General features: G+C 37.1%; 2 protein-coding genes across 3 annotated transcripts in view; one reads left to right on the top strand and one right to left on the bottom strand.

The window, feature by feature from the left end:
• The first annotated feature begins 17,019 nt into the window (after window positions 1-17,019).
• Window positions 17,020-49,550, top strand: GTF2B (general transcription factor IIB). 2 transcript variants are annotated; one of them, XM_021690016.2, is made up of 8 exons: window positions 17,020-17,343; window positions 17,645-17,792; window positions 22,299-22,405; window positions 39,059-39,192; window positions 43,874-44,020; window positions 44,153-44,282; window positions 46,981-47,262; window positions 49,417-49,550. In XM_021690016.2, exons 2-8 carry the CDS (start codon window positions 17,776-17,778, stop codon window positions 49,548-49,550), a joined length of 951 nt encoding a protein of 316 aa, XP_021545691.1. In that variant the 5' UTR covers window positions 17,020-17,343; window positions 17,645-17,775. The 2 variants fall into 2 exon arrangements, with proteins under 2 accessions (XP_021545691.1, XP_021545692.1); XM_021690017.2 differs by lacking the exon at window positions 17,020-17,343 and having other exon boundaries at window positions 17,717-17,792; window positions 46,981-47,019; window positions 47,128-47,262.
• A 32,414-nt stretch (window positions 49,551-81,964) lies between these two features.
• PKN2 (protein kinase N2) overlaps window positions 81,965-122,843 on the bottom strand; it is a 139,224-nt gene continuing 98,345 nt past the window's right edge. The window contains exons 9-22 of the mRNA XM_021689950.2: window positions 107,370-107,513; window positions 106,978-107,053; window positions 106,207-106,384; window positions 105,845-105,971; window positions 105,227-105,357; window positions 105,067-105,142; window positions 104,897-104,988; window positions 98,401-98,577; window positions 94,156-94,218; window positions 92,890-92,966; window positions 87,118-87,260; window positions 82,857-82,964; window positions 82,573-82,653; window positions 81,965-82,487 (exon numbers count right to left, since the gene is read on the bottom strand). Of these exons, the coding sequence (XP_021545625.1) occupies window positions 82,284-82,487; window positions 82,573-82,653; window positions 82,857-82,964; window positions 87,118-87,260; window positions 92,890-92,966; window positions 94,156-94,218; window positions 98,401-98,577; window positions 104,897-104,988; window positions 105,067-105,142; window positions 105,227-105,357; window positions 105,845-105,971; window positions 106,207-106,384; window positions 106,978-107,053; window positions 107,370-107,513 (1,677 nt within the window). The 3' untranslated portion in view covers window positions 81,965-82,283. The remainder of the gene's footprint in view (window positions 82,488-82,572; window positions 82,654-82,856; window positions 82,965-87,117; window positions 87,261-92,889; window positions 92,967-94,155; window positions 94,219-98,400; window positions 98,578-104,896; window positions 104,989-105,066; window positions 105,143-105,226; window positions 105,358-105,844; window positions 105,972-106,206; window positions 106,385-106,977; window positions 107,054-107,369; window positions 107,514-122,843) is intronic.

Below are 122,843 nucleotides of genomic sequence, written 5' to 3'. Positions count from 1 at the left end.
TGGTTCATCTCTCCCTCCAACCCCCCCCCCCATTTTTCCCTTCCTTCTCCTAATGTCCTCCATGCTATTCCTTATGTTCCACAAATAAGTGAAACCATATGATAATTGACTTTCTCTGCTTGACATTTCACTTAGCATAATCTCCTCCAGTCCCATCCATGTTGATGTAAAAGTTGGGTATTCATCCTTTCTGATGGCTGAGTAATATTCCATTGTATATGTGGACCACATCTTCTTTATCCATTCATCTGTTGAAGGGCATCTCGGCTCTTTCCACAGTTTGGCTATTGCGGATATTGCTGCTATGAACATTGGGGTGCATATGGCCCTTCTTTTCACTACATCTGTGTCTTTGGGGTAAATACCCAGTACTGCAATTGCTGGGTCATAGGGTAGCTCTATTTTTAAATTTTTGAGGCACCTCCACACTGTTTTCCAAAGTGGCTGTACCAACTTGCATTCCCACCAACAGTGTAAGAGGGTTCCCCTTTCTCCACAACCTCTCCAACATTTGTTATTTCTTTCCCTGTCCATTTTTGCCATTCTAACTGATGTAAGGTGGTATCTCAATGTGGTTTTGATTTGGATTTCCCTGATGGCTAATGATGATGAACATTTTTTCATGTGTCTGTTAGCCATTTGTATGTCTTCTTCAGAGAAGTGTCTTTTCATGTCTTCTGCCCACTTTTTGACTTGATTATTTGTTTTTTGGGTGTTGAATTTGAGAAGTTCTTTATAGGTCTTGGATACCAGCCCTTTATGTGTAGTGTCATTTGCAAATATCTTCTCCCATTCTGTGGTTTGCCTCTTTGTTTTGTTGACTGTTTCCTTTGCTGTGCAGAAGCTTTTTATCTTGATGAAGTCCCAAAAGTTCATTTTTGCTTTTGTTTCACTAGCTTTTGGAGATGTGTCTTGAAAGAAGTTGCTGTGGGCGATGTCAAAGAGGTTACTGTCTATGTTCTCCTCTAGGATTTTGATGGATTCCTGTCTCACATTGAGGTCTTTCAACCACTTTGAGTTTATCTTTGTGAATGGTGTTAGAGAATGGTCGAGTTTCATTCTTCTGCATGTGGCTGTCCAATTTTCCCAGCACCATTTATTGAAGAGACTGTCTTTTCTCCATTGCATGTTTTTTCCTGCTTTGTCAAAGATTATTTGACCATAGAGTTGAGGGTCCATATCTGGGCTCTTTATTCTGTTCCATTGGTCTCTATGTCTGTTTTTGTGCCAGTACCATGCTGTCTTGGTGATCACAGCTTGTAATATAGCTTGAAATCGGGCACCATGATGCCCCCAGCTTTGTTTTTCTTTTTCAACATTTCCTTGGCAATTGGGGGTCTTTTCTGATTCCATACAAATTTTAAGATTGTTTGTTCCAGCACTTTGGAAAATGTCATTGGAATCTTGATCGGGAAGGCATTGAAGGTATAGATTGCTCTGGGTAGCATAGACATTTTAACAGTGTTTATTCTTTCAATCCATGAGCATGGAATATTTTTCCATCTTTTTGTGCCTTCTTCAATTTCTTTCATGAGTGTTTTGTAGTTCCTAGAGTATAGATCCTTTACCTCTTTGGTTAGGTTTATTCCAAGGTATCTTATGGTTTTTGGTGCTATTGTAAATGGAATCGTTTCTCTAATTTCTCTTTCTACAGTTGCATTGTTAGTGTATAAGAAAGCAACTGATTTCTGTGCATTGATTTTGTATCCTGCCACATTACTGAATTGCTGTATGAGTTCTAGTAATTTGGGGGTGGAGTCTTTTGGATTTTCCACATAAAGTATCATGTCGTCTGTGAAAAGAGAGAGTTTGACTTCTTCTTTGCCAATTTGAATACCTTTTATTTCTTTTTGTTGTGATTGCTGTTGCTAGGACTTCTAGTACTATGTTGAAAAATAGTGGCGAGAGTGGGCATCCTTGACATGTTCCTGATCTTAAGGGAAAGGCTCTCAGCTTTTCCCCATTGAGGATGATATTCACTATGGGTTTTTCATAGATGAACTTTATGAACTTGAGGAATGTTCCCTCTATCCCTATACTCTGAAGAGTTTTAATCAGGAAACAATGTTGTATTTTGTCAAATGCTTTTTCTGCATCAATTGAGAGGACCGTATGGTTCTTCTCCCTCCTCTTATTAATGTGTTCTATCACATTGATTGATTTGCGAATGTTGAACCACCCTTGCATCCATGGGATAAATCCCACTTGGTCGTGGTGGATGATCCTTTTAATGTATTGTTGGATCCTATTAGCTAGGATTTTGTTGAGGATTTTGGAATCCATATTCATCAGGGATATCGGTCTCAAATTCTCCTTTTTGGTGGGGTCTTTGCCTGGTTTGGGGATTAAGGTAATGCTGGCCTCATAGAATGAGTTTGGAAGTTTTCCTTCTGTTTCTATTTTTTGAAACAGCTTCAGTAGAATAGGTATTATTTCTTCTTTGAATGTTTGGTAGAATTCCCCAGGGAATCCATCAGGCCCTGGACTCTTGTTTTTTGGGAGGTTTTTGATCACTGCTTCAATCTCGTTACTGGTTATTAGCCTATTCAGGTTGTCAATTTCTTCCTGTTTCAGTCTTGGCAACTTATAGGTTTCCAGGAAGGCCTCCATTTCATCCAGATTGCTCAGTTTATTGGCATATAGTTGTTGATAATAATTTCTAATAATTGTTTCTATTTCGTTGGTGTTAGTCGTGATCTCTCCCCTTTCATTCATAATTTTATTAATTTGGTCCTTTCTCTTTTCTTTAGGATAAGTCTGGCCAGTGGTTTATCGATCTTATTAATTCTTTCAAAGAACCAACTTCTAGTTTCGTTGATCTGATCTACTGTGTTTCTGGTTTCTAATTCATTGATTTCTGCTCTAATTTTAATTATTTCTCTTCTAATGCATGGCTTAGGCATCGTTTGTTGCTTTTTCTCTAGTTCTTTAAGGTGTGGAGTTAGTTGGTGAATTCGGGATTTTTCTATTTTTTTGAGTGAGGCTTGGATGGCTATGTATTTCCCCCTTAGGACCGCCTTTGCAGTATCCCATAGGCTTTGGACCGATGTGCTTTCGTTCTCATTGATTTCCATGAATTGTTTAAGTTCTTCTTTGATTTCCTGGTTGACCCAAACATTCTTGAGCAGAGTGGTCTTTAGCTTCCAAGTGTTTGAATTTCTGCCAAATTTTTTCTTGTGATTGAGTTCCAGTTTTAGAGCATTGTGGTCTGAGAATATGCAGGGAAAAATCTCAATCTTTTGTTACTGGTTGAGACCTGATTTGTGACCCAGTATGTGGTCTATTCTGGAGAAAGTTCCATGTGCGCTCGAGAAGAATGAGTATTCTGTTGTTTTAGGGTGAAATGTTCTGTAGATATCTATGAGGTCCATCTGGCCCAATGTATCATTCAAAGCCCTTGTTTCCTTGTTGATTTTCTGCTTAGATGATCTGTCCATTGCTGAGAGTGGAGTATTGAGGTCTCCTACAATTAATGTATTGTTATTAATATGACTCTTTATTTTGGTTAACAGTTTGCTTATGTAGATGGCTGCTCCCATGTTGGGGGCATAGATATTTACAATTGTTAGATCTTCTTGTTGGATAGACCCTTTAAGAATGATATAGTGTCCTTCTGTGTCTCTTATTACAGACTTTAGTTTAAAATCTAATTTGCCTGATATAAGAATTGCTACCCCAGCTTTCTTTTGAGGTCCGCTGGCATGGAAGATGGATCTCCATCCCTTCACTTTCAGTCTGGATGTATCTTTAGGTTCAAAATGAGTCTCTTGTAGACAGCATATGGATGGGTCCTGTCTTTTTATCCAATCTGCAACCCTGTGCCATTTTATGGGAGTGTTTAGGCCATTCATATTGAGAGTGATTATTGAAAGATATGAATTAATTGTCATCATGTTGCCTGTGAAGACGTTGTTTTTATAGATTGAGCTGTAAATTTCTGTTGTATATCACTCTTGGGGTCTTTCTCCTTTTATAGAACCCCCCTTAATATTTCTTGCAGGGCTGGCTTAGTGGTCACATATTCTTTCAGTTTCTGCCAGTCGTGGAAGCTCTGCACCTCTCCATCCATTCTAAATGACAGCCTTGCCGGGTAAAGTATTCTTGGCTGCATGTTCTTCTCATTTAGTACCCTGAATACGTCTTGCCAGGCCTTTCTGGCTTGCCAGGTCTCTGTGGATAGGTCTGACGTTATTCTGATGTTCCTCCCTCTGTACATAAGGAATCTCTTCCCCCTAACTGCCCTTAAGATGGTTTCCTTGGTTCTAAGATTTGCAAGTTTTACTATTACGTGCTGGGGTGTTGGCCTGTTTTCCTTGATCTTAGGAGGGGTCCTCTCTGCCTCTAGGACTCGAATGTTTGTTTCATTCCCCAGATTAGGGAAGTTCTCAGCTACGATTTGCTCAAATACATCTTCTAGTCCTCTCTCTCTCTCCACTCCCTCCGGGATTCCAGTTATTCTGACATTGGAACGCTTCATGGTGTCACTTATTTCTCTGATTCTATTTTCATGGATTCCAAGTTGTTTTTCCCTGGCCTCCTCTTTTCCCTTTTTATCTATTATATTGTCTTCCAGGTCACTTATTTGCTCTTCTGCCTCAGTTACCCTAGCTGTTAGATTATCTAGATTGGATTGGATCTCATTGATAGCATTTTTAAGTTCTGCCAATTCACCTTTTATTTCTGCCCTTAGAGACTCTATGTTGCCATTAATTGATTTCTCCATTCTAGCCATTGTCTTCACAATTGCTAGCCTGAATTCCATCTCCGATATCTTGGTTATATTTGCATCCATTTGTAAATCTACAGCATAAGTCATAATCTCTGAGTCTTTTCTATTTTGGGGGCTCCTCCTCCTAGTCATTCTGTTGATGGGTGTTTGAGGGAATGTATAGAGTCCAAATTATTGACCAGAACCCAAGCAAGATGCTCCTGTTTTCTTGGGACCTTAGGGTTGCTGGCCTCCTGTTTTCCCAGCCTGTCTTCTGGGGGAGGGGCCTGCCGCGCTGTTTCTCAGGCAACCCTGTTCGGGCGTTGCCCTGTGCCCCTGTGGCGGGGGATGGGCTCAGCAGGAATCAGTTTTTGGGGCTTTTGTTCTCTGGCGGCTTTCCCTGGTGGCTTTCTGCGTCTCCTCCGCGAGTCAGAGCAGAAGAGACCGTTTCCAACCCTCTGCCTCAGAGCAGAGAGATCGCAGTCTGTTCTTCAGTGAGCTCTCCAGGCCACACTGTCTCCATTTCTGTCTGTGCTGCTATAAACTGCAGCGTCCTGGGTTGTGCGCCCCTCCGCAGCGCTCCCAGTCCTGCCTCCAGGTCGGGGCCCATCTCTGCCCTTTGTGCTTCTAAAACCACCAGCCGCTCCCAGTTCCTGCGCGCGACCCTGCTGCTCTGAGATTCTGCCCCGGGGGCTGCAGTTTGCAGGCGCGACCTCCCCACTCTGGGTTTCTGCCCTGGGGTTGCCCTAAAGTCCTTTCCCCACTGCTACCGGTCTGCGAGTCTGTGCCCCGTCCGCAGGGCGCGAGGCTGTCACTCACCGGTGGTGTAGGATCCCCACGTCCAGGCACCCTCCCGCTGCCGTTTGTCCTCCGATATCTGCCCGCAGAATCACGGCTCTCCGCTTCGTACCTCAAAACCAACCACCTGTGATATTCTGTTTGTAGAGATCCAGATCTTCTTACATCTCAGGCTGGTTTCGTGGGTGCTCAGAGTGGTCTGGTAGGTATCCAGCTCAATTCCGGGACCAGTTGAAATAGGGTCCCCTACTCCTCTGCCATCTTTCCCCCTCTGGATATTGTCTTCCTGCGTCATTCAGCCTTTCTTCTTTGTCTTTTTTCTGTAACTTCTTTTTTCTGTAACAATGCTACCATTAGTTTTTACTTTACTTCAACTACATCTACTTAAATATTAATATTAAATAATGTGCCAACTATTCTAAGGGCATGAAGGAGCTTATTTTTTTACTGTCTTAGGAAATAAACCAGATTGGTGCTTCTTCTGGTGGGTTGTTAAGAAACTGAAATAAAATCAGTAAAAAAAAGTTTTGTTACTATTTAAAACACTTCCTAATTTTCACTGCTTTTTTTAAAATAGGTTCTGGACCTACCTCAATAGCTTTTGTTGCTGTTCTTTTGTTTCAAATCCCTTTGGATCTCCAGTAGATTTATAACATAGCAGACTTATATAAACAGCATTGCCACATTTTCCAAATGCTTCAATCCAGCTGTGACTAACATTTTGGGGAAGTAACTCCTATACGCTAAACTAGGAGCATTTTAAATATGTAGGGATTCTTACTCAGAAGGTCAATAAATTTTTCCTTGGACTATTAAAAAAAAAAAAAAGAAGAGTCCAACTTTTGGTTTGAACAACTGGAAGGACTGAGTGTTCTCGCTGTGGTCAAGAAGGCTCCAGGAGGAACAGGATTGAGGGAAAGTCAGGAGGTCGGTTTTGAACACATTTGAGTTTGAGATGCTCATTCACTTTCAGATGGAGATGTTGGGTAGGCAGCTAGAGAGTCAGCTTGGAGTTTAGGGAAAAGGCTAGAGATATACACCTCTGAGAATCTGTGGCTTATTGTTGATATTTAGACATGAGAGTGAATAGGAGCACCAAATATGTCAGTATTAGCAACAAGAAGAACTGATGACTTAGCCCAGAAGTTTTGCAAAATTTTACTGCAAAGTGGAATAACTCCTGAAAGAGTTTTTTCATTTGATAACTCCACCTTCTCACACACACACACACACACACACACCCCTACAAACACACACCCCTCTGCAATCTAGATTCCTTGCCCAATATTGTGCTAAGTTCTCTAAAGATCTCCATCCATGCTTGGATTTGAAGGAAACATCCTACCTAGTCCCATCTGGCTTTAGCTCTTAGTATTCACCACTGCAGACCACTCTGGTCCTCTTAAACCTTATCCTTTCTTGTTCCTGAGACACTGCACATGCATGAATAGCCTCCCACCTCCCTAGCTGCTCCTTCTCAGTCTCCTTTGCCTGTTCCTTAAATATTGGTATTTCATCTTTCTCATTAAATCACTTCATTTACTCTCTATGTGCTAGAGACTCCCAAATTTGTATCTCCAGCCTAGTCCTTTCTGTTGAATTTCAGACCCATATACCCAACACTCCATTTGTTATCTTCTATCGATGTTTCGCAGGCAAACCCTATACCCAGTCTGGTCTCCTCACTCAATTAATGGTGCCACCAATCCAGTTGCTCAAGTCAGAAAACCTAGAAGTCATTCTTAACTTTTCTCCTCACATCCAACTCCTGTATATATTATCCTAACTATCTCTTAAATCCATCACCTCTCTGCCCCCAAGTGCTACCACTTTGGTACAGGCCAATATCATCTCTCAAGTAGACTACCAGTCAGTTTCCTAACATTTCTCCCTCCCTTGCCCTTTGCAATCCATCAGCCTTATAGACCGAATATGAGCTTTCTAAAATGCAAGTGTGATCATGTTAACATTTATTAATTAAGCACAGTAAGCATATTCATGTTGCAAATCGAACAAAAAGGAATTTTCTGTCTTAGCTGAACATTTTAGGAGTAGTCTAGTTTCAGTTATAGCTTGATCCAGGATGCAGATTATAATCTGTTACCAAGCTCTGTCCTGTAGTTCTGTCCTCTCTAAGTCAGCTTTATCTTCACGTTGCCATGTTCTATGATAGTAAGTTGGTTGCAGCAGTTTCTAAGTGTCATATGGTCACACTAGCAAATCTAGCAAAAAAAGGACACTTTGTCTCTCTTAAGCTCCAGCATTGGTCATACTGTGTTATACTGGTCTATCCCTGAGCTACCTGCTGTGCCAAGGGGATTGGGTATGCTAAATATCTTAAGCCAATCCAAGGTCAACTCAATACAAACTACATTGGTTGTCAGAAGGGAAATGAAAAAGACGGAAGATGAATGAGCAAACATCTTAAGTGACTTAAAACCCTTTAATGACTCTTCATCACTCTTAATGTAAGGGCTGCTCTCCTCATCAGGGCCTGTAATGCCCTGCAAGATATGGTCTCTCCTGCTCCCTTAGTCTCATCTTTCCTGTCATTTTTTCCAACTCCCAGGTCTGGTAATACTGAGTTCATTTCAATTTCCAAATGAGTTTTTTTTTTTTTCTCTCTACCTTTTAGCACATGTCATTTTTTTGACATTCATGCTTAATTTGGGTGGTATAATGCTTAATTTTATGTGTCAACGTGGCTGCACCATGGTTTCCAGATATGTGACCAAACATTATTCTGGATGTTTCTGTAAGGGTGCTTTTAGATGAGATCAACATTTTATTTTATTTTATTTATTTTATTTATTTTTTTAAAGATTTTATTTATTTGACAGAGAGAGACACAGTGAGAGAGGGAACACAAGCAGGGGGAGTGGGAGAGGGAGAAGCAGGCTTCCTGCTGAGCAGGGAGCCCGATGCGGGGCTCGATTCCAGGACCCTGGGATCATGACCTGAGCTGAAGGCAGACGCTTAATGACTGAGCCACCCAGGCACCCGAGATCAACATTTTAATCAGTGAACTTTGAGTAAAGCAAAGGCATGCCCCTCCAAGGCATGGGTGGGCCTCATCCAATCAGTTGAGGGCCTTAGAACAAAAAACTAACCTCCCCTGAACAAGAGGGAAATCTGCCAGCAGACAGACTGCAGACCTGAACTGCAACATTGTCTTTTTGGGTCTCCAGACTGCAGGCCCACCCTGCAGATTTTGGACTTGCCAGCATCCATAATCACATGAGCCAATTTTTAAAAATAAATCTCTTTCTATATCTATCTATCCATCTATCTATCTCTCTATCTATACACACACACACGTCCATTGGTTCTGTTTTTCTGGAGAATTCTGACTAATACAGGTGGGTTAGCAAAAATAAGTTGTCTATAAATTCCCAAAGTTAGGTGAGAAGTCATACAGTCACATCATGCCATATAACAGTGAGAGATACAGACTTTGCATAGTAAGCAATGATGAATTTCAGCAGATTTTTATGGAAGAGAGGGAGGGAGTATGGAAAAATTATGGTTTGGCTAATTAAGAGCCAATTATAATCTCCTTCTCCTTTGACCACTTCTACATAGAGGTTAAAAAGCTAAGCTTTCCAGCTTCTCTTACAACTAATCAAAAGTGCCTGAGAAGAGCTTCCGTTCATGGAAAAAGATAAAAGGCAAAGTCATCCTGAGACTTTTTGTCTTTTTTGTCCTCTTCACCTTTCTAACTTCTTCCTGCCTGGAATGTAGAAGTAAGGTCTGGAGATACTGCAGCCATACTGCATTCATGCAGCAACTGGCGAGAGAGTGAAGGCCTACAGGATAAGGATGGCAGAGCAGAAAGATGAGAAGAGACTGGGACCTGAGCAGAAATTTGGAGCCACAGTACCTAACCCCAGACTTTGTAATGCATGAAACAAATAAACCTCTATTTGTTTAAGTCACTATAGTAGGGTTTTCTCTTATCTACAGATGAATGTATTACTACTTGATATAGAGAATATGGTACAAAGATCAAATTTTTCTTCTGGAAGATAAACTGACCTGATAAAAATTCCTTTAGGCAGAAAGAGATGCCAATCAGAAGTCTCCTGCTCTGAAGATTCACCAAACAAGCTCTACACACTGGTTACCTATGTACCTGTCACCACTTTCAAAAATATACAGACAGTTAATGTGGATGAGAACTAATCGCTGATTGGCAAATAAAGGTATAAAACCACACAAAAAAAATCTCCTGCTCCTGCAGGAAAAGATGGTGAGGGCCTGAAGGATTTAGTATGAGAGAAAGGCAAACAATCACAAATCTTTGTCAAATTTGTGAATTTTTCCCAACATTCTTATGATGAAAACAATTATATAATTACATAATTACCAAATATTTAAATCAAAAATTATTCCCAAATAAAGCAAGAATTCTCCTCGGTCTCAGTTGGATAAACTCAAGGGTGAAACAAAACAAAACAAAAACCTCAACCATGTTCTTGAGACATGGGAATTTCATTTTATTGCTGCTCTGAGAATACATCTAATTACTCAATCATGCCAATTAAATAGGAAGTTCACCTGCTGACAAACAGCTATCTTGGGATATAACAGAATAAATTGTAGAAATAATTGGATTTTCTAATCAATATTAACTTCATCATATTACACAGCTGCTACTTTCCTTTACATTTAGATAAAGCATTTTTTTTCTTATAATATGTAAAACTTCATATGTAGCAAAATCTCATGGATAAAAAGATGAATAATTTTGTCCTTTTGTCGGTGAGAGTGGTTATCCTGTCTGAAGCATTATTTTCACAAACTCTTTTATCCCTCTCATTAGTTAGCCATTAAAAGTATAAATATCATATTTTAGCTGAAACTGTAGAGCTGTATCTTCTAGAACAACAACTCCATTTTGTGTATGAATTTCTGAGATGATTTATTATAACATCACTTTTATAATTATTCTTAGAGCATTCTGTTGACCAATATATGCGTGAAAGAATACAAAACTCATGAAAACTGTTCAGTTTTCTAGATATTTGCAAATGTCTTATCAAGTAAAGGGCTAGTATCCCAAATCTATAAAGAACTTATCAAACTCAACACCCAAAAAACAAATAACCCAGTCAAGAAATGGGCAGAAGACATGAACAGATATTTCTTGAAAGAAGACAGAGATGGTCAACAGACACATGAAAAAATGCTCACTATCACTCATCATCAGGGAAATACAAATCAAAACCACAAGAAGATATCACCTCACACCTGTCCGAATGGCTAAAATTAAAAGTCAGGAAATGGCAGATGTTGGGGAGGATGTGGAGAAACGGGAACCCTCTTACACTGTTGGTAGAAATGCAGGCTGGTGCAGCCACTCTGGAAAACAGTATGGAGGTTCCTCAAAAGCTTGAAAATAGAGCTACCCTACGATGCACCAATTGCACAACTAGGTATTTATCCTAAGGTTACAAAAGTGCTGATTCAAAGGGGCCCATGCACCCTGATGTTTATAGCAGCACTATCAACAATAGCCAAATTATGGAAAGAGCCCAAATGTCCATTGACTGATGAATGGATAAAGAAGATGTGACATATATATTCGATTGAATATTACTCAGCCATCAAAAAGAATGAAATATTGCCATTTGCAACAATGTGGATGGAACTAGAGGGTATGATGCTAAGTGAAATAGTCAGAGAAAGACAAATATCATATGATTTCACTTATATGTGGAATTTAAGAAACAAGACAGATGAACACAGGGGAAAGGAAGGAAAAATAAGATAAAAACTGGGGTGATTGAGTGGCTGTCTGTTAAGCATCTGCCTTCAGCTTAGGTCATGATCTCAGGGTCCTGGGATTGAGCCCCACGTTGGGCTCTCCATTCAGTGGGGAGCCTGCTTCTCCCTCTCCCTCTGCCTCTCCTCCCCACCACTTGTTCTCTCCCCTCTCTCTCAAATAAATGAATAAAATCTTTAAAAAAAAATAAGATAAAAACAGAGAGGGAGGGCGCCTGGGTGGCTCAGTTGGTTAAGTGACTGCCTTCGGCTCAGGTCATGATCCTGGAGTCCCGGGATCGAGTCCCATATCGGGCTCCTTGCTCGGCGGGGGGTCTGCTTCTCCCTCTGACCCTCCCCCCTCTCATGTGCTCTCTCTCTCTCTCATTCTCTCTCTCAAAAAAATAAATAAAAAAAAAATCTTAAAAAAAAAAAAAACAGAGAGGGAGGCAAACCATAAGAGACTCTATAGCTAAGAGAACAATCTGAGGGTTCCTGGCAGGGGGGCAGGGGAAGGATGGGCTAAATGGGTGATAGGCATTAAGGAGGGCACTTGTTAGGATGAGGACTGGGTGTTATATGTAAGTGACAAATCACTAAATTCTATTCCTGAAACCAACACTACACTATATGTTAACTAACTTGAATTTAAATTTAAAAAATATTAACAGAAAAAAAAGAACATAAATACCTACCAATAGAATCAGGGCATCAAAAGGCATGGTCGAAACATTTAGATAGGTATTGTGAAATTGCCTTCCAGAAATGTTGCATTGATTTAGTGCTTATTTTCCCATGCTTGGAGAGCAGGGGTGGAGCTATCCTTTCAATATCATTTTAGACAGAAAAGCAGACCCTGATTAGAAATATTTAATTGCCCAAAAGGGAGATGGATGTAATTTCAAGCTTTTGTGTGTGTGTGTGTGTGTGTGCACATGTGTGTGTATTTGCATGTGTATATATGCACTACCTGACTTAAAAATGTTTGCAGACCACTAATTATCTTGGGGCCAGGAGCCAATTGCAACTTTGAGTTCTGTATCTTGGGACTGGGCTTCCAGAGATCAGACAGAGTCTGTTATTGATTAGCTGGATCCCTCAGCACAGAAGATTCAGAAGCCCGGAAGAAGACTCTGAGACATGCTAGTCATATCTGCAGTTTTATTTTTTTATTTTTTTTTTAAAGATTGATTATTTATTTATTTATTTATTTGAGAGAGAGAATGAGATAGAGAGCATGAGAGGAGGGAGGTTCAGAGAGAGAAGCAGACTCCCTGCCGAGCAGGGAGCCTGATGCGGGACTCGATCCTGGGACTCCAGGATCATGACCTGAGCTGAAGGCAGTCGCTTAACCAACTGAGCCACCCAGGCACCCCATATCTGCAGTTTTAGAAACAATCTTTGATACTTCAAGAAATCATTCCTAAGTGAAGGACGTGGGCCAAGGAGAGAGCCAGTGGTTAAAGACAAAACAACAACAAAGAACCAGTGGTGTTCTGAGGGCCAAATTCCATTTGCAGAAATACAAATTTTTGTTGAGTGCCTACTATATGCAAGACTCTGCTTTAGGTGCTGGAGATATAGCAGTGAACAGAACATTAAAAATCCCTGGCCTCATGGAATGTATATTTTGGGAGGATATAGATGGTAAATAAGAGAAAGAGAGAGAGAGTAAGCACAAGCAGGGGGAGTGGCAGGCAGAGGGAGAGGGAGAAGCAGGTTTCCCGCTGAGCAGAGAGCCCGACATGGGGCTCGATCCCAGGACCCTGGGATCATGACCTGAGCAGAAGGCAAACACTCAATCGACTGAGCCACTCAGGCTCCCCTTATCAGAGTACTGTAGAAGTTTAAAAGAAAACTACTACTCACTGAACATTGAATTAAAAACTGAATTAATTTCTATCAAGCTTCCTCCCTGATCCTGTAAGGAGATAACTGACAGTTAATATTTTATATTTATATATTATTAATATTTTAAGCCTAAATTCTACTTCCTAGCATGTGGAGAAACTACTGGCTTTTCTCAGTGAAAGGCTAGCTTTATTCTCAAGTGGAGGACAAACTAGCTGCCAATACTGGGTAATAAAAGATGTCACATAAATCAACAAACAAATGGAAAAGTTAAATTCAGGATCACATATGTAAGTACATTTAGCAATGGGAGATGAGCCAGGCACATTTCAGTGTAGGCAGCACACAGTCTGACAAACACAAGTATCCTTATGCAGACAGCTGATCAGAATATTTTGGAGCACAGCTGTCCCATAAAATCAAGCCCACATGATTGCTCCAGGTACACTGCTTGTTGAATCCATTCCTTGATCCTAAAGTCTGTAAATTGAATTTCTGTACATTGAGTTTCTATTAGGAACCATACTGCGTGGACTCTGATGCCAAATTGCCAGGGTTCAAATTCCAGCTCTGCCATTTACTAGCTGTGTGATTACAGGCTATTCTTAAACATCCTGTGCCTCAATTTCCCTATCTATTAGATGGGGACAAGAATAGTAACGAGCTCATAGAGTTGTTGGAAAGATTAAATGAGTTAATACATGCAAAGCCTTAAAATAGTGCCTGGCACATAGCAAGCACTCTATGGGCGTATGTTGCTATTATTAATTTCACGATTATTAATTTTTATTACTACTTCTATCTGAATTTAAAGAAAAATTTATGTCTTTATTAAAGAGTCAAAATGATAGTGAACGCCTCTACAAATATAATCTATATTTCCCAGGGCACAGGACTTTGGGTCCCCGAATACAGTCCTGCAGTATCAGTTACACAGTCGGCTTGCACAGAAGGGGGAAAAGTTTAGAGTCAGGCGTTTCTGGTTTTGAATTCTACCTCCACCACTAACTTATCGTGCGACTCTGGGCGCTTTAACTACTCAACCTCTCTAAGCCTTTAGAAGGAGAAGAATAATATCTTGCCTGATGTGATAACCAAGAAGGAGATAACTTAAGAGGAATGTGAGGTACCTAAGAGATGGCCTGAAGCATAAGGACCTCAGTTCTTGCAGTTGCATATGGGGCCCTCCGTTTACCTCTCTGGCTCCCTGCCGCCTTCAGCAAAGTCTTACTGTTCAGCCTGGTGAAACCAAACCACCACAAAGCAGGTCCAGGACAATCACCAATGGAAAACTCAGTGTGTAAAGATATCATTGGTAATACAGGAAGTATTATAATGTTATATTAAAAAAGGTTTACAAGTCCATATCTTTTGGACAGGCACACTAAAATATGTATGAGTCAAGGTGATAGATGGGATTTGTTTTTTAAATGCTTTAGGGGCGCCTGGCTGGCTCAGTTAGTGGAGCATGCAACTCTTGATTTCCGGGTCGTAAGCTCAAGCTTGACATTGGGCATGGAGCCTACTTAAAAATAAATAAAATAAAATAAAATAAAATAAAATAAAACAAAATGCTTTAGCAAGGGGAGACGTAAAGAAAAGGATACATGATACAAATGTGGCAAAATCTTGGTAATTGTTTAATCAGGAAGAGAGGTAATGAAGATTCATTACATTATACCCTCTAATTTTTAGTGTTTGGACATCTTTGTGCATGATAAAAATTTTGAAAATTTTAAAAAACCCTCACATTTCTAGAAGTAATACCTATTATATTAGGCACCAGGCACATGAGGCTTATCTAATATTCTGGGCATTTCATCCCATTTCCAAGAGTCCAAGTCAGATCTGGCCATACATTTCACTGAATCCTCCATTCTTCCTAGCCTGGCAGAATATGTCATATAATTTCTAAACAAATATTTGTCAAACCTTGCTTAGGTTAGGAAAATGTCATTTTCTCTCAATGTTTCCAAAAGTGAGGCCACAAGCTAGATTTAATGAACCTCCACCACATTATGCCGAGAAGCCAGACACAAGAGACCACATATTATATGATTCCATTTACATGAAAAGTCCAGAAAAGTGATTCCTGGAGCTGGAAGTGGAATTCACATTAACTGTCCATGGGCATGAGTGGGCTTTTTTTTTTTTTTTTTTTTAAGATTTTCTTTATTTATTTGAGAGTGAAGAGACAGAGATTGGGAGAGAGAGAGCACAAGTGGGGAGGAGAGGGAGAAGCAGGCTCCTCACTGAGCAGGGAGCCTGATGTGGGGCTTGATCTCAGGACCCTGGAATCATGAGTTGAGCTGAAGGCAGATGCTTAACCTACTGAGCCACCCAGCACCCCTGGGCATGAGTGCTCTTACTGGGATGACGGAAATATGCTAAAACTGGATTAGGGATGTATGCACAACTTGGTTAAATTACTAAAGGGGTGCTTGGCTGGCTCAACCAGTAGAGCATGTGACTCTTGATCTCGGGGTTGTGGATTCAAGCTCCACATTGGGTGTAGAAATTACTTAAAAATAAAATCTTAAAAAAAAAACCCTTTAAATTACTGAAAGTCACTGACTTCTAAACAGGTGAATTCTGTGGTATGTAACACCTCAATAAATAAAAATATATATATCTAGATGGATCACAAACTTCTCAAAAATTATTAGGTATGTAAAGCATTTTATACTTTAGAAGAACGATAACTAGCACATCAATTTTGATTTCACAGTAGCAATGTGAACTTTTAAAATAAATGTTTAAGTTAAAAAAGATGAATTAATTTAAGTAATTGATTTGAATGAATTAGTTTACTTATTTCATTCACATATTGAAGTTAAATAGAAATGATGATACTGACAAACCAGAAGTTTTGGTAAATGTTAGTCTGGGTCATTGATTCCTACATGATAAAACCCCAACTCTATGCGCGTGCGTGTGTGTGTGTGTGTGTGTGTGTCTGTGTGTGTGTTGTGTTTTTTAATCTCAGGATCAGATGTAAAGATTAAATGGGATAAATGTTGATGAAAATGCTATATAAATTGCCTATGCTGTACAAACAAAAGAAAAAAAATGACCTACCTAAATTGTTCTATTTTAATATAAAAGAAATCCTAACTAGGTTATGACAGATAAGAGACCCTCCAGGTGGGGGCAGAAGTAATTTAACAGGTTGCCCAGCTTCTTTCCTCTGGGGTTTCAACTTCTCTGATTTCTTTCTTCTGCAAACATTACTGAATGCCTACCATAAACCATTAGGTGGTAGGTCCTTATTCTTGATCTTCCAGAGGTGTCTAGTTGCCCTCCTCCTCCTCTCCCCCTTTTTCTACCAAGTCAAAGTGCTCTATCTATAAAAACTTCCTGCCCCAATGGGGTGGAGCACCCCCAAGCCCTTTTCTGGTTGCATTTGGCACAGCTGAAATGAACTGGCATTTTTGAAACTTTTCCAGATATTAAGGGAGAACCCAACTTCCCACCCCCCACCAGCCAAAGTACAGTCAAGTAGTCAGTCAAGTTTTTAAATTACGGAATTACAGATTGGAAGACTGGAAAAAGACAAAAAAAAAAAAAAAAAAAGCTCTCCCATCTCCAGCGGGATTTCAGATTTCAGTTCCTAAACTTTTGCTTCTTACACCCCTTGTTCTTTCTGAGGAAGCGAGCCTTTCCCACCTTTCAAGAAAACAATGAGGGCTCAGTGGCATTTAGGTCCCAAGCCCAAGTGAACAAAGCAGCCACTATATTCTAAGTCCTCATCCCCATAGAAACCTGGAGCACCCTCTTTCCTCTGATTCCCACAGGGTCAAGGTTGGTTTATTTTCAGCAGATTGGTGGTGGTATTGTTATTATTATTACTATTCTGACGTTAGTTTGGCTAATTAATAAATCTAGGGTCCTTTTGAGGTATCAAACATTCTACTAAGTTCTCTGTACTTCGGCTATCAGCCAAATTTGCAAAGGCCATGGAAAAAAATTAGGATAGGGCCCACATCTCCCTGCCTCAGGGGTGCAGAGTGCTCTCACAAGGTTTTGTTTCATCTCCTGCCAGTTCTAAAAGGGTATGCAAAGCAGATACTATTACCCCTTGCACAGAAAGGAGAAGGAATGTGCCTAAAAAGAAACAGCTTGCTAGCTGATGACAGAGTCCGCATTGACACCTGTTCTGGCTGACCTAAGTGAATGTCTCTCTTTATTCCAAATTCCTTAAGTGGAATCGCCCCTCTGAGCAAGTAAGATTTGCGCTCAAACTGGCCTAACTGACAGCAGGCTGGGAGGTGGGTAGTAAACCCTCGGGAATGTGGGCTTTGCCCCCACTACGAAGGCCGGGTTGTCTTTGTATTTTAACTCAGTCCAGTTGAGGGTATCTTTGGTGTAGCCCGTTTGTAGAGTTGCCTTGAGAATTTTCCTAGGTAGTTTTGTTGATTCGCTCAGCAGCAGGGCAAATCACAGAAACGGAATAGGAAAATAAAAAAACGCAAAGCACGTGGCGTACAGAATCTCACTTTTCTTGGCCTTTCTCCCGACCCGTAGCCGCGCCCTATTACGACTGCGTGGGTGGCTCGCCTATAAAAGCCCGTCTTAGAGCGTCTCGTCGCCACAATCTCTTCCTGTTCTTGGTGCGTCTGTTGTGGCTTCTAGTTGGGACCGCAGTGGCCGTGAAGATGGCGTCTACCAGCCGGTTAGTATGTCCGGCCGAGCCGGGCTAGCTAAGGGGCGGGCGGAGAGTGCCAGAGTTGTCAGGCGGCCACCGGGGCTGTCGCGTCGGGCAAAGCGCTCGGGAGGTGCGGGGAGAGGCGGCGGACTGACTGGCCGAGCCGGACAAAGGCACTTCCAGACGGCAGGGCTGTCAGGGGTGTCGCAGGGGGTACCGAGCCGTCGGCGTTACCACTCCAGCGTCCCGGCTTGTTTTCTCACCCAGGCACCACCCTGTGGGGGCCCCTGTGTCCCCAGCCCCTGGTTTCGCGTCCTTTTTGAGTATTTTAACCGTGTTTTTTCTTGTTAATTTTTTCTACGCTCGTTTTTCCAGCTGTGGCTCAGCCAGCCCACGATCCTTTCCAAAGAGCGGGAAAGGGTTAGTTCCAGGCCCTTATCGATCTGACAGCTAGAAAGTTAGGGACGTCAGCCTGATGGAAACTGATTACCATCCCAGAGGCCTTCTGAAATGGAAGCTAGGGCATTTCCGAAGAGTTGATAAGTTCCCTTCTAAGAGGTTTGTTTTTTTACAGATGTCTTCTGCATACTCCTGAAGAAAATCTTTCCCGCAGAAAATTACTTATATATGCTGGGAAGTCACTCTAATATAGTCTTTAAAATGTGATGTACTCATATCTACAGGAAATGCGTGCAGAGCCCTTAGAGGCAGCCTTTAACCCTGTGATCTGAAAAATGCTTGTAGACCCTAATTATCTCTCTCATTACCACTATGAGGTAGATATTAGTATTTTTGAATCAGTGTAAACTGAGTCATGCCAGTGTTGACTTTTCCAAGGTTAGTGTTAGAACAAAGTGTAGAATCTCTTATCTATTTCCTGTTATCACACAATTGGCCTCTAGTTAACTCATAATGTATTAAAAGTATCAACTTAGTTCTATAGCCTCTGAGAGGTAACTGGCATAATTTCACTGAACTTATTATCTATGGAATTGAGTTCCCAATGAAAGCCATTATCACAAAATAGCAAACTGAAGAAGTCCAGGTCCTTTTGTGTTAACTCCTAAGACTTACTGCTTTATGTTACTGTACTTAAAAAAAAAAAAAAAAAAAAAAAAAAGGTGTTGGTGGAGGCGGCATTAGGTAAAACAACTTGGAAACAACTCTTAAAGCCAATGACACTCTTGTTTACTGATTGTAATTCTGTGATTGAATGCTCAATCATTCTATCTGGGTGTGGCTCTGTTGGGAAAGGCTTCCTTGTAGGTAAGTGGAAAACTTCAGCTACCCAAAGACACCTAAATACGACTTATGTTCTCTTATGGCAGTAGATCTGGAAGGTCAGTGTGGTCATATTTGGGCATAGCTTTTCCGTATAATAGGACAGGAAATTGTGTTTGTAAGAAAAATTTGCAGCAGTTAAATATAGTAAGTTCATGTGATAGATTCTTTACCAAAAGAATACACTTTCCTTTGTGTGCCTTTATTTTCTTCATTTGTTAAAAAATAATCTTTGAAATAAATTTTTTCTGGACACGTCCAGGTCTTAAATATATGTGTTGTCCATCTCGAGTTTTTCTACCAGTGAGACCAAAGGTAAATGTTAGTATTTCTGCCTTTAGCTTTTTTCCCCCTGAGGAAGATGCAGTTACTAGGTTATGAAACTGCCCGGTGTTTTCACAGAGAAAAGCACAAATGTTGTCAGTTCAGATCTAAACTCCACCACTATTCTGTGATTTTAGGCTAATCATTTTCTGAGCTTAATCTTTAGAAGGGAAATAACCCTTATTTTGCAGGTCTGCTTTGAAGATTAATAATATATATGTAGCACTAGATACACAGTAGGCACCCAATAAGTGATAGCTATAAGGTGAGATTTGGATTTATCTGGCTCCTTGGGGACTCTAAATTGTTTTAATGTCATTGGTGGTTGTTTACTTCATTCTTTCCCTTTCATTTCTCTCCCTTACTTCCCCCACTACCCTACTTTTGTGGTTCCCCTTTTGTATTACTCCTGTGGGTATCCTGATTAAAGTTGACTTACTTTATTGTGATTTATTTTATTTTGGATAGGTAACACACACAAATAGTGCAAAAACAAGAAGAAAAGTGAAAAGCAGTTTTTTTCTTCCCTAGCTCTCAGCCATCTAATTCTCCCCCAAAGCAGCCATTGTAACCTGTTTCTTCATGTTTTCCTAATGATTCTGTGGTTTAACAAGCATGGTTAACAAACAGTGCTAACCTTTCTTCTTCCCCCAAAGTCTGTTGTAAACACTGTTTGCTACCTTGCTTTTTACCTTTTTGGTGAAGTTAGCACACACATTTTAAGTGCACAGTTCAGTTACAAAATGAGCACACACACATAGCTACCACCCAGGTCAAGAAATTAAATACCACTGGCATCCTGGAAGCCTCGTTTTGACCTCAGCCATTACCCCCTTTCCAAAGATAACCACATCCCAACTTCTAACACGATGGATTTGTTTTGCCCACTTTAAAGTTTATATAAATGGCCTGTGGTTTCCTCTATGTTTAGTTTCTTTTGATAGCATTTTGAGAGTTATCTTTTTTACTGAGTATAACTGTAATTCATATTTTTTTCCATTTTTGTATAAAATCCCTAGGGGCACCTGGGTGGCTCAGTCAGTTAAGCATTGAACTCTTGGTTTTGGCTCAGGTCATGATCTCCTCCCTTGTGGGATCGAGCCCTGTGTCGGGCTCTGTGCTCAATATGGAGTCTGCTTCAGATTCTCTCTCCCTCTCCCCCACACTTTTTCTCTCCTTTCTCAAATAAAATCTTTAAAAATCCCTAACTTACTCTTTTTACTTAGCGTATCTTTGAGATGTTTACATATCATTTATATACATGCACAAGATACTTTTTAATAGTGCAAAATATATTAGTCCTTATCTTTGTATGCTGTGTGCCATATGGCTGCCTCTTTGTAATTACTTTTATTCTGCTAAGAATTTCCTTTATTTCAACATAGTTTTCATAATTTATACTAATTTCTTAATTTATTTGTCATAAGGTATTAAAATATTTCCCTAATAGGAATTTATGGAATAAGTGTGACTATAAAACAAACCTCTATTCCTCCATTTTCCCAATGAAAAGATCCAAGACATGTTTTGTTTAATTTGAATATATACATTTTGGGAATGTGGGTTATTAGTTTTTCAGTGGGAATCACCTATGTTGAGAGTTAACATTCTGAATTATATTTGTTGACATTAGAAAATTTATCCAAAACCACAAATACCTGCTTACTTACTGTACGAATGGTTAATGATGTCTTTTAAATGTATATTTGTGGGGGTTTTTTGTTTTTGTTTTGTTTCTTAAAGATTTTATTTATTAGCACATGTATATGAGAGTGAGACAGTGAGAGAGAGAGAGAGAATGAGAGCAGGGGGAGAGGGAGACAGAGACTGAAACGAGGGCCTCCATCCCAAGACCCTGGGATCATGACCTGAGCCGAAGGCAGACACTTAATGGACTGAGCCACCCAGGCACCCCTAGATATATATTTGTGATGGCCATAACAACCTTGTGCTGTAGTATTTCAAGTGAACTTTTAAAGAGGGCTTATTTTCTATGATACCAAACACTTATGATTGTGAGGGAAATAACTACTAAATCTATGTTAAATATCTTTGTTGCTCTTTATTTAATTTTAATTTTAATTTTTTTAAAGTAAGCTCTATGCCCAATGTGGGGCTTGAACTCACAACCCTGAGATCAAGAGTCAGGTGCTCTCCCCACTGAGCCAGCAAGGCACCCGTCTTTGTTGCTTTTGTAAAACTGATTCTTTTGTGTCATTTAAGATTGATTTGTCTTCCCCAAACTGCTTTATTTTCAAAATAGAATAATTGAGCAAATTAGTACTATCACAAATAGATTAAAAAGTAGCTTTTGAAACCATTTCTTGAATGGTAGCAAACTCATTTTTTGGACTAAATGAAATCGTCAGGTCTTAAGTTCAGCAGAGACACATCTACCACCCTCCTCTATCTACCTGTTAGGTTCGGTGTACTATTCTAAATCTATTATTAAAATATCCAGCAAGTAGAAAAAAAAAAACAGACTTGAAATTTATTCTCTAACCAGAGAAATAAGTGGTAGGTCACACAACCAGATGATTATATGTAAATGTCACAGGTTATTATGGTAGCTACTCATGTCTATGCTAATCAAGATTTTTAAAAATCTTAGTAGCCTACCTGTTAAGAGGTAGCCTACCTGTTAAGAGAAAAAAGACTTACTTTCCATTTAGGTTTTTAAAGCCTTCCATGTCTGCAAACCTAACTGTCCTTAGAAAAAACAATTCTAATGGAATCTGTTAATTACTAGCTGGAATTAAAAGTTACCTAACTGGTTTACTTTCAAGATTTAGCTTAAGTGTATTATATATGTACAGTATTGGGAAAGTGTTCAAAATCTTTCTTTACCCCTCTTCCCCCCAAAAGACTACTTTGTTACATATTGGTTGGGAGAATATAAAAAGTTCTTTTTTTTTTTTTCCCATTTAGCTTGGATGCTCTTCCAAGAGTCACGTGTCCAAACCATCCAGATGCGATTTTAGTGGAGGACTACAGAGCTGGTGATATGATCTGTCCAGAATGTGGCCTGGTTGTAGGTGAGCAGTTATTATGGTTTTAATTGAAATCACTATTTTGGGTACTTTGCTTTTGTGTATTTCCCAAAGTTTCTTTTAATGAATACATTTTGATTTTTTTCCCTGCAGGTAATTATTTATACAACTAACAAACAAGAAGAATTAGGAAAAAAAAACAAGAGTAAAGTCAGAGATACCATATTTTATTGTCTATACAAATGTATATATTTCATAATGTGGGGTATGAAGGAACATTTAAAATTAAGACAACCAATCCAAAAGAAAAGGCCCTCAGTCCTTACTTAGTCTTCGGAGTCCTTAGTCTTTTTTTTTTTTTTTTTTTTAAGATTTTATTTACTTGAGAGAGAGCCAGAGAGAGCGCTCGAGTGAGCACAGAGAGAGAGGGAAAAGCAGACTCCCCAGAGCAGAGAGCCCAACGCAGGGCTTGATGATCTCAGGACCCCAGATCATGACCTGAGCCAAAGGCAGATGCTTCACTGACTGAGCCACCCAGGCATCCCTCCTGAGTCCTTAATCTTAAATATTTGATGGGGGTGCTGGGGTGGTGGTGGTGAAACTTGTGTATATGAAATAATGAATAAGGTGTGCCTGGATGGCTCAGTCAGTTAAGCATTCGACTCTTGGTTTTGGCTGAGGTCATGATCTCAGGGTTGTGGGATCCAGCCCCACATTAGGCTCTGTGCTCAGCGTGGAGTGTGCTTGAGATTCTCTCTCCCTATCCCTCCTCCTCTGCCCCCTCTCCCTCTCTCTGTCACTCTCAAAATAACTAAGTCTTAAAAAAAAAAAAAATGAGTAGATTTAATCTAACTTTTGTGGCTTTTAGATATTTAAACAAGATTTGTTTTAGGGTAATAAAGGTATATCTGTACTGAGTCTCATCCAAGGCCTTTCAGTTAACAGAGCCAATCACTTATACAGAATGATTTATTTATGAATTTCTGGTATAAAATTGTTGTCAAAAATACTGCTTAAAATTTTCATTTTGTTCCTACTTGCTCACTTATCCAGATATGTAGCCAAATTTTGAATAGAGATGGTCTGTTCAAAAATTATTCTTATGGTGGGGTTGTAGCTAGTACCTGAAAAAAGGAGTAATACTTAGCCATTTGAAATACTTAGAAATGAAAGTGCTAGTAGGATTATGGGACGTATAACAAAAACATTGGTGGTGATATATTATGGAATTGTCTTACTTGGAGACATCTGTAATATTCGTCCAAGTAGGCTGCTCACCTCAGACCTCCAGTGGGAGTTTTAAATCATAGAGAGTCGCTAATAGGAACTAAAATCCACTTAAAATTAATTGAATTCTACTCAGTAAGCAGTATTAATAGCTTATATATGCTGGGCACTGTTTTAAATGATTTACATATTCACTCAGTTTATCCTCAGAGAAACCTTTGAGGTGAGTACTAATATTATGTTCATGTTAGAGATGAGAAACTGAAGTTTAGTGTGGCAGTGAAGCTCCACTGTCTACATGGAGTCAAATTTCTATCCTAGATTGCCTTTCATAGTAAAATGAGTTCAATGTGAGATAGGCATACTATGACCCACCACCTATTTTATATTTGACCTGCCTGCTAAGAATGGCTTTTACATGTTTAAGTGGTTGAAGAAAATCCAAAGAATAGTAACATTTGGGGACATATGAAAATAATATCAAATTCAGATTTCAGTATCCATACATAAAGTTTTATTGGACACAGCCACACTTGCTTGGTATCTGTTGTCTATGACTGCTTTCGCACTGTGACACCAGGATTTAGTAGTTGCAGCAGAAACCAGATGTGGTGTTCTCATCACGTCATACTGCTGCCCAGTGCACTATAAATCCCAGTAATGCAGTTACAACTCCTCAGCATCTTGAGTACAAAGCCTGTCTCCATACTGCAACATTTTGTTATCATTGCATACCCATTGTGTGAAAAAGAAAAAAGGCAACTTTGAATGTCATGCTTTTAAGGTACAGTGGAGTGTGGGTTATTTTGTTATTGAATTAGATGGCAAAGCACTGTATTTATTATGCAGTGATACTATAGCTCTGCTAAAAGAATACAGTAACCTTTGACATTACCAGATAAACACTCATCATGCCAACTCAGTAAAAACAATGATCAGAAAATTTAGAAAATGTAAAGTGGGACATCTCATCATAGCAGAATTTCTTCACCAACATCAAAGAATAAAAATAAGGCTGCAGTTAAAGTAAGTTTCTGAGTGGCTTATTTGTAGCCCATGCAGGGAAAGCCATTTACCAATGATGAGTCAATTAATTCGTGCTTGATTGTGGTAGCTGAAGAAACATGTCCAGAAAAAATAAACTTATTTAAGACGATTAGCCTCTCTGCAAAAACAGTTGCTTGAAGAGTTAAGGACTTTGGGAGCAACATCAATAGTTAAAAGTCCAGGCAAATTTCAAGTACGTTTCCTGGACTCTTGATGACTAGCTAGATGTTACTGAGTTGTTTATTCAAGGTGTCAGTGCAGAGTTTTTAAGTTTGAATCATCTGCATGGAACAACTACAGGAGAAACTATTTTTAAAGAGTTACAAAAATGCTAATTCAGTACAACCTGAAGGGGAATCTGCTAAGATGTGTTACAACTGATCCTGGGAAAATGCATGTGGAAGAAGACTTAGTAGGAGAAATTTACAAAGATTGTGAAAATGTACGATTTTTAAAGCCTGTAATTCTTTGTTGTATTCATCAGCAGATACATTGTAGAAAAGGTTTGAATCTCTCACATAACTGATCAGTAACAGTATCAGTAGTGAACTTCATTCACTCTCATGGACTTAACTGTCATCACTTCAGTGAATCATTGTCAGAAATAGAAGCTGAATATCTCGACTTGCCTACCACACAGTAATTTGATAGCTTAGCAGTAGCAAAGTTTTCTTGTAATTGTTTTTGAGCTCAGGGCCAAGTTGAAATTTTTCTGAATCCAGTACTGCCTTCAGCCACTGCTGTTGAACACCGAATGGCTTTAGAAATTAGCTTTTGCTGTAGACTTGCTAATATTAATTAATTCAGCCTAGAATTGTAAGGCAAAACAGTGCCTATATGTTAAAATGGCACTGTAGTAAACTCAGTTTCACAACAACTAACATTATTTGAATCACAAACAATGTCAAATTACTTTAATGTATTTTATATACTTTCATTGCTGTCAGAAGTTAAAACAGGAACTAGGATCTTCATTCCCACACAGATCTGCAGCAAGTATATTTTCCAGACTCAAACTATATTTTAATCAGTGTTTTTCAGACCTGGATGCAAAGGAAATTTTCACATTTCAGAATCCGTTTAACTCCGCAATTAAGGAGCTCCCACCTAACCTTCAATTGGGAGTGATTAATCTACAATGTAATGACATGTTAAAAGGCAAAATATCAGAAGAATGTAATAAAATTCTATAAATGCCTTTCAAGCAATGAATATGCTCAATTAAAATCATATGCTTGCAGATTAATATCAGTATTTGGCAGTACTTATCTGTGTGTGCAAAAGACTTTTTTAAAAATGAAATACATAAAATCCTGTTAATACAGCATTGACAGATGAACATTTGTAATTGATTTTGATGATAGAGAACGCTAACTGAATTCCAATTAAGTGAAATACTATCACCCCGAAAGAGAATTCTATTCTTTCTCAGTAGTAGGTATGTATTATAACAAACTATTATATTTTAATTTTTAATTTTAATTTCGTCAATAAAAAATTAGTGGAGTTTTCCTCTTTATATAAGTGCCGCAGTTTAGGCTCTTGACCCACAAAACCTAAAATATTTACTATCTGGCCCTTTACAGAAAATGTTTGCCGATTAAGTTAAATGAGAGCATTCTAATTCCACAGTATTAAGATCAAACTGATAGTATGTCAGAGTGAGGCAGAGACAGAAGACTGAAGATCATTTCAGCTTCTTGGCTCTCCTAAATGTAGTCATTTAAAATAGTGCAGAAATTTTGCATCAGCCCTTCCATCAGCTTTACTTCTACTTCAGACTAGCAAGATAGTTGTGTAAGATGAACCACCTGGAGAAGGAAGATCTAATTCACAAGGCTTACATACTTTTTTGTGGTTGGAATCCCTAATTTTTACTTGCATTTTTCTGCTTATATCAAACCAAAGGAAGTTAATTTTCTTTTAGTTTGCTTTATTTACTTATTAGTCTTGAACACCAGCATTGGAACTACTATATTTTATGCTAACTAAAGCAATTAGCCTAATTGTGAGGCTTGAAAATTAAAAAATATAATCTGATTAAACTTCCTTTCTATATACAGAAATATCTTTTTGTGATAATTGGTTTTTCTGACATGAAATGTAACACCTGTGGTTTTTTTTTTTTAAAGATTTTATTTATTTATTTGACAGAGAGGGAGAGCACAAGTAGGCAGAGAGGCAAGCAGAGGGTGAGGGAGAAGCAGACTCCCCGCTGAGCAGGGAGCCCAATGCGAGGCTCGATCCCAGGACCCTGGGATCATGAACTGAGCCAAAGGCAGACGCCTAATGACTGAGCCATCCAGGCGCCCAGTAGCACCTGTTTTAAAATAGTAGCTTCATTCACATATTCGTGGTTCAGTGTATAACTTAACCTGCAGTGTGTCCTGCAAGTGAATAATCTATTCCGTGAGGGTGGGCAGGCAAGAGTCTGCTAATAAAGTTCCGTTTTGCTGAAGAGATCATCAAATTATGTTGAAAAGAGCTTAAATGAACATGACAGTCTGTGAGTCTAAATTTTAAAAATACATCTGCATGTGTATATATATACACAAACACATATATTGCTGTCATAGATTGATCATAAATTGAGATTGTATTATATATTTAATTGGCTTTGCATCAACTTGTTGGTTTAAAGGCATATGCTCTCTGTTGCCAGCTCAGTTCTGCCTTTATCTCTTATGCTATGGAGACAGGGAAGAAATTAGTCTGGGCCAATATTCTGCAGTCCACTAAGGGCATAAAATTTGTGGCTTTTTTCACATTTGAGATATTGATGTTCATAATAGAGATTTAAATTCACGTGTCATCATGTGCTTCCTAATAAATAATCTTGGTTTGAATGTGCTTGCCATAACATTTTACCTTTTATGAAACTTTTCAGATTATACCATTTTATTGAATAAGCTTTTTCAGTAGCTTCTGATTTAAATAATCAGACAACTTTAGAAACTGGAACTCTTAGAATTGGTTTTCTTGACAACTATATACTTAATATTTAATTTGTGCTTAAACTTAGGGCAGCCTGTTGTCACTAACTCCTCTTAATTTCCAGCTCAACACTGGATACTGCTTAGTTGTTATCATCAGAGCCATATATTACCCCTCTCAACAGAGCCCATGACTACCACCTTTTTTAGTGAAATAATTTCATAATACAAAAAAAAAACTTACATGATTATAAACTGCCTTTTCTTCAGTCTCTAATAACACTCTTCTCACTGTCCTTCAAGCCTTCATTCATAGGATTCTTGAGGCCCCACCACTCAGTCTCAAAACCAGTGCCTAAAGTGTTTTAGGTTTTTCTTAAACAACATCATACTTTCAGGAACCAGTTTCTGTTTCAATTACATGACAAACTACTTGAGAACTTAACGGTTTATACCAGCCATTTTAGTTGATTATGATTTTATGGGTCAAGCTGGACCTGGAGGATCCACTTCCATGATGGCTTTTTCTTTTTCTTTCTTTTCTTTTCTTTTCTTTTTTTTTTAATATTGTATTTATTTATTTGACAGAGAGAACACAAGCAGGGGGAGCATCAGAGGTAGAGGGAGAAGCAGGCTCTCTCTGCCAAGTAGGGAGCCTAATGCGGGGCTCAGTCCCAGGCCCCTGGAATTATGACCTGAGCCAAAGGCAGACACTTAACCGAGCCACCCAGGCGCCCGCTCCCCACATGATGGCTTTCTCTCCTATATTTCTGCCTCTTCTCTGCCCTTTGGCCTCTCCATACAGATGTGCCATGCTCTAGAGTTTCGCCATAATTGTCTCAGAGTAGTCATATTTTATACATGGTGGTTGATTTCCAAAAGAAATACCCCAAGAGCATGTGTTTCAAGAGTGTGGAAGCTGGACTCAGGTAGTTAAGGACAATGCCTGGAATAGGATCACTTCTGCATTCTATTAGAACAGTCATAGGGCCCACCTAGACTGGAAGGGGTGGAGAAATAGGTACCCCCTCATGTTTCTGAAGAACATATTGATGAGAGATATTATTGCTGCCATCTTTGGAAAATACAGTTTGTCAAACATTCAGTGTCTTTTAATTTTTTCCCCCATATTTAAGTGGTTGTGTGATACTTAGTTTCATCTGTAACTTGGGTTGTTCCCAATATTTTGTGGCTATTTTTGATACTATTTAACATGTAATAACTGTCTAATTGACTAGGAAAAGTCAATTTTATTTTTTATTTGAATTACAGGATTTTTATTTTAAACATGGAAAGTGTTATGAGTTGTCACTGGCTATTTAATCTTACCAGTGATCTTAGGATATTGGTAGTGATCTCAAAATAAGGCCAATATTTAAAGCAAAGCTTTGTCATTTCTGCCATGAAACTATTGGCTCTGACAACACTGTTTTGTGGGGTTTTCCCCCCCAAATCCTAATTGTGCTTGTGTCACTGTAAAAATTGAGCACTAGGTGGCAGTGTAATCATATTTAGATTATCAATTTGTTCATAAATTTGACCTTGTACATTGTTTATAGTCAGCAAAGTATTAGGTTAGCAAGCTGCTGTAATAGTTGTTAAAACACAAAATTGGTTATGACTTTTATAAATTAGGATTTCAAATAACGTGGTGTTTAGATCTAGTGGTATCATTTCTAGTTAAAGCTACTTTTTATGTGCCATTTAAAACTGAAGTCTTTCATTGTTCTTAAAAGGAATATAAGGAAAATACCAGAAAATAGTATAGGTGGATTTGAATGAGAAAAATGAGCCAATTTGACCTCTCCTTCTTAAAGTCTTTCTGGATATTGTTTATACCAGTGCATCTAAAGCATGAATGTGCATTAAGAATCAGCTGTTTAAAGATTCCAGACCCCATTTCTAGAAATTCTAGCTCAGGTCATACATCGGTAACATTAAGAAACACAAATCTGTACTATTAACTTTACAATTTACCACATTTTTTGAGATCTTCTGTACTTTTAGAGTTTTCGTCTTTGTTTTCATGTTTTCCATGTCTCCAGACTGCAAATTCTTGTAGGGCAGGTCTCTTATTACGTGTGTCCATAGTTCCTAGTATAACTAGTGGCCTTCGAATCCAGGCTTGGCTCTACTAGTTAATGAGCTATGGAACTATAACCAAGTTACACAATTTCTCCAAGCTTAACTTTCTTCATGTGTAAAATAAGTCGTGAGTCCCCCTCCCCCACCTCCAAACCAGGCAGCAGGTACCATACATCTCAGAATTGTTAGGAATTGTTAAAAATCAAATGAGATAATGTATAAAATGTATAGTATGAAATTTCAGTGATACATATTTTGGGGGTACAAGTACTCCTTTTTTCTTAACCTCGTAGAAAAAGCAGGTTATTCTAAGTCTGAGCTGCCGTTCATCATAGCAAGTCAGTTGCAAGATATGTTTGAGTGGGTCTAGCATATGGAGTGCTCTCCAACTGGAATGTACAATTTTAAAGATTGCCGGATTACCATCTTTAAATCTGCATTATAGCGTTTCCTAAAGGAAAAAATTCAGGAAAATTCACTTTCAGATTCTTGCTTTGGCACCTCTTCTAAGGCCTCAGAGACAGCCTTCTTACCTAGGTTAGAATTTTTAATTTAGATGCTACTTAAGCAACAGAGAATTACTAACTTTACTCGGTCAGCACAACCACTCTTGGAGGGAAACTGAGGCTTGGAGTACTTAGGTAATTAGCTCAAGATTTCACATCTAGTAAGTGACAGAGCCACTCAAATCCCAGTCTGTAGGACTTAACAAGCCTGTTTCTGTTAAGGCACTGTGCCAGTCAGGGAGAGGGATAGAAGGATCAGATGCTCTAAGCAAGCTCTGGAGCAGCTCTTCGGCTAGTGTGTGGAAGGGAGGAGGGTGCATTAATACAACACAGCATGGTAAAAGTTCTATTCCAGAGCTTCCAAGTTTGGTGAGAACACAAAGGAAGGAAGCAGTGACTTCCTGGGGAAATTACTGTTGAATTTACATTGAAACAAGATCATTAAGTATGGGTAAGGGTTTATGGAGGGAAGGTCATTCCAAGTGGAGGGGAAAAAAAACGTGCCCCATAGGATAGAGGCCTGCAGGTGTTAGTTTATGAATGACTCAAATTATCGTGACCGAGGTTAGGATGCACCTTCCGTCAGAGCTGCAGTTCCTTAGCTTAGATGTTGTTGCTGCAAACCTACCTGTACCTGAGGAGAAAAGAGCTATATTCAGGTTCTCCAGGATGGAATTTACAAGGCATTTTCCTTTCCAAATGGCTTTCCAAATGGTAACTATACTCTTGACTTGGAGAGTTTTTTGTTTTTTTCAAGTATGTTCATCAGATATCTTTTGAGAATTGTCTCTGATGCAAGCTTTCTGTTAAGAATGTACAGTAACCCTAAAGTCCGGATTCTTTGAAATAGCATAAGGAGGAATGATAGGAAGGGCTAGATGACTGAGGAAGGTGTGGAAGCTAAGGATGCATTTCATTTTCAGCATTAGATTTAACACATAGAGTGTGTTGACCTAAACAGCTTTCCAAAGCATCCTAATTTTTTTTTTTAATTAAAAAACTCAGTGCTTAGGGCTTGTCCACCTTGAATAATACATTCTGATTATTGAACTTTTAGACTTGGCGTGTTTTGGAAAATTTTATAGTTTCAAATTAAATGGTTTTAATTAATCTACCTTTTGAAAACAAGTAATTTGAGAATGTTGTTCTAAGACTCCTACTTCTGAATTCTCTACCACTGGTTATATACCAAAATGCTCAAATCACTTTCTGGGAAGATAGCAGAAAGAACTGAAATTCAGGGTGATTCCTCTTAATACTCTTTTTAAAAATTCCTTTATTAATTTACAATAAGAAACAAAAACATTCTGAGTCTAGGTCAGGCCTAGAAGATCAGACTCTCTAGGGTTGGCTTTCTGGCTGCTTTTGGTATGTTGCAGTTTTCCCCTGCACTGTTTAGATTGTTACCATAAGCCATTCTGGTTTTAATAGTGTACTACAAAATAACTCTGGCTGGATTTATATTTATAGCTTGCATGGTAAAGAGGTTAGATATTTGTTTGTCTTGGTGTACTATTTCCTTTAGACTATAAGGCAAAGTGCCTTGGTTCTACAGGACATTCTTTCTCATCTCCTTTCTCTCCTACCCCATTATTCCTTGTAGTGGTAGAGGCCACTGGTTGTTGCCTGATTTCTCTTACCTCACTCTTGGTTTAGTAGTAGAATCCCCACATTGTAACTGGGTGTGTGGCTGCCCAACTGGATTGTATTTCCCAGCTTCCCTTGCAGCTAGGTATGACCATGTGACCTAACCAGTGGGTTGTAAGTAGAATAGGTATGTGCAACTCTAGATCCTGCCACAAGGGATATACCTTCCCTTTTTCTCCTTCCTACTGGCTAGAATACAGACATGGTAAAGGGAACCACCAACAGGCATCTAATGCTGCAAACCCTAGTCATGATAAAGGTGGCTTATTAAAAAGATAGGAGGAGCCTGGGTCACATTAGTCCAGGACTGTTAACGGTGGACTGTTAATGTGAAAAAGTTCTATCTTGTTTTTGCTACTATTATTTTTGTTTTAATTACAAACCTGTATCCTTCCTAATAAGTTTCTAGAGTCGTCTTGGGAATTTATTTTATTTGGGTCATCCGTTAACTGCCAGGGACTTCGGGTACCTGGAGAGACTGAGAATTCCTGGTGGCGGTGGATTGGAAGGTGTCTGACATGACCGCCACCACCGTACATGGATTTGATAGTTTTTCGGTACAGGATGGATAAGCAGAAAAGTCAGCGTGAGGCTTATGAATAAAAACTACAATGAAGAAGAACAGTGATCCAGTGGACTTAACAAAATTCTGCCCCTGATCTAGTTTACTAGAAGAAAGTTAGAAATAACTGATTTTTTGTAATCAGTGAAATAAAGCTTCAGTAATATTTCTGTTAAATGTTTCAGAAAGAAATAAGGTAGCACAAGGAGACAAACACAGTAAAACTGTTATAGATAATAATTAGCTGACTTAACATTCTAGAAAATTGAATCAGTAAAGTGGAGAAGAAGTCTGAATATAAAGAGTGAATGAGAAAGTGGTAAAGACAAGATAGCCATTATGGTACTACTTGAAGATCCAAGGGAATATGATAAAATATTAAAGATACAACAGAAGGGAATGTTATATTTGTGGCAGAAGACCCTCAGGGTTGCAAATCAAGAATCCCTCACACCAGTGGGAGTGTATCTTTTAAACATTTAAAAAATGTCCTTAGTAAAGACCTGCAAAGAACCAACCACTAAAGTTAACTGATTCCTCGGTTTGTTGTGTGACAGAAAAAGGAAGTCCTAGAACAATCTTTTTTTATGAATGTATACATAAATCCCAGAAAAGTGAGAGCTTAATTCTACTTGCTGATTGTCATGTGCAACAGCATTGATGACTGTTTGCTGATATTTCTGGTTCTTCTTTGAGCCACATGGTATGTTTATGCTTTTCCACCCCCTTTGAAGTTACGCATCACTCCCTGACTGGCTGTGGCCAAGGGCATGTGAGAGGAAATGTTACTAAACTGTTAAGTCAGTGCATAACTTACCACCTTCTCTTACCCCCCTAGCATGTCTCAAGTGGTAGGAATTCTATCCTCTTGAATGAGGATGGCATAGAAAGCTGTCCTATCCCTATGTAGACACGTGGTATAAGAAAGAAATCTTCGTTTTAAGCCACTGACCTGAAATTATTTACTACTCCAGAATAACTTAATTTATCTTAACACATAAGTGCTAGAAGAATAATAGCCCACAAACAACTGTGGCTAGCTTTTATAATGTAAGAGGATAGTATTGTAAGAAACACTATGGTTTGCTAAGATGACAGACGTTTAATGAACTCAACACACTCCTAATATAAGATACTCTGCATTAGAATAGAATGATGCTTTAATAGATAACTATTTCGGTTCACCTGTTACTTTTATGCATAATGTTGAAATATTGGAGACATTTCTGTTTTAAATCAAAGACATTGTTTTGAGAGTTTTGACAAGTGCTGTAGATATAAAATAGAAATGGAAGTTAAGCATTGGAAGAGGAACAAGTTCTTTGCTACTGATGGGATTCTATATCTAGAATATTCAGATCAAATTTTAAAAATTAATAGTCTATTAAAAGTGGCTGAATATAAGCATATAAAATATTATAGCAATTACTAGTTAGAAAATGGGATTTTTAACAGAAAAAAAATTAGATCTAGTCATAAATGTGACATACATACAATCTGAAAGAAGAGCTTGAGAAAGAGTATATTCCCTTGTCCAAGAAGATTGATAATTGTTCTTCCGTCCCCAAAATAATGGATAGGCTTGGTGCAGCTTAATTGAAAATCAGCAGTATTTTGGTGGGAGTGCATTTTTATTTGTAATGTACTGAGGTATACTTGCAGTATAACATACGGATCCCAGATGTACAGTTTGCATCCTGACACTGCATATACTGGTGTAATCAACACTGATCAAGATGTTTAGACCATTTCCTTCCATTCTCAGAAGTTCCCTTATGTTTCTTTCTAGTCCGTCACCTCTGTCCCCCAACCCAGCAGCAACCACTGTAGTGATTTCTGTCTTCATAGATTATTTTGCCTGTTTTTGAACTTCCTATAATCAGAATCATATAGTATGGTTTTTTAGTCACTGACATCCTGGGGGCTCAGAATAGTGTTTTTGAATGCATTTACATTACTGCATGTGTCATTAGTTTGTTTGCTGAGGGATATCCCATTGTATACATTTTCCTATTAATGGACATTGGGTTGTTCCCAGGTTTTAGTATTAGTGAGTAATGCTGCTATGAACATTCTTGTAGGAGACTTTTGTAGGTAAATATTTAAGAGTGGAAATGCCGAATCATGAGGTAGGTGCCAAAGTAGTTGGTGTGAATGGTTTTGGCAGTTACTCTCAAGTTGTCCTTGAAAAATAAAGAGATGAAACTTACTCTCTTTAGAATATGGTAAAAATCTTAGTTCATTCTCTTTTTTTTTTTTTTTTTTTAAAGATTTTATTTATTTATTTGACAGAGAGAGAGCACAAGTAGGCAGAGTGGTAGACAGAGGGAGAAGGAGAAGCGGGCTCCCTGCTGCGGGGCTCGATCCCAGGACCCTGGGATCATGACCTGAGCCGAAGGCAGACGCTTAACGACTGAGCCACCCAGGCGCCCCAGTTCATTCTCTTTAGACACCGCTCTAATATATGGATTGAGAACTGTACATGTGTGGAATATAGAATATACATATTGAGGGCGTTTACTTTTTTGGCTGAGGAACCTGATCGAAGTGGTAGCAGTCACATTCTAGATGGAGGAACAGTGCTGTTCTGTATATTATGGTAGTGGTATTATTTTTGGCTATTATAAATTTTCCTGTATAGACTTTCTATCTGGTGTTCATTTTACAAAAATCAGTGTTTGGTTAAGAACGAACCGGTAAAAGTTGGTCTGCTCCTCTGTTTCTAGAACATGAAAGGATATGGGAGGTTTTGTATGTGTGTGCGTGTTTGTGTGCATGTGTTTATCGGCAGGCTGCTGCTTTGCCAGAGGTTGATTATACCTAAACATTATGGCTGCCTTGTGCAGTTACTCTTGAAAAGATTATGTATTGCAGTTTTCTTCCAGAGCAACTTTTAAAATGCTGCCTCATTTAGGTTTTCTTCAAATGAAAATCCTTTATGCACTCTGATTTTTCTGAATGGTCTGCCCTGTTCTGTTACTCATGCACTTCATCTGATGGTCCAGTTATAGTTTCATGATATGCTATTTGAGTTATTTTGGAAATTTTATTTCTTATAAATGCTATGTTTTGAGCAGTAAAATGTAAAAAGAGGGAATGGCTCTTAGCACAAATCACAGATTATTGAATGAGCCATGTAGATTGTTCCCACGTATGTGGAAAATTACATCACTACCAAGTTCTGGCTTTTCTATTTATACTATCCTAGGCCAGCTTCCCCCTAACCCCATTTTCCCCCTAATCCGTCTTTCTTTTTAAAGGCATTACAAAGCAACCAATAAAAGAAACTCATGGTAGGTTATTTTGGGGGCCAAAAGGAAAATGCTATGAAATAAAGTCAAGCAAGATGCTTCATCTTTAGATTTCTAGAGAGACTTAAAAGTTGTGAGCGTACCTCCCTACCTTTTCATTTATGCTGTTCTCTTAATACCTTCTTTAAAATATTACAAATTAATGATGACATTTGATTTTTTTTTTTGAACTTAGAATTTAGCAAGTAACTCCAAATATGAAGGCCATAGTTTTTTGTTTTGCGCATGTTCTCTGACTAGGAAAGTTAGATTCACATTTTTCCCCTTGAAAACATAGTGCATGGGGCACCTGGGTGGCTCAGTCAGTTAAGCATCTGACTCTTGATTTCAACTCACATCATGATCTCAGGATTGTGGGATCCACTGCATCTGGCTCCAGCTCGGCAGGGAATCTGTCTGAGATTCTCTCTCTCCCTCCCACTCTGCCCCTTCTCTTCTCCCCCGACCCCTCTCCCTACTCGTATGCGCCTTCTCTCTCTTTAAAATAAATAAATAAAATGTTTTTTTTAAAAAAATGAAAACAGGTTACTGGGTGGCTCATTCAGTTAAGCATCTGCCTTCAGCTCAGGTCATGATCCCAGGGTCCTGGGCTCCCTGTTCAGTGGGGAGTCTGCTTCTTCCTCTCCCTCTACAGCAACCCCCCACTTGCTCTCTCTCGCTCTTTTCACTTTCTCAAATAAATAATCTTAAAAAAAAAAAAGAAAACATAGTACATGGAGACATCAGAGTATCACTTTAATTGGTGGATGCTATTAAAGGGGCCAAACTGTTTAAAAATCTTGTTTTGTTGTTGATGATACAGATATGGTGAATAGAGCTTTTCATGGAATGGGCACAATATGATTTAATTTTGGGAAAAAACCTACACATGAATTAAAAAGGCAGAAAATAGGGCACCTGGGTGGCTCAGTTGGTTAACCAACTGCCTTCAGCTCAGGTCATGATCCCGGAGTCCCAGGATCGAGTCCCCCATCGGGCTCCCTGCTTGGCAGGGAGTCTGCTTCTCCCTCTGACCCTACCCCCTCTTGTGCTCTCTCTCTCAAATAAATAAATAAAATCTTAAAAAAAAAAGGCAGAAAATATATATACCAAAATATTTACAGTGGTTTTCTCTGGTGTTGAGAATACAGGTAATTTTTTTTTTTTGCTTATATATTTATATTAATATATATATTGTTAGGCAAGCATTAGTATTTTTATAAAAAGGAAGAAAAATCGGTCTCTTTAGAGTAGTCTCCTTGAGACAAGAGCCTTGTTTAGTTAATATTGCAATAAGACTTCAGTCTATAATTACAGGTTTTGTTACTTTCAGGTAAGTTTTAAAAATCTTAGAACTGCTTCCCAAGTTTAGTGATGTTTGTTTTTATGAAGGAAGCAGAGTAATCCATCATGATGGTGCTATCCATTTAACCTTTCTGTCCTTATTTTGGGCCACCTGCTCAACCTCTCATCTACTGAAGTTGCGTTATAAACTGTTCTCCCTGCTTCTGCCTTCCTTGGCCATTCTTACTACATATAGGTATGGCACGTGGGGACCCTACCTCTCATCTCAGTTCCCTTGTGACAGGAACACTTGATAATCCAAGTGATGTCTGGTTACTCCCAAGTGATTGGAGTGTTCAAAGAAAAATAAAGTATTCCAAAACCATCAGGATTGAATGATCCCATTGCACATTTACCTGCTTTCTTAAATATAACACTAGGATTATATTATGATTATTATATTTGGAGTATAAGCATTTTAATTAACTACATAGAAAATAGTTCAGAAGACTTAGCAGAGTCTACATAATTTCCTTCCTTCCTTTTCTCTTTGCTGCCCCTCTGATCAAATACCTGTAGCAGAGTACTCTGCTACTTTCAAAGTCTAATGCGGAGACAAATGTTTTATAACTGGTGCCTCTCCTTATTCCCTTCACCAAAAGGAGCGAAATGTCAGAATATCTGTCCTCTTATTTTCATTTTCATAGCAGCCAATAGCTAATATCAAGCACTCATTTTGAACTTTTTAATCACTTGACCTGCACTGTACCTGTATTCATTTATTTAATCTTTATAGTCTTTAAATTGTACGGTTGTTGGGGAAATTGAAAGTTGAGAAATGACATAATTCGTCCAAGGCTAAGTGGCCATTGGTAGAGCCCGTGCTCATAACCATTATGTTCATGACTGTCAGTACCAGAACATCTTTTAATTGCTGAGGTAACGGATTTCTTCCGTTTCTTTCTCCTTTCTGTTCAGGCAGCAATGCAAATGGGCTGGTTCCTGCTTTCAGTTTTATCACACTTTGGTGGAAGAGCTGAGGCTTTACAGATGCAGTAGGGAACAGCAGGTTTTGGGATCTGAGGCACATTTCAGTTCTAGTTGGGTGATCTTAGCCAATTAATTTTATTTCCAAAGTGGCAGTAAAAGTGGTACCTACCTTTACGAGGCTCTGAGGATTAAAAGAGAATGTTCACACAATGGCAGCGTATGCAGGTGTTCAGGGGTGACCCTTGTCACTGTGGAGACGTTACTAGCCACTGAGCACCCCCTCCAAAGCAGTAATCAACCAGATCTGTTCATAGCTGCTTTTTTTGGCAGGACCTATTTTGCCACTGGCTCTTTGCTTAAAAAGAAAAGTTTCCCTGCCTGGCTTTGTTCTCACTGGCTCTAGGCTTAACATTTTATTCTCTGTATAAATTATTTGGCCAAAAATATTTTTTTGTCCAATAGTTACTGAAACATAAGTTTAGGCCTAGTTCTCTGCAAAGCATTTCCCATGAAAATAACTTTTTATATGAAACTGTGTGCATTAATACCATTGTGAGCAGTGTTTTCTGTTTTTTTTTTTTTCTGTGCCTCTTGCAAATTTTGGTTCTGAATCATATTATTTTATCTTTGCATCACATATGAATAGCTTTATTTTGCCATTTGTCTTTATTTTGACTGATTCTTTTTCTTCCAAGAGTTAGAATATGACTAATCATAGCATAATGTTCAAAGAGGGTTATTATTGGGGGCGCCTGGGCGGCTCAGTCGGTTAAGCATCTGCCTTCGGCTCAGGTCATGATCCCAGGGTCCTGGGATCGAGCCCCACATCAGGCTTCCTGCTCAGTGGGTGGGAGTCTGCTTCTCCCTCTACCCTCCCCCCGCCGTTCTTGATCTCTCTCTCTCACTCTCTCAAAAAAATAAATTTTTAAAAATAAAGAGGGTTATTATTGGACTGGCACAGTTGTTAAAGGAATGCTTCAGGCCACATGTCTGAGACATGATACTTACGCTGGAGCCTAGACGTCCATGTTGAGATTTCCTAGGAATAAGGGCTGCGTTGGGTATTACACAGTGTTCAGTAAATCCTGCCTTGACAAGACCATTTAGATTTGTGTTTATATTCTTAGGTGACCGGGTTATCGATGTGGGGTCTGAATGGAGAACTTTCAGCAATGATAAAGCAACAAAAGATCCATCCCGAGTTGGAGACTCTCAGAATCCTCTTCTGAGTGATGGAGATTTGTCTACCATGATTGGCAAGGTAATAGATCCCCTCGGCAGGAAACATAAAGTGTGGACTGACCAAAGACCTGGGAGTTGGGGAACTTTGCAAAAGTATCCATCACTGCCCCCATGAGGAATTTTGACCTGAGAATAAGATTTACCAGTAATACTATTGTGAATGATTTTTCCCTTACACATTTCTTCCACCTTAAAGGGGAGAGCAACAGGTCGTGATTACAGAGTCTATGTCTCAGGCCCTTGTTTCCATGAAGCCCATTTTGCACAAAAATTCTTTATGAGTTCATATTGATATGTTCCTTGAATACTATGAATGTCTTTTCTCTCCCCGCCTCCCCCCCCCCCCCCCCCCCCCCCCCCCCCCGCCCCACATTACCTAAGATAAATTGTAGCTCAGTATAGCCTGTTTTCTAATACTGGTGGATTTACGACTTACGTAAGTGACGTATGTAAGCTTTATGTTCGTCATCAGTGAGAGTAAGAGTACTTCATAGAAATTTTGAGGGTTACATGGGAATGTAGGTAAAGTATTTACAGCACACGTGTAGTGTGTGTTCAGTAAATGGTAGCTGCTGCTGTTAGATAAGGCAGCAGTATAATTTGTCTGGCAACCTGGCTGTTTTTTGCTCTTTTATCTGAATTGGAAGGAGTGGTGGCAATATTCCAAAGAACTAAGCGAGGGATGCGATTTCAGGACTTAATCTATACTACTGCAGTCTATTTTCAAGAAAATATTTTGAAAAAGCAGGTCATTAATTATTTTTTCATGCTCTATAAAGTACGTATAAAATTTGAAAAACAGTGTAGGCTAGGTTAAAGTTGATAGTATTCAGAAATATCTTTGGGTGATTTCTACATTTACTTTAGCTTTACAGGCTGGGGGAAAAAAGTATACTGAGGACATTTTAAAATCTCAGATTGCCACAAATTGACACTGTGACTTTTTTTAATGTTTAATTTTTTCAAAAGGAAATACATGACTCAAACACAAATGTAAAAAGAACAATTTTCTTTACCCTTGACCCCCAAATTCAGTTCCCGCTGCAACCCCCTTTCCCTTTCAGAAACCAGTAACCACTATCACTAGTTTTCTCCTGTATCCTTTGACAGTTGTTTATCTTACATAGCAAAAGAGAGTTTTTTAAGATGCTACATTTGTCATATACTAGATTTCTGTATGTATTTGGGAATATTTCCCGACTTTCTATCCTTTCTCTGTCCTGGCTCCGGCCGTCAGATGTTATACCATACTGTTAGTATCTAGTAGCTTTAGTTCTTCCTCCCTGCTCTGCTTTCTCAGCATTTTCTTCACTTGTCTTTTCCATTTAAAGGTTAGGATGGACCACTTTGTTTTTTTTTAAAAAAAAAATTATTTTCAGCGAGGTTTTGGTTAGATAGATTTGCAAATTGACTTAGGGAAAATCGACTTCTTCCTGATAAATCTTCTGTCCAAAAACATAGTATGCCTTTCCATTTCCTTAAGTCGTATGTGTCCTTCTGGAGAGGTTTTCTTCATAAAAGTCTTATACGTTTAAGTTGATTCCTAGATACTTACCTTTTTTGTTGTTTTGCAATTGGAGTATTTTTCTTTCATTGCCTTATAACTGGCTATACATATGAAGGCTATTGATTTCTGTTTAATTTTGACCTTGCCTCTAATGGATTCTATGATTTATAGCAGTTTTACAGTGATTTTGAGTATTCTAGGTGTTCAAAAATACTATCTGCAAATAGTTTATCGCTTCCTTCCCAAATTAGTACTTCTGATTTTTCTCTTGCCTTATTTTATTTTTAATTTTTGATGTTTTTTATTTTAAGTAAACTCCACGCCACACATGGGGCTTGAACTCACAACCCCAAGGTCAAGAGCTACACGCTCTACTGACTGCACCAGCCAGGTGCCCCCCCCCCCCCGCTTGCTCTTCTGCCTAATTTTAAAATAATTACACCAGTATAGTTAATATAATTGTTATCTAGGTACATTATGTAATTATAATTACATTATATTGGTCAGTTTTCCTAATACAGGCGTACCTCAGAGATACTGCGGGTTTGGTTCCAAATATCACAATAGAGGGAGTTAAATGCCTTTTTTTAGTTTCCCAGTACATAGAAAAGTCTTATTTACACTATTAAGTGTGCAGTAGCATTATGTTTAAAAAAATGCATATACCTTAATTTAAAAATACTTTATTGCTAAAAAATGCTAACCATCATCTGAGCTTTCAGTGAATTATGATCTTTTTGCTGGTGGCGGGTCTTGCTTCGATGTGATGGTTGCTGAATGGTAGGTGGCTCTGGCAGTTTCTTAAAATAATGAAGTTTGCCCCATCGATCGCCTCTTCTTTTCACATGCAATTTCTCTGTAGCCTTTGTTCCATAGCGTTTTACCCACAGCAGAACTTCTCTCAGTATTGGAGTCGGTCCTCTCAAACCCTGCCGCTGCTTTATCAACTAAGTTTAGTTAATATTCCAAATCCTTTGTTGTCATTTCAACCATCTTCACAGCATCTTCACCAGCAGTAGATTTGAGCTCAGGACACCACTGTCTTTGCTCATCCATGAGAAGCAGCTCCTCAGACGTGAGAGTTCGATCATGAGATCGCAGCCGTCTAATCACATGTTCAGGCTCCCCTGCTGCTTCTAGTCCTCTCGCTCTTTCTACCGCCTCTGCAGTTCCTGCCTCCACTGGAGTCCTGAGCCCTCCAAGTCACCCATGAGGGCTGCAATCAACTTCCAGACTCCTGTTCATGTTGATACTATGACCTCTTCTCATGAATCAGCATCTAGAATGGTGAATTCTTTCCATTTCTTCAGTGTAGTCTGCCCAGGGCCATCAGAGGAAACATTGTCTATGGCACCTGTAGCCTTATGAAATGTGTTTCCTAAATAAGACTTGAAAGTTGAAATGACTCTTTGATCCATGGGCTGCAGGATGGTTTGGATATTGTGTTAGCAGGCATGAGAACAACAGTAATCCCATTGTTCAGCTCCATCTCAGAGCTCCTGGATGACCAGATGCATTGTCAATGAGCAGTCATATTTTGAAAGCAATCTTTTTTTCTGAGCAGTAGTTCTCAGCAGTGGACTTAAAATACTTAGTAAACCATGTTATAAGTAGATGTGCTGTCATCCAGGCTTTGTTGTTTCATTTCTAGAGCACAGGCAAAATAGATAGCACAATTCTTAGGGGCCCTAGGATTTTCAGAATGGTACATGAACATTGGCTTCAACTTCAAGTCACCAGCTGCATTAGCCTCTAACAACAGACACAGGCTGTTGAAACTTTGAAGCCAGGCATTGACCTCTCTCTCCTCTCTAGCTCAGGAAGTCCTAGATGGCATGTTCTTCCAAAAGAAGGCTGTTGCATCTACATTGAAAGTCTGTTGTTGAGTGTACCACCTTCATGAATTCTCGTAGCTGGATCTTCTGGAGAACTTGGTGCAGCTTCTGTGTCAGCACTTCCTGCTTCACCTTGTGCTTTATGTTATAGAGAGCTTCTTTCCTTCAACCTCAGGAACCAACCTTTGCTAGCTTTCAACTCCTCTCCTCGGGCTTCCTCATGTCTCTCAGCCTTCACAGAATTGAAGAGAGTTAGGGCCTTGCTCTGGCTTAAGGGAATGTGGTGGCTGGTTTGATCTTCCATCCAGGCCACTAACACTTTCTCCATATCAGCAAGAAGGCTGTTTCACTTTCTTATCATTTGCGTGTTCACTGGAGTAGCACTTTAATTTCCTTCAAGAACTTCTCCTTGGCATTCACAGCGTGGCTGTGTTTGGCACAAGAGGCCTAGCTTTCAGCCTGTCTCAGCTTCTGACATGCCTTCCTTTACTAAGGTTAATCATTTCTAGCTTTTGATTTAAAGTGAGAAGCATGTGACTATTCCTTTGACTCCAACAGAGAGAAGCCCTTACAGGGTTATTAATTGGCCTAATTTCAATATTGTTGAGTCTCAGGAAATAGGCCCGAGGAGAGGGAGAGAGATGGGGGAACAGCAGCTCAGGGGAGCAGTCAGAGAGCACAGTTTATTAAGCTTGCCATCTTCTAAGTATGCACTTCATGGAGCCGCAAAACAATTATAACAGTAACATCAAAGATCCCTGCTCACAGATCACCATCAGAAATATAGTAAGTTTGAAATGTTGCAAGAATTACTAACATGTGACAGAGACCTGAAGTGAGCAAATGCTGTTGGAAAAATGGCACCAGTAGACTTGCTTAACGTAGGGTTGCCATAAACCTTCAATTTGTTAACAACAGTACAAAAATACAGTCTCTGCAAAGTGCAGTAAAGTGAAGCACAATAAAACAGGGTATGCCTTTTTTCTTCATGAATCATTGTGCTGGCTTTGGGCCTGGGAGAATGATTTTCTAACTTGAAGTACCCATTTGTGGTGTTTTGTGAGTTTTTATCAAAAAATGGCTTTTGAGTTTTGTTTGCTTGCCTTTATAAAAGCACCTTTGGAGATGATCCTTTGATTTTTCTCCTTAATGTGATGGTTTATATTATTGGGTTCTCTCACAGATATTCATTTAAACAATCTCAACCTGGTACTTGTTCTACTGAGGAATAAGGAGGCACAGGGTAGATTTCTTGGGCTTATGGAGTCAGATCGTGTAAGTTATGTTTTTTTAGAAATGTCTGTTCATTCAGATTTAAAAAAATTTTTTGCATAAAGTTGTAAAACTTTGTTTTATAGGGTACAGGAGCTGCAAGTTTTGACGAATTTGGCAATTCTAAGTACCAAAATCGGAGAACAATGAGTAGTTCTGATCGAGCAATGATGAATGCTTTCAAAGAAATCACTACTATGGCAGACAGAATCAACCTCCCTCGAAATATAGTTGTAAGTTCTTGTCTGTCTCCTTTAAGCCATTCTGGCATTGACTTAGCATAATTTAATGAACACATGAAATTTTGATATTGCAACTAATTAAATGGCCTAAAGTTAATTAAACTTCGTTTCTTTGCTTTGAAGGATCGAACAAATAATTTATTCAAGCAAGTGTATGAACAGAAGAGCCTGAAGGGCAGAGCTAATGATGCCATAGCTTCCGCTTGTCTCTATATCGCCTGTAGACAAGAAGGGGTTCCCAGGACATTCAAAGGTAAGTGTTTAGTTGCAGACCAAAGTCAAGCCGCTTTGACACTACGCAGCTGTCATGTTTTCCTGGTTACATATTGTAACCACATCTTAGTATCATTTCCAAATGCCTCTTTATTTTGTTCCTTGACAAAAATTCATTTTGTGATCTTAACCATGTTCTTTTCAGGCTATTTTCCCATATGATGTCACTTTAGCCCATGTAAGCTCCATGTTCTTTGCTCATGAGATCTTTTGAACTGACTCTGTTTTGGGGACTTTGAGGCCTGGCATCATAAGCCAGAGGACGCCTTCCTTACTAGTTAAGTGTGTACACTTCATGCGTGGAAAACCATTTCCGCTCCTAGCACAGGTCTCTGCAGGTGAAGGAGTCAAGCCTTAGAAAACATCAGCGACATTTGTCTCTTGTTACACAGTTTGCACTTTCACACTTGAGTTGGAGGCTTTGAGAGAACTAGTATTTTCCGTCCAGTTTGCAGTCACGATAAATAGGTGATAGCTGTTCACACTGCTGCTGTGGTCTTTACTCTTCCACTGCCGGGTTCACTCCAGCTTAAGACTTCCATTACCTTTCGTTCGTCAGTGAATATTTTATGGCGCGGCCATGGCTTTTATCCTCATCATCTTTTTGGTTATTACAGCTAAAACTAAGACTTTTGTTAAATTTGTTCTTAAAGTGTTTGGTAGTTTAATTTTTAGAATAACAGGGTCAAATATTTGATCTTATTTTGTTATAGCCTATAATCCCAGGGATTGCACGTGCATATGCTTGAGAAGTATTCTTAGCTTTGAGTAACTTACTTGTGTGAATTGAAACTTAAGAGAAATTAATATTGAAATAATAAGAACCTACATTTAACTTGTTTAAAAGACTTCTTTAAAGTGTGATAAACACTTAAATTAACAGAGCGCCTGGATGGCTCAGTCAGTTAAGCATCTGACTCTTGGTTTTGGCTCAGGTCATGATCTCAGGATCATGAGATCGATCAAGCCCCGCACCAGGCTCTGTGCTCAAGGTAGAGTCTGCTTGAGAGTCTCTCTCCCTCCCCATCTCCCCTGCACCTCCCCCTGCTCACGCACACTCTCTCTCTAAAAATAAATATCTTTGGGCGCCTGGGTGGCTCAGTTGGTTAAGCGACTGCCTTCGGCTCAGGTCATGATCCTGGAGTCCCGGGATCGAGTCCCGCATCGGGCTCCCTGCTCAGCAGGGAGTCTGCTTCTCCCTCTCCCGCTCCTCCCTCTTGTGCTCTCTCTCTCTCTTACTCTCTCTCTCAAATAAATAAATAAAATCTTAAAAAAAAAAAAAAAGATAAAAATATCTTTTTAAAATAACTGAGAAATTTTAAATTAGCTCTATGGGAAGTATCACTGAGAGGATTAAAGATTCATTTTTAAGGCACAATTTGTTCTTTATTGAGGTAATTAGTATGTCATATAACATATATATATATCCATATATGCCATAGGTGAGTTTGGGGTACACAGTATTATACATTTGACCCTTGAACAACATGACTTTGAACTGCATGCATCTACTTACATGCAGTTTTTCTTGACATAGTGTAGTATTATAAGAGTAGTTTCTCTTACGATTTTAATATTGTCTCTAGCTTTCTTGTAAAATACAGTGTATAATACATATACAAAATAGATGTTGACTGTTATCACTAAGGCTTTCAGTCAACAGTACGCTATTTGTAGTTAAAAAAGTTTTGGGGGAGTAAAAAGTTATACCTGGATTTTTGTGCTGGGAGTTGGCGTCCCCTAACCCCTGAGTTCAGGGGTCAACTGTAATTTGACATCTGTTATATATTACAAAGTAATCACTAAAAGTCTAGTTACCATCCATCACTGTACAGTTGACTCCCTTCACTCATTTTGCCTACGCCCCAACTCCTTTCCCCTCTCATAACCACCAGTGTGTTCTCTGTGTCCATGAGTTTGTTTTTATTTGTTCATTTGTTTTGGTTTTTAGATTCCACATACAAGTAAAATCATGTGGTATTTGTCTTTGTCTTATTTCACTTAGCATAATACCCTCAAGGTCCATGCATGTTGTTGCAAATGATGAGATTTCATTCTTTTTTATGGCTTAATAGTAGCCGCTGTATTGATATACCACCTCTTCATCCATCCATCCATTGATGACGTTTAGATTGTTTCCATATCTTGGCTATTGTAAATAATGCTGCAGTGAACATAGGGATGCATAAATCTTTTTGAATCCCTGTCTTTGTATTCTTTGTAAAAATACCCAGAAGTGGAATAGCTGGATCATACAGTATTTGTATTCTTAGTTTTTTCAGGAACCTCCGTCTTTTTTTCCATAGTGGCTGCGCCAGTTTACATTCCCACCAACAGTGCGTGAGGGTTTTCGTTTCTCACATCCTTTTCCCTCTCTAACACTTGTTATTTCTTGTCTTTGATAATAGCCATTCTGACCAGTTTGAGGTGAGATCTCATTGTGGTTTTGATTTGCGTTTTCCTATAATTAGTGATGTTGAGCATCTTTTCATGTGCCTGTTGACCATCTGTATGTTGTCTTTGGAGAAATGTCTATTCAGATCCTCTGCCCATTTTTGAATCAGGCTGTTTAGGGTATGATTGCATTTTTGCAATTAGAATGTATTTTATAATCAGAAATGATGTATTCTTAAATGAACCGTATGACTTATGTGGATTTATTGTTTTTCCTCTTTCAGAAATATGTGCCGTGTCACGAATTTCTAAGAAAGAAATTGGTAGATGTTTCAAACTTATTTTGAAGGCATTAGAAACCAGTGTGGATTTGATTACAACTGGGGACTTCATGTCCAGGTTTTGTTCCAACCTTTGTCTCCCTAAACAAGTACAGATGGCAGCTACACATATAGCCCGTAAAGCTGTGGAACTGGACTTGGTTCCTGGAAGGAGCCCGATCTCTGTGGCGGCAGCGGCCATTTACATGGCTTCACAGGCATCGGCTGAGAAGAGGACCCAAAAAGGTAGGATTCTTCCTCAGGAAGAGTAGTGATGAAATCGTGAAGGCTGTCGTATGTAATTGTATTTCCATTTTAAGTATAAAGCAGGTAAATATCTGAACCCACATTTAAGAGAGAGTTTCTTCATCAGGACACCTGGGTGACTCAGATCATGATCTTGGGGTCGTGAGATCGAGTCCCGTGTCGGGCTCCACCCTCGGTGGGCAGTCTGCTTGAGATTTTCTTTCCCTCTGCTCGAGTTCTCTCTCAAATAAATCTTAAAAAAAAAAAAAGTAGTTTCTTGGAATCAAAACAAAATCAAAACTTCGAAGCAAAATACTGTATTTTAAGTGATTCATAAATAAAAATGTTTGGAGGCATAACTGTGTATGGACATACTTTTCCCATTCAAATTAAGTATTTTAGTTTGTACATCTTTCATCTCTAGAAGTTATTTTTGTCACCCTGAAACGTTATTTTGAATAGTCCTTCTTTCCCCCTCAAAACTTAGCTTTTTAAATCTTGAGAGGTGGGGGCCACGGTTGTGTCCCCGCTTCCCGGCATGGCCTCCTACAGCTGGGCTCATCAGAAATTCCTGCTGTCAGGTTGTAACATTCTGTGAAGCCATTCTCTTTCTCCTTTCACACGTTATTCAGTTTCTTAATGAAGACACTGACAAGTTTCAACCTTCTACAGCCATTTTTGAGTTTACTGCTGTAGGGGAACTTTTGAACAGAAAGAAGCGCTAAGTGAATTTCTTTACAAGCATTTATTCATTATTTACTTCTGTGATCCTCAAAAACTATAAAGAAAAAGAAGCAGTCAGTTCTAAATGTAAAAGTGAGGCAATGAGAGGACTAGCTGCACTGACTGTAATACCCTTTTAAGAACAGCCTTTTCACCTCTGCTTAGGCTGCAGGTTTCTCTATTAATAAAAGTAATAAATTATATAGAAGAATGATTAGGAAGAAGAAGCCAACCATTAATTATTTAAATGTGCCATTATCCATTCCTTTTGGCCTCCACTCATATTTTTTAAGGAAATTTTGAGTCTTCTGGTAAAATTGAGAAGTTGAAGCTAAGCTGTATCCTTACCTTTATTCCTAGTTGTAAAGTTTATTCTAATCAACACAGAAATGTTTATCTTGGCACTTTCTGCTGTTTGTGTTTTACATGAAGTTTTTGGGGTTTTTTGGAGATGTAAGGCCCTTTTCTTGCCTTCCCGGTAGCCAGCTGAGAGTCACCGGTCTCCATGTCTAGAAGACAGATAGTAAATGTAATGCAACATGAGACAATGACATTTAAGACTAGCTCATTGCGCATGGATGGCAGGCATCCACACTGAAAATCCATAAAACCTTAGGATTTGAACTGTGAAAAGGTGGTAAAATGAGTTTGCATTAAAGCCTGTGTTTTAAAAATCCATTTTGATTAAGTATTTATGACCAAATAATTGTCAAGTAGCAGTCCTTTGGACTTCTAATAAAAAGGAAAAAGGTGACAGTGACTTTGAAGGGTAAAAGTAGATCTACTCCTAGGCTTCCATAATAGACTAGAAATACGTGAACTTTCAATGCTCAGTGTTAAGTGTCTGTAATAGTGAAAACATCCACATGATGCTAGAATGTACATCTGTCTTAAGCAGATGTATAATGTCTGATGTACTAAGTAGAAAAAAGAGGCTGTTAGGTCAGTCTTTAACGTATGATTCCTAAAGAACCTTTTAACAAAAGAGCAGAATTAACTAGAGGTGTTGCAGAGGAACTTTTAAACACGGAAATAATAAAGTGAGTTTCTGTATAAGAATGTAATTCATGCATTACTTCCATGATCCTCAGAAAGATTTACTGTGAAGGAGAAGCAGTTCTAAATACGACGGCCAGTACAGTAGGTCTCACTCCTAGTGTTGTGCCCTGAGCACTGTTCGCATGTCCTGCAGTCTTCACACAGCCGAGACAGCCCTTTGAGGTGATAGGGATACTGCCATTATTACTGTTACCAACTGTGGCCCTCCTTTCTACCTTTTAGTACGGATTTCCATTGTTAGGTTTTGAAAGGCAGCATCTCTGGGGTTTTCACTGTGGATTTTATACTTCCGTATCTCACACATTGGAATGCAGGTTGTAGAAGGGAGATGGGATGGAAATTATAATTAATACTTTGATTTTTGTCTTTTAGAAATTGGAGATATCGCTGGTGTTGCTGATGTTACAATCAGGCAGTCCTACAGGCTAATCTATCCTCGAGCCCCAGATCTGTTTCCTACAGACTTCAAATTTGACACCCCTGTGGACAAACTACCACAGCTGTAAATTGAGGCAGCTAATGTCAAACTCTTCTGAACACTGAACTTGGCCTGTTGTACATAGCCTATACCAGTGCTGGATTGAGCCTCTCTTTCATAAGGAAAAACAAAAGACATGGTACGCATTCCAGGGCTAAATAGTAATTGCTTGGCATTCTGTATGTATATACTAGTGAAACATATTTAATGATTTAAATTTCTTATTGAATTTGCTTTCTTTTGTAGCAATCTAGGAAGCTGTATTTTGGAAGATATTTGAAATTATGTAATTCTTGAATAAAATGTTTTTCAAAACTAAAGTTTTTGTTATAATTACATGGTGTATGTAATTTATAATATAATTACAAATAATGCATATCATTGCAGCTAATAAAGCTGATAGAGGTCCTTGTTTACTGTTTCTTTCCATGTATATAGTTTTGTTTACATAACAAAGTTAGGCTTTGGGAGCCAGTGTTGACACCAAGAACATCAAAGAGGGTGTGTGTGATTTATTAAAATATATATATATATTGAAAAGCCAGAAGTGATGAACTGGACCTTGAAAGGCATTGGCTGAAGAGAAATAACAATGAGCTTATGGAGCAGAAAAGATGATGCTGGTAAATAATTAGCAGATTGCAATTTTTGGATGTTAACATTTAATTTTCTAGAACCTGCATTATCTGCAATTATTTTTATTTACTAAGATACTCATAGGGTAAAGAATATTTAAAATAGATGATTAGGCCTAGGAATGTCCAGGAATTTTTTTAATAAGCACAGCCCCCCATAGGTGATTGGGATGTGTAGGTGTTTTGCATATCACTCTTAGAGGAACATCAATTTAGGGTCTTGACTGGTAGGCATTGAAGGTAAAAACCAACAGAATTTTGCCCTTTTACCAATGAGGTAGTTTGTGAGGGGCCTTGAATCCGTGCTAAACATCACCTTACAGTGTAAAGTGCACTGCCTTAAAGCAGGTGTCCCGGTTCTTACACATCTGTCAAGAGCACCAGATTAGAAGTACATCTCCTATTGCGGCCTAGTAGATTCACACTCTGGTCCAAAAAGGGACTTTAGAAGATCAGACTTTCATTTCTGTTGACCATGGAGGGGGGGGGTGGCTACTGGACCGTGAAGACAAATGGTATTTCTCCTTTGCACAAAATGTAGGACACACTAACGGTACTACTCAAAGCTGGGGGAGAACACCAGAGAAATAAACACAGGAAGAGTAGTGATGACTCCAGGCAGAATCCATCCCACCCAGAACAAAACCCAGGAAGAAGAAGGAATCTTAAGCTGGTCAGTGCCTCCCTCATGGGCACCCCCATCTTTGGCGTACACCACACTTCTCCATCTTTCCAAGCATGGACTGAGGGCAGCGGTCCTCTCCTCTGACGCTCCCCAGTTTCTAGTGATTGACCACAGAACTTCCCACCCACTAAAGACTTCTCTGCAAGCTGCAACCAGTTAGCTAGATCTTAAAAGTTATTTTTGCTATTCTCAAAAGTCAGTACATGCACATTAGAAAACATTTGGAAAGTACATCATGAAAATACCCATAAGCCACTTAGAAATAAGTACCAGTATTTTGGTATTTTGTTCTTTCCAGCTGTTTGGCTATGCTGTCTTTTTAAAATACAGTTGCAGACTTCAAGCTCTATTACAAAGCTGTCATCATCAAGACAGTATGGTACTGACACAAAAACAGACACATAGATCAATGGAACAGAATAGAGAGCCCAGAAATGGACCCTCAACTCTATGGTCAACTCATCTTTGACAAAGCAGGAAAGAATGTCCAGTGGAAAAAAGACAGTCTCTTCAACAAATGGTGTTGGCAAAATTGGACAGCCACATGCAGAAGAATGAAACTGGACCATTTCCTTACACCACACACAAAAGTAGACTCAAAATGGATGAAAGACCTAAATGTGAGACAGGAGTCCATCAAAATCCTAGAGGAGAACACAGCAACCTCTTTGACCTCAGCCGCAGCAGCTTCTTCCTAGACACATCACCAAAGGCAAGGGAAGCAAGGGCAAAAATGAACTATTGGGACTTCATCAAGATAAAAAGCTTTTTGCATAGCTGAAGAAACAGTCAACAAAACCAAGACAACTGACAGAATGGGAGAAGATATATGCAAATGACATATCAGATAAAGGGCTAGTATCCAAAATCTATAAAGAACTTATCAAACTCAACACCCAAAGAATAACTAATCCAATTAAGAAATGGGTAGAAGACACGAACAGACATTTTTCCAAAGATGACCTCCAAATGGCCAACAGACACATGAAAAAGTGCTCAACATCGCTCGGCATCAGGGAAATCCAAATCAAAACCACAATGAGATAACCACCTCACACCAGTCAGAATGGCTAAAATTAACAAGTCAGGAAACAACAGATGTTGGCAAGGATGCAGAGAAAGGGGAACCCTCCTACACTGTTGGTGGGATTGCAAACTGGGGCAGCCACTCTGGAAAACAGTATGGAGGTTCCTCAAAGAGTTAAAAATAGAGCTACCCCACAACCCAATAATTGCACTACTGGGTATTTACCCCAAAGATACAAATGTAGTGATCCAAAGGGGTATGTGCACCCCAATGTTTATAGCAGCAATGTCCACAATAGCCAAACTATGGAAAGAGCCAAGATGTCCATCAACAGATAAATGAATAAAGAAGGTGTGGTGTAAATATATACAATGGAATATTATGCAGCCATCAAAAAGGAATGAGATCTTGCCATTTGCAATGACGTGGATGGAACTAGAGGGTATTATGCTGAGCGAAATAAGTCAGTCAGAGAAAGACATGTATCATATGATCTCACTGATATGAGGAATTTTTAATCTCAGGAGACAAACTGAGGGTTGCTGGAGTGGTGGGGGGTGGGAGGGATGGGGTGACTGGGTGATAGACACTGGGGAGGGTATGTGCTCTGGTAAGCGCTGTGAATTGTGCAAGACTGTTGAATCACAGACCTGTACCTCCGAAACAAATAATACATTATATGTTAAAAAAAAAAAAAATACTAGGAAGGGAAAAATGAAGGGGGGGAATCGGAGGGGGAGACGAACCATGAGAGACTCTGGACTCTGAAAAACAAACTGAGGGTTCTAGAGGGGAGGGGGGTGGGGGGATGGGTTAGCCTGGTGATGGGTATTAAGGAGAGCACGTTCTGCATGGAGCACCGGGTGTTATAGGCAAACAATGAATCATGGAACACTACATCAAAAACTAATGATGTATGGTGATTAACATAACAATAAAATTAAAAATAAAATACCATTGCAGTCCAGGTGTAGTAGTAGGATTTGTTTAGTATTTTCATTTTCCTGCTTACACAAATGTATTCAATAACTAGAAATATGGAGATAAGCATAAAGGGGATAAAAACCCTAGCCCTTGCCACTTAGGTATGTCGCCATTCCAGTTTTTTTTTTTTTCCTATCATTCTGTACATTTTTTTTTAAGAATATAAACTTCTTTTTCTATTAACATATTATTTGTTTCAGGGGTATAGGTCTGTGATTCATCAGTCTTACACAACACACAGCACTCACCACAACACTTACCCTCCCCAATGTTCATCATCCAGCCTCCCCATCCCCCCACCACCCTCTAGCAACCCTCAGTTTGTTTCCTGAGATTATGAGTCTCTTACGGTTTGTCTCCCTCTCCTGGTTTCATCTTGTTTCATTTTTTCCTCTCTTCCCCTATGATCCTCTGCCTTATTTCTTAAATTCCACACATCAGTGAGATCATATAAAAAGCTTCCAGGACAAACAGAAACTAAAAAAATTTGTGATCACCAAACCAGCCCTACAAGAAATATTGAAAAGGGTCCTCTAAGCAAAGAGAGAGCCCAAAACTAACATAGACCAGAAAGGAACACAGACAATATACAGTAACAGTCACCTTACAGGCAATACAATGGCACTAAATTCCTATCTTTCAATAGTTACCCTGAATGTAAATGGGCTAAATGCCCCAATCAACAGACACAGGGTATCAGATTGGATAAAAAAGCAAGACCCATCAATATGCTGTCTGCAAGAGACTCAGTTTAGACCCAAAGACACCTCCTGATTTAAAGTGAGGGGGTGGAAAACCATTTACCATGCTAATGGACATCCAAAGAAAGCTGGGGTGGCAATCCTTAGACAAATTAGATTTTAAACCAGACTGTAATAAGAAATGAGGAAGGACACTATATCATACTTAAAGGTCTATCCAACAACAAGATCTAACAATTGTAAATATTTATGCCCCTAACATGGAAGCAGCCAATTATATAAGCCAATTAATAACAAAAGCAAAGAAACACATCAATAACAATACAGTAATAGTAGGGGACTTTAACACCCCTCTCACTGAAAAGGACAGATCATCTAAGCAGAAGATCAACAAGGAAATAAGGACTTTGAATGACACACTGGACCAAATGGACTTCACAGATATATTCAGAACATTCCATCCCAAAGCAACAGAATACACATTCTACTCTAGTGCCCATGGAACATTCTCCAGAATAGATCACATCCTAGGTCACAAATCAGGGTTCCACTGGTACCAAAAGACTGGGATCATTCCCTGCATATTTTCAGACAAAACAATGCTTTGAAACTGAAACTCAACCACAAGAGGAAAGTTGGAAAGAACTCAAATACATGGAGGCTAAAGAGCATCCTACTAAAGAATGAATGGGTCAACCAGGAAATTAAAGAAGAATTAAAAAAATTCATGGAAACAAGGGAAAATGAAAACACAACTGTTCAAAATCCTTGGGATGCAGCAAAGGCAGTCCTAAGAGGGAAGTACATAGCACTGTGTTCTATACATTTAAAAAACTTGGATCAGCAGAACTGATTTTAAAAGATTAATCTAGGGGCAGAAGGTATGTTTGGGGAATGGAGTCTACATTCTTGTAAGTATCTCTTAAATAAAATTCTAGTTTTTAAAAATTCTCCCTGTGTCACACATGCTTTAATTGGTTTAACTCCATTTCAGATATTGACGGAAAAATGCCAAGTCAAAAGGTAAAGTAGTAGCTCTCTTCCCCCCCCCCACCCCGCCGCCAGCCTCTGAGTGTGGGTGTTCTCGATGCAGATAGGTGTGTTTGGAATCCATGTATTGTTAGTGACCCTTTGGGGGAGTCATTTAATCTGATGACTGGAACATTTTCACTTAGGGAAGGGGGGATAATCCCCAGCAATTCCACATTTTGGCCTCTGCCCCCCCCTAGTATTCTCCACCTCCACGGGACCTATTCCTTATTTGTCCATCTGCTTCAAGGCGGTTACAAATAGAGGTTTATGGCTGGCTGATCCACTCATGATGTGGATTGTTCAAGTGCAACAACTTGATTTTCGTATGGTAAAATTTCTAACACTTAGAAATTAAATCATGGCCAGGTCTTTCTAACCAGTGAAAGGGATCTGACATATTCTAAACCAGTGGTTGTACATGGTTTTACTTATCTTTTGAGGTATGGAAAATCTCCCCGTACACCGGGGGACACCCACCTTGTTGAGAGCTGATCACACTAAGAAATCGAAGCTGAAGGGTGGGCCTACATTTTAGCAAATTAGGAATATTAGAAACACAAGGCAATTTCTGTGAAGATAAAGTGGGTCCAACCTATTCATGCTAGCACCTTGAAACAGTTGAAATCTTAGCTAATGTTGTCCCTTCCATCCCGGTATTTAAAACGAAGACTCTCTGGAAGCCACTTTCATTGTCAATCTCTGCTATCACTACAAGTTCAAGGATTTAATCCATGTAAGTTTCATGGAATTCGAGTTCAAGCACTCTGGTCCAATTTCCCCATTTTATAGATTAGAGAAGCCTGGAGAAACCAAAGACCTGTCCAAGTTTTCCTTAGCAGGAGACTTAGGACTAACTCCGGACTCTTGGTTACACAATTCAGTGCTGTTTGCTATTAAACTATGCTGTTGAGGCTTATTTTCCAAGAGGCTGCCTCAGGGCTGACTTTAGTTGTAGCTCTCAAATACAATTCTGTTCAGTTACTAAATCAGCAAAATCATTCAATGCAATACCCGTATCTGGCTTTTGGGGGAAAGCTCTTGAGAGTGAGTTTCTGAATTATTTTTAAATCAGCTCAGGTGACAAGGAGTTAATAGCTAGAAACTGCTCTGTAGCTCTTCCTCTGAACTAAATGCTTCCTAAACTAGATGCCTCTTGATAGTAAGCCTTTGTGTTCAAACCAACAAATGCACTTTACCCATGGTTGTCTTTGGTTTCTGAGCTAATTTTCTATCACAGGTGCAAGATTTACTTTAATTATCAAGATGAACAGCTGAGGGGGTCAGCCTATTACCCATCTGGTCCTAATCCAGCCAGGAGGCCTTTCTGTGCCCCATGCCAATATTTCCAATTGTCAATGGCCCTGACTTTTCCTGTTGCTGGAGTTTTAATCTCATCTGCCAATTGTGGGGCTACCAACAGATTCCCTGGCCCCCTAAACACCTCCTCACTCTCCCCCTCCCAGATATTCCTGCAGACACACTCCCTTCATCAGGATCTCAAAATTGCAAGGTGTCACCACACACATGCCGTTCCAGACCACAGAGGCCCAGCAGTCCTCACAGGCATAAACCTCCATTCCTCATGCCCACTGGCCTCTCTCTAGCCGGGGGGACTTCCAACTGCCATCCCGGGAGGCTGAAACTCACACAGAGTGAAAGAGGAAGAGGGAAAAGGTGACCACAGAGCTTTGCTTTCCCCCTGCACAGTCTCAGAACATTCCTCATGCCCTCTCTGTGAACTGCAACAGCCTGTGGCTGGCACAGCCATTACTGGAAAGGATCAATATTTTCAGACATCTGAGAAAGAAGGAAGATCCCTGGTGTGCAAGATACTTAACAAGAGCAAGATAAAAGGTAGAAGTGATGGTATGTTGAATTTAAGATTCTGCCAAGAAATATTTTGTCTTAAATTGATATAGGTGACAAAACCACAAAAGAACTGGGTCTAATGCTCTTAAAGGTATTGGAAAGGCTAGTTTGTCCTACATTGTTTCAAAGGACAGGTCTAGGAGGGGAGAGTTACAGGAAACTCCCAGATGAAGACATGTCAGTCATGTTGAATACTTCACTGAAGCTACTTAAGCAGAGACTTGGTTGCTCTGTCAGAGGTTTCTCTGGAACGTTCTTACTCCCTCTGTGGTTCCTTCTAGCTCTATGGTTATGAGACACAAGAAAGCCAAATGAAGGACCCAGAACTTTCAACCCCCTCCCACACTGCTGCGGCCAACAAATCTTACCTGCTATGCAATCAGCCCCTCTCACTGCTCATTTATTAATGTGAGGGTGATCTTCACATGCAGGAGCCACTTCTAAGGTCTCCCATAGAAGCCCCAGGCCTCCATGGTTGATTGTCCATGCGATTAGAGGACCATTAAAATGCCTTTTAAAAATGTTACTAAAAAAAATAATAAAACCATTACTGAATACCCACTATCTCTAATATGCAGATAGAAGACAGTAATCATAGACTCAAAGTCACAGCCAAAATGTGGTGGTGGGGCCAAAGCCTAGGCCCCTGTTGTGCCCAAACTGGGCCCCCACCCTGCTTCTGCTCTGCTTATCTTATGTGTTGAAGTAACACTGAAGATTATGCTTGAAAGAGAAGGTTAAAAATGAATGAGCAACTCTAACTCCTTCATTTAACAGATGAGAACATTGGGGTGAAATGTTCAGCTATCACTAGTGAGGTGAAATCACATGTCCAAGGTCACACTACTAGCAGGTAGCAAAATGACGGCTCGTCTCGGTCCTCTTGCCACCTCCATGTGCTGATTTTCAAAATGCTTCTCAATCTTAAGTGACAGCATGTGCGTGGAAGTTCCCTAGATGAGGAAGGACGAAACTTGAACAAGCAGTGATTCTTGGGGGCTTGTCAGAGGGACACCCTTGTTGGGCTGGAGCCCAGCTGCAGATCATGTCAACTACGGTTCTTAGGTTGGATCTCAATCGCTCCTGACTGTGGTGTATTATTCTAAATGTCTTTGTAGAGAGCCAAGCAGACCATCTGTTGTCTGGAGGTACAAGATTCAAGTGGTGGACGAAGCTGTTGTGCTCAGATACAATGAGACATGTGAGACAAAGATGAGGATGGAGCCCACGGGCGTCAGAGAGGAGGACACGCTCATTCCACATGTGTGGAAAGAGCAGGGCACAAATGGGGGAAAAAGGCTTTTTTACTTGGAAAAGGCTTTTGGAAGCTACGTGGAAGTCACGTTGGTGGGGAGATATGCCCGGGATGCCGCTGGTACACAGTCCCTTATGGGCCACACGTAGTCGGTCCCAGTCCTTTGTCTCTACCACCTAAATGGTGCTTGTTCATCCACTTTTCTCTCTCCTAACGACCACAGCCTATGTTAGGCCTTTATCACCTCCCACCATTGCTGAGGCGGCTCCCAGCCAGCGCTCCTGCCTTCAGTCTGGCCCCCTCTGATCCATTCTCTACGCGGCAAATCTAATCACACCTCTGCCAGCCGAAGATGCTTCAGTGGCTCTGAGGCAGAGACAGTTTATCAGGAAGCTAATGAAACTTGAGGTGCATGGGCACAGGCCTCTTTCAAGGCTCTGAACTGACCTTTTGTGCCATAAATACAAATCAGGGATTTCTTAAAGAGGGCCCCAGAAGTGTATACGCTTCTGGCCCCACAAAACTTAGGTCCGCTCTTGCGATAACTCACCCTTTCGGTATGGTGCATACAAGTCCTGGGCATAGGATCCTTTCTTTCCTCAACTGTACCTGCCTACTCCACTGCAGTTTATTCATACACTCCAGCCACAGTCAAGTTTCATCTCCTCAGAAGTGCCATGTTCGGGAGCCTGGGCAGCTCAGTCAGTTAAGCGTCTGCTTTCGGCTCAGGTCATGATCCTGGGGTCCTGGGATCGAGCCCCTCATTGGGCTCCCTGCTTAGCAAGGAGTCTGCTTCTCCCTCGCCCCCCCCCCTCCCGCTTGTGATCTCTCTCTCTCTCTCAAATAAATAAAATCTTAAAAAAAAAAAAGTGCCATGTTCTTTCATTTGTGGGCAATTTCAAATATATCTCCCTCACTTAGAACCCTTCCTGGCCCCCTCTTCCCTTAGCTCACTACTACCCAGGTATCAGGCTATGTCCCAAGACCTCTGGGAAGTCTTCATTGACTCCCTAACCTGGATTTCTGAGGTACTCCCAGAGCATCTCGACCTCCCCCTAGAGGAGGCTTGATCACACTACACTGTCATTGCCAAGTGACTTATATGTACCCCTACTGGATTGTATGCTCTATGGAGGCAGTGACATTGTCTTTCTAGTTGGCACTAATACCTGGTGACCAGTAATAGGGGATCAATAAATATTTTTTGAATGAATAAACATCAGACCTTCACTTCTAATGCTGGTCATGCAACATATAATTAGGCTGAATACTCCCCGTTTGGACAAAAGAGCAATTTTCTTTTTTTATACTTTTGATAGCATAAAACTTAGCTGTGAAGAAAGTTCTTAGAATTTTAAGTATTCCTTTGAAATTGGCTGTTCACAGAAATAGAACAAACAATGCTAAAATTTGTTTGGAACCACAAAAGATTCAAACTGAAGCAATCTTGAGAAAGAACAAAGTTGAAGGCATCACACACCCTGATTTCAAGCTGTATTACAAAGCTACAGTAATCAAAACAGTATGGTTTTGGCATAAAAACAGACACAAAGATCAATGGAACAGAATAGAGAGCCCCAAAATAAACGCATGCATATATGTCAATTTATGACAAAGGAGCCAAGAATACACAATGGGGAAAGGACAGTTTCTTCAGTAAGTGGTGTTGGGAAAACTGTACAGTCACAGACAAAAATGAAACTAGACCACTGTCTTACATCATACACAAAAATTAACTCAACATGGATTATAAAAACTTGAATGTAAGAACTGAAACCATAACGCTCCTAGAAGAAAGCATAGATGGTGAGCTCCTTGACATTGGTCTGGGCAATGATTTTTTTGGATTTGACACCAAAAGCAAAGGCAACAAAAGCAAAAATAAAAAGTGGAGACTACACCAAACTACAAAGCTCTGAATAGCAAAGGAAACTCATCAACAAAAAGGCAACCTACTAAATGGGAGAAAATATTTGCAAACTATATATCTGATAAGGCATTAATATCTAAAACAGATAACAAACTCAAACAACTCAATTAAAAAATGGGCAGAGGACCCGAATAGACATTTTTTCTAAAGAAGACAAACAGATGGCCACCAGATACGTGAAAAAAATGCTCAACATCATTCATCATCAGGGAGATGCAAATCAAAACCACAATGACATATCACCTTATGTCTATTAGAATGGTAACTGTGGAAAAGACAAATAACAAGTGTTGGCAAAGATGTGGAGAAAAGGGAGGCTTCATGCACTATTGGTGGGAATACAAACTGGTGCAGCCACTCTGGAAAACAGTATGGAGGTTCTTCAAAAAATTAAAAATGGAATTACCATATAATCCAGCAATTCCACTTCTGGGTATTTATCTGAAGAAAACAAAACATGAACTCGAAAAGATATCTGCACTCCATGGTTATTTCAGCACTATTTATAATAGCCAATATATGGAAACAACTTCAGTGTCCATAATGGATGAATGGATAAAGAAAAATATATACAATGGAATATACACACATACATAATGGAATATTATTCAGCCATATTATTTGCCATTTGTGATAACAGGTATGGACCTTGAGGGCATTGTGCTAAGTGAAATTTAAGTCAGAGAAAGACAAATGCTGTATGATCTCAATTATATGTGGAATCTGAAAAACAAAACAAAACAAAACACCAAGATAGGACAGATTGGTGGTTGCAGAGGTGGAGGTGTGTGGGTAGGTGAAATGGGTGAAGGTGGTCAAAAGGTACAAACTTCCAGTTATAAAATAAGTAAGTCCTGGGGATATAAGGTACAGCATGGTGACTATAGTTAATACTACTGTATTGCATATTTGAAAGTTGCTAAGACAAGTATATCTTAAAAGTTCTTATCACAAGAAAAAAGTTTTTGTAGTTAAGTATGGTGACAGATGTTAATCAGACTTACTGTGGTGATCATTTTGCAATATATACAATTGCTGAATCATCATATTGTACACCTGAAACAAATATAACACAAGTTATATGTCAATGATACCTCAATAAAAAAAGAAAGAAAATTCGCTGAATATAATAAAAAGAGTTGGTTTGTTGGGGGGGGATTATAAACTTATGACTAAAACTTTATTCATTTATAGATCAAATAGTAAAGCACTAAACTGTTTATTCCCACTCTATGCAAGTGTCTAGAACAGAGGAAGTAGACTTTAGTTAAAAAGAGAAAGTTTGGGGTGCCTGGCTGGCTCAGTCAGAAGAACATGCAACTCTTGAAATCCAGGTTGTGAGTTTGAGCCCCATGTTGGGCGTAGAGATTACTTTAACTAACTAACTAGCTAACTAACTAAAAAGAGAGAGAGAGAGAGAGAGAAAGTTCAAACTCTTACTATAAAGATGGCTTTTTCAGAAGAAAAAATGAGCTGGTTTGGAAAAAACCCACCTTGTATCATGTGAGTGATCTGAAATAAAGATGGAATGGATTCTTTTCTTTTGATTGCCTTTAGCTTAAAACTGAAGAGACAGTTCGGAATTCTGAAAGAAAAACAAGTTGGGTCAGGGGGATGGGAGAAATAAAGGCAACTTTTGGGATGATTTAAGTAAGTCTAAATCAATTTGTAGAATACAGTGTAATTATTAAAATGTGTAAATTTAATCACTGAGAAAATATTTCAGATAACATTCCAAAGAGAAAATTTATAGCCCAAATGAAGGCTTTGTAAGTTAATGAAGAACCAGCATATTAGAGGAATAAACATCAGACTGAGGGAAGAACCTCTCACTAAATCTCCCAAAGCCAAATTTTCTCATTTCTAAGATGGAGTTGAACTAGATAATAGTAATCACTAATACTTTATGTCAACTAGTATGGATTGGCTTGTCCAACATTTAACCTTCTAGAATGCTTTCTTGAACAGGAGGCTAGAAGCAAAAAATACACCCCTCCAAAAAAGAAAAAAAAAAAATCCCCAAATACCAGATTTCTTTGAAGCTAAAATTTTAGATATAAGTTCTTACCAATCAGATGCACCCACATGATACTTGAATTCAAAAAGGAGTCCAATGGGGGAGAACACATGGCATCCATTCTGTTCGTGTATATTGTGTAGCAAAAGCAGCTGCCAGATTCTTCAAGCAACTGCCGCCATGTTGTGGCATGAGCAGCAAGTCCTTGGCCCAGCCCTGGGGCGGTGGTTGTTCTTCCTAGTTCAGTCTGGAGTCAGCTTCCTCGGTCTTCCCAGTGATCCTCTCAGCAACTTAATAGCTAGAACTAAATCCTTCCTGGAGGGAGTTCTGTTTTCTGCAAGTCCTAGGAAGTAGGGGGGCCAAGGCCGTTCAAGAGTGTTACTGTCATGGAAGTTCCAGCGCAGCTCACTGAGCAGGAATTATCATGACTTGCATCTTACAGATGAGAAAACTGAGGTGCACGGTAACCTGCCCAGGACCTACACTCTGATTCATCACTCTCTATGCCTCCCCAGCTAGATGATTCCAAGAGTGGTTTCAAATCTGAAGTTCTGACTCGAATCATCTGGATCCTGGGATGGAATGGTGATATAAAATTATGAATCAATGACTGGAGGAAATTTCAGGTCCTAACATTCCCAGAAACAATCCCAGATTATTTCAGACATGGGACAGCTTACACATGATACCAGCAGGCAGTGGCCTTGGGGACCATGAGTTTTTCTTTTCAGAGGCTGTGTGGCAGGTAGGCCAGCAACGTAGTGCAGGCTCTTGGTGGCTCTTTATGTCTGGAGTACGAGGTGGACAAATGAGTTTGTGTGGTCACTGTAGGCAATCATTTAAAAGCAAAAGGCAGACATCTTCCTTTCCCATGAAGAATTCATCTTTTTAGTACCAATAAGCTCTTGGACCAGTGTGTTCACAGATGAACAAAGAGAGAGGATAGATGTTAATCTTTTCTGTTTTCTAGAAAGGAAAAATAAGGGAGCTCTAGTAGATGACAGCCTGGAAGTTTACACTTAATTGCAGTTTTATAATTGTTCCTTGCTTTTTTTTTCCAAACAAAAATATTTATTGAACAATCAGATCCTCTGAGTATGTGTAATGTTTGCCAGGTGTGGGGGTTCACTTATGGGAAATTTTTCCTTCTGAATTCCTTTATTCCATTCATTCACTTACTCATTAAGAATGGTGAGCGTAAGAGCATGGGTCTTGCTAGCAGACAGGGTTTGAGTCTTGGCTCTCCCAACTGAATGTGTGCTTTGCACAAGTTAACTCTCTCAAGCCTCTGCTTCCTTATTTCAAATACGAGAATACTTACAGTGCTTTTTCACGGGATTGCTATGAAGATCCAGTATGATCACACAGAATACTTCATTTTAAAAATGAAGGTTCCTACTTAATGAAGGATATTACTGTTTATTAAACACCTACCATGTCAGCCACAGTGCTGTGCACTTGGCATCTAAGATGAATAAATGTGTCTGGAGAAAAGAGATATATAAATAAATAAATGCAATGGGGCGCCTGGGTGGCTCAGTTGGGTCAGTGTCTGACTCTTGATTTTGGCTCAGGTCGTGATCTCAGGGTCATGAGATGGAGCCCTGAGTTGGGCTCTGTGCTCAGCATGAAGTCTGCTTGAGATTCTCTCTTGCCCTCTGCCACTCCCCCAACTCATGCATACTCTCTAAATAAATAAATAAATAAATAAATAAATAAATAAATAAATAAATAAATAAATAAAATCCTTAAAAAATAAAGAAATGTAAAAAAGTATGAAGCGGCTTTGCAGTTTATGGTGGGAGTGAACAAATGAGGATTTGATTAATTCTATTTGGGGCAAGATTGATCAGAAAATGATCAATGTTTTCCTTTAGCAAAATCTAAGGAAAATGATTAGCATCTAAGGTCATTGGATGTAGTTCTATCTCTGGGATGAGAGAAGATGGACATTATGAACCCTGGAGGTCCAGACTGTGTGGATCCTTTGGGAGTTACAAACATGCTGGCAACACTCTTCACTGGCTTCCTATCCACATGTGAACACATTTCAATCACTTCTGTGTCCTAATCTTCTTGCCCTTCATAGCCAAACTTCTTGAAAGATTCCCTCCCATTCTCACCATTAAACATTGCCGGCTAATTTCAACCCTGGACACATCAGTAGAACTACTCTCATCATGGTCTTGATAATATCCATATTGCTAAAGCAGGTGGAAACGTCTTAGACCTCATCTTAACTGATTAATATTTGATATTATTGTCCATTTTCTCCTCTTTGAGACACTCTTTCCCTTGGCTTCCATGATAGCACTTTATACTTTTCATTGCCTTCCTACCTCTGGCTACTACTTTTAAGTCCCTATGGAGTGTTCCTCTTCTACTCATCCCTTTTGTCCTGGATTGGCCCTTTTATCTACACAACCTTGGATGATCTCATCTACTCTTGTGACTTTAGCTACTATCCAATGACCCTCACATCTCCAGCCCAATTCCCTTCCTGTACTCTTGGACATCTCAGCATGGATAATTACAAAACTAATTACAGAATACGTATATATTCTGTTTTTAATTTATCTAAGGTGTTAGTAGTTAACTAAGCTAGAAGTAACTTCCAGTTTAAGACAGTCATGCCCACTGTAATTCAAACTGCTCTTTTCTTCACAGGCATCATTTCAAAGGTCTCCAAGATGGAGTATCATCCTCAAACAACAACTTTTAAAAGGTCATGATCGAATATTCTTATTTTAGGGATAAGGATAACATATAACATTTTTCACCTTAAATAACCAAAGCAACATTAAATAATTCCAAAATACACACTTTACGATAACATCAAACACACTCAAACACCTTCACTAAAATAAGAGATGCCTGATAAATATCCCTCAATCCTCCCTTAACTTACTTGGATTTTTCTCAGGTCAGGCTTTTTTCATTATCATAATTTAAGATAGCAAGCAGTATATGACAACTAAATGCTGTATAAAATGATTCTATTTTAGTTGATCTGAAATTACCTCCTTTTTCAGTTCCACATTTAACTCATTCATTCAGCAAATACTATACACCAACCAATAGTATCTGGAAGTATTTTGCATGCTGGGGGTATAGTGTTGAACAAGGCAAGGCCTGTGTTCTCAATCTAGAAGGAGAAACAAATACATAAATAAATAAGACAAAAAATTGATTATAAGTACAAAGAACTAAAATATGATAGTGACTGAATATATAGTTACTTTTAAATAGGTCATAGGAAAAGGACTCTTTGAGATGTTTTTAAAAACTTTTTATTATGAAAATTTTCAAACATATTCTAAACAGAGCGAATATTGTAATATTCCTCCACTACCTATCACCTAGCTTAGTCGATTAGTAACATTATGCAATTCTTATTTTATCTACTCTCTTGCCTTTTTTTTTTTTTGCAAAAGTATTTTAAAACAAATTCCAGAAATCTTATCATTTCATCCATAAAGAGTTCAGTATCTACTGATAGGAAATTTCAAAACACCATATAACCTTGAGGTGCCTGGCTGGTTCAGTCAGTGGAACATGTGATTCTTGATCTCTGGGTTCATGTTGGGGGTAGAGTTTGCTTAAACAAACAACCCCTCCCAAAGCCCCACATAGCCACAGTTATCATACCCAACTAAACTATCATGTGATATGTAGTCTCATGGCTCCTCATTTGGTCTCAAAACTATAATTTTTTTTCCAAATTAGGTTCATACATTGTTGCTAAGATTCATATTTCAATAGGAGTTGCAAAAAGACAATTTCCTAATACTGAATTTGTTTCTTCATTTATTAGCTATGACTCTTCTATACAAAAAAAAAGAACTCTTTGGTTACCCTGAAATATAGAATGGTACAGGAAAGACAGATGGATGCTTGATTCTTTTGATACATTTTCAATTATCAATCTGAAGAGGTGACATTTAAGCTGAAATCTAAATATCAAAATATAGCTATGCAAGAATTAGGAGAAATAGCATTTCAGGAACAGAGAACAGTTAGGGAAAAGGCCTTAAGGTAGGAAAGATCTTAGCATGTTTACAGCCTAAAAAGGAAGTCGTTTTGGCAGGAGGGGAGTGAAAGGGCCAGAGTTAAATGAGGCAAGATTGAGACTTAGTTTGGATCACATCATGCCTTTACAGCCAGGGTAAAAGGGTTGACATTTTATAATGAAAGAGGTGAGAAATCAGTGGAGGGTTTGCATTTTTAAAAGAGAACTCTGCTGTATGGGGCAGTAGACTATAGGTAGACAAAGTGAAAGGTGAGAGGCCAGATGCTAAGAAGAGGCCTAGGGGCAAGATGGTAACAGCTGAACTAGAGTGATAATAGAGCAAAAGTGGGAAGGGGAAGTCAACACTCTGCATTAGCCATCTTAAATTTAATCTGTCTCCAGGCCATCCATGTATAAACGTGGAAAAGTCACATAGGCAACTGGACATATGTCCCTAAATTTCTGGAAGACTTGGGACTAGAAATATGATTTCTGAGTTAGTGACATATGAATTGTATTTCATGATTGACAAAAAAAGGGAAGGGGCTGAGAACAGAGCCCTGGGGTACATGAGCATCTAAAAACAAGAAGAATGTACAGTGGTTATGCAGAGATTGCACAGATACTGCACCTAGTATGTCCTCCCTCCTTAGAAAGTAATAGAACACATGCATATACTATGTACCAGCTAAAAATCATGTATCATTCTTGCAGCTAGTTTTAGGCCAAAGGAACAGGAGTGCAAGTGATGTAAGCGACTTCTGAGTCATCCCAGTAAGGGAAAAGGGTGTGTTCCCCTTCCTTTTCCCTCCTTCTACTGACTGGAATGGAAATATGCTGTGAGCCATCTTGGACCATGCAGACTAGGGCATCTAGAAAGGACAGAGCAATAAACTAAAAAGAGTCTGAGTCACAAGGATTACCTTGTGGTAAGTGCAGCCACACTAACCTCTCCTTTACTCGAGTCACTGCTCTTTTCTGTCTCTGTTACACAAAGTAGCAGAACCTATATTCTAATTCAGAGTCCAATCATTTTGTGAGCCGATAAATATCTCTGAACCTACAAAACTGAGGACCACACTGTGAATTTCTGGTAACTTCATAATATGCCAGTGCTCACGGTACTGAATGATTTAATTTTCTACTCATCCTAATTAGACTGTGACAAACCCAAGGGAGTAGTCAGGCAATAGAATCAGTGTGTAAAGAAAGAGCATGTACCAAGGAGGCACAAGGGTCCCTTAGAAATCAGACTGTAATTTATTTACTTTAACTTAAAGAGCCCTGGATTTGAGGAGTCCAGAACTGCGGATGAGAAATAAAGCCACACCTCTCTTTTACAGTATTTGGACTGCTGGAAATCCCTAGAAGTCAACTAGGTTTACAAGCAGTTTGGTGGTCAGAGACAAATTAACGGGATTGATTTTTAAAATATAATTTCAAAGTTATAAAAGGTAAAAGTAGTTCCTATTTCCACAGAAACACAATTCTTTTGTTAATAATTAATTCTTAAATATTTCATGCACACTAGAACAGATTTGCTTTAGATAAGGCAATAAGGTATTTTCATGTCATTTGCATATTAGTTTTGGTTAGTTTGCATCTTTTCATTATTTTTATTGTGTTCTATTATGTCCACATTTCACAAGAAATAAACCAAGACTCAAAAGTACTTCACTGAAATGTAAAAGCACAAGGAGGCAAATACTACAACTCAGCATAATGCTATAAATGTAAAAAATACTAAACAGGATTCCACTGAGAATCTAAAATGTGAATCTGTACAGTAGGACAAATAAATTTGTGTGTGTGATGATTTCTGCATAAACAGCTGAAAAGAACAGAAATTAGAAACTGTGACGACAATCACGTGAAGACTGGATTTTTTTTTTAGGACCACTGGCCTTATTCTCATTGGCATGAAGGCATTTAAACTTTCATATATTTTCAAATAAAATATAGTGATCTCTTTGGCAATCAAGTTTTTCTAGGCAAGCAAAAAATACTGCTTTTCAAGTATGAAATTGAATCACCAAATGCCGACTCTTGAAAATGAGTCTTTAGTGGCAGGAAAGAGATGTAAATATGAAATGAGGGTAAGTTGGGGAAGAATCCTGTGATGCTCCATTTAAATCAGCATGAACTCATGATTTTTAAAAAGGTTTATTTCCTAGTTCTACCAATTGTAAAGGTCTAGAAGTCATGATTTCACAACAACAATCAGATTTTAGTTTCTAAATATCCTTTCTCCACTAAAAAGAAAAAAAAAAGGCTAATGTGAGGTTTGCAGGGACCATACAGTGTGTCTAGAACATCTTATAGTGCAAGAAATCAAGGAAGTATTCAAAGACCAATGGGATCAGATTTTGAGACAATTTAAGAATCCACCAAAAAAATAATAGTAATGGGTTATAATACAAAGAATTTAAAAAAAAAATCCATGCATCACAGTAATACTAAAAAAAAAAAAAAAAGTAGGGGGCAGAGAGGGAAGGTGGAAAAAAGAGAGCGCGTCAAAACAAAACAAAACAAACAAAAAACAAAAGGAAGAAAGGCAGTTGATGAATGTAGAAGGAAAACTGGAGTTGGAAAATTCTTTTGCAACTTCCAGCGTAATAATTTAGTCAGATGAGGCTAATTAATTGAAAGGATAAAACGGGGGCACCTGGGTGGCTCAGTCATTAAGCGTCTGCCTTCGGCTCAGGTCATGATCCCAAGGTCCTGGGATCGAGCCCCACATCGGGCTCCCTGCTAGGCAGGAAGCCTGCTTCTCCCTCTCCCACTTCCCCTGCTTGTGTTCCTTCTCTCGCTGTGTCTCTCTCTGTCAAATAGATTAATAAAATCTTAAAAAAAAAAAAAAAAAAAGAAAGGATAAAACCACTGGAAGTTTGTTAGGAAATAGAATATTTAAATGATCTCAAGTATTATCTCAGATTGCCTGTTAGTTACAAAGGCAAAACAAATCTTTACAAATAAAGATCTGGTGATCAACACCTTAACCAAGTGATCAAACTTAGATCAATGACTGTACAAAATTTGAGATTACAGATCTCCTAATGTGATGCAATAAGAAGTATGTAATATCACTCACACAATATTCTTGGGGAAGGGGGAGGTTAACTTTATCTTCATCATATTTTGGGTGGGGGTGGGGAGAGTTGACTATTGACTGGTCTAAATTTAAAATCAACTTAAACAAAAGGTTTGTGTGTAATAGAGAAAGCACTTGGGCAAGTAAGGGGTTCTAGTTCTGGCTCTGCCACTTAGCAGCTGTGTGAGCTATGGCAGCTTATTTCATTCTACCAATTTCATAGGGGTGGTTCTGAGGATTAAATGAGATCATATATGGGAGACTACTTAAATTATAAAATATTACTATTATACTTCTAAAAGGAGAAAAATTTGGTCATGTCACAAGCAGACAATGGCATCAGGTCAGAGAGACCTGATTAATACCGGATGATGAATGAGTGAGTGAAGTAGACCTGAGCAGAAAGGGGAAAAACAGGCAAGATCTAAAAAGTAGGAACACTTAAACTGCCCTAGAAAGCCTGGTGCCAAGGTGGTGATCTTGATATTTTGGACTTCTGGTTTTCTGCTTGTGTATGTTCATGATTAGGAAATACACAATGTTGACTGTTTGAAGGGAGAAGGGATATTTTACAAATTACTCACACAAAATTAGTATTACCTTAAAAATGCCAAGCAGGTATTTAATTTACACAAATGTAACTATACCTACTTGGCATGCATACGCACACAAGAGAGATAATTTAAATTTTATAACTAATTTTGCTTAAGTCTATTTTATCATCTATCTATCTATCTATCTATCTATCTATCTATCTATCTATCTATCTATCTATCTATCATCTCTATTATTCTATCTGTTAATGAGTCTATCTTTCAGAGTGAGCATAAAAGACAAATTTACGGTCCCTTGGCTAGTCTCAATTTTGCATGCCTTTCACAGTGTGTACATCTCACTGTGCTAAGTGATTCTAGTACTTAAGGTTTTGATATTTATCTATATATCAATAAACATATGCACACACACATTTTTGGGGGGAGGGGAATGTACAACACAGTTCCTAAATACAAGCCCATCACTTAAACCTATGCTCAACTTAAAAAACAGCAATGTGTTCCAATGCTGGAGGACAGATTGACTCATTTGACACAGAGACAGTATTTGTCTCCCATGTATAAAGAAATAGGGCTACAATAACATCAGCAAGCGATCAAAATGAGAATGAGAAAATGAGAAAAACACCAGGTAAGAAAAAAAAAGGCATTCAAATTGGAAAGGAATAAGTAAAATTGTTATTTGCAGATAATAGGATCTTATATAAAGAAAATGCTAAAGACTCAACCAAAAAACTGTTGGAACTAATCAATGAATTCAGTAACATTGCAGGATATAAAATCAACATACAGAAATCAGTTGCCTTTCTTATACATTAATAATGAAAGATCTGAAAAAAGAAAAACATCCCATTCATAATAGCATCAAGAACAGTAAAATATTTAGGAACAAATTTAAAAAGGAAGTTAAAGATCTTTGCAATGAAAACTATAAGACTTTGATGAACGAAACTGAGGAAGACATATACAAATGGAAAGATATCCTGTGTTCATGATTGAAAGAATTATTGATGTTAAAATATCTCTATTACCTAAAGTCATCTATAGATTCAATGCAGTCCCTATCAATTTCCAACGGCATATTTCACAGGAATAGAAATAACAGTCTTGGGGCGTCTAGTTGGCTCAGTTGGTAGAGCATGTGACTCAGGGTCATGAGTTCAAGCCCCACATTGGGTGTCGAGCTTACATTAAAAAAAAAAAAAAAAAAAAAAGAAAAAGAAAAAGAAGTAATCCTAAAATTTGTATGGAACCACAAAAGACCCCAAAAAGCCAAAGTAATCTTGAGAAAGAACAAAACCAGAGGTGTCACACTTTGATCTCAAACTGTAGTTGACCCTTGAACCATGCAGGCTTAGGAGTGCTGACCCCTGTGCTGTCACATATCCACATATAATTTTTGACTTCCCCAGAACTTAACTACTAATAACTTACTGTTGCCTGGAAGCCTTACTGATAACATAAATAGTTGATTAACATATATTTTGTATGTTGTATGTATTATATAGTGTATTCTTACAATAAAATAGAGAAAAGAAAATGTTAAGAAAATCATAAAATACATTTATAGTACTGTTCTGTTTATTGAAAAAAATCTGCATATTAAGTGGACCCACACAGTTCAAATCGGTGTTGTTCAAGGGTCAACTGTATACTACTACAAACCTGTAGTAATTAAAATAGTATGGTACTAGCATGAAAAGCAAACAAACACCACAAAGACCAATGGAACAGAATGGAGAGTTCAGAAATAAACCTCTCTCTGCACTTGCGGTCAACTAATATTTGACAAGGAAGCCAAGAACACTCAATAGGGAAAGGCTCTTCAATAAATGGTATTAAGAAAACTAGACAACAGCATGCAGAAAAGTGAAATTGGACCCTTACCCTACACCACTCACAAAAATTGACTCAAAATGGATTAAAGACTAAAAACATAAGATCCGATACTGCAAAACTTTTAGAAGAAAATATAGGGAAGAAGCTCTTTGACATTGGTCTCTGGGCAATTATGTTTTAGATATGACACCAAAGCACAAGCAACAAAAGCAAAAATCAACAAGTGGGCCTATGTCAGACTAAAGTTTCTGTGCAGCAAAAAAAATAAAAAGGTAACCTACAGAATGAGAGGAAATATTTGCAAACCATATATTAGATACATGGTAGGTATTAGATTTATATCTAATATATACATTAGATATATTTATATATAAACCATGTTTTAGATATTCAATTAAAAATGGGCAGAGTAACCAAATAGACATTTTTCTAAAGACAAACATGGCCAACAGACATGTGAAAAGATGCTCAACATCACTAATCAGGGAAATGCATATCAAAACCACAATGAGATATCACTCACACCTAGAATGGCTATCATCAAGACAAGAGATAAATGTTGGCAAGGATGTGGAGAAAACGGAGTCCTTGTGCACTGTTGGTGGGGATGGAAATTGGCTCAGCCATTATGGGAGTGTGGAAGTTTCTCAAAAAATTAAAAATAGAAATACCATATGATCTAACAATTTCATTCCTGGGTACTGTTGAAAAGAAAAACATAGGCCCCAAATGGAGATGCTTAATGCTAGGCCATGTCACCAAACTGGAGCTTAATACCAACCCTAATTGCAGTTGCAACCTGCTTCAGAAATGCAGTCTTAATCACGTAGTCAGGAATTTTCTGGTCAGCACCAATAAGCTGATCTGTCACAGGGGCCCTCTCCATCTGCCAAAAGAAGATGAGGTAATCCACTGAATAGGATCTGACTGTCCCCAAAGGAAGGGGACCTTACCCAAAATAATCCTTTTTTTTTTTCCTGTTTAGGACTTTCTTGTCCTGACTTTAAAAACCTCTCCTTTTCTGTAGCCCTTTGTTGCTCCCCTCTACTTGAGAGAATGCTGCCTGATTCATGAACTGATAAAGCCAATTAGATTATTGGATTTTTGTCACTTAAGTTTATGTCCAATGGAAATGAAAACCGGATATCAAAGAGATATATGCACCCCTTGTTTATTGCAACATTACTCACAATGGTCAAGATACGAAAATAATCTTAAATGTCCGTCAATGGATGAATGAAGTTGTAGTGTGTATGTATATCTACATATATACAGTGGAGTATTAGCCACGAGAAAGAAGGAAATCCTGCCATTTGGAACAACACAGATGGCCCCTAAAGGCATTTGTTAAGTGCGAGGTATTTGCTAGTGCTACAGTGGTAGTCATATTGCAATATATAAATATCAAAACATTGTAACATGTTAAACTTACACAATGTTATGTCAATTATATCTCAGTAAAAAAAAAAATTTAAAAAGGAAAATGTCAAGACATGGCATCAAATGATCCAGTATCCCATAATGTGATGAGCTAATAAAAAATATATTAAATTTGTGGTTAGAAGACACAAACAGCAAATGTGTGCCTATAGTTGGTTATACATTGTGAGAAAATGAACTTTTCAAACTTCCTACATTCTGATAAGAAGCCAGTCAAAATTGGCTGTACTTTCATGAGGAAATTAAATCATTTTCAAGGAAAATTATGATTAAATGCAATTCTTGCTTTGTTTAATTTTTAAGTTGATTGCATAAGATTAAACTAAACTTTAGCTATAAGCAGATTCACATGTTGTGAACTACTTCAAATGCTGCTGAATGAAGTGTTACTGTACATTTCTTTTGGCACTGACTGCTTCACAAAAGAAATGTTTTTAGAGTTTACAATTACTAAAAACATTAGTACATTAGTCTGATTATTCCCTCTCTGACTTTAACTCCCTTGCTGACTTTAGCAAGAATAATATGTGACTATTTATGTACTTTTCAAGCAGATCACATATAGTGGCTAGGTAATAAGGAAAGTTTTGTCTATTTCCTGGACTTTTCCTTACTATGTGAATAGCTTTGCCTCCTTATGACTTAATAATCAGCATGCTGAAATCCACATTCTTGTCATTTTTATTACTTTAACAAGCAAAAGCTGCTACAAGAAAACAATTTCCACATAAACATGTTATAATTGTGAAACTGTGCTTGGATTGTAGATATTGATATCAAAGTGATTTTTTAAAAATCTAATCTTTTTAAAATTCATTGAGACTTGTTTTATACCCAGATCAGAAGCATCAGAAGTACCTGGGAACTTACTAGAAATGCAAATTCGCAGCCCCAACTCCAGATCTACTGAATCAGAAATTAGGCACTGAGGCCCATGTACAAGTCCTTCAAGTGGTTCTGATATGTGCTGAAGTTTGAGAACCACCGGACTAAAGAACTTTAGTAATGGTTCACTTCATGGTAGTGAGACAAGTTAGCATGGCTGTTTGGATGCAGAGATGGATTGAACAGAGGCTGGGTGGGGGGTTTAACAGGTTTGTACAAAGAAGCAAGAGAGCAGCAGGGAGCTGAGGATACATGTGAGTGATTATGATGGATATGGTAATTTAAGCTGGACAAGGAGAAAAGTGAAGACTCAAGGGGGTTGGGGGGTATATTACTTGTTCTTAACATATTGAAGACTGACCAAGATGAAGACCTAAAATACTAACAACTTCTACCTACCACTGTATTCCACCACTACCATATTCTTCTGCCTCCCCATCAGATAATCACTATCTTAATTTTTGACATTCCCTTGCTTAAAAACAAAACACGTTTTATAATCTTTGGTTTGGCTTAGTGTTTAACTTTTAAAAATATCATTATGCACATAGTCTCCTCTTCTTTTTAGCTTCTTTCATAAGTTTGTTTCATATTGTTCTCTATAGCTGCTTAATTTTCATTGCTCTATAATATTTTGTGGTTTAAACATATACCATGTATATTATAAAATATAAAATTTTATTAAACCATCCTCTTCCATTAATGAGCGTTTGGGTTGTTTCCAGTTTTTGGTATTACAAACAGTGCTATTAACATTCTTGTTCATGACTCTTGTACATATGTATAAAGAATTCCTTTAGGATATAGCACTTAGGTGGAATTGCTAGGTACCAAAGTATGTGAATGCCCAACTTTACAGGATAATACCAAATTGTTTTTCCCAAGTGGCTGTATTTCTTTATACTGCCCACAGCAATATATATGGAATCTCATTGTTCCACTCCATCTCTACCGCTTGTCAGAATTTAAAATTTTTGCCAATTGAATGTGTACAAATTATATGCCTTGACTTGTAGTTTCTGATTACTGTTTAGATTGGGCATGTTTACTGTCCATGTGAAATGTCTGTTCATATCTTTTGAATTTTTCTATTATTTTCCTTCTTGAGCTTTAGGAATTTTTAATATATTAGCTATCATTTTTTTCTCTGTTATGTGCGATGTAAATAATCTTTCACTTTGTGCCTTGTCTTTTCACTTTATGATGTCTTTTGGTAAAAATAAGTTCCTAATTTTATGATAAATTCACCAATTTTTCTTACATTTTTGTGTTCATTTCCTATGTATCTATTCTTAATGTTGTAAAGTTTTACTTTCAACATTTAATTCATTTGAAATATTTACACTGTATATATTCTTAATGTTGTAAAGTTTTACTTTTGACATTTGTTTTAATTCATTTGAAATATTTACATATGGTATGACAAAGAAACTCAATTTCTTTTTCCCTTTCCACATGGATGGACGACTTTCCTACTTCTATTCAGGAAGCATGTTTTTCCCTCCACTTATACTGTTTCTTTTATATATCAAAATTTCAGATATGTGTGTCTGTTCTTGACTCTACTGTTTGATTTGTAATATGTTACCAATACTTCAGTAATTGCTACACCTTTATAACTCTTAATATCTGGTGGGGCAAATCCCCTATCCTCTTTGTTCTTCAGAAATTTAACTATCCTTTACTTTTGGCTCTTCTATATAAATTTTGGAATGAGTTTATGAAGTTCCACAAAAATTTGTTGGGATTCTAACTGGAGTTGCACTGAACCTGCAGAGCATTTTGAGAACTGACATCACAAGATAGGATTTGTCTGTATTTACTTGTCTTCTTTAATGTCTCCCAGCGAAGAATTTATTTTTTACGTCTTGCACATCTTTTGTTAGATTTATTTCTATGTAATTTAGTTTTGTTGCTGTTGTAAAAGTCATTGTCTTAAAAATATCATGTATTCCAATTGCTTGATGATGGTATATACACATCACTGGCTTCTGTATTTTCATCTTATAACAAGTATCTTGGGTAAACTATGATTGCCAGTAAATTGTAGTCTTTTGAGTTTTCCAGGTAGACAATCATATCATCTCCAAGTAACCATTTTGTTTTCTTCTTTTAATCCCTATATTTCTGAGAGTAGCATAGTTCAGTGTTGAAAAGTAATAGTAATGACAGGCATTTTAGTCCTATTCCCCAATTTTAAAGGGGATACTTTCAATGTTTCCTCATATGGGATGATGATATTGATTTTAGTTTTGTTGTTGTTTTAATATAGATACCATTTATCAGTTTAAGAATCCCCCAACCCCCTTTAAAAGCAGAAATGTGATTAGCTTTTTCTAAATCTTTCTCCTTTAATCTGTTAATATGGCATATGACAATTGCAGATTTTCTAATATCAAGCCAACCTTGCATTATGAGCATAAGCCCATTTTATAGTGTCATTTTTATACATCACTGAATCTGATTTGATAGTATTTTTTTTTTTTTAAGATTTTATTTATTTGAGAGAGAGACACACAGCGAGAGAGGGAACACAAGCAGGGGGAGTGGGAGAGGGAGAAGCAGGCTCCCCGCGGAGCAGGGAGCCCGACGTGGGACTTGATCCCAGGACCCTGGGACCATGACCTGAGCCGAAGGCAGTCGCTTAACCGACTGAGCCACCCAGGTGCCCCGATAGTATTTTGTTTTACCAGTGTTCTTGAGTGAAATTTGCCAGTAAGATACTCTCCTTGTATATTTTGTTTTCTAGTTTATAGTGACTTCACAGAATGAGTTAGGAACTATAACTTTTCCCCATTATCTCAAGAACTTTCTATATGCTTGAAATAACTTCTTCCTTGAAAGTTTGGAAGAATTCCCTTGTGAAACAATCTGGATCCAGTGTACTCTTTGTGGACTTTTAATTTCTGCTTTTATTTCTTTAAGTGATGAGATTATTCACTTTCTTCCTATTTGCATATATTGATAGTATTTTTTACTTACAAAAATCTTGTATGTATATTTTCATTTAATTATAAATAATAGCATTTATACCTACTCTCATTTTTCATATTTTCAGAGCTATGTGTATTTTGTTAGAATTTTCAAGGAATAAGCTTTTGGCTTGTTTCTATTATACTGTTTTTTTTTTTGTTTACTTTCAGTTATTCTGTTCTTTTTCTTCTTAAGCTGAGCAATTTGATAAATTTTTAACCTTCCTTTTTCTAAAAAACGATTTAGTTTACAAAGTTCCCTGCAAGAACCATTTTTGCTGCATTTAATGACCACCGTTGTTTCTTTCTCTGAGCCATTAAAGGGTATTTTAACATTTTTTTCCAATCTATTAAAATCTATTTGTTCTAATCAGTTAGAAAACATAATTGGTACTACTATACTTTGTAATTTTCTATGATTTGTTTTATGGCTCAGTTTTTACAAATGTTCCATGTATTCTTGAAAAGAATGTGGAATCTCTTAATTGCCAGATGCAGAATTCTATAAATATCCATTGGATCAAGCTATTTTGTTCAAACATTATCTTTCCTCTTTAAAAACTCTATTATCCCATAACACAAGTTGAAATCTTCCAACCGGATGGGTATATTTTAAGTATTTTTTACTAGCTCTATCAATTTCTGCTTTAGTTTGTATTTAGGGACTATTTTATTAAATACATATACATGCTTAGAATTAGTATATCTTTTTGGTTGAGTTGAATATTTTATCATTATGTAGAAACACTCTACTCTTGGTGATATTTTTTCATGATGGGTCTAAAATTGGTTTTGATATTAAGTAGAGCTACCATAGCTTTAACTTGGTATGTTTTCACTTTGTGTATTTTTCCTCATACTTTTACTTTCAACTCCTCTACTTATATTTTAGATAGATCTTTTTGTCAATGTTACAAAGCTAGGTTTTCTTTTTAAAATCGATTACCTTACTTTTAACTAGTGAGTTTGTTCCATTTACATTTATTGTGATTATTGGTCTATTTGACTTTATTTCTACTATTTTATCTCTTGGTTTGAAATTTACATGCACTATATTCTTTTCATGAATATTCCAGACATTTCATGATGTACATTTAACTAAAGTTAATCAATACCTTGACAACCCAACAATACAACAGAATACTTCAGCTCTGATCTTCCCTATCTCAACTGTCTTACTACTGTTGTCTGGAATTTGTTGACTTAAAGCAAACAAACAAGTCATCTGTTTTATTGAGTTGTGTTTATTTTGATTTACCTAAGTGTTTACCATTTTCTCACAGCCTTTTCGGGCCTTAGATCATCATTCTGGGATCACTTTCCTTCTTCTTGAAGCACTTCCTTTACAGTAGGACCCTCAAGAGTAAACCCTCCTTTAAAAAATATTTTCATTTGCTCTTAAACTAATTTCACTTTCTACACAACTCCAGGCTGACATTTTGTTTTCCAATGCTCTAAAGAGAATATTCCACTACTTTCACTGTTAATATTGAGAAGTCAGCTTTTAGGTCTTTCTTTTATAGACAAGTTAGTCCTTTCTCTCTAGGTAGTTTCAAGATGTTGTCTTGGTGGTCTACAGTTTCAATTCAATGGTTCTATGCATACACTTATTTATATTTATCCTTTACGGAGAATATTCTGGTTCCTGGATATTTTTTAATCTCTGGTGAATTTGCAGCCCATTATCTCTGCAAATACCATCTCTCTTCCATTCTGTCCTCTTGGGTCTCAACTCCATTTTCCTTATCTCTTAACCTTCTTTCCATATTTCCATCTCCTTATCTTTTTATCTATTTGGGATTAATTTTTCAGATATATTGTTCAGTTCTCTCTTCAGCTGTCTCATCTGCTGTTAACCAACACTGTTTCAAATTTGATCAATTATATTTTTCGTTATTGGATTTTAAAAATGTTAATTTCTTTAAAATTTCACTTACTTGTTTATCCTGGTAGTTTTAGGTATATAAACATTTTATACATAGCTATTTTATATTTTGTATCTGAGAATTCAAATATTTGCAATTTTTTGAAGGGGATGTCTAAATTTGCTACCTTGTTAGTGCTCATTCGAGTTAGTTTGCTGTCTCTCATGTGTTTGGTGATCTTTAACAGTGTATTACTTGATCTTAATTTAAGGAAGTCCTATGTTCCCATTCTGGAGAAGCTTTCTTCAAAAAGCATTTGATTTTACTGGTAGAAAAACAGTGAGTTGCAAACTAAAACTTGAGCTCCTCTCAAGGATTTTAACACAAAACGTTAAGTTCTACTGCTATTGCAAGGTTTGTTATTCTCATAATGGTGTTGGTATAGTAAATCCATCCTTGGCAAACTCAATTCTTCTGAATGCCTTCATTCCCAAAGCTAGTTCCTTGCCATTCTGGCTCTTACCCTCTTCTCCAACTTCCTACTTCTCTGGCCTACTCAGTGGACTCAGCTTCCAATCCTAACTTCTGAGTGCTCATTTTTGTGATTGAACACTCCTTAATTCTTAGGTGCTAAAGCCCCAGCTTATCCAGATTCATGCTCAAGTGTGTCTGTTTTGGGGTGAGGGATTGCCAGACACCACTCTTGCCTTTAATGAGACCAGCAGTGCCTCAAATTATGTGTCTTATTGGAGGTCTTAGGAGCTTACTCATGATATTAGAAGTGGAAATAATGCAAGATTTCTGACACAAGTTATTTAAAAACTTACCTCTATTTATACATGTATATATTTATATATGTATGTTTATAAAAACATATATTTATATACATATAAGGCTAGTATCTCAGAAATACCTTAGATTTCAAAAGATAGCTGGAAGGTAAATAAGATTTCTAATTAAGATTATGATCCATGAATTGGTATTTATTCCTTTGGGTTTCTCATACGCACCCTCAGTTGCTTTGGGAAGATCAACAATACCTGTAAAAATTCTGTTAAGATTTGAATCTATAATGCAGCTTTCGCCTACTCAACATATGACAATTTCCACTGTGACCTCAGTTTGTGTTATAGGGATAGCATGGATCATTTTATATTCCCAAAATATTCCACTTGCAATATTTGAATAAGATGACTATAAAATGACTAGCATTCTGTTTTCATTTACCTGTGTTCTCAAAGGTGAGGTCCTAAAATAAAGTTAACCTCAAACAAGAGAATGCTACATATATTACTGGTGCTTGCATTTTAATGCACACTGTTTTTCATTTATTAAGACTTTGATTTTTTTTCATCTTTATATTCTCAGTATATAGCACACAGAAGGCATCCTATAATATCCACTGAATAAAAGATGCCATTGATATTACCGAGGTAGAATGCAAACTTTTCCCATTACTACCAGTGAAGTGGACAATTTGCTCTGAATCAGATTTTGCCCTACCAGAACAAAAAGCACTTGCAAGAAAGCTAAGCCAAGTTAGTCTTTGAGATCTTGAATATAGCAGAGCTAATACATATTTTGACCAACAGGAAGCTTCCAAAGGGAAATAATACTTAAAACCAAAGTTACAAATTATAATCTATTTAAACTTTAATTTGTGCATTTGTGGTAACTTATGACTGCAAAACACTTTTTTCTTAGAATGACATAAAGGCACATTTCATCTGAATGCATAGTGTACCATTCTAAAATATACTAATAATTTCCTTACAAAGTGCTTGAGCAGTCACTTACACATACAGTAATAGCAAAATATATTTACACTCTATACTTTAAAATTTTAAAATCTAAAATATATATATATTTAAAACTACAGAAAATATTAGTGCTTTCTTCAGCTTAATTGTGTGATATACCCTGCCCTCTAATTTTTTTTAGTGATTGACTTCAATTAAAAAAAAATTTCTGTACACTGTGTAGTTACAAATGCTATGTCAGTTTTTAATGCTAAAAGCCTATTTTAGACATTGCTTTCTATGCATATTTGAGAACCAGAAATGGTGAGCAGACTGTACCTCAGAAGTATTTAGTGTTTTTTTCATGTTGTGTTAACACTGTGTAAATTAAAGCCAGACAATTAAGCTAAGATCCTCTACTGTCCTTTAACAAGGAAGTTAACTGGCATTTTAAAATAACTTTAAAACATATTGCTCCCTGTTTCTATAAGATTTTTCCCCAAAGAATCCTGGGTTATAATTAATTTGGAAGGAAGTATGAATTATCTCTGAACAATTTTAATTGTCCTCAGAGTACACAAAAACATGCCAACACACCCTAGCAAGGCTGAAATATTTATAAACTTTCTATAAATCAATGTGCTTTTATGTTTCTCATAGAATTTAAATTTGAACAATTTTTAAGACATGAGATCATTGCGATTAAATGGTTAATTCAGTATGGTTAGTTAACAACTTGCTATTCCTGAGATAGGATGACCTTAACATGCTCAGCACAGAATCAAGGATGTTATTATTGAATTAAGGAAAAACAGTGAAGTCATAGACTAGGAGGAAAAGAATGCAAAAACTAACAACAACAAAAAAAACCCCAAAAAAACTCCAGGCAAGTGGAAGAGTCATGGCTTGCCAAAAGACTTTCCTATAAGAGCATTAAAAAAGCCACAAATGGATCCTCTGAAAAGCTGTAAAAAGTATTTGATCAAATTACTTTTGAGACTTTTGAGGTACAGCTTTAGTGTTATAATAGTTTTTATAAAATATAGACTGTTTTATCAAAAATATTTATACATTCTGTTACAATATATTGCTTCTGCCCTCAGTAACTGCCAATATAAAATCTGGATCCAGTGGCCTAAAATGTACAAATGCACTTAACGTAAATGCTGGAGTTTGAGGTGTCTGCTTGGCCACTGTACAAAAGTGATGAAGTGGTGAAATTAAATAATAAACCTACAACACAGAATACATTACAACTTGCACATATACATGTTCACAGCATGTATACAATGATAATCCCTATGTTTTAACAGATATAGTTCCCTTCTACAGTAGACACAAGAACAAGATAAACTGGGTTGATAAATGTACAATGAATATCAAAAAAGGAGTAATTAGTTCACTGATTTTGGAAGAAGGTCTGATTGAACGTATCAAGTGTCTAGACTTTGGGAATGCATACAGGTAATACAGCATCTTGTTTCAGGCTAATCAGAAGTCCTCATTCTTAAAATTTTAAGTAAATGCTGATGTTTAGTTGTTCTTGTTTGTTTCAGCATGGTTTAATAAACAAAAAATTGTTTGGCAAGTAGCTCTGTTGGAAAGCTATGAGGCTTGTTACATGGTTGGTAAAGATAAGGCGATAAAAATTTTCTCCTAATATAGAAAATTTATAAAACAAGACATCAATTCGTTTTTGTTTTTTTTTTAAAGCCAAAAAATGTGCAAACTACATTTTTTTGATATTACAGTAATTTCAGTAAAAAAAATAAGAGCATTTGCCTTATTCAAACAGAACTAAGTGTAAATAGTAATAGCATCCCAAGTCCTTTTGTTCTTTTTGTAAAATATAGCTAAAAATGAAGTGAAATGATTAATCTTCCTTCCACTTAAGGCATAGCTAGGGACTGTGGAAGAGTGGTTTTTTTTTTTTTTCCTTTTTTTTAAAAAATAGACTATTGATCCAAAAGTATTCATTTGTGATAGGTTTTCATGGCCGATGTTCATTCCACTTAAACTCCATGAAACTGTTTCCAGTGCTCAGATTTACGTTGAAAATACATTAAGAAGCCACTTTCAAGAAGGTTTTAGAATAGTACTTTTAAAGAAATCTTCATGTGTTTAAACAAAAAACTCAGAAGCTACTGGTGGCACAGAGAGCAAATGAAAGGTTGCTATTGTTAAGAGGTCTTCTTGTGAGTCAGTTTGCTTGGTTTCACAGTGTCTAGGAACTTAACACCAATCAGCTATGTAGTCAAAATCTCTGAACATTTCTTGCTCCTCTTCTGAAAGTATCCTTGGTTCTCGAGGTGGAGTCAGAATAGGTGCTTCTGAGGTAAATTCATCATCAAAATTGCTAACATCTTCTCGTCCTCTAATGGTAGGTACAAATGGCGGCTTGACTTTTTTGTCCATGAGAGCACTCCAATCAATTAGCTGGATTACAAAATATAAAATGACCAGTTTAGTTTCCTACACCTAATTGCTAGCTTCACAAAAAATTTTAAACTTTCACACTTACCCGGAAAAATGGGTGCTTTTTTACATCTTCTGCATCTTTCTCACCAGCTCCAAGGCGCCGCTCAGGATTTCTTCTTAATAGCTAACACAACATAAAATATAAAAGTTAAAATAAAACCAGTGACTTCATTGATAAAGGTTCTCATAACCTGCAAAGATTTAGATGTTCTTTTGGTATGTGTTTGTCTAAACCATGCAACATCTATGAAGTGAAAACTTCTAAAAGCCTGAGAAATGTCCTTCAATGTAAGAAATTTAAGTAGTTTGTAAATCATTAATTCTTACCCTTCTCATTATTGATATGGCTTCTGTAGATAAGAACCTTGGATACCTTACTTCATCATTTACAATACTGTCAAAAACCTCCTCTTCATCATCACCAGGAAAGGGAGACTAGAAGAAATATCTTCGAGTAAGTCAAAATGAATTTCAGTACTGTAAAATCTTATCACCTATCCAAAGTACAACCAAGAACCAGGTAGTGAGGAAAACAAACAAACCAAACTACCAAAAGACCAAAAAAACAAGGACTACAAGAAGCCACAAAAGATACATAATAAAACTATTACCCAGATGATACACCATATACTCTCATTGAAATATTCTTCAACTTTATTTCCCAGACCTTAATAACAAATTTGGTTATATTATATAACATCATTTTTAATTTAATTTAATTCCATTCCATTTTATTTTATTCATTATTCATTTATCTGGCCTGACAGTATTTTGAGTGCCTACTAGATACTGAAAAATATTTAGATAATTGACATGTTCCTCAAAAAGCTCAATCTTGTGGAAAGACAGAAGGAAATGGGTAAATATGGTAATAAGTGTAGCCAGAGCAGCACAGAGTTTGTGGGAATACATCTGATATAGATGTGCTTTGAATTTCAGTCAAAAGAAAATTAATCAGCAAAATACAATGAGAGATCCGCAGGTATAATGACTACACTAAGAAGCAGCTGCTAACAAAATTAAACTCAAAGGCACACATTTCTAGGCATTTTTTTTTTTTTTTTTTTTTTTAAAGATTTTATTTATTTATTTGAGACAGAAAGAATGAGAGAGAGAGAGCACATGAGAGGGGGGAGGGTCAGAGGGAGAAGCAGGCTCCCTACCGAGCAGGGAGCCCGATGCGGGACTTGATCCAGGGACTCCAGGATCATGACCTGAGCTGAAAGCAGTCGCTTAACCAACTGAGCCACCCAGGCGCCCTAGGCATTTTTAATATAAGCTCTATATACAACAAGTCTTAGGGCATTTCAGTAAGCAAAGTACTAAAATTGTTGTTCATAATGATACTAATAAAAAAGTAGTTAAATTACATTCAGTATAACAATTTGATGCACAAAAGGATAAACTCAACCATGTTGAAATGTGGCTATGAAAAAAGACTTATTACCTCACAATCTGAGATGACTTAGGTTTGACTACTTGCTTCCTGTAAAATTATTAATGAATAACCGCCAGTGAGAAAGCAGTACTAATGGAAAAAGAAGGATCTTTGACCTGAGGAATATATGAAAATGAATTTAGAACCCAACTTCCTAAAGCTGAGCTGCCAATCTTATTGCTCATATCTAAGGAAATTTCAAACTTTTCAGTTATCAAAACCTTAGTTTAGGGGCGCCTGGGTGGCTCGGTCATTAAGCGTCTGCCTTCGGCTCAGGTCAAGATCCCAGAGTTCCGGGATCAAGTTCTACGACAGGCTCCCTGCTTGGCGGGAAGCCTGCTTCTCCCTCTCCCACTCCCCTTGCTTGTGTTCCCGCTCTCCCTTTCTCTCTGTCAAATAAATAAATAAAATCTTAAAAAAAAAAAAGAAAAAAGAAAAACCTTAGTTTATTTACGCACTCAAAATAGATAAATCAAATAGACAAATGAAATATATACTATGTGGGATAATATAATTTCTTTCTGGGATTGAGACAGCAGCAAACGAGAGGAAAATTCTATTTCACAAGGATTCTCAATCAGAATTTCAAGTGGTAATCCAAAGCACTTTTGTCTATTTGATGAGTCAATTTTGAATTTAAAAAATGTCACTCTACAACTCCCTGAATAGTGAAGATATACCCACATATTCATTAAGATGTTAAAGTTCCTTGTTTCTGCTAACAGAACTAAAAATAGAATGCTAACAAATGTGTCTAAAGTAGGTATAAAAAGAATTCAATGGTCTTTTCAGATGTCAAGAGTCCAGCTCCAGTATCTAAGTTTATACTTTAAACTTCTCTGATACTTTCATTATCATTTGGCACTAGGAAAGGAGACCTAGTACCTAGTTAGTTTATTCCTGGAGTCTTTCCAGTCCTCAAAACCCATACAAACACAAATACAAATCTCAAAAACAAATTTGAAAATGCATGATATACCGTGAGTTTTCAATTATTTGTAATAATAGAGAAATTAAACATAAACTTTAGCCAAACCTCATTTTATCACAGTTAAGTTACTGCTAAAATTTTACCAATGCTATAAAATTATAAAGTATATCAATGAGTTTTAAGTTTAGTTCTTTTCCCAACTATTCTCTTACAAAGGTGCAATAAAAAATTGTGAAGGATGAGCTGGATCCCTTGTCTTTTATATCCTACTAATTAGGAGGTTAATCAATTAGAAGCTCTTTTAAAAAGTACAGAACAAGAGCTTCCTCATTTGTTCACCGCCAAGTTTTCCAGTCACTTTAGGATAAGAGGAGGTAGAATCGACTGGCTCTTAATTCTGTAGTATTTTGTAATAAATTCATACTTTTGCCTGTCAGCTCTAATATGGGGAATAAATTTTAAGCAAGCATATAATTTTTGGTAACTTAATTACATCTCATACATAAATGAATGCAACATTTAAAAAAATCAAAGCAACAAAAATCTTACTTAAAAAGAAAAAAAAAAGTGGGGGGGGAGTTCAAGTATGCCAGAGCTTATGGAAACATCTATTATGAGTACTTCTGGCATTCTTAGAAAGCAAAGACCACTGTAGATTAGGGATAAAATATATCTTCCCATCCTAAAACGCTGTATAACAGCTTTTCGAGATAGAGGTCAAAATTTTCAGATCTGGATTACTGGTCTTAAGAATAGCAATAAGTTTGGGTGGATTCCATACCCTGAGGTAGCAAAACATAATTGTTTGAGAGGTTGTGAAGCCAGAGAGCCAGAGTTAAAAATCCCAGCTCCACCACATGAGAACTCTGTGACTTTAAAGCATGTTAACTTCTTTGTGTCTCCATTTATATACCTTGAAATGGGCATAAGACTAGTATTGAGCTCATTACAGGTTGCTGAAAAACTAAATGAGCTAGTATCCATAAGCCAATAATACAGTGCCTAGCACATGGTAAACATTTTAAAGATTTTTTTTTTTTTTTTAATTTATTTATTTGAGACAGAGAGAATGAGAGAAACAGAGAGCACATGAGAGCGGGGAGGGTCAGAGGGAGGAGCAGACTCCCTGCAGAGCAGGGAGCCCGATGCGGGACCCAATCCCGGGACTCCAGGATCATGACCTGAGCCGAAGGCAGTCGCTTAACCAACTGAGCCACCCAGGCGCCCGGTAAACATTTTAATTAGTGATTTCTTTTCCTCCTTTTCTAAGTATCCACTCCAGTTTGACATACCAAAGGGGCTGTCTTTTGGAAAGACTAAAATCCTTTGTTTGGAACAAGTGCCATTAAATGACAATACAGAGTAAAACTTTAGAAATTTCTGACATTCAATAATTTGGTCAATCATTTATTCAGCTACTAATTTATTCACACCTAGAATGTACAAGAAGACTGTTGGTGCTGGGAAAACTGTAAAGTAATGAACCAAGGTCTTTTTTTCTTTTTTGCATCCTAAGATCACCAAGCCCCTCGAAGCGGTTTTCAATTACCTGTCTAAATATTTACCCTTTCCCAATTCCACTCTAATTTATCATTTCCAACAGTTTATAACAAAATAGATTAACCAATTATTGTTGCTTTATTTATTAGATATAACTCACTGTTTCCTAAGTGTAACAATTCCTGTGTAAAATGAAGCTATCCCCAGAAATAAATTTTTAATTTTTTTCACCTAGAGAGAGCAAGCAAGTGCATGCACACACAAGTTGGCGGGGGGGGGGGGGGGGGGGGGGGGAGAATCTTAAGCCGACTCCACACTGAGCATGGAGCCAGATGCGGAATTTGATCTCATGACACTGAGATCATGACCTAAGCTGAAACCAAGAGTCAAACACAACTGACTGAGCCACCCAGGTGCCCCCCAGAAATTTATTTTAAGTTAATCTGAAGAAAAGAGGAGGGGAAAAATGTTAATCTTTTAATTCTACGATACCCTTTCTGAAGGTAATATTTATTTTGACTAATGTATAGCTGACTTTTTGTTACAGGTATAGAGGTACAAGACAGGTAGAATCATAGGCAATTATTAGTATATTATAAATATGTATAAAACTTAAGTTCCACTTATGCAGGAGACATATTAAGTCATTTATAAATGACATCTTTTGTTCTTTCAATCATCTTTCCTCATTTCTCTTTCATCTATTTTATAGTGCTTACCTCACCAACGAGCATTTCATATATAAGAACTCCAAGTCCCCACCAATCTACAGCCCTTGTATAGGATGTTTCTGTTAATACTTCTGGGGCAAGAAATTCAGGAGTGCCACAAAATGTGCTTGTTCTATCTCCATATCCCATTCCTGAAAAGGTAAAATTTAAGTGTTTGTTAGCGAAGAAAAAAATCTAGATGATAGATAAAACATTAGACGATATCCTTAGGAAGCAAAATTAAAATTCCACATTTGTATATGGTGACCAAACTCAAGATATACCAGACTTCTAAAGAAAATGTTAAGGACTGGTATAGAGAAAACTGTGCAATAGTAACTCTACTATTTAATTAATGTGTAAAAATAAATAAAATTTTTATACTTTATTTACTTTTCTCTTTCTTGTCATTACTTTACAAGTGATGCTAAGAAGTTACAACAAAAAACTGATTCTGAGCTTCAATTTCTATCATCTTTCAAAATCAATCTTTCAAATATTTTATTTGGTTCATTACAAAAATAACATTAAGTATAGTATAGAAAATACCAAAAAGCAAACCCTTGGATAATCCAGAGTTAGCCACCAAAACAATCTTGAAAAAGAAAAACAAACTGGAGATATCACAATTCTAGATTTTAAGTAATACTACAAAGCTATAGTAATCAAAACATTATGGTACTGGCACAAAAACAGACACATAGATCTATGGAACAGGATAGAAAGCCCCAGAAATAAACCCACAATTATATGGTCAATTAATCTTCAACAAAAGAGGCAAGAATATGCAATGGGAAAAAGAAAGTCTCTTCAACAAATAGTGCTGGGAAAACTAGACAGCTACATGCAAAAGAATGAAACTGGACTACTTTCTTATACCATACAAAAAATAAACTCAAAATGGATTAAAGACCTAAATATGACACCTGAAACCATAAAAATCCCAGAAAAGAGCACAGGCAGTAACTTCTCTGACATTGGCCGTAGCAACATCTTTCTAAATAGGTCTCCTGAGACAAGGGAAATAAAAGCAAAAGTAAGCTATTGAGACTACATTAAAATAAAAACTTCTACACAGGGCGCCTGGGTGGCTCAGTTGGTTAAGCGACTGCCTTCGGCTCAGGTCATGATCCTGGAGTCCCGGGATCGAGTCCCGCATCGGGCTCCCTGCTCAGCAGGGAGGCTGCTTCTCCCTCTCCCGCTCCCCCCTCTTGTGCTCTTTCTCTCTCTCACTCTCTCTCTCAAATAAATAAATAAAATCTTTAAAAAAAAAAAAAACAAACTTCTACAACAGTGAAGAAACAATCAACCAATTGAAAAGACAAGCTACTGAATGGGAGAAGATAATCTGCAAATGACATATCTGATAAAGGGTTAGCATGCAAAATATATAAAGAACTGATACAACTCAACACCCCAAAAACCAAATAATACACTTAAAAAATGGGCAGAAGACATGAATAGACAGCTCTCCAAAGAAGACATACAGATGATCAACAGACACATGAAAAGATGTTCAACATCACTCATCATCAGGAAAATGCAAATCGAAACCACAGTGAGATACCACCTCACACCAGTCTGAATGGTGAAAACCAAAAACACAAGAAACGAGTGTTGGTGAGGATGTGGAGAGAAAGGAGCCCCTGTGTACTGCTGGTGGGAATGCAAACTGGTGCAGCCTCTGTGGAAAACAGTATGGAGGTTCCTCAAAAATTTACCAGCTACTGGGTATTCACTCAAAGAATACAAAAACACTTAGCACTTAACACTCACACCATTTGAAAGGATATATGCACCCCTATGTTTATTTACAATAGCCAAAATATGGAAGTAGCCCAAGTGCCCATTGATAGATGAGTGGATAAAGAAGATGTGATATATATATATATATATAATGCAATATTATTTAGCCATAAAAAGGAATGAAATCTTGCCAAAGAAGATATGGTATATATATATAGATAGATAGATACACATATATATATGTGTACACACACACACACACACAGGAATATTATTCAGCTATAGAAAGGAATGAAATCTTGCCATTTGGAACAACACGGATGGAGCTAGAGAGTATAATGCTAAGTGAAATAAGTCAAGGAAAGACAAATACCATATGATTTCACTCATGTGGAATTTAAGAAACAAACAAAGGAAAAAAACAAACAGATAAATCAAGAAACAGACTCTTAACTATAGAGAACAAACTGATGGTTACCAGAGGGGAGGTGGGTTGGGGGGATGGGTGAAATAGGAGATTAAAGAGTTCACTTGTCATGATGAACACTGAGTAATGTACAGAATGGTTGATTCTACTATATTGTACATCTGAAACGAATGTAACATCATATATTAACTATACTGGAATCGAAATAAAAAAACAGTAAAATAAAGTTAACTAAATGTGTCATAGAGATACGGTATTAGTCTTTTAGTTAACTAGTTCTCAAATTTATGTTCCTCATAATTTAATTTTTCATAATTCAGTAATATATTTCAAATATACATTGTACATACTGAAGATAATGTCTCAATATATTCTAAAGTGTTAAAAAGCTCCTTACAAAGCGTATTAAGAATTTGAAAGAAAAGTTCTCAATTCTAAATTTTAAAAGGTATAATGGCCAAAAATCTCAAACGAATTTGTGAGTCTATGGACCAAGACATGAAGAGCATAATTAAATACATTAGCACATAAAGGTGGAGAAATTTTGTTTTTGCAAAATTTCGTAAACATTGTCACACCAGTTCCTTTTTCTTCAATAAAATATTATTTTAAAGAAAGCTGATACAGTATCTATATAAGTTCTACAAAAGCCTTTTATTTTTATTTATTTATTTAAAGATTTTATTTATTTATTCGACAGAGAGAGAGAGAAAGAGAGACAGCGAGAGAGGGAACACAAGCAGGGGGAGTGGGAGAGGGAGAAGCAGGCTTCCCGCCAAGCAGGGAGCCTGATGCAGGGCTCGATCCCAGGACCTTGGGACCATGACCTGAGCCAAAGGCAGATGCTTAACGACTAAGCCACCCAGGCGCCCCTACAAAAGCCTTTTAAAGGACTTGGCCAAGATTAAGAAAACCTTAGTTAAGAAAAATCTTGATCTTTTATGCTTTGATCACAACTAGAGTATATTACAGATGCCATACTTTTAGGAAAAAACTAATTTTTTGCTTTCTTTTGTTTATAGTAGTAGTATTATAAAATCTGTGACCTTTTAATGTAATATATATGTCAATTACAGTAATTTAGTTATCATATCTAATTCATTCTGATAAATTTTCTTGTCCTGATATTTTTGAAGAAAGGTGAAAGTACCCCCAATTAGCTAGGACTTCAATTGGTAAAACTCCAAGGAAGGAGTTAACATCAGGCTCTGGAGTCATAAAAATCTGGGTTTAAACTCCTGCTTTGCCACGTGTTAGCTGTGAGAAGCTTAGAAAAGTTGTCTAACCTCAAAGGCTAGTTTCCTCATCTATGGATTAGTACTACTACCTACCTTCACAAGACTGTTACCTCCACAAGACTGTTACAAATTAAAGGAGATCATGCCTATGAAGCATTTGATAAAGTGCTTGGCATATAGTAAATGTTCAAAAATTGTTAGCTATTATTATTATAATGTATTACATATTTTTATGATAATGAAGAAAAACATGTTTCATAAGTCTGGTTATTCAATATATATTTTCTGTGTACCTGTTAAGTTCTAGGCATCCACGCCAAATGGTATAAACATAAAAATGAAAGATACAGTTCTTGTCTTTAAGGAGCTTACAGGAAACTGGAAGAAAGCAGATATATATTGATACTTTTTTTTTTTGAGAGAGAGAGAGAGGGAGAGGGTAAGAGTGCGGGGGAGGGGCAGAGGGAGAGGGAGAAAGAATCTTAAGCAGGCTCCATGCTCAATGCAGAGCCCAACGTGAGGCTCAATCTCACAACCCTGAGATCATGACCTGAGCCGAAGTCAAGAGTTGGGGATGCTTAATCAAATGAGCCACCCCATATATTGATAATTTTATAATGATATAGTAAAAGCAAGATATTATGGAAACACTGAAGAAGGGCTCCTACAGTTGACTTGGGAGGTGGGATAAGAGAGGAACCTCAGGTAACTTTTCTGGGGAGGCAACACCTGAGTTGAGTTTGAAGGATGAGCAAACATTAATTAGCAAATAGAGTTGGGATGGATGATACTGGTGGAGGGACACAGACTGTCAACAGTTCATTGTTGCTGAAGCAGAAAGCACTAGGCAGAGAGCAGCAAGACAGCTGGCTGGAGAGGCAAGACAGGCAGACCAGGAAGGGCACTGTGTACCACGTCTTAGACATTGAAGGGTTTTTAGCAGGGGTGTGCCATAGTCAGATTTGTATTTACATGGACCCTTTTAGCATTTTGGCAACTACATGGCAGGTGGATTTGAAGGAGAAAAAAAATCTAGAGAGAGGAAAGGTGAAGAGGCTATTAGTTTTGTCAAAACAAGATGACAGCTGGCAGTAGTGGAGGGGAAACGAACAATTTAAGAAATATTAAGAAGGTAGATGTCAGCACAATTTGGTCATTAACTTGATGTGGAAAAGTGAAGACAACAGAGTCCAGGATAGTAACACATTTTCAAGTTGGGACATTGAGAAGATTGTGGCACCATCAACTACAAACTAGCTATTTGAAGAAAAGAAACTATTTTTGTTTGTATAGCATTGGAGGTATCTATTGACTATTCAAAGCTGTCAAGTAGATAGTTGAATATTTATGTTAGGAAAGGAATAATAGATCTGGGAATCATTAGCATATTGCTTGTAGTTAAAAACTAGCAGTGAAAAGCAATGGGCTAAGGGCAAAAGCGTTTAAATCAACCGTGTTCAATACAGGGAAGTCCAATAAGAGAAAAAAATATTATCGGATTCAGATTAAGAGGTTGGTGGGTAATTGATGGAGATATATTTACAAAGTTCACTCATTCACTCGTCCAACTACTTATATTAATCAGACATTCACAGAATATTTACGATGTGCCAAGCACTATATTATACATGTGCTATGGAAAAAAAGCTGAATAAGAAACAAGAAGCTACTCAGTGTAGAAGGGGGACATAGACAATATTCATTACAATGCAATGTATTAAATGTCAAGATGAGAATACCTATTTACTGTATGTTAGACACTAGGCCACATATCTCCAATTCTCAAAATACTCTTAAACAAGAGGAATTACAGACTTATTGAGGTTCGAAGTAACTCATTCAAAAACATAGCAAATAAGTGGCAAAGCCAGGATTCAAACCTAGGGCTATCTGGTGCGTACGCCTTCAGTCTTTACACTTTTGCCACCTCGGATTCACATTCCCTTTTATTTATTTATTTTTTGAACATATAGAAAGGATTCTGAGATACACGCATATTTTCTTCCTATTTAAAAATGTTGTAAGTTTTAAGAAGCTGAAGAGAAGTTATTAGGCCTATGTAATGTACTCTGTACACTCCCAGCAAAGTAAAAAATTTGGTGCTTAACCAATGTTTTCTCAGAGTAGTGACAGAATTATTAATCATACAAAGACGATCTTAGGTTTTATATTATGATTTCTGAAAACCTAACCTTATTCATATCCACAGAATTTTTAATAATGTGATAATCAGGTTACGTGAACAGTCTATAACATCTTAATAAAGATTAAAGTCAGAAATGCATTTTGCTCTCTATAGACAAACTTGAAACTACCAAGTACAAAGGAATAGTAATCCATCAGAAAAGGAACTTTAAAATATCCAATTACCTTCTTTGCAAAGACCAAAATCAGCAATTTTCACAAAGCCCTCTGTATCTAGCAATAAGTTATCCAATTTCAAATCTCTGTTCAGGATAAAAAAAATGCAAAATGAAAAAAAATCAATAAAATCAGTAGATAATGTAGGATAAAAATCATTTCATTTCAATAGCAGCTGTACTTTTTCTTTACTAAAAATGAGTTTTTCAAGTTATGATTTGAGATTTAAATATTCTATTACAACCGTTCACTCTTCTTTCTTTTGGCAGCTTTATTACTCTACATAATATAGTTTCTAAATAATTTTTGCCCTATTATATAGAGAAGAATATATTTTAAAAAAGGAATGTTTTATCTACTCAAATATGTATTTTAAAGCATGGAAGGAATTCAAGTATTTTTAACTCTGGTTCTATTAATTTGTTATTTGTGATAAATCTGACTTGGACTAAGTTTAAAGTTTGCCTACACACCACTCATAAGAAAAAACTGTCAAGCTCACAGTATAAATAAAGTATTAAGAGTGCAGGTTTAACCTTCTAAGAGAATAATGTAAAATAAGGAGAAAGCTATCTATCCATACTGATTAAAAATTAAGTTAAAAATATTTTATCCTTTGAGTAAAATCAGACCATGAGAAAACCCTTACCTTGGAAATACTGTTAGAAGTTTGAATAAACTGATGTTTTTAGTCTCCTAGTTCTTACTGGCCTTCCTGAATTTGTCCAGTCTAGAGCAATGCTATTCAAAGTGTAGTCCATTGCTTGGCTGCTGGGCTATTAACTATTTGTTACTGGTCTGCAACTTGATAAGGTGCTTATACTAGTACATAAATCAGCTATGTTACCAGGTAGTGTTTAGTTGAGAGCAACACTTAAGGAAGCAGGGTGGTTTTATATTCTGGCACAAGCTACTGATTTTATCATGGACAAATTTTGAGTAGTATTGGTCTATCAAAGTTTTCTGCAGTGGATCAGCTGAACATAAAATATTCACCAGAATGAATATTGTTGGTGAATTCTGTTATCATAGGCCAACTCATAATTTGACTATTTTAGTTAGGTAACGGGCAGAAGAAGAAGAACAAAGAGTTTCATCATATAATTACTGTGTTAACTATTTCTTTTAAAGAACTGGAGCTTAATATTTTTAGAGGTCACTTATTTGAACGAGAAAATTAAAAAGCTGGTTAGACACAAAATATCTTTCTTAATTATTTTTAATTCAAATTCACACCAAAAGTAAGCCATTAGAAAGTATCAAAACTTTACTCACCTATAAACAATTTTGTGTTCATGTAAATACTGCAACCCAAGAACTACACATGCAGCATAAAATCTGTTTGAAGAAATAGAAGAAGTTTAATAAATTCCACTGCTCTTGAATCCCAGTTTATACTTTTATGCTTCAAAGCAGAATTCTGTAGTTAACTAATTTCACAAATATTTATTTAGTCCTTACTATGTGCCAGACACAGTAAGACATGTGCTAAATATCAGGGGTAAAATTAAAAAGTAAGAAAAATACAATTTCTACAATGGAAGCCATTAACTTTGCCTGCAGGTGGTGTCACTAAAGTCCTTAGAGTAGACATCTCATCTGGAGAAATTACAATTTACCTTAAGGGCAGAAGGACTGTGTGAAAGGTATAGAACTCTCATGGGGGAAATACAGGGCATTCATTCCCTTACAGGGAAAGCAATAGAGGTGTAAAAGGTGTAAATTTGACAACCAATGTTTTTGTGGCTAAAGTTAAGAATGGGGAAGAAGTGGGAGACAAGACTGAAAAGATAGCCCGGGGTCAAGTTGTGAAGGACCCTGAATATCATATTATGGATACTGAAATTTCTTTTTTTAGCAATAGAGAATCAGACCATTTAAATCAGAGCAGAATGATCACATTTATGTGAGAAAGATTTTTCAGGAGAGTAGTGTGAAGGCTGGAGTAGAAGTAGGTAGATATCTAGAGGGAAACCACAAACAGGTAAGGTTGTTACGATATGGTAGTAAAGATGGAAGACCATGAGAACCTCCCATATAGGGGCAACACAGGGTAGGAGATGGATTCAAGAGAAACTTTAAAATTAGCACAAGACTTGGTGTCTCCCTAGCAGCAGAGGATGAAGGAGAGAGAAAAACTTAAGATAACTCTCGAGCTTTCCTTCTTAGTGTAAAGAGTGATAGGTAAAGATACAGAGAAGTAGCCAAAGTTTTGTGCAGAAAATGAGGTTAGCTTTAGACATGTTGAGTTTGAATTGCCTTGGGGCAGGTAAAGAAATTGCATAAATGGGTTTGGATCTTAGGAAAACTTGAGCCCAGCAAGAAATATTAACTCTTGAGGAATAGGACCATGTTGGTCTTTTGCAGTGTTTATCCTAAATGTTTAGCACAATGCCTGACACATGGGACTTAATAAACGAGAAGGTAGGTAATAAATGAACTAATTTAAAAAAGGAGATCTGTCTTCAGTGTGGGATAGCTTATAAGGAAAAACTTAGGAGGGTCAGTTCTTTTTTTTTTTTTTTTTTTTAAAGATTTTATTTATTTATTTGAGAGAGAGAATGAGATAGAGAGCATGAGAGGAGGGAGGGTCAGAGAGAGAGGCAGACTCCCTGCCGAGCAGGGAGCCCGACGCGGGACTCGATCCCGGGACTCCAGGATCATGACCTGAGCCGAAGGCAGTCGCTTAACCAACTGAGCCACCCAGGCACCCCAGGAGGGTCAGTTCTTAACTGTGCAAGTAATACATAGATATTTTCTCTGTAAAGTACACATAATATCCCTGGGTCCCAAAGCACAGTATTTCATTCATCCATCTATCCATCTCACCCCAATGCCACTACCATCTACAGAGATATTACTCTTGTTAGTTTGGTGAATGTTGTTCAAATTTTTAGAATACACTTACATGCACAGGTAGATAATTTAGCTATGTTTTATGTTTACATATTTTTACAAAAAATGGGACCATAATTTGGGAGAATTTAAAAATGCAAATATTTAGAAATATTTGGTTACACATTAGATCTTATATAATTATTTGCTGAAAGTTTAAAGAATTTAGCTGAAGTCCATTAAACAGATGCGATTCTAAAATTGCTTAAGGTAGTTATTTTTATACATTAAGTTTTTAGGAAACTTATTTTAGTGACAAAACATATTATAACAATTATAAAAATACCTTGATTTCTTTTTTATTTCATTTTTTGTAAACAAAATGCCCTAATGATATCCAACAACTAATGGGTATATTGTTTAAAATATATATTTCACTGAAGCTTACTATACTATGTATCAGGTACTATGTGGGATATTTTTGCTTTTAACATTAAATATTAATTTAATATTAAACTTCAAATCAAGCCTTTAAATATTTTACAGAAACAGAAAATGAAGCTCTCAGAGTAACTAATTTATCTAATGGTCCAAAGCTAGAAGACAAATTATTTTTGATACCACCGTCTTGGTCAATAACAATTCACTGATCACCTAGTATGTGACAGCTACACTTCTAGGTGTTTCCACTAATACACAGAATAGACACCATCCTCTCTTTTAGTGACGGGAGCAGGCAATAAAAACATAAAAAATAAATAGATGGTTTCAGGTAGAAATAAAGTGCTATGGAGATAATAAAATAGAAAATAGAATAAGACTGATCTGATTTGGGCATTAGTGATGTAGTGGTATTTTAGATAGGGTACTCAGGAAAGGATTTCAAAGAAATAACATTTGAGGTGAGATCTATCTAATCTAATGGGATCTTATCAAAGGGAGGTACTTCAGATTTGAAGTACTACAATGTAGGATTTTATTCTTGTATTTCACTGGGCTTAACAGTTTCATTTGTATATGCCTTGTATTCTCATCAAAAAGGCAGAGCATAGCAAAACAAAACCAAACAAATTCCTATGTGCAGTTAGCACAGGCTAGGCATAGTCTAGATGCTCTGCTTTTAACCCTTAAATATTCAGGGAAAGCCTTCTACTTTCTGGCTTTTTTCTCCTTTTTGAAAGCATCACTAACCACCAGAACTAATCCCTCTATTTCTTCATCTGAAACTTGAAGGTATGAGAGGACTCCTATTTACTCTATATACTTCTAATTGTCATGATCAGAACCAAATAAAGGAGTGAAAGTGAAAATACTACACAAATGTCAGTTGTCAGAATACAGACAGTAAAGGTTTACTACTGGTTTATGATTTTTATGATTTGGGATGTTTTGTAAGTAGGTTGATCAGACCTGATAATAATTTGGATGTTGCATGTGAGGGAAAAAGAGGATCAAGAATGACTCCCTCAAAAAAAAAAGGAAAAAAAAGCGATTCCCTCAAATCAAGAAACAGACTCTTAACTATAGAGAACACACTGATGGTTACCAGAGGGCAGGTGGTTGGAGGGATGCGTTAAATAGGTGATGGGGATTAAGGAGGGCACCTTTGATGAGCACCAGGTGATGAGGTGATGCATCACTATATTGTACACCTGAAGCTAATATAACACTTATGTTAACTAATTGCAATTAAAATAAAGCCTTAAAAAAATGATTCCCTATGTTTTGCCTTGAACTACTCGTGTTGTCATTAAGAAAGGGAAGATTAGAAGAGTAGCAGGCCTGGGAGTGGTGGGTAAGGTTGGGGGGGAAATGGGAAAAATCAGGAATTCAGTTTGCAAAGAGAAATACTTATTAGTCATACAAAGGGAAGTCAAGTTGGTGCTCAATGTTATTAGAGTTGGAAGTTTAGGCAAGAAGTCAGGGCTGGAGATATAAAGTTGGTAAACAGCATACAGAGTGTGGCTACTCAAAGCACTTTCCTAGGTTCAAATCCTAGCTTCACTACTTGAAAAGCTATAAAACTGGGATAACAGTAGGGGGAAAATATATATACATGTATTTTTAATCTCAAGTATTTCCTATTACCTTTCTTTATGCATTTGAAAAAGCAAAAACTACAAAGAGAGTGAAAAGTTTGCTTTTTACACCTTTCATTGGAGGCAATATGCATACAAGTTTCTTTTATGTCCTTTCAGAGATACTGTAAGCACAAGCAAACAAATATTTAATTTATATTCTCTTAACTTACTACCCTTTAAAATGCAAATATAAATATTTTATACAAATACACAATAGAGACTCCTTTATACTTTCTTTTTTCATTTAACAATATATTTTGAGCATAGTTAGTATTTAAAGCCATGGTTCTAAGAAAATAAAGCCATGATTCTAGATGGCATTCCCTAGGAAGAAAATAGAAAAAAAAGCAATTTTACTAAAATGAACCTAAACTGTGTATCTAAATTATCAAGTATGATTTAGGGTAATCTATAAATTTTTCAACATGTACAACAGAGTAAAATATATTTATATATGGCAAAGAGGTAAGTAAGGTGAGTTTTCATATTCTTTGCAGAAATTTTCCATTCATGGAAAGAAAAAAAAAGTTCAGAGAGCTTTCTTCCTTCCTAGCAAGAAATCTGTCATGAAGAAAACTCAGAGAAATGTCTAAAGCATACTCACACAGCTCTTGGTTCAGAAAAGACATCAGTGTGAATGTGCATCATTAGGTCCCCACCGGCAGCATACTCCATTACAAAGCAAACATGCTCTTTGGTTTGGAAACATGCAAAAAGGTTCACCAAAAACGGATGTCTTACACTATTCACAGTTTCAAAAATTCTTTTTTCACACATCAGGCTGTAAGAGAAAACATTTAAAAATAAAAAAAGTTCCAGTTGGAAGTAACATTCTTTAAAAAATTACTGAACTCTAAAATAAGCAAAGTTCTTACCTATTGTAACTTTAAAACCATAAAATGTGTCTTAGTTTTACTTTAAAAAATTTGGTCTACTTGATATATATAACTGTAGTTAAAATATATTAATGAAAACTAAAATACATGATTAGCATGACATAAAGATCAGAGTTCACATTTATAGTATCAGAGTAGCACCTACAGGGCTAGTGGTCATAGTTAATTAAAGAAATCTTACTTAGGGGTAAACTGTGACCGTTTATCAGGAATTGGTGAGAATTTAACAACCTAAAGAATAATTAAAGAAAAATTTTTAAGATTTATTTATTTTATAGAGAGGGAGAGAAAGAGAGCGTGCGTGCATGGTCGGGGAGGAGCAGAGGGAGAGGGAGAGAAAGAGACTCCCCTCTGAGCAGGGAGCCCATGGGGTTCAATCCCAGGACCCTGAGATCATGACCTGAGCCGAAATCAAGAGTGGGATGCTCAACTGGGCCACCCAGGCACCCCAAGAATAATTTAAAAAATATAAAATTTGTGATGAAGGTAATTTCAAGGACAGTATTTATAATTCATAAGCTATAGTATTCAAATATTTTTTCATATAAAATATGAAGTTGAAAGGTAAAGACATGCTGCATAAAATTTTAATTTCGAAGGCTGACTGGAAAAGAGACTACATGGAGAATTCTATTAACATGCTTTAAGAAAGCTCCTTGAGAATGATCTAATTTGTAAAAATCTACAGCGATCACAGGTTTTGCTTTTGTAGCAGCTCTTGACTCTTACAAGCTGCTACAAAGAACAGTGGTCAACCTTACAGACTCTGGAACATTAATTTTGCCTAAATAGCAAAAAATACCATTCATTCTTTCCTTGAAAATATTTAGTAATCAACTTGACTTTAAAACTCAAAGTAGAAGAAAACCAGGTCAAATTTATTTTTTTAAAAGATTTTATTTATTTATTTATTTATTTATTTTTGAGAGAGAGAGTAGGCAAGCGAGCGAGCGAGCAGGGGGAGCAGAGAGGGACTGAGAGCGAGAGAATCCCAAACAGACTTTGAGCTGAGTGTGGAGACCACCTCGGGGCTGGATCTCATGACCCTCAGACCATGACCTGAGCAGAAACCAAGAGTTGGATGTTTAACCAACTGAGCTACCCAGGCGCCCATCAAATATTATTCAACTACAAGTTGGAATTAACATTTTAAGCACCTGATCAAAATAAAGATACTAATATACATTTTATTAACAATTAGATTATGTCTCTAATATAAAATAGGCACTTTACTGACATTAATGTTTGTTTAAAAGCATTAACAATGCCTTTATTTTTAAAATTAAAAGATTGCTTAGATTTTTGTTGTTATTGTTAATTTCAAAATGTCAAAAAATGCTAATGTTAGAGGGAGGCAGATCCATTCTTCTTTCTTCTCCTCTTTTGAGGAGTTATTTTTTAAAAAGGTAATTTTAAAGATACAGTATTTATTTGGGTATCCAGACTACATTGCTATGACTCAAAAAAAAATTTAAGTAGAATTTTGAAAACATTTAACAGCAAGACGAAAACAGAGAGGGAGAGAAACAGACCATAAGAGACTCTCAATCACAGGAAACAAACTGAGGTTTGCTGGAGGCGAGGGAAGTCGGGGGATGGGGTAAATGAGGTGACAGACATTAAGGAGGGCACTTATATAATACTGGGTTTTATTTAAGACTGAAGAATCACTGACCTCTACCTCTGAAACCAAGAATACATTATATGTTAATTAACTGCATTTAAATAAATAAAAAAAAACATACCTGTTGTGTAGAAGGAGCATGTACTTTTTAATGTTATGTTAATACAGTTGTCTTCTGGATTATGAACTAAAACATCTGTTCAGTTTTAAATACTGACAGTAAATGCAGCTATTATGGAATAGTGTTTAAACTCCACTTAATAAGGTCATATTCTAGGCAAACTCTTACCCTCTCTCTGATTTCACACAATCTGTTTATGATTTTATACATACTCAGAAATAGAAAGTCCCAGTGTAATTGTTTTAAAACTAGGGTTATGTCAACATATATTTGGCAAGGTTTCTAAGTGTTATTACAAAGTAAGTGATTATTCGAAATAAATTCAAAAGAAGACTTAAAAAAAGTTAATAGCTTTGATTTTCATCACCACTTAAGTATATGGGAAAATAATGTCCAATTGGGTAAGATTGATAAGATGGATTCTAAAACAATGGATTCATGAAGTAAATCTAAATTTTAAGTACTGTAGATAAAATATTTAGACAAAAATAAATGACAAGATGTTTGGGCTCAAGTAGATAACAAACACTGTCTCTTCATTGTCTATATAGTTTATGGTGAATTACTAATTTACTATGGGTGAATCACTAATTCTCATGGATGGGTATGAGGTTAGACCTGTGTTGAACATGTAAATGATGTAAAAGATTGAGAATCACTGATCAGAATGCCTCTTAAAATGGCTTTAATGCCATTCCCAGGAAGGCTTTGATGAGGACTAGTAATACTGACGAGGAATGGACAGATGTCTCAGACTCTTCGGTAAAGGTGGTAGGCTCTTTATAGACCAAAACTGTCATAATAATTTCAAGCATTTCACAGCACACCAAAAAGCTACCTGTAAGACTCTAACTTTTCCCAACCTTACCTAAATTGTATATTCCCCTTAAAAGTTCATGGAACAATCCAACCTTATTCAAAACTTCGTATTTTATTCATTCTGTCCAGAACATTTCCCTCTAATTGTCATTTAACTTCTCTCCATATTCCCAAGCATCTTCCATGTGCCAAAGAACAGCACAAATCCAATCTCTTATAAGGCCTTACCTAAATCCATCCGCATACCATGATGTTCCCCTTTCTTTGAGCTGCTACTGTCTGTACTATTTATTCTAAACTCAAACATATCTAGCCTCTTTGATTTACATAACTAATTACTTATATCTTACTTCCCTAAGTGACTAATTCCATCCTAACATTTTTTGTTCACTTCCTTCAGAGTTCAGTATGTCATAAGACAGTCTAGAAACTTAAAAACTTGTATAAATAGCTATTTTGGTCAGTGGAAAACAACACTGTAATAAGACTAAGGTCTTAGGATTGAATCATATTCATATATATTTTATATGTATGTATAGGTTTTTAAATATAAATGAATGTATATTTATTTATACATAAAATAAACATTTATTTATTTATATTTAAAGATTTTATTTATTTATTTGAGAGAGAGAACATGACTGGGAGGAGAGGCAGGGGGAGAGGGAAAAGTAGACTCCCTGCTGGGTGCGGAGCCAGACTCAGGACTCAATTACAGGACCCCGAGATCATGACCTAAGCCAAATTCAGACACTTAACTGACTGAGCCATCCAGGCGCCCCAGTGTATACTTATATTATCTGATTAGCTGTGCTTTTGTTCTATGACTGCAAAAGTATACTTCCAACCAATATAATTCCAGTAATATTCTGTTGTCTTTAAATATAAACTGGTAAGAAAAGGAAGCTGAATGAGGAGGCACTACAGAGACATAAATTTAACATTCTTACTCAGGACTAGGCATAGATGGGAGAGAGAATTTTCTACTAATGGTAGGTGGAGAATGCAATCTTTGTAAATGAACCACATTACTTTGGAGTTCATAATTTTCATTTTAAAAAGAGGCTGATTTGGAATTTTCTATGATCTATTAAAAAAAAAAAAAGGCAGTTTTCTAAGTAAAATAATAAAATCCAGACTAGAGAAAGAAAACTTAGAAAGGAACACTGTCACTAAGTATTTTGGAAACATCTATTTAAAAAAAACAACCCAGTAATATGCAATAACATCGAATTCTATGGATCTGTTAAAAAGATGAACTAGGAAGTGAATATAAAGCAATCTGCTTACTTATTAGTTTGAATTGTTTACTATTCAGAATTGCAAGTTATAAATATGTATTACTTTTCAAAATATGTTCATCTATTTAATTTTCTATTCTTTTCTTGCTTTCCTCTAATTGCTCCTTTTTGCTGCCTTCCTCAAATTCCTTCTAACACTGAGTTTTATTTCTCACTCCAGATTTTCTATTTCTCTGTTTTTGTACCAGTTCTACTGAAGATTATTTTACTTCCATGTTATTGAATATGTGGATTTATAACTGAAGTTAGTAAGGATCACTCATCAACTTTTCACCAAGACTGGATTAATTTTCAGTAGGGGTAATAGCCTTAGGTTCTGGCTAAAGTTCCATCCTCTAATCTGGACATTCTTCAGTAATAGTAGTATTGTTATTCTGTCTAGATTTAATTAGAAAGTGTTCTTCTATAAAGACTTGGGTCAAAGTAGTAACAAGGTAGCAGGAAGCTATATAAACCACCAAGATTAACAGAAGTAGTACCAGTTTACTATTATTTTTGGAAAACAATGTATTTACCATTCACAGATCTGGAGTAAAGCAAATATTCTTCCATAAAAGAAAAATATTTGACCCTAGTTATTACTGCAGTTATAAACAGACTGACAGTGTGATTAAAAGTTTGCTTTAACCAACTACTTCAGTAAAATAAAAATACAGTTCTAAACATATCCTATGGTGCACAGAATATTGTATTAATATTCAGCAAAATCCTCTCTGAGTAGTTTTACATATCAAGAAAGAATTTATTTTGATGTAATTGAGGGATATGGAAAACAGGTAAAAAATAAATAGGCAAATCCAAAAGGAGTTTTGTTTTGTTTTGTTTTTTTAACATAAAGGAAAACTTCATTTTCAGAATCTATCCTAATTCTAAGAACTTCCCAGGGTGGCTGGGTGGCACAGTTGGTTTGAGTGACTGACTCTTGATTTCAGCCCAAGTCATGATCTCAGGGTTGTGAAATTGAAGCCCAAGATGGGCTCCTTGGGGGGCTCAGGGCTCAGTGTGGAGTCTGCTTCAGTTTCTCTCCCTCTGCCCCTCCCCAGCCTGAGTGCACACACTCTCAATCTCTCAAATAAATAAATCAATCATAAAAAGAAAGAAAGAAAGAAGGAACTTCCCATATCATGGGGAAAATCATTAAAAGTAGCAGTTGGGTGGGTGGGTGGGTGGGTGTGGGTGTGGGGGTGTGTGTGTGTGTGTGTGTGTGTAGCACTTAATACAATTCATTAAGGAAAGCATTATCAAAAAATATGTTTTAAAAATATGCGAGTTAACTGAAGTTCAAAGATGTTCAGTCAATTGCCCTGGGGTCAAATCATTAATTAAGAAGGAACAACCAGGAATAGAGAAGCCAGTCTTCTCACTCATAGTCCTGGCTCTTTTCATATACAGGGCTGCTGTCTTCTATTAGTATCAACTGATGCTTCCAAGTGGTTTAAGACAAATACTGCTTATAAATATCAAATGAAAATCTCTTTCTGTAATAAATATGCCACTTGTTATACAATAATTTTATATTTAATCACCCTATTAAGACAATCTTTTTAAAGCATATTCTCTAACCTAATTATATACTGTCCCCCAAGTCCGTGCATTTTAAAAATTGTATATAAAGATGTAACCATATCAATTTACATTTATTAAACCCAGACAGGAAAGATGCTCTGGTTAGGGGTGCCTGGGTGGCTCAGTTGGTCAGGCTTCTGCCTTTGGCTCGGGTCATGATCCCAAGGTCCTGGGATCGAGCCCCACGTCGGGCTCCCTCTCCCTCTGCCTCCCGCTCCCTCTGCTTGTGTTCTCTCTGTCTCTGTGTGTCAAATAAATAAATAAAAATCTTTAATTTAAAAAAGAAAAAAAAAAAGATGTTCTGGTTATAAAATACCATTTTAAGAAAAATGAAAGAAAAAATAGATACAGGTGCATTTTAAAAAGCAGACTATATTAACCACTCAGTTAAGTGCAGATTACCTGTAACTGACATTCTATTACTTCTGTAATATGAAATTGTAAATAGTCCCATCCAACTACAGATGAGTAACAGTTCCTGTTCCATATAAACACTTTACCATCTCCAAGTATAAAAAACTTAACAGACTTAATTTAAACATTTCATCATCTTTCCTTGGTACCCACTAACCAGTAAACTATCATAAGGAGAAGCTGGCTAGAAAGAAAAACAATAATTAATGCCTACCTTATATCAAGTATAGATACATTAATTTAGTTTTTTCACATATGGAAATGGAAAGTTTTGCTGTTGCAATATATATATCAATTTTCATGATCTTAAGTTAAAACTTCAGAAAAATAAACAATTTCCTTTAAAAAAAAAAACTAACCTGTCTACTTCATCTCGGGCCACAATGTCTCCTTTCTTTAAGGCTTTTATAGCAAACATCTCGTTTGTGTGTTTATATTCAGCCAAAAGCACCTGAAATGAGATTAAAATAAGTATTTTCTATTTGAGTCATTACTTTTGTAGTCATTCCAAGAAAACTTAAAAGATTACCTTTCCAAAATGTCCTCTACCCAAGACAGCACAACATCTGAAGTCTTGTAGATTAAACTGAAACATCGGTTGAGCTCTGAAAACAGTATGTCAATTAAAAATAAGGCAAAAGTATGGGTCCAAACATGTAGTAGCAAAGCTGTGTATATATATTCTTTACCTTCTATCCTCAAGTTCTCGAATACCACTGTATCCTAGGCCTTGTTGAGGAATATCAGGCTCATATTCAGATGGAGATTTCGGAAGTATACTATTTCTGTCATTCTCAATATCAAAGACAGTCTCTGAATCCTATAAAATATTAAATACTCATTAAATCATAGAAACATTGAGAAAACAACTTCTTAGTTAAAGTTTAAAAATGTCAAGAGTCAACATAAATATTAGCAAGAAAAGTAAAATTCAGAAAGTTGACATTCTTACAGTTATTAATTCTATTACACTTATTTTAAAAATTTGAAAAATGAACACATTATTATCATCATCTTCAATGCATATTCAGAAATCACGCTAATCAAGTTAAGAAGATGAAGAGTGTCTGAAGCAATATAGCATCTAATATCAACGATGCTCCTATGCTCCTTTTACCTTCAGCAGCCTATTCCATCTGTACTGGCCCACGAGCTTCCAGAGGTTTTATGTTTACTCACAAGAAATATAAAAACACAGTTCACGCAAGCAATTTAAATTAATTGAAATGCACACCTCATTCACTATGATGCTTTTATCAGTAATTCATTTGGTGAAAAGGAATTATACAAGATTTAAAATGCCTTGCCTCTCCTGGTGTATCCAAATCTCTTAATTTAGCAGATTCATCTGTTTCTCCAAGGGAAGAATCACGTGGTGGGGCCGGAGGAGGTTCATGTTCAAGATCAAAGTCCAATTTGGTTACTGTAGAATCACTTATAGAAGATAAAGTAATTCACCAAAAACAGTAATCAAAAGTATATATTTTAAATAGCTTTAAAATTAAAGCAAACAATTTTATTTTTTTATTATTTTAAAGTAAGCAGAACACTAATTTCAAAATAGTATTTGGAAAAAAACAGAGTTTTACTAGACCCACTGTAAGCAGTATGTATGAATGTTAAAATAACTATTTCCTAAAAGCGATGCTTAAAAATTGTAGCCACATACCTAGGGGGAGGTGCTAGTTCAGGGATGCGTACATCAACCACGGGCACTGTAGCCGGCACAGGACCTGCTTGAGGGCTGAAGGTGCCAGAATGATTTACTGTAGGAATAGCTCTTCTCACTAGCCTTCCCCAAGTGGCAATATTAATATTCATCTGAGGAGCTCTGAGAAATGTTTTGCCTGTGGATATTGTGAATAAAGAAAACAGAATAAGGAATTTTTTATAGATTACCAAAAGCCATAATTTAAAAATTCATATTCATTGGTTTATAATTTATGAAGAACAAACAAAATCTGTCACTTGAAAAATAGTTAACCATCTGTTATTAAAGTCTAGTGCAAAATAGTGAAAATAGTTTTAAAAATAAATAGGTAGGCACTGTTTGTTTTTTTAAGTCTAGCAATGACATGTGGCTAAGGTTTAAAAAAGAATTCCCTTAAAAAAAAATGAACTTTTAGAGATACTGACTATAATATTTATGGAAGAACCAATATGGTATCTATGTTTGCTTCATATAATCTGAGGTAGTATGTAGATGGGATATAGATGCAACAAAACTGGCCATCAGTTGACTGTTGTTGAGGCTGAGTGATGGTACATAGTACTAGTCTCTCTACTTATGGATATGTTTGAAATGTTCCTTAATTTAAAAAGTTAGAAATGAATGAATAAAAGGAAAACAAAAAACAAAGATGGGCATCACTTTTAAATGCAGATCTTCTATGTATAACGATACACCAAAAGACATTATATTTGATTCCTTAGTAACTACCTTGTTGTTTTGAAAAAATTTTCTTTTGTCTTTGAAGTTTGGGTCTTCTTTCAATAACTGGATTAAAAAAGGTAACCTGCAATGAAGAAAATTCAAGTTGACATGAGTACAGCTTTGGATTTATGGTTCATGAAATTCACTAAACTTCTACGTTTTGAAAACTTAAGAGAATCTTAGATATAATTTAAGCCCAACTTCTTATTTTCTAGGTGAGAAAACAGACCTAGACAGGATAAATGATTTGTCTTAAGGTAATACACCTATGCAGTAGTGGAGTTGAGCCAAGAATTCAAGTGGCCTGTCGTTCAGCCTAATACTCTTTCCACTTCTACATCATGCTGCCTAGATACATAATTTCAATTATAGTAATGCACATTTAATAAATTTATTACCTCTGCAAATAAAGTACCCTGTGGTTCCAAATAGAGACACATGCCATGCCGTTGGTTGTCTAAAAAATCTTCTAACCTCAGAAATTTTACAGCACACAGAGATCGCCAATCACGCCAATAAACTGAAATTTCCAGTTCACGTGACTAGGATAATAAAAAAAAATAAACAGAGAAGACATCATTGGACACACACTTGAATAAAAGATCACAAAAAATATAAAATACAAATACAATAAACAAAGATAACACACACACAAGTCACACTATTTTATTTATTTTTATTTTTTTTAAACAAATTTTCTTAAGGATTTTATTTATTTGAGACAGAGAGATACAGAGAGAGAGAGAGCATGAGCAGGGGAAGAGGCAGAGGGAGAAGCAGACTCCCCGCTGAGCCAGGAGCCTCATGTGGGGCTCGATCCCAGGACGCTGGGATCATGACCTGAGCCGAAGGCAAATGCTTAACCATCTCAGCCACCCAGGTGCCCCCAAAAGTCACACTATTTTAAAGAGTGCTTTGTAATGTTTCTGTATTATATATTATTTTAACAAACTTATATATTTTAACTCCAAGGAAGAAATTTATATTCCACCAGTCTCCAGCTAAGATATTCCTTTTTTACAAAGAATACACACCTGGGAATAACCAATACAGAACAATGACCACAGAAACTCTTCTCCATGTCACAGCTTCAGTCTTGGTATCACTTACTGTGCTATTACTGAAAGACCTCAGTGCTCTTCTCAAAGAACCCATTTCAAACGGTCTTATTTCCTTATCCCAATGTTGAGTCAGGGAAAGGTCTACAGATAGCATTTATTCTGCACTTACAGTGTGCCACACACTGTGCTAAACACTTTAAAAGTACAGGGTCAAATTAATCTTCAAAAGAATACCACCGGGTAATAGAACTAGTGATAGCAGGGGCCTGTGCAGGTAGGAAAGGGAAATTCAGAGTAAGTTTTATACAAAAAGATGTTCATTTATTACAACCCTTCTCCCCCACAGAAAGCAGCAAATTAGCAACAGCCTGAATGTCCAGAAAATAGTATATTATGCCATATCCACATGAGAGAATACTCTGTAATCATTAAAAATAATGCTTATGTGGAAAAACATATTTAAGGTTTTAACAATCAGTTAGAACACAGTTTATAAAAAGGGGGTCAAGCCATAAACTAACCTCTACATATAGGTTATAATCTACATACATTTTAATTAGAAAGCACCAGACTTCTCCATTACTTTTGTTTTTCAGGATTTTGCAGACCATCCACAAGAAGAGCTAAACATCTTCCCCCCATAGGCTCAACTAAGTAATAAGTTGTTTCTTTCATATAAGAACTTTCAATTTATGAACTTATGCCTATTACATAAGCTTCTAGTATACATAACAAATCTTTTCACCTTAAATAATGAGTTGATGAAAACAAAGACAAAGAACAATTATAAAAAACAGAACATGAAAAAAAATGAGTAAAAACACAATGCACCAGAAGGTCTCATAACTAATCAGAAAAAGATATAAATGGCAGTATGTGAACGCAGGGCCACCTCCTCCTTCTGTCTGAAACACAATTACTATGAGAGAGAATATCTGTCATGAAAGAGGAAATATGAGTAGAGTTTAATTCTTTTAAGATCAGTAAATGGCACCTACTCAGGTTAAAAGTTTAAGTATTCTGGGAAGTTATTTTGGGAAATAAACTAGATGAATTAATTGAACCAGGGATTGGTAATTTACACTACACTATTTCAGACTAGAGGAGAGGTGTACTTTCTCCTGTCTTATTCCACAGTGTCAGGGAGGAAGACCTGTGATGGATCAGGCAGACAGATGAAGGGGTATAGATGCTGGGGATGGAATTAGTATTTGCTAAAAGTTCTTATACTTTACTTAACACATGGTTAAGATTTTATCTTTCTCTGGATGAGAAGAGGTCCAATCACTTCATTTGTATTTATTCTAGCCACTCTGATAAAATGTACTGACTCATTTCTTTCCGCTTTCACTTCATTCCATGTTTTAAACTGAAGTGTATTAGAAAGATCTTAAGATTTGAGATGGACAGCTAGCTTTCCTGGAGTTCTACACTGAGGTTTTAGGTATAAAGCTCTTCCCTTTTTGTGACTTTGCATTCATTGTTCCTTGTGAATATGACTCTCTACAATTTAAGGGGGGAGGGTGACTGTGATCTAGAGCAGATTAAGATCTTTTATGTCAATACTTAACACTGTTTCATGGAACCCTAAACCTACTTCAATCCCTAACATCCAGTGTGATTTGGACAGGTAAAGCAGGAAGAGAGTACCTAAAAAGGAAAATACCTTTTATATAAAATGATGTCACTAATGTTAACTGAATTTAAACTCTAAGTGTGACTGCTTATTTGCTGGCAATTTTCCAGATGAAGCAGGCCAGGTCTAGAAAGCAAGGACATCTTTCTAGGTAATGTCAAACTCTAAGAGCAACAAAATTCTAGATGGAGTAAAATCACCATCAAAATAGCTGAGCAGTATGATCTGAGCTACTCACGGGACAATTTTCTGTCCCAACTTGTGCTTCATTTGGTCTTATTATGAATTTGAACCTAGGAGCAAAGAAAAAACTGTGGTAGATCTAAGGCACCTATATGATTTGTATGAAGTCTCTTTAAGGCCTGAAAGTAAACAGAAAAAGATAAGAGACATTGAATCAGCCCTACAAGTAGGAGAGGAAGAACAACTTAAAAAATGTGCTGCAATTAAAAACACCCAGCATACATCTAGCATAAAAAGAAGTGAAGCATCAAGAAGGCTGAAGTTCCCAAACTGTGAGGAACTCTTGGGGCAATGGACGATATTTTAACTTCACAAAGGAAACACAGTGACATCTGTGGGACACCGTAAGAAATACTAGCTCACGGTAAGTTCAGTTTCAACATCAGAATGTACCACATTCCTTTTGATGACATCTTATCTTTGCTAAACTGGATTTTCAACAATTGATTTTTCCACACGAAACATCAATGTGTAAGAGGAGGTAAGGGTGCTGTGTTCCATCTGATTCCATGCTTTGAGAAATTATATAGTATACAACAGGCAGACTCCATTAGTAAATAACTGGTTACATAAAAATGAAATAAAATTATCTTTTCTCTCAAAAAGTACTAGTTTGTTAAGACATAAATACTAAATATTTTAAGTAACTTTTTAAATGAAATTGTGTATATTTAAAGTGTATATCATGATATTTTGATATATGTACACACTATGAAGATTCCTCCCATCTAGTTAATTAACACATCCATCATTTCATGTATTTTCTATTCTCTCAGTAAATTTCATTTACACTGTTGGCTAAATGAATTTAAATGAAAAAAATTTCATTTACACAGTGTTATTAACTATAGTTACTATATTATACGCTGGGTGCTCAGACCTTATTCATTTTATAACTAAAAGTTTGTAATTTTTTTTTTTTTTTTTTTTTTTTTTTTACCAACCTCTCCATATTTTCCCCACCCCCTGGTTCCTGGCAACCACTTCTCTACCTCATTTCTAGGTATTTGACTTTTTTAATTTTTATTTTTTTTAAGAGTCCACATATAAATACCACGCAGAATTTTTCTTTCTCTGGCTTATTTCACTTAGCATTATATCCTCAAGGTCATCCATGTTGTTGCAAATAGCAGGATTTCCTCTTTCTCATGGTTGACTAATGTTCCATATGTATCTCACATCTCATCTTCTTTATCCATTCATTTGTTGACAGGTTGTTTCCATAACTTGGCCATTGTGAATAATGCTGCAATGAACATGGAAGTGCAGATAGCTCTTCGATATTGTTTTCATTTCTTTTGGATATACACCCAGGAGTGGGACTGACAAATCATATGGTAGTACTATTTTTAATTTTCTGAGAAACTTTCATACTATTTTTCATAGTGGCTGCACCAATTTACATTCCCATCAACAGTGTACAAAGGTTTCTTTTTCTCCACATCCTTGTCTACACTTGTTACCTCTTGTCTTCTTGATGACAGCCATCTAACAGGTGTGAGGTTATCTCATTATGGTTTTGACTTGCCATTTCCTTGATGATTAGTGATGTTGAGCTCCTTTTCATGTACCTGTTGACTATGTGAATGTCTTCTTTAGAAAAATGTCTATTCAGTTTGTCCATTTTTTAAACAGATTTTTTTTGCTTTTGAGTTGTAAGACCTTTTTATACATTTTGAATGTTAACCCCTTAACAGAACTTTGACTTGCAAATACTTTCTCCCATTCTGTAGGATGCTTTTGCATTTTGTTCATGTTTCCTTCGTTGCACAGAAGCTTTTTAGTTAGTATTTCTTAATAAATGAAATTGTTGGATATTTCTTTTGGCCTGGACACACATTGATTAAAAAAAAAAACAAAAAACAAAAACCTAGAACACTGAGGATGCTGTGAATCAAGAAAGTTGGGGAGCCTCTAACAGAAGAAATTGAAAGCTAAGCTCCACTGCTGAAAAGAAAAAAAAGGGGCAAAAAGCAAAGCATGGAAAATTCAAGAGCCAAGGAAAGGCAAGACTTTGTAAATGTACAACAAGGCAGATATCACATTAATTGGTCTTCTATTAATTGGCCTTCCATGCGCTTCTGAACACAACACAGACTTGGGAAATACCAGTTAGGGTCCCAGCAGCAAAGAAACTGCACACTCAAAAAGTTTGAATTTATTTTTAAAAAGATTTTATTTATTTATTTGACAGAGAGCATGAGCAGGGGGAGGGGCAGAGAAAGAGGGAGAAGCAGACTCCCCACTGAGCAGGGAACCCGATGTGGGGCTTGATTCCAGGACCCTGGGATCATGACCTGAGCCAAAGGCAGACGCTTAACCGACTGAGCCACCCAGATGCCCCAAAGAGTTTGAATTTTAAAAATTGGCTATTTATAGGAGCGCCTGGGCGGCTTAGTCATTAAGTGTCTGCCTTCGGCTCAGGTCATGATCCCAGGGTCCTGGGATTGAGCCCCGCATCAGGCCCCCCTGCTCAGCGGGAAGCCTGCTTCTCCCTCTCCCACTCCCCCTGCTTGTGTTCCTGCTCTCGCTCTCTCTGTCAAATATATAAATAAAATAAAATAAAAATAAAATAAAAATTGGCTATTTATAGAGGTGTGATTAAGGTTAAGGAAACAACAAGGATGGGAAGCAACTGATTCTAGCAACAGTAGAAATCCATTACCACCCCTAGCCTCAATGGGCAAGAGGCACTAATTACCGGAATCCAATGAGAACTGAACCTTGGAAAAGGGACTGTCCAACAGGAGGTACAGCCACAGTGGAACCAATGCTGTGAAAATAGGAAAGGAGAGAGGGAAACAAATACCTTGACTTCCCTCTTCTCCTGCCATAACTTATACTCCTAATGTTTCCCATTGTAAGTCAGAACCTAGTGGTTCAAGTTCACAGCTATCAGCCTCCAGGGCAAAGCACAGGATAGGGAAGGGGGCCACTGAAATCCACTAGGGGCAAATAGAAAACAACTACATCAGGAAACAGTAATATCTCTTTTGAGTTCAGGAGTCCAATAATGGTGATTTTCCAGCTGAACCGAATGTGACAAAAAGAGGGAAACCTTAGATCTTTGGGGAGGATGGGAAATACAGAGAGGAGAGTTCAAGACTGAGACAATGGAGAATATGAGGTTGTGATATTTGCTTAAAAAGTCTGCCTCCTATAGATATGGGTGACTCTGCTCTCTTCATAAGGAAAGAGAGAAGTAAACAATTATGATACAAACTAGTGTTTTAACAGTTTTATATATAAACTGCTTCCTATCTATATCAATTCATATTGTATAAAAAGTTCCAAAGACTCCCTATTTCTCCAAACCTATTATAAACTTTCCTGCCTCTATGTCTTTACATAGTTTCTACGTCTAGTCCTGTATCTTATTCCCCAGCCAAAACCCATATTGTCATATGCAATTTCAAACTGCTCTTTCCCTTGTACCAGTCCAAATTTGCTTTTTATCAAGACCAAATTAAATATCCATCTCCCTCACAAGGGCGTTCTTGACTAAATCCAGACCGTATGTCTTTCCCTTGAGTTTTCAGATGTGTATAACTTTTTATTGATCTTTCCAGGGACTTGTGTTCTCAAATCTGAGATTCATGTTTGTCATCATTTCTGGAAAATCCTAGGTCATTATTGCTTCAGACATGACCACTAGCCCATTTTCTCCACTCCCTCATTCTGGAGCTCCACTTAGTGTGTTAGTCATTTTCATCCTATTCTTTATGTCTCTTAGCCTCTCTTTCATGCTTTTCATCTCTTTGTCTCTTTGTGTTGCACTAGGGCAACTTTTTTAGCTTGATCTTCCATACCACTAAATCCTGTTATTTAACCTACCCACTTAAGTTTTCAATCTCAAATGTTGTATTTCTGCTTTTTGTTAAGTTTTATTTCATTCTGCTTCCCACGCAGCTTCAACAATTTACCAAGATTCATCATGTTTCACTGCCACCAATTATTTTTGAAGCACATCTCAGATGTCTACTATTTCATTTTGTTTTTTAAAAACTTTGCCTAGTCTTTTTGTCATTCACTCTTTGCTTATGTCTTCAAATTCTCTTTTATTTAAATAATTCAAACATATTATATTCTACGAAGAATAATCCCATTATCTACTGCTGCTTACTGATGGTGGTTGCATCCTTATTTTTTTTTTTAATTTTTGATGCATGCTCATGTTGGGCAGAACTCTTCCCTAAGCTTCTGAAACACAATTTAATAGTTCTTTATTTTGTCTCAAACTTTTTTTTTTTTTTTTTTAAACCTACCAGACCATAGGGTACTTTATGGAAAGAGCATTTCTTGCTGTTTTGTATTTCTCACAGTACTAAATGTAGGCCTTTGCACATTAAAGATCACAGAGGTAGAAAAAAGCTAAAATGCCAATACGGTGCTATAGGACAATAACAGGTAAGACATAAGGCAATAAGTCAGACTCAGCTGTGTGAGGGAGGATGGGAGTAGGTAAGAAAGAAGATAGTTTCAAATTGTATATGACCCCACACACCCGCTCTTAGATTTTAATGTGTGTCATTTTGGGAATCTATTTGGGAATCACTGTACCAGCCAGAGTGTGTCACCTGGGTATGCTGAAGTAGGGGGGAAAAAGAGGAAATTGAAAAAACCTGCTTTTTAGTTTTAAAGATATTTTGCATTAAGTTTTTTTTCATTCATTCTGTTAATACTCAATGAATACCTATCCTAAGTACTGTGATGGAGATATAGAGAAACAACGTATGGTCCTGTTCTCAAATAGTTCAGTTTTGTTGGGGAGAAGAAACGTAAATAAATACTGGCAATAGAGAGGCATATACAACTGGCACAATGACACAAAAGGGAGAAATGACCAACTTTTCCTAAGGGAATGGTAGTGGGATGATCAGACAAGGTAAGAATTACTCAAGTTGGGTTTTCAGATATAAATTACAAGATTAAAGGAGGACAGAACACAGTAGTCACAGGGGAAAGAATGTACAAAGTTAAACATGCATAAAGTATATTGTAGGGATAGGAAATAGTTTCATCTAGTTAAAGCCTAGAATGTAAGTAGGAATGCTTTGGGAAATACAGGTAAGATGGGCAGAGACAGGTCATGAAGGGCTTTGTATGACTTGCAAAAGTATTTGGTCTTTAACTTGTCAATTATATGCTGCCACTAAAGGATTTAAAATATAGAGGAGTAGAGGTCAGATCAGATTAGGCAATATGGTAATTAAAAACAAGGCCTCTAGAATCAAGATTGCCTGGTATTACATACTCAATTTCTGTAGAACAACAAACAGGTTGAAATCTTAGCTCGACACCAGTTACTAGTTTTGTGACCTTGGGCAAGTTACTTACTTACCCTTTTTGAGCCTCAGTTTGCTCATCTGTAAAATATGTATAATAATGGTATCAACCACCTAGAGTTGTATGAAAATTAAGAATTAAGACAGCTCAGCACATAGTCAGTATTCAGTAAACGTCAGCTTTTATCATTATTATTGTGATATGTGATTAAGAAAATCCATACTGGAAACAAAGAGACAAGTTAGCCCACTATTAAAAAGAACATACTGGTTTCAGATAAGACTTGGCTTTAGTGTCAGATTCCCAGAATCACCGCTTTCTAAACTGTGTGGGCAAGAAAAGTTATTTAACTTTTGGAACCTCAGTAATCCCCCAAACAGTGATAATAATTATACATGTAAGATTATTGTGATAATTAAATGACACTCTATGTAATGTGTGTTGTTCAGGACCTATTACAGCAGAAGTTTCAGTATAATGTATAATGAATGATAGGGAGAGGAAGAACAGATTCTAAGCACAAATTACTACTTCAAGAATCTTGACTATGAAGAAGCAAAACATTTTTTTTTTTTAAATGGGAGGAATGTGAACATATGCAGAAAGAATCAGAGGTGAGAAGAAAGGAGTTAAAAAAAATATAGGTGATAGCTGAGGTAACTGATGGAACAGGGTTTAGGAGATGAGGAAGAATGGAAACTGGAGGAGAAGTTGGAATTCTTATAGGCTCTTACAGGATAGAGAGAGACCTCTTTCTCTAAAACCAATGAGGAAGATACAGAAATATTTGCAGGTGATGGAGGAATTTGAGGAAGCTGCATCCTAATGATTTTGTTTTTAATTTTATTTTATTATGTTATGTTAATCACCATACATTACATCATTAGTTTTTGATTCAGTGTTCCATGATTCATTGTTTGCGCATAACACCCAGCGCTCCACTCAATACGTGCCCTCCTTAATACCCATCACCAGGCCAACCCATCCCCCCATCCCCCTCCCCTCTAGAACCCTCAGTTTGTTTCTGGGAGTCCATAGTCTCTCATGGTTCGTCTCCCCCTCCGATTTCCCCCCCTTCATTTTTCCCTTCCTACTATCTTCTTCTTTTTTTTAACATATACTGTATTATTTGTTTCAGAGGTACATCTTAATCTTATCTATAAAACAGAAGCAAAGGGGTCTGAGGGGGGATAGAAGACTTGAAGAGATAGGTGGAAGAAAAGTTTCTGGCAATGGGATTAAGATCTGAAATACAGGACAACTTTTACAAGCCCAGCTGAGGTCAGAAACTAAAATTTACAGTAATAGGTATGATTGATATTTCAGCAACATTCAGTAGATTAGAGCAGAAAAGACAGATGGTAGGAATGATTTGCTGTTGGGGGTTTCCATAATAGGTGTTGATATAAAGACAATATTGAAGAATGCTTTATGTGGAGGCATAAGTAAGGACATGGTTCAGGGTAACACTAGTTTTAGGGTACACAGAAAAGAAAATGTCATTTGTAAGGGGCTGATAGCCCCTTCCTCAGTCCTTTCCTGAAGAATCAAGGAAATGGAAATAGTTGATCAAATATCAAGTTCTGTGGTAATAAAGAAGAGAGCCAGACTGGTAACAATAATAACATGAGCTGTAACTTACTACATAACCATTAATCTTGGTGCTTTATGTAACGATCTCATTTAGAGAAGTAAAAGATACAGTGAAAGTCTGGCATATCAAATTTAAGATTTCAGAACAATTCATTGCTAAAATGACAAGGAGTAAAGGTATACTGTGGCTGAGGTGCTCAAAGAACTCTGATATAATACTGTTAAGTAGGTTGTTTACATATATAGTTTTATTCTTTTTTTCCCTTTAATGCCCCATAATGATGCTGAAGTGAAGAACCAGAGTCCTTAAAGAATACTGGACACTGGTGATCAAGAGATGATAGGGATAGGGAAAACAAAAGTAGATGATTATATACCTAGTTCATTGTCTCAGAGGACTCACAGCCTCAGAGAATATAATGTGTCATTTGATAGAATTTGGAAGCAGCAGAAAGGTAAGAAGGGTACATATTTTTGTAGTTTCTTTTTCCTTTTTTTAAATTAAGTAGGCTCTACACCAAACATGGGGCTTGAATTCATGACCCTGAGATCAAGAGATGCATGCACTACTGACTGAGCCATTCAGGGCCCCTGCAGTTCCATTTTAAGTTAAAAAACAGCATCTCAGATTGAATAATATGGTCAATGTCAGACAGCTCATACATAGAAGAAATTAAAATGTCTTTGTATTCCTATTCTATGGCTTGTTCCCCTAGGAGGACTGAAGGAACTCAAGGAAAATGAGATATTACATAGCTACTATTGTATTTACAATAAACATTAAAAAGGACCAAGTTTTATAAGAAAATATAAAAAGGGTAACCTGATAAGAACAGAGAGAACACAGCACTGATAGGAAACTTCATTAAGAATCCTGGATTACTGGGGTGCCTGGCTGGCTCAGTCGGTGGAGTGACTCTTGATCTTGGGCTTGTGAGTTCGAGCCCCACGTGGGGCATAGATACTACTTAATAAAAAAACTTAAAAAATAAAAGAATCCTGGATTATTACGAAAAGCGGAAACACACCCATAAATACAGAGAACAAATGGATGGTGGCCAGAAGGCTGGGGGTGGACTGAGGGGATGGGCAAAATGGCGACGGGGAGTGGCAGATACAGGCTTACAGTTCCGGAGTCAGTCACAGGAAGAAAGGCTAAAAGCACAGGGAATATGATCAATGGCATTGTGATAGCTTTGCATAGTGGCAAAGGAGCTACACTTGTGGTGAGCAGAGCAATAACGTACAGATTTGTTAAGTCACTACACTGTACACCTAAAAATAATATAATACTTGGTCAACTACACCTCAGTAAAAATAAAAAAAAAATAATAAAGAATCCTGGATTATACCTTAGGGTATAGTTATTTATAATTCTTAGGCCATGATTTCCTTATTAATTTGTAAAATGAGGGGGCTGAATCACATCAGCAATTTTCAAAGCTTGTTTTTCTTAAGTGGCAAATCCCAAATGATATCTTACCCAGAATACCAAACAAACAAAAAGTCTCTGTGTTGCCTCCTAAAACAATTCTACAGAGCCCTGACCTACCAGGAACATAATTTGTGCTTTCTTAGATTATTCTAGGTCTAGATTATTTCCACAGTATCTCCTAACTCCAGAAAGACCTATGACCTTTGTATCTTGAAAAGGATAGAAATAGTATAAATAATTAAGTTCCAGAATCCCAAAGGAAAGAAACTTGACATTTGAGGCAAAATGCTAGGCATGAACACGTCAGACAGTTTGAAATAACATTTTCTATAAATATTTCAATAAACATCTTCCATAAATAAATATTCTATAAATACAAGGGGTAAAGTAAAAGGGTAAAAGGCACATGAAAAAAATGAAATGTACTATGTAAACACAAGTAGTTATCACGATAAGGAATGTAGTCTCTGCCAAAGACAAGTTTCTAATCAAATTAGGGACAAGTAACATGCCTACCAGGAACCTAGAAGATCTAGTTGGCCTCAGGGATGAATAGCTTTACTTGGTCACGCACTGTTTTCAAACTCTGAAAGGGAGGACTACTCCAAAGTGGGAAGACTATCTGAAGTCATGGAAAAAAACACAATTTTAGGTGAAGATCACCACCGCAAGTAAAGAACAACCAATTAACAGTTATTAGTCTTTGTAGTTTTCTAAGCTTGTAGTATGGGTAATTTTAAATTACTTTCTCCCTTTTAGGTTTCATTGTATTCTGTTATTTCCTCCTCTGTGTGACTGTTATCTATCTCATTCAAACTACCACAGAGGAAAGAACATCCATTTTGCAGAACACTGAGGTCTAGTACCAGCTCTGACATTTATTAATATGTAACTACTCTGGTGCTCAGCTTCCTTAACTTTTATTATAAAATGATGGTAACTTACTTTTGAGTTCTTTTTTATTTTATTTTATATGTATGTATATGTTACTTTTAAATTCTATTTTAAATATGAAACTCTATAAATACAATAACCTGGCTACAAGAGAAAGCTTCTAACCAGCTGTTTTCCCTCTAACAATAATTCTCTGAGTTTCGTTTTTTTCTTTTTTTAAGATCTATTTATTTTAGAGAGAGAGAAAGAGATAGCGCATGTGCACCCACAAGTGAGGGGAGGGGCAGGGAGAGAGGGAATCTCGAGCAGATGCCCCACTGAGCCTAAAGCCTGATGAGATGCAAGGCTCGATCCCACAACCCTGAGATCATGACCTGAGCTGAAATCAGGAGTTGGATGCTAACCAACTGAACCACCCAGGTGCCCCTCTTTGAGTTTCATTTTGATCATATCACTCATCAAAAATCCTGTAATTACTTTAAATAGGCTCTGAAGTGAAAGAAAATGACATTCAACCAACTAATTCCCCATAACCTACTATTATACTTAAATTCATAGCCACCTACACATCAAAGCCTAGGGCTAAAGAAAGAATTAATGTCATCGAGTGGCTAAAATGTGCCAGGCAATGAAAGGGATTTTTATATACACTACCTCAGTTTTTCCAACAGTCCTACAAAGATTACAGTTCACCCTTGAACAACGCAAGGGTTAAAGGCACCAACCCTTGTACAGTCAAAAATCTGAGTATAACTTCTGACTCCCCAGTACTTTACTACTAGTCTACTGTTGAGTGGAAACCTGATAACATAAATAGTCAACTTATATGTATTTTGAATGTTATATGTATTATATACTATATTCTTAAAGTAAGCTAGAGATAACAACATATTAAGAAAATCATAAGAGAAAATACATCTATAGTACTTTACTGTACAATATCCACATATTAAGTGGACCCACACAATTCAAACCTATGTTGTTCAAGGGCTAACTGTATATTTTAACCCCATTTTAGAGATGGTGAAACAAACGCCCAACAGTAAGGTTATATAACTTATCTACTATCAAAAGCTAGTCATTACTAGATGGACAATGAACCCAATTTGCCTGGCTTCAAAACCAATGTTACAGCAAATCTAATACATTAAAAATGAATGGAAACTGAAAGAAACATTTTACGGTCATAAATATTTGTATGTATTCACACAGTTTAGAAAGAAGCCATAAATGTAACAAGACATGAAAACTATATCTATCTATACTAACAACCCCAACTGTTATTTCCCTCTTTAGTGGGCTTGACTGAATTATATTGGTCTAACTATTTAAACAGATAATTTATAGCACATAACAATGCTGGTTCTTCTCCCTGAAAGAGAAAATAACAGAATTGAAAAAAAATCTTAGAAGTGTAACTTTTTTCTCATACAAGAATTCCTTTAAAATCTCTTTTATAAGTTGCTCATTCAACTTTATTGAGAGAGAACTTACTATTTTCTATAGCAGCTCATCTCATTTTTTAACAATTATCCTTTGTACTGAAATAAAATCTGCCATCCATTGACTTTTGCTTTGTCCTCAACAGCCACAAAATATACAGTCAATCCAAGGATGGTACATGTACAAGAGCTTGCCACTTCCCCAAGAATTCGGCAAACATTGCTACTTGATTGGTATAATCTCTGAAAACCAAGACCCATCCAGTAAACCTTAACAATGAGCTCCGGGAAGTCACTACCAGTCAATTAGAATAAACACACACAAAATAAAATCTCATTGCTATCCCTACCCTACTTTTTCCCTACATGTTCCTCCTTTTAACTTTAAAGACAGCTGTCAAATCTTCGTTAAATTTCTTAATAGGCTTTTAAAAAATCCCATTTTTCTTGTCTGATATGTAACAGGATTTTCATCATCTCACTATTCCTGCAATTATTCACTGGATAAGCTTTTATGTTTATCTAAGGTATGATCTGATTCAACTCAAAGTTTTTGACTTCTCTTTGGCAAACCTTTCTCCTCCTACCCTTAGGATACTGCTTAAGATCTGGTTGTTAGATCTTTGTTTTCTTTCTTTACAAACTCTTTTCCATTATGTGTTAGTTAAGTCTTTTATCAGCTTCTAAAGTACATGGTACTTACTTCTATCAGATCATTTACCATAGATAAATCAAACGATGTCAACTTCCCTATTAAAAGCCCTTCAACTGTCTCACAATTCTTAACTTACAAAGATCCTAGTGATTCGGTGCTACCTACATCTACTTTACTCTACCTTGATCTTCTGTCTTACAATTTTTATTCTTAAAACATATCAGGTTCTCTCCTACCTCAGGGGTTGTATATTTTGTCTCCTCTTCCTGGGAATACTCTCCCTGGGTCTTTATAAATCTGGCAACTTTTCACCCATCAGGTCTCAGGTCAAATGTAGCTTCCTCAAGATACTCCCTAAATTACTTTATCTAAAGTAGCCTCCACCCCCTTATTACACCACCCTATTTACTTCCTTCACTGTACTTGTAGTTTTTTTTTTTTTTTAACTTGTTTACTATTTATTTTCCCTCATTAGAATATAAGGTCCCTAAGTATATGGACTTTGGAGTTTTGATCAATCATTACTAGGGTCTAGAATGGTGGTTGGCACAGAACAGAAAATCAGTGATTATTAAACCTAAGAGCAGATTTTATTTCAGTACAAAGGATAATTGTTAAAAAATGAGATGAGTTGCTATAGAAAATAGTAAGTTCTCTCTCAATAAAGTTGAATGAGCAACTTATAAAAGAGATTTTAAAGGAATTCTTGTATGAGAAAAAAGTTACACTTCTAAGATTTTTTTTCAATTCTGTTATTTTCTCTTTCAGGGTAGAAGAACCAGCATTGTTATGTGCTATAAATTAGCTGTTTAAATAGTTAAAATAGTCTTGATTTTGCAAATTGAGAACCTAGTAAAAAGCCTGGTACATATATAAGACATTCAACAAATATTTGTGAAATGAATGGATTGATCTTACCCACTTGGATGGCATTCACTGTGACCTCTCGTCAGATGATCTCCAAATCTGCTTATCCAGCCCTGACTTCTAGTTCCACATCTTTATTTAATTGCTAAGTAACTAGGTATAGAACCCATCCCCTTCCAATATAGTTTTTTTCTAATCACTGTGGCATTATTTTCTTTGCAAATTATAGACAAATTCCTTCCCTTGTACTCAAATCCAACTAGTTACTAATACTGTTTTTTCCTTCATTTCCTGCATATATCTTTTTCTAATCCTACTGCCAAATTTTACTTCAAGCTCTCCTAATCTTACAGTTGTAGCACTGGAGTGGCCGCCTGCCAATATGCACACCTCTAGTTCCTCCTCTCTCAAATTCGTTCTTCATACAAATTCCAAGATTAACTTTTCCATTATGTCTCTTCCATCCCATCTCCCATACCAACAAGTATAAACACCTTAGCCCAGCATTCTAAGACCTCAACATCATTTTAAACTGAAATTATCAAAATAAAAGAATATTTGGGAAACGAGGTGGCAGACTCTTACAGTTTCAGATGTAATGGTAAAAAATTCTGCAACTAATCAGGTATGGACTGAAGACCACTGAAGTATAAGTTCCTTGAGGAACCTTGAAAGACCTTATTTTTTGTTCGTTGTTAACCTACTAACCTGGAAGTGCTGGGAGTATAGTAGATACCAATGAATATTTGTTGATTAAATG

This window comes from Neomonachus schauinslandi, chromosome 4 (assembly GCF_002201575.2).
Source record: "Neomonachus schauinslandi chromosome 4, ASM220157v2, whole genome shotgun sequence".
Lineage (NCBI taxonomy): Eukaryota > Metazoa > Chordata > Mammalia > Carnivora > Phocidae > Neomonachus > Neomonachus schauinslandi.
This window is presented reverse-complemented; position numbering and strand designations above follow the sequence as displayed.

Coding starts and splice junctions, on each gene's coding strand:
- GTF2B (XM_021690016.2), top strand. Junction 22,406..39,058: donor AGAATGTGGCCTGGTTGTAG/GTGAGCAGTTAT, acceptor TTATATTCTTAG/GTGACCGGGTTATCGATGTG. Junction 44,021..44,152: donor ACCTCCCTCGAAATATAGTT/GTAAGTTCTTGT, acceptor TTTGCTTTGAAG/GATCGAACAAATAATTTATT.